This window comes from Sparus aurata, chromosome 1, assembly GCF_900880675.1.
Source record: "Sparus aurata chromosome 1, fSpaAur1.1, whole genome shotgun sequence".
In the NCBI taxonomy this organism is placed as follows: domain Eukaryota; kingdom Metazoa; phylum Chordata; class Actinopteri; order Spariformes; family Sparidae; genus Sparus; species Sparus aurata.
In genome coordinates, this window is record NC_044187.1 from 13757113 (window position 1) to 13901291 (window position 144179).

Here is a 144179-nt window from a genome sequence, read left to right on the forward strand (position 1 = left end):
CTCTCTCCCTCTCCGAATCCACAGCCCTCTCCAAATCTCCCCCAGATTTCCAATTGCTTTCACTTGTAGTCGTGCCAGATAAACAGAATCTATTGGATCAGGCTGATTTCACGGCTGCGCCCGCGCACATGGCGGCTTCTGTGGCCCACTCTCTGAGCTGAGGGGGTTATTCCCCCACCCCCCTCCACACTCTCTTTTTATGTTTGAAATTCACTTTTCTCCAAATTCCCACTCAATTTTCACCAACAATAATACATCAAGTCTTATTAGGATTATTTTCCAGGAGCTTTGCACTCTGAAGGGAACCACACGAAGGTGCAGGAATGCAGTTTCAGACGTGCACATTCTGGGGCGGGGGGAGGGAGGAATTCATACCCATTTGCGGCACCTGGTCGTGTCATAGTTAGAGGTAAATGGGCTGTGGGCTTTGATCCGAGCTGAGTCACGCTGTAGGACTATGTTATGGGGCTGAAGGACACTGCGTCATGGGAGGCAGAGGACATCTGGCATGCGGCCAGGACTGTGGCAAATGAGAAATGAAAACGTCCGTCTGGATTTTATTTTTTACTCAAACACACCTACATCTAGTCCCAATCGACACATCGGTCATACTGATGTATACACATCATCCCAGACTGATAGACGCTAATGCATAATGCATGCAGAGAGGCAGAGAATCACCGCGGGTAACACCTCCTCAATCTCATGTGATATTGAGGCAGCTCAAAGGTCTCGGATATGAGTCTCACCCACCCAGATCTCACCAGCGTTTGGTCATTGAGTTAAGGAGAAAAGATGAACTGATGTAATTAAACAAAAAAACAAACAAAAAAAAATTGCAGGAGTTGAAGAGGGAAAGGAAAAAAAAAAGGAGGAAGGCGAGAGTAAGTTTTTTTTAAATGCTCCAGAGGTACAGACAGGTAGGCAGAGGAAAAAAGGGGAAAGTAAAGGCAGATAGAGCAACATGGCACGCTTTCTGACAGACAGTCCAAAGCAGAGTGAGAGGCAGGCAGGGTGGATGTCTCTATGATTCAGCAGTATTCTGGCAGAGGGGTAGATGATGATGAAGAGCCCCGGGGGGTGGGGGGTAGGGGGTGTTGGCGGCGGTGGTGGGGTGATAGTGGGGGAAAGTTTTTTTTGCCCATCTCATTAGCTCTGCCTCGTTTCATGATGTAATCATCACGTATGCGGCTGCTTCGAGGAGCTGGTGGACATAATGTGTCGCACCCAAACCACAGCTCCAACCTCTGGTACTTTTCAAAGTGGACAGTGTGTGTGTGTGTCTGTTAATACCTCTAAACAGTGCATCAGCCCACTTTACTGGAGGTCTAAGCGCGGTGGTGGACTGACGGTTATTATGTAACCGAAGCCAAGACACCAGGTCTGGGGGCCATTCGGTGTGTTAATTACACAGCTGCAGTCTAAGATTTAACATGCATACGGCTCTGATGTTAATGTATCTGGGGGGGGGGGGGGGGTGTAGGTGGATTAGTGTGTGTGTTTTCTTCTGTGAAAGATTACCATCTATTTTTAATCCCCTTTTGGAAAGTTATTTTGGAAGTAGCTTTTAGTCGGACGGGGCCAGCGCAGGTCAATATGGAGAGGAGGGGTCACGTTACACTACACTGAGTCTGTAACAGCACCGGCTGCAGAGTGAGTCCTCGTTTCCACCGGTCACTTTATTCTTAGACTCTGTGGGAAACTGCGGGCCCTCTCGGTGACACAACAGATGAGTCATGACAAAAAAAAAAAAAGAAAAATTACACTTCTCACTGGATTTCACGTTGGTTAAAAACTAGACACATTTCCACAAAATGTAAATGAAAAGGCGCAGACACTCAGAACCCTGGAGGCCAATTTACACCAACGTGGTGAGGAAAAGATCCTGTGAGTCATTACAATGAGAAACTTTCTCAAAAGAATCACTTAAGATCTTAAAAGGGATGACTTGTGTGTCTCAAAAATAATGATTTGGTAGTTCTAAATAATGAATAACTCTCTCAACGTCATGGCTCAGCAACTTGGAAATAATGGCATCGTATGTTAAAATGAGAGAATGACTCGGAAGAAAAGCTCTTTAAATAATGACTTTGTCTCAAAACAATAAAAAACTTTTTTTTATATAATGGCGTGTTGTGAAGTGACAAATGAAGTGTCTAATAATTAAAAAAAATCTTCAAAATAATAACTTTTTGTCTCAGAATCGATTACTTAGTATATCAAAATGTTAAAGTAAATAACAACAAACCTTCTCAAAATAAAGACTCAGTGTCTCCAAAACAATGAAATAATGGCATATCTTAAAATCTGAATCTTTCTTAAAATAATAACTTAGTATTTCAAAGTGACAGAGTATCTCAAAATACTGTCAGCTGTTATCAAAACGACTCTACCAGACAACAAAACCTGCTTAGGAATGACCCAAAGGAACATGAGGAGGAGCCCAAGGCGTTGACCCGATCCCCAAATTCACCAGATCCCAACCTGACAAGAATCTGTGGGATGTGCAGGAACAAGTCTGATCCATCAGAGGCCCCACCCCCTAACCCCACAGGATCCACTGTCAGTGTCCCAATGCCAGCCGGCGCAGGCCACCCCCAGAAGTCTTGTGTCTCTGCCACGACGTGTCAGAGCTGTTTTGGCAACACAAGGGGAACCTGCACTGTATAAAGCAGGCGACAGAACCAATGGATGAGACGAAGCTGGGTACCGTTACTGATGACTACTTTTGACGTGGGCTGACACATCATAACGTTTTAGAGGTATCGGAGGGATGGCTTGATATCAAACTAAGCTTCCGGACCCTGCGATGGTAACAGTTTGGTTCTGCTAAGCTTTGTCGGCCCGCTTGCTTCTGTCGTTTCGTCGTATATGAGGAAACAACATATATGCATTTTAAAGTTTTGAGAATGTTTCTCATTATTTTGATTTACTCATTATTTTTGAGAATGTCTTTCATCACATTGATTTAAAGGATTTTTTTTTTTTTTTTTTTACTATAAAAATAAAAACAACCTTTGGTAAGACTTCAATCTGTTAAATTTTAAATGATCATTTATCAAATTTATTTAATGGCAAGAATACATATGACAGTAATGAACAAAACAATCTTTATTTGTTTAACATTGATCAAGAGGCTACCCAAAGGTATAAAAAGAAGAAGTCAAGGCCCTTTACAAACATCATAAATCAATGTTTTAAATTATTGCAATTGAAAACACAGTCTGCTGAACCAAAGCTCTCAGACAAATTAAAGTGTCTTGTTGAACAGCTGAGGGATGAATTGTAATGGGACAAGAGAACATGCTAAAAACCAAACCGAATGAAAAACTTGAAAACCTGTCTGTCATTGAACGGTTAAGCATACTTGGCAATCATAACTCTTAGAGTAATTAGGCTATATACACTGAACGGATGTAAAACTCTCAAATACTGCACTCTGTGGTCTTAAAAACTTTGATTTCAAATCACTTATTCCACTAAAGTTGAAAATAAAATAATGATAAACTAAAACATTTCAACTCTGTGGGAGTGTCTCATTTCTCTGCTCAGAAGAAACTGAGCAACGTTCAAAAAATAAGCTTTAAAAACAAACAAAACAAATCATCTGACAGAACAAGAAACAAAAAAAAACAAACACTTGGTTTTCACAATTACCTATGTAAATGTACCTCTGCTGACTCAGTCTGATGCTAGTGTTTAACACAAGAGGTCCATTAGGCATCAAAGAGGCGTTTCATTGTGTTTCTGTGAGGGAGTGCACCAAGAACAAAACAGTACAAAGTGTGTTTAAAAGTCAAAAAGTCATGCAATCAATGTGCCAATTAAATAAAATACGTTTACAATAGTGATGTGCCTCATGTTTTGAATATCCAAATATTCTTGAAAATGACAGAAGAGTTAAACATTTTTAAAGGGCTAAAGCGGTAACACTCCAATTCACTGTCATACGTACCCGTACATACATCTACACTGGGTGTTCCGATGGTTAAGGCACGGCAGGTACAGCATTTATAATCTTTCAAAAGCTGGAAACAAACATTGTCAAGAGGGTCTAAAGAGGCTCTAAAGCTGCTGCATTTGGTGCAAAATATCTTTAAAAAGAAACAGCGATTTGAGTTCTGACGTTCCTTGATCCTTACAGTTTGTGAGGATCATTCTTTGACTTGGGAGCTTCATGGATACCATGTATAATTGGTGGAGAGAGTGAGGCCTTTAACAGAGACGCCCACTCTCAGGTTGCCGCGCACGAAGTTACCTGGATGTTTGGAGGCTACAGCATCTTTGCGTACAGCAGAATATTTTAAGTGCAATGCTGAAGTTCATGTGGATTCTCGACCAAAGTAAATTCAAAACTAGGAATACACGCTTGCACATGCATCACAAAAGCCTACTTGCCAGCCAAAAAAAAAAATAAAAAAATGCATATACTATCAAGAATAGTCCACCAGTAATAACATATCATCACTTGCTTGGGGAGAATTCAGGGATTTGGATAAACAAGGCTTTGCTGTGATTGTCAGAGTTGAGGCACATGCATCTCTGAGGATTTCTCCTGGTTGGAGCGGATGACTTGTCCATAAATATTTCCATTTGGGGGCTACAGCATCTCCACGTAGTTTTCAGGGATGAGGCCCCTCTTTCCCTCCAGCTCGCCCTCCAGCCAGCCTGGCTCTCTCGACTGGATCACTGCAGGAGAGGACACATCGTCAATACGTGGGGACAGCACCACGGGGTGGGTGAAGGTGGGGGACAGACAGAGGACGCAGAGCCTCCAGTGAGTATGTGCAGGTGTTAGAGTGAGCAGAGCAGAGGTCTGAAGAGGATGCAGAAAAAAAAGGTACAATAAACTCTCCCACAAAATGATCTCAAGTCTGTTTTTGGATCCAGCCTTTCTCGAATTTCACCATGAGCTAAATCTCAGGAGCTCTAACGAAAAACCGTTTAGTATGACAGATGTGTCAGAGCGCGGCACATTTTTGTGGCGTTCCTTCTCAAAATCCTCCCTGGATTTTATTTTTTTTCCCCTATTTGTGAGCCAATTTAAACTTTTCTCTGCGTTTTTGTGAGTCAACAATTGTGCGGGTAAATTGTCAGTGAGAACTTCTAAGGGGCCGGAGTGGAGATATAAACTAATTCAATACTTCATAATTTATTTTTCTGTTGTAACATGTCTCAGCCTGCCTCGGGACAACAAAGAAAGGTGTTTACAAGTTCGGTGGTGCTCTGGTGCGTCTTTGTCCACACAATGCTCCTCGTCCACACAATGGACGAGCATGAAAGCCCAGACTTTCATACAGGTGTAGACAAAAGAGTCGACTTGCCGCAACACTTCAAAAGCACAGGATTTGAACTCCGCTTTCACTCCCAAATTGACTGACAGGGCCTCTAATGAAAGGTCTACCACAGGAATACAACTCAGTCTGCATTATTAATGTTTTCTGATGCTGTGAAAGGTGTTTTTACCTCGGCGTTCCCCCCATTTGAATTAAACTCGAATCCTTCACAACGACAACTGGATTTTAAATTACGATCACCTTAGAAACAAACAAGCCCCATCCCTCTCTTAACATGCACGGAGTACGATAACAAACTCGCATTTTTATACCCTGCTGCTGCGGGATTGTTTATATTGCCATTTTTTGTATTTTCAAACTCTCCAACTCTCAAACTCTTTAAGTCAAGTCTGTGAACACTTGGATAGGGTGTCTACAGCTGTCAGACACTTGGTATTTAAATCTTTTTCAAGGTGAACTTTAACCATATTTCAGACAAGCACTGCAGGAGCAGAGGTAGATTTTATGTAGGGATATGGTTATTGGAGTTAGTTAGGTTAATGGACCTTTTTGCCAACAGGTAAGCGCATGTGTGAAGTAAAAAGACCGTATCAGGTTCAGTGGTAGGGTTTTTTCAGAAACGTTATCGAAGACTTACACAAGGAAACGATTGATTCAAATTGAATTTAAAGAAATAGATAGATGGATAAATTCAATTAAGATTAAATGGTTTCATTCACAAATACAAATGTAATACCAATTTTTTAACAAAACGAGCGTGTATACGCAGGTTTTTTTAGGCACTTTCCCATTGCAAGAAGGCGAGTTTGCCTTTCTGTTTTTCTTTTTTTGTTTCTTTGTTCCAGGTTTACATCATGAAAATGCCAGAAAAACACGAGGGAACAGAAAGAAAGCGGCTGACCATCCAGAACGCTTTTTAAAAAAGTCTTGATAACAATGCCAATTAGGCGCTTCGTTTTCCCTGGAGCCGATGAACGCGCTCTTTCTCATCTCTGTTGAGAGTTGCTCATGCACACTACCGGTCAGGCAGCTCTGCACGGCCAGTATAGCGACAAGGCAACAGTGGTCATCTTTAACGTTGTCTCTCTTTCAAATTCAGCGCTAAGCGGCGTAACTTCAATGCACTTCATAGCATCACGCCTGACAAGGGGCATAAGTTATTGTGTCCACACTTATGACCAACGCAGGGTCATCTGATGCTGGATTGAAAGCCGATTGTTCACGTTCATATTAAAGACAAAAGCCAGATGTTAGCGGGTGTTTGTTGGGTTTTTCCATGTCCAGTGTGAACAGATAGTAAGAGTATTTCATGACTTTTAGGGCCTTACATTTATAAAAGTAAATTTAAGGACCTGTAGGTACCCTGCTCAAATCTACACAGTCAAGTAAATACAGATCGTGTCTTTGAGAAGAAAAATAAGATAACACATGCTGACTTCTTAAGACAAACTTTATGTACAGTTGCTTGCTAAAGAATTCAGTCCTCTTGACCTTCTGCACATTTGTTATGCACATCGCCAACACCAAAAGAAGAGTCACAAATACATTTGTAAACAACTGAAGAGAGTGGCAAAATATGCAACATGTCAGGGGGTCCTCAAGATACTGTGGATGTTTGGTTGATAAAAACTTTACCATGTAAGATTTATGTACTTTGCCAGTCACTTAACTTGAAAGTCTGATGTAGTGGGGAGGGACAGACAGAAAGAAAGCAAAACTAGAATAAAACTTTGTGTGGAGGTCACTGGAGATTTAAGATGAGATCCAAAAGAAACACGCATCATCATCCAGTAATACTTTTACTAAACCAAACGGCTGAAATTAAATTTCAGAATAAGGGAGTGGGCTTGAACTTAAATCAATAGACTTTATGAAAATGTGATACTTCATTTGTTTTATGTTTATTATTATTCAGATAATGTGAGATCATATTTTAAGCGTTTGGAAAACCACCTTGTGTTAATTTTAATTTTGCCATTGACAGTATTCATCCCGACATGAACTCTTTCAACCAACGGTGAAACATTGATGGCCTTTAATTTAAAGGCAATAAAACAGGAAATATCTTATAGAGAAATATGATTGAGGTGAGGTTTCAGTCCTCTTATTAATATTCATAAATGACATCTCGCAAATTTTGATTCAGGACATAACTGTAGATCATTATATCTCGTATGGGAGACAACTGACTTAAATCGGAAGGACAGCGGAGGCCAACGATGTCAAAAAAAAGGAAAAGAAGTGATCTCACCTATTAAGATCAAAGAAAGAGAGGGAAAAAAATGGGGTCTTATCAAAAACATCACCACCTTTCCCCCATAAAGCCTATAGCATCTCTATAGTGTCTTTGTCTCACAAAGGAGGGTTTTGACAAAAAATAGGATCTACAAAATCCTCATTTCCTCTGAGAGTGATTAAAGCTCAGTCGAGCCTCTTCCAGACACACTGAAGAGCAAATCTGTGTCTCCAGTCCCCTCCTCCTCCCCGTTCTCCCTCTGCTCGTCTCATCTCTCTGTTCGATTGAAGATCAGATTGGGTGTTCGGTTTTCCTCCAAATCCAATATGCCAGGGCTGGTTCTGAGTGAGCGACTGGTGTAGGCGATAACACTTACCGGCGTTGAATATTGCGCCGACCTGGAAGGAGAGCTCAGAGTCGTGCTCAGCCTCACATGGGTACACTGCCTTGGCTTTCCTGCTGGTGACACTGAAAAATGAAGGCAATCAGTGAGCTGGCGGGGCTTTGGGGAGGATTACCGCACAGTTCAATCTGGGCCCGGGGCCTGCTTGTTCATTCACTCACTAGCCTGAAACAGCAGAAACGGGCCTGGTTGGAAAATAAGCAAAAGCACCAAGAGAGGAGTCGGGCCACTACACACTCTTGCCTTGCCCTATCTCTAGTCTAGACAGACTAGTGAGCGAGTCAAAAACACACCCACATGCACCCGTGTACGCGCACAACCACAATGAGATGCAGCGAGGTTTGTAGCAGGTTTTTTGTGCAGCCGAAAAGGCAGGCACACATCAGGTCCGCACAGCAGACAACCATCTATGGTGAGATAATTAAAAAGTAGCAGGGGGATTCTAAAGTAGGTTTGCCCACAAACAGAGGTAGAATAGAAATCACTCTCCACTGTGCTCCAGCTTTGAAATTCACATTTGTGAGCTTAGAAGCCGCATTTTAAATCAGTTTGATGTAAAAGAGCTACGTCAAAGAAACCATATTCACCGCCCTCCAAAGGTTAGTAAAAAGACGAATTTATGCCATCGCGTTTCCCCGAAAACATAAAAACCATTTCCACAGAGAGGTTGTTTTGCTCACCATTGCAAGCAGTTATCTCGAATGCCAGCAACATTACCATGTAGAAGTTGTGCCTTCAACACACGATGCCCTGATAAATATTTCATATTTTTTCTGCAGAACAGCAACAATGTAGGATGAGAGAGGAGAAAGAAGATATACAAACTGAAAAAAAAAAAAGTTTGTGGTCACAGAGTTGTCGGCACAACAATGTTCAGCAGAGTTCTTGAATTCACAAGATTTTGGAAGAATACACTCTTGTGCAACCGCATTTGGGGGAAAATGAGGATTTGCATTTATGCTAAAATTACATTAAAGGATTGCCCATAAAATGACTGAGCGGTTTGCAATTTCCTCTGTAGCATCTGAAAGGACTGAAAATGAATTCATCATTTATCCTCAAGGGAGCAGAGCAACTGTACACAGTCCCACCGTTTGCTCGGATACCTGTGTTTGTATCTGGGTTTTGACGAAAAAAGGGGAGAGGGTTGCTGCCCCCTGTGAGAGTCAATGCTTGTGTTGTATTGAGCTCCTTTAAATCAAACCAAATTAGAGGCGGGCGAATATATGAGAAAGTCAGGGTAAATATTGAAGTGCAAGGCTGCAAGGAGATGTTCGACGAGTGAGGGATTCTGTTGAGTGAACATGCCAGATAAGAGGAGCAAGCGACTAATAGAGCAGGCGAGTGAAAACCGAGAGTGAAAAGAGGTGCGACATTTAACCAGTGTGTGAGTGTGAAAGTGACTTAACAAAACAGAAATAAAGACAGAGAGAAAAAAGCAGTGAACTGCAATCACGGAGTCAAGTTGTGAGGAAAAGAATCCTAAAGAGAGGGAACCCTGGTCTTACTTCTCTTCTGGTTTTTCTTTTTCAGAAGCAGCTGTGGTGGCAGCAGAAGGGTTCTCTCCTGCTGCTCCAGGATTGGGCCAGGAGGCTCCTGCTGTGGGGGCCCTGCAGATAAAAAACACACACCTTAGTCCCTGCAGATCCGATGGTGTCTACTGACTGAAAACATGGACTGCAGCATCTTCTCCTTTCGGACAGTAAAGAAAAACGCGGTAAAGGCAGTCAAAATGTGGCCTCAAGTTAAAAATAATGCTGGACCTATACTGTAAGATGAACTGAGCAACCTGTTGTTATGGAGACAAGGTGAGAATGCATTTCTACACCAACCCGGGGAATTGGTAGGGTGGGAACTCAAACCTAAAATTGCAATGGGGTGTAGCTTTGTCAGTGGTAGATTTCGACACCATCCATAAATTATAATTTTAACAAGCTGACTCCGATGTTCTGTCACTTCTGCGACACTCATGTCATGAGGAGGCAGACAAGTCAAGTAAATTCCGAAACCATCAGAAACTTGGGTCCAGTGAAGTCATCGGCATTGCTCAAATATGAACACTACTCACAGACAGCTATGATTAAGTAGCATTTTTAAATTTCTGAAGTGAAAGGGCCAGGTTAATGATCAGCCATCGGTCAAGTTCAGGGCTGTCGGTGAGCTTCTGTGGCCCTAGTTGTTGTGGTGTTGTGGTGTGTCGAGCACTGTTGGCACTAGAATCAGTGCATGAGAGGAGAAACAGAAAGAGAAAGTCACTGTAGGATCCACGATTTCACACATTAAGCACCGTTTCTTCTCATTTTTGCTTCCACCTCATCACCGTTGCCATTTGCAACTTTTCATCAGACATAATCTTGATAAGAAGTGGCTGTGCTAGCGAGTGGGGTTTCAAAACAATGCAGCTTTAAAGTAACAACAGCTTGTAAATCTGCTGCCCGAGTCTTCGGATTTTCCCGTTTTGAATGACAAATACAGACTACCGCTCGAGGTGATATGGAGAGGTGCTTCCTTCCACGCAGCCACAAAACGTCAAGCTTAGTCGGCCGTCAGCTGTAGGCTTTGCGGTGCATTCAAGTGCATCTTATGGCCAAGACTCAAGCAGTGTGTCAGTCCTTGTTGCCACTAGTTATTTGATGACTGTTTGGTGCTAAAGTCCCCCTCATCTCAGCATCCTCTACAGTGGGTGCTAAAATAGGGGAGGAAAACAGCCTTTTCATGGGTCAGTGTTTATTTGCCTCTCTTTAGATCTGGAGTCAGTAGATACATAAAGATGCAACATGGCGTCCTCTGTGGAAGAGGACCTGCTCCCTCTGAAGATGTAAATGGCTCATTCTGAGGTAATGAAAACACAAGTTTCAAGCGATTATACACTAATCAAAACATAATTATGACTCATATTATCTTTCTGCCTATACATCCCCCTACATTCTTAACACCAGACCTTTAAGATAAGGCTTGACAAAGAAGGGATAAATATCGCATCTCATTTCATTCTGCTGTGCAGGATCACACTTTGAATTCTCTTTGTGAACAGGCTGTACATTTACCCCAATAAGAAAGACAACAAGGGCTTCCATAAATTAAATAATCCCAGCCGCTCTATCTGCCAGAAAGCCTCTTCAAAATGACCGACTCTCGAAAATAGTCCACATTAACCTGAAAAGTACGCATCAATAGCAACTCTGATATACTTATCTCAAGGTCTGAAATTTAAAGTCATACAAGCATTTGACATTCTGAGGCATAGTTTGAAACTTCTTGTGCTCCATAACTCAAGCCAACTTGTAATATTATTGCAGATAAACTGGCTAAAGTCTGACTGGACTGATTTCTCATCCCCAAACTGTCAACTTGTCTAAAGTAAACAGACCAGGCTAATAACAAATTCTCTGAAAAGTCGAACATCATCTGGATTGACTGTCTGTAAAAAAAAAAAAACCTCAAGGAGGAGGATTCACAATGTAAGATGCAAACAAACATGAATTAAACATCATTTTTGAATTCTGGAGGAATATTCACACATCGGCCAGTTGTTTGCTTTTCTGTGCAGCGAACTGCCGAAAGTAAAATTATAATTCAAACTGGTGTGCAACCAAAACTATGAACCCTATTGATACTACAATTGTACTTTGGCTGTTGAGTGAAGTCCCTTGAAAGTGAATCTCCAACATCATCAACAAAATGCCAAATGAGGGATAATTGAAAATTGTGTTCATGTTCCAAAGATTTGGAGAATCAATTTTATTTATATTTATATAGCCCAAAATCACAATCACATTGCCTCAGTGGGCTTTACAATCTGTACAGTGAACAACATCCTCTGTCCTTAGACCCTCGATTCGAGTGAGGAAAAACTTCACATGTTGATGGAAAAAAAAACCTTTTAACAGGATAAAAAAAAAAACAATGGAAGAAACCTCAGGAAGAGCCACAGAGGAGGGATCCCTCTTCCAGGACGGACAGACATGCAATAGATGTTGCGTGTACAGAAAAGAGCAACAATTCACAGTTTACAAGTTACATCAACAGAAAATCTGATACAAGTTATGTAAAGTAAGTGGATCCAGGAGACGATCGAGCAGGACAAGGCATTACCAAGTCATGCCCGAACCAGACGACCTCCTGTCCACCATGGTGACCTGGAAGAGGGCAGGCCACTGAAGATGTTCTGAAAGCTTGTGACTGATTTTCTCCTTTTATTTATCACCCACATATGTACATTCAATGCCTACAGTGACGTATATAACTTCAATGTGCCAAGCTGCCCAGCAATTACACTCAGACACTTCGTCCATAAGACTTAGTTGTTAAAGTTCTAGCTGCACTTTACACTGGCTGTTGTCAGGGCCAACGAGTCTATGGCCGACCTACAGGATGGAGGTAGGGGTCCTGGTAAAGGCAGAGTCGAACCGAGGAGAGCAGGAGTGTAAGCCAGGCATCCCTCTGTGTTCCATGCCTGCCCCAGGGCCAGTGCTAATACAGTACATAATGAGCAAATTGCTCCTAGCTGCCGCTCCCATAGAGACGTTAATAAAGGCAATTAGAGGGAGCAGCTGGGGAGGGGCTGGAGGTTGAGAGGATGTTGTGAATAGTGGTTACGCTGGCACTGGTGGAAGAGAGAGAGAGAGTGAGGCAGCCTCAAGGGGGAACATGGTAGGGGATCTTATGTGGCCATAGGTGGAGGTGAGCACGCGGTACTGCGCTCATGCTTTCATTCTGCCCTCTGCATCCCCTCCTTCCTCCATTTCCTCCCCTGCCTCCCTCTCGGTGCGCTTGTCCATCCCCAGCGGTGGCTGTTCCGTTCGGGCCTGGCCTGACTGTGGGTGATTTATAGCTCTGCAGCAGTGTAGGGCCACTGTGGTGCTCAGCTGCTCCACATCAGCATGGGGGGATAGTGCGCTGCAGTGCAGCAAATCCACTCATTAACCTGGGCCCAGGCACAACCACTGTCTGCCTGGGTCACAGCCAAGAGAAGGGAGAGCACAGGAGCACCAACACTTCACCCACCTGCAGGTGAACCTACTCAGATACACACAAAACCCCCATTTACAATAAAAGTGAAAATTCACCCATACACACATATTTAAGAAAAGTTAACATATCTCACTGCGTATTTCAGCTGGAAGAGGATTATACAAATCTGTGAAGATCTTTAAAATTAACAGATATCTTAATATTTATAGAATAAACAGTTAGAGAAATCAGTCAATGCCACACGACTGCCCTAGAAACTTGTTAAATGTACCAGAGGTAAATGGATTCATCCCAAAATTGCTTTCACAATTATAGCTAAGCCAAACCGAGGGAAATCGTTTGCCATTTCTCTTCAACAAAAATAGCATCAAGCTTTGAATTGCTCATCCGTTGTTTTCACCCATCACAGGCCTAGCTAAGCTTCTTCTGTAAACATGATTAAATACAGTAAATGGGGACTCGTGTGAAAATGCACTGTATGTGAGGCTCACATGAAAATCCCTCTCCAGATGTCAATAATATTTTAAGATATTAAGAATACAAGGTTTCACGCTGTGAGGAATACTTATCATAATATGAAGGAGGTATTATATTATTATGCAACCCTGATTACAAAAGAGTTGGGACAAAAGTGGCAATCTGCTAATCCTTTTCTTACAGTTACTCAATTGAAAACAGTACAAAGACGATGTATTTAATGATTTATCTCATCAGCTTCATTGTTTGTTTTTTTGTCAATATCTGCTTATTCTGAGTTGGATGCAGGCAATATGTTTCAAATAAGTTGGGACGGGGCGACTAAAGACCGAGAAAGATGTTGAATGAGGAAACAGGTTAATTGGTGCCAAGTGGTAGTATCATGACTGGGTATGAAAGGGGCATCCTCGAAAGGACTTCACAGGGAAGGAGGGGGTGAGGTTCACCACTTTTGTGAAACCCATGATTAAATGAAAGGATCTTACTACATGGGCTTGGGAACACTTGGCTAAAACCACTCTCAGTCAACATAGTTCATGTGCAAATGATTGCATTTGGTTTATACTTATGTTTAAGCAGCATCCCAACTTTTTGGGGAATCAGGATTGTATATAAGAAGTAACTGTGTTATCAAATATCAATAGTCATAAATAACATTGCGATCAGTTTATCAGATGCTGCCAGGTTAGTAGCAGACAGAAATTCATCAACAGCAGTCTACTGCTGCTTCTCATTACTGCAGGAATTTCACCCTGCAGCATGCAGGCCTCGTTGATCCTGGCGTGGGACTAAAGCGGGGATGAGCGGGGCCGACCGCCTGTCTTTATTCTCAAGGAAGAAGGCTAGCATTGGGATTTTGTAGTGTTTCCAGTAGAAAGTGGGATCAACCCTACAGCCAGGCTGCCCGCCCAGCCACCGCCAGTTTGGGTGGGCAGGAAATAACCTCTGATCCACCATTTTATGATCCACAGCTGTCTGCCAGCGAGTGGCATGGAGGCTAGGGCAGGGGGGAAGAAGGAAATGTGGCCAAAAAAACGTAACCTCATTGGACAGGACTTGGGGCAACAGCACTGCTGGGAGAAGCTGTGACTGAATTTAGGGAGAAGAGGAGAAATGAGGCAAGACATCGAAAATGACGGAGATGATAAATCATGCCAGAGTCCACAAAGCATTATTGCATGATACAGTGAGTCAGGATACATTTGTGTATGACCAGGCAGATTTTGCAGCAGCTATCCTGCAGGAAAGGGGCTAGAATATGCTGTTTTCCAGGTGCACTTCTGAGCACACCACAGTGCATACAATACATTTCTGAGAGTGGCTGAAGCTAATCTAGCACTAGCCATCCCCACTGCTCTTTTTGGCCCGGACTGCAGCCGAAACCCTGGGTTCCAGGCCAGAGAGGCGCTGTGCTAACAGGTCTCCACCATCTCACATGCTAAGATTTATGAGTGAACAAAGCCAGGGCGACACCCTGTGACATATGGCGCAAGTCTTCATAAAGGGACAGGGGCTGCGGCTATAAGGGTAAACAAGATGAATATCTCCCCAATGTCAATACGATTTACACGGCCAACGCTCGGCCACCTGTCTCCCAAACAAATAAGAGCTGAGATTTACGACCTCCTCCTGGTTGCTCCTTCCGTCCTCCAACATGATGCCACATATGTGGGAAAGCACAAAAAAAAAATACCCGCAGGGAAAAAAAAAGGAGTTGGTTACATAAGTAATATACAGCCTTGTCTGTCTAATACTGCAACTTAGAGAAAGCACTTGATACGAACATGCCTACACACACACACACACACACACACACACACACACACACACACACACACACACATACACAGGTGGGTAGACACCCACAGAGGTCAAAGTGTGAGAGGAATCACAGTGTCCTCTGTCAAGTTGTGAGGTGGATTTGTTTTTTTTATTTTTTCACAGCTCTTTTCAGCTGATGGAGAGGGAGAAGGGGACAGTGAATGAGAGAGAAAAAAAAGTCTATTTCAAGGTGAATCTGTAGACATGACACAGCAGAGTCTAACATCTGCAGCATAAACCAATAATTCATCTCTCACATCAGCATTCAACACAAGTCATGGGCTGGAAACAACAAAAAGGACCAAGGACTTAGTAGAGAGAGTGAGGACAGAGAGGAAAAGCCAGAGAGGCAGAGCATCGACTATTGAAGCGTTTTCCATCTAGTAGTAGTACAAGAGACAGAGACAAACAGCTGACATTTAACTAATAGCATAAACATTGAGGGGGACACTTAAATTCATTTTCACTAAAGATTCATCTATTGTTTAATTTAGATTAACTCACACACGACTGAGTCTATAGAATGTCATAAGTAATGACCCATCACTGTTTACCAAGAGTGATTCACACAAAACTGAGGTGCTTATTTTCTACAATTCTGAGTTGACTGAAACATGTTTTAGAACAGATCCTAGTTTGTTTACAATAATGAAATAGTTTCCACTTGCTAAATACCCTTTTAACCAAAGCAGATAATACAAAAATGAGTTGCATACACACAGTGCAGGAAAGTGTGACTATTAGAACATGTACTGAATCTATAACAAGAGCAAGACAAATATCTGATTTAATAATCTCTCAGGGAACAAGATTTAAGAGACAATATTTCTAGGCCCTTATTAAAGTGTGCTGCATGTTGACACAGGAAGGATTTATTCATCATTTTATTCTCATGCAGTATCAAACTTGACTGGCAGTTTAGCTTTTCATCGAAGTTACTGGAGTTCGGGGTAGTTAGTGTGAATTAGGATCAATGTAGCTCTGATTGAAATATTAACACTTCCTGACACAACAATTACAAAGTATAAACAAAATACATACGTTATACATTTTATACATGTAAAATACTACACAGCTAAATGTAGGCTTATTGAATCAAGCATCGACTTTGACTGAGTTCAATTTCCAAACATCCCACCGAATGCAAGCTCATAAAAAGTAATGATCCCTAAATGGTTTTTCCATTATACTTGTAATTTGCCTGTGTAGTGACAGTGATCTTGCTTGAAGTCACAGCTGTGTAGCTTGGTTACAAACCTATGAAATGCCGCTCACATCCCCGATATGTTCAGTGATTCATTTAGTGAATGAATGAAGTAAAACGAAATGGCGACTCAGTCTGATTATCAGGCTAATGACCGTGTTGTGGATGCTCAAATCTAAAACTAGTGACTATATGGTATAATTGATTTGATTCACCAGAGAAATAAATAGTGATGGTGATCAAAATATTTAATACATCAGATCATTACTATTAAAATAATATCTGAATTCCTTTAATTCCATTTGCATTGCATAGAGTGCACACAGTCCACTTTTAAATGTATGACTGGTCTCTACCTGCTTCACAACCAATAACTGTACTTTCAGTGGCGTGTAGTCACATATTGATTTGGGACTTAATCATAGTGAACCACTCACTTAGAGTTGCTGCCTGAACTGAGGCTGGTGCTGAGTGGAGCATGGTCACTCCTCTCTGTGGGCATCTCTGAGGCCGAGGCTGACGACGACTGGGAAGACACAGACTCATTGCTGCCCATTGATGTCTCATCTGTAGTTAAGCTGGAGCTATCTCCCACTGCTGACACTGAGATGAGAAATGAAAAAAAAAAACATTGTTATACTTAATTACATCTTATTTCTTATTAATTCTACGCTACTGTAAATAGATTCAGCCTATTCCAGCTTACTGCCGATAGCTCGCCTGATAAAGCAGCTGAATAATTTATCGATACATGAGGCAATGCTGCACCACCAGGGGACTTTACAAATCAAACTGCTGTCAAAACAGGCGAGACTTACAACCAAGTTTATATTGTTCATAATAATACAATTCTGCAGTCATAGACAGGAACCTAAGAAACACAGGGGAGATCCAAGCTCTTTTATTTCAATTTCACTGTCAAGTAAAGATCCTGCTTTTGGGAGATGGGAGAAGCACAGAGGCAACTGTTAATGTTAAAAAATCTGCTTGTTTTGAGATTTTTCTCTCCTTTCCCCCAGCAAACACAGATCAAAACGTTTACACCAAAAGCACATATTTGATTAAGATTGAACTGAATTAGTGCTGGTGCTCATGGCATAATTATTATCAAATATATAACAACTATTACACATTCTACATAAGCCATGCAGCCATAGCACTTATGTTTTGCGTACACTGTGCAGTACATAAAAACAATATTCATTTAAAAGCCCTGCACATCCACACAGGTGTTTTCAGTTATGATGATTTAGACCACAGATCAGGTTGAACAGGGGCGGAGCTTTGCTGGGAATTACCTGAGATCACCAAACTTCCTACTTCACTAATAACAGTGTTAATAATTGTAGCCTTACATTCACAACAAAAGAGCCAGAGAGATGACATTTAGTGACTGTCAGTACACGCCCCTGCAGTCTTGAGAAGGCGACACAATTAGGCAATGGGTGTGTAGGGCCTTCAATGATTATGTAACACAAAACATTTACAGATGATATATTTACCAGCCGTGTTTGTATTTTCCCTTTGCCTCTCTGAATATCCTGGTTTTATGTCGTTTTGTTCTTGACTTTGTAATTCTTGCTGGAAAAGTCACCATCTGTTCCCATTTATATATTCCACTCTCTCTTATAGCGCATTTGAATTTTAAAGCAACTACAATCATATTTTCTTTAATAGCAACATAAAATAAATAGAATTATCACATCACAGTTGTTTGCCTCCGTATACCAGTCAAGTTGTTGTTCCCAATCTGCGGCGTTGAATAACAGCCAGAACATTTTTTGCAGAGTATTATCAGGTCACAGTGAAGTTGACCTTGGAGCTTTTGAATAGAAAAATGTCTTCACTTCATACAAATGTTTCACAGGATAAAATGGGGAATTCATAGTGACCTTAACCTTTAACCTTCGATCACTCAAATCTAATCAGTTCATCCTTGAGTCTATGTAGACATTTGTGCAAAAGCTTAAATGAACGGACAACCCAAAAAAATAATGCCCCTGGCCATGGCATCCGCTGGTGCAGACATAATAATGTGTCAAAGTAAATGGAGTTGCTTATAAAAAGGAACTTACAGAGAATTATTACCTAAATCAGCACCTCCTCTTGGGTTGAGGGAGCTTTTTATGGAGTTGCCTGATGTTGTTTAGCTGTCTGGCCTTACACATTTTGCTCCACACTCCTCACTCTCACACCATTGCAAACATGTTCTGAAAGTCAACAGAACACTACTACCTGCTCAGCACCCAGCCAGACATAGTTAGCGACTATCTGGTGAACATAATGGAAAATTTAGCATCTAAAGAACTAGATATTTCCTTCAGGAGAAGGTAGAGACCAAAACCAAAGCTAAAAGTTAGTAAATATTGGACTTTCATTCGCCAAGGGACTGGAAACACGCTGCGATAATGATAATGTTGCTTTTTGACTGCCGAATGAGTATCTGAGCAATGTTCTACTCTTTAAGTCAAAATATGTCAGTGTGGTCCTAACAACTCATTTCTGCTAAACCCCCCACCCCCACCAAATTAAAACATTTTGGAGGATTTAGTGAATCAATAACAAATATACAACTGATCTAAAAATATGTATTTCTTCTGAAATATATGACTTGTCTGCACTGTTCCAAGGCTTCCTGACATGGTATGCTGCCACATCCGCAGGGACATTAGACACGCATGCAGCGTCACAGGCAGACGTAACCATTCGCCTCACTTTCCCCCTTCATCATCCTTAAATTTGCCTTTGCCCACGGAGAGCACCACCAACTTACTAAAACCATTATGTGGGACTCATATAAAAGACACAAAGGTTAAAAAAGGATTAAGCCTCTCATCCCTGATATTAAAATAACCGTACTAAAAGCTGGCGCGAGGGAGGTAAAGAGAGGCAATCTGGTAAGCAGATTTAGATTCCTTTTGTATTGTGGAGTGGAAGGGATTTGGCTGGCCCTGGATCAGACATTTCTGGAGTTAGATTCTATGGGTCACCAGGCCAGGTGACCAGCTCACCTGATACACAGGAGACGGCCCCGATCGTTGTCACCCATTTCATCAAGTATCGGAGGCAGCTGAAGTGACTTTTAAGCATTTTAAAGTAAACAAGGGCACGCAAAGTCAGAGAGGCAAATCTCTCCACACAGTATTACAGAGAGGAGGCAAGAGTTCAGTGTGTCATCACCGCTACGGTTCTTAGAGATTACGAGGGAACAGACAACCTAACTGTGACTGAGTGAGTGAGTCCAGCAGGAATCAGGGGGAAATACACCCAGTCACCACTTTATTCCACATATCTACCTAAAACAGTACTGAAGCATAATATAACAGCCCAAAAATAAATCAGAGAAGCTCAAACCAGGAATCTGATCTGGAAAATATTTGCTGTATTTTTCACTGATGTCCTCCAGCTGCTTTGCTTCATCCCTCTGAGATTTACAGTGTCCTGATGGACCGATAGCTTTATTTGTTGCTAAAGTAACTGCTCACTGCTGCTAGCTGTATCTGCAATTAGCAAGATTTTGGACAGTTTGGACAGATTTTTCCCAACCTAATTCTTGTCTTATTTATGTGGTCTGATAAACAGTATATTTATCAAATTCATTGCTCCATATTGGTATTTTCCAAGCTAATGCCAAAATGGTAAACTATTTGTGACACACTATGCAAAATAAACGCTGAAAGTTGTTGGGTCTTGGAGAATATGCATATGCAAATTTGGTTAAACACTTTATAGTTTAACATAGTATTTCTTTTTTAGCTTGGTTCAAGACCAGTTAGGCAGCAAGCTATTCATAAATCTAAATTCATAAAAAAAAAAAAGCTGGGATGACATACAGGTTCTGCTAAAACAACTTAGAGAGCATTTGCTCGATCTTTGTGAAAAAAGTAACGCTAACTGCTCTTAGCTGCAGCTTCAGTATTGATGTCTGTGGGATGTCACTGGTAACAGATTTCTAGACAAAATGCCAACAAGAACTGGCTAACAGAAAAACAATTTCAGCATGAAATAATGAGGCACAAAGTGGCAATTCAATCCAATCACCTGGGTAATATAAATTGCCATAACATTGGGTATCTTTAATATTTCTTAAACATATTTTTCTGGACAACAGATTTATTTCTCTTTACTTGTGAAAACTAATATTCATGAGCAGACAATATTACTTTGTGCAAACAGTGTATTAATTCAAAAGAGTATGAATTACTAATTGGCACGCACAAATTATCAAACAAATTCATGATACCTGTTGGGCTCTGTAATGAATGACAATATATCCGAGTCGCAATCTGTCCGGAAATGAAAAGGGAAGACCAATCTGACTTGTCAGTTTAAATCATAATTCTAATTCTTAATAATCTTATAATGCACACTGAGTTTAATATATTCAGGGATGTAAAACTATACAGGTGCACATTCGTTTGTCTCTTACCATTCTGAATGTCTAAGGCTTGCGGATTGTAGACAGCCAGGGGTCGGTTCTGTCGACTCAGCTTCTTGGACTGCCTTGTGGGAGCGGAGAATACTGGGGCAGCAGGTGAAAGAGGGCATGACTCGGGAGCATCTGCAAAGATCTGAATACACAATGCGAATAAGTCTCTACCAAGACAAAAAGTCACAGTGCAGATACTCAGAGAGTGTTGAGCAGCAGCAGCAGCATGTCCTCAACTGACCTCACTTAGTGAACGGTTTTGAAAGGCTTTATATAGTGGAAGATGAATGGAAGAGGCCATTTGCAGCCACAGCATGTGCTCCAAGGGAATGCTGAGCAGCTCATTGATTGGACCCTAAAAACTGCATGTGAAAAGATTTTGCTTGTGCCAAAATAAACAAGAGCGGCTCCACATGTAACGCAATCACATTCCGTCCAGAAATCTGGGTCTAAGTAAAGGTGACACTTCTCCTCAGAGAAATTGACCCACTCTCTAAAAGAGTGGAGAGTAAAATAAACAGGGTTTTGGACTCGAGGAGGGCTGGCCAACTGGCACAGCCTGTTTACACCGGGCCGTGTTTACATATAAACTTCAGATGTGGAGTTAAAAGAGAATAGGGCTGCAGAGGAGAGGAAGTCTCAGCAGAGCCTCCGAAAAGGATCACAGACGAGGAGAGGAGGGAGGTAGGGGAAGGGAGGAGAGAGAGGAAGAAGTGGCAGAAAAAGTGAGACAGAGTGTGAACAGGAGAGGCAGACATGGAGGAGGGGGCATGAGAGAGAAAGTTTGTAGGAGAAAGGCAGATAGAAAAAGTGAGAAATCTGATATGGCTGAGAGTTTCTGCTGCCTCCCTCTCGCCTCTCTCTGCAGATGGAGGTGAATGTAAAACAGAGTCTACTGTTGGTATCTGGGGGTATCAACAGTCTAGAGTGGGACTAAGCTGTGAGGGGAAGTTAATGCCTGTCTGTCTGTCTGTCTGCTCAACTTTTCCCCTGCTCTAACACGCTGTACTTTCCAAAATGCTCTTGCTGCATTCTAACACTACATCCTTTATCACCTGGACGGTGTTGGATACCTCTGGGTAGTCTCAGAGACTGGCAGTATATACACTATGCTGCTGCTGTTGCTTTAGCACATTCGTATACCCCGTTGTTTTTTCCTTTTTTTCTTTACCAGGCCTCTGTATTCTCTCACACCCCATTTTACTTTTGTGAGCTTGGGTGGAGACATTAGTCACAACACACATCATCTTCCATTTAATGAAGCCGGAGGAAAAAATAAAATCACTAAAAGCTCATGGTTTCATCTGATTCTGCGCAGAAGGCAGTGCTGCTCCACACAGATTAGAAAACTAATCTCAAACCTTTTTCTCTTTTGACACGGACAATTATCCTCCTTTGAGGATTGACACTGATTAATGACATTCTGGGGGGAGATTACATGATCTCATGAACTGCAGGTTATGAAACAACTCAACATAAATGTATTTAGGCAGGCAAAGGACCTTCCAAGTATAATAAAATGTATATGATAATCTACAGAATAATCAAGCAATTGAAAATGAAGAGAATACCTTGTGTTTCATCTTGGTATGAGCACTTGGGGCTCCCCCTATTGGCCAGACTGAACCTTTCTGGATATTAAACTGCTGTCTAACAGCTCTGTACATTAATAACTGGATGAAGGTTATGTTGTCCCGACGGTTTAAGTTGTTATAAGATTCATTTTCTGAACTCTATTCCTGCTCATTATTTTGAAGCGGAAGCAATAAATCCAATCCAATCCATCCAAACAAACGACAAAGTACCCATTATTTAGCATGATGCATTTTCTTTGTGAAAACATTTGCACAAAGAAAGCGGTCTTTGAGGTGGATTACTCAATATTTGTCAGTAAATATACAGAAGTCTAAACAGCCTGAACTGACAGGACCTACAGAAGAGAAGCATCACACCCACCCTAATTGAGACTCCCCCACCAAATGAGAAAATCTGGTGTCAGGTGCAGCACAGCATGTGCCAACAGAAACTGCCAAATCAAAACTTGACAGCAAAAAACAAAACTTCAAAACAATAGCAAGAAAGCACTCAGTACCGAGACATCAGGACTTACAGACATTAGATCCTTTGCTTTGCTTGCACATTTATTATCCCTCAGTATCAGGTAATTACACGCCACCGTGGTAAGTAAACACAAAGGTGCTGCATGCAGCATACTGAGTCATGTCACCTGAATCAGATTTCTTTTGGTAGCTTGTGTTGCCAAGGGTGCCTAGCTTTTAGTAAATACAGTTCTGGATGGCAAGTGGAAACACAATTATAAGTAAATATGTCCCACTAACAGAATGAATCAGGTTAGTACAGTCAGTGCAGTGGAGATTTGACCAATCGTAAACAGACATTTGGGCAGAAAATTGAAAAATAACACAATCTTTTCCTATAGAAGTGGTAGTAATTACTTCCACTGGAGGATATAGTGCTATGATTAGACACCTCCAGTTTTCAGGGAGTTTTCAGTTTCAAGAGCAGTCTTGAGCGTTACCTTTTCATGGTGTTCAATGAGGATCTCCACCACAATGTTCTGGAACTTCAGATCCATGATGGCAGCGACGGTCTCCTCCTGCGGCCTCATTAACGTGGGGCCAAACACCACGCCCAGGTTAGCCACGGTCATCAGATTCTGCTTACTGTGAGCTGCCACACTGAGGAAGATAAACAACCACATAATACATGTTTTCCTCCAACTACTACCTCAGCCCCACCGATATGAAATTGTATTTAGGGCAGAATAGGACTGTGCAAAAGTGAGAAAGAAAAACATCTGATTCTAACTCATTCTTTAGGTTTTAGTTATTATTTAACAAGGGACAGCTGTACTTAAACTCGAAAGTGTTGCTATGCTCTGAAGAAATGAAAAGAAAAGTTCATTACATAAGCAAACAAGAGAATAAAGACAACTACAGTTTGGCTACCGTCACAAAAACAACACTCTTGACAACACATTACAGGGTTTCTCATGCAATCTGTTGAGAATTCAAGTAAGACAAGAAAATATCATGATCAATTAATTAGTAGTAAATAATAGCAGCACTCATCAAACATAAGGTATCTGCTGTGTAAAAACTGTCTGTGTTCAAATGTTTCAGTTCATAAAAACCCCTGCTAGAAAACGACAGAGAAAACCTTTAAGCATTTGTGGTTTCGTATTATAATGGATGAATTCACAGATGGCTCAAGTATTGCAGCAAGTTGTTGCCATCTTGATAGATAACTTTGAACCTTCTCTTGACCTTTTTTCTCCCTGTGTATTACTTTTTTTCATATTCAGAACAGAATGCTTTCTTGATTAAACTGTTTTCTTTTTTTGTTTACACATCACAAAGTCGGCAAAACACTGTGAATACATATGAAGCAGCCACCAGCCATTGCTCCAAACATTAACTTGTCCTGCATGCACATGTTTGACTGATAAAGTTCCCGACAATGAGTTTTTAAAATTACATTAAAATGAGAGCATTTGCGCATCAAGACTTTTTAAGGTGACTCACATGCAACCTATAAGGCTTTTATCAATTCCAGCAACAACTATGAATACTTCTGGCAGTGTCTATTCTGATCATTTTAACAACATGGTAATGACATTTGACATGGAGGATTGACACGTTTCATCAAATGTCTTCTAGATCAGTTTTGAGATCGGGAAACCTTTAAAAACTTTATCTCAAATGAAGTGGAGAAAAAAACCTTTTACTTGAAGAAAAAGTTATACGGGCAGGTGAAGAGATTTCACACTCAAAATATGATGATATGCAGTGCATCTGCAGAGAGACAGTTTAAATAGCTTCAAAGGATGCCTTTGAAGACAAAAACATTGGTGACAACTCACATTTATAACATCTCTGAAACCATTTCAGATAGCAGTGTGAAATTCTGGCTTTGCTTCCTTCCCCTGCAGGACATGCACAGACGCCAACTTCAGAAAAATATTCGAGTCTCTCCAGTCTGGAGAATTTCACGCTGGATAATCCAAATTCAATTTCAATAGCGCTGCCTTTTTACCAGAGCCTGATTCTGCAGCGGGTTTCTATGAAATAAGATCCACCAGACTTTCACTGCCTCAGGGAAGAGGGATTATTTACTTATCTTCAATTTGCTCATATTTAGTTTATAAAAAGCTTGCTGAGGTAAAACCTTGTAATGTTAGTGAACATTATTTCTTAAATCTTTCTTCCTATCTAATCTCACAAATGGAGTGATGCACAATAGTTGTCCATCCAGGGGTGTATAGAGTAATCTCAAGAGAGGGCTTAATTTGATAGGTCCATTTCATTTCACTTCACTTCACTGGTGGGCTGCACGACGGCATGCTGAACAGGTATGCCAGGCTACACAATCCTCCTGCAGCAACTTTAAATGTACGCCAATATGACCCAAGAAAAGGCGTAAAAAATGTTATGCTAGCAGCATCAATTTTCTTACCCTGCAGCCACTGAGCAGACAGAGAGGAGATGGAGTGACAGCAGGGAAGGGGGAGTGAAGAGAGTGGGAGTGAGGGAGATCGAGAGAAAAAGCATGTGGAGTGAGAATGAGGAGACAGACAGGAGGAGCAGAAAGAGAGAACTGAGAGAGAGGGGGTGGAGATTGGGTGAACTATGACCAAGGAACTATGAGCACTCACTTGGCCAGATGCTTCATAAGCAGCCCGAGGACTTGTCGATTCCTCTCCGGTAGTTTGTGGACCAGGCAGTGGACGGCTTGGATGCGAGTCTCTGGACTACCGCCCTCTGTTTCAAAAACGCAGAAGCAGCCATGCACTCGCATTAAACTACAAGGATTTTCTCTGTGCTCTTCAGGTGGCAAAGAGCCAACGCAGCTGCGATCTAATACTGTACAACATTATCAAAATTTAAAGACATGATGATACACTACATACACTGATGATTTGCGCAGTGCAGAACTGGAAGTTCAAGGCACAGAAACACCAAATAAAGGTCATATAGTGGGAGAACTGAAACCCTCTATTACTTCAAAAGTCCTAAAAACAATTAAGATAGACTCAGGGTAGTCTAAAATCGAGCAGAAGTTAGTGGACCTCTAAGGACACAATGATCAGAGGCTATCACCCTCAAATATAAGGGTGAGAGTAGAGGATGATGCATTTCATTTCAAGTAAGTGAAGAAGAGGTGTGATAGCGATATACGGTCTGAATCCTCCCAGAATTTGGCAGCAGAGCCCACTATGCTGGCGAAGGAGATAGCTTTACGTTACTGTCGCTACCGTATAAAAGGGTTGTGTTAAAACCCCCCAGATCATCTCTTAAACATTTCCTCACACATGGGCATCTGACCGCCCACACACACAAAAACACACACACATACACAGACACACAAAATATCATTACTATGGGAACGACAAGGATTTAAACATGGAAAAAGCTTCTTATGGATGCTGTCATCCGTCAAAAAAATATTCATTGCTAATCCACTTTTTTCCCCCTCGTTATGAGGGCATTGCGAGCGCCTGATAAAAATGTCAACCTGATCCAATTATAGCACTTGTTGTAATAAGATTCAAGTTTGGCTTGCTCTAAAAACATTTCATACATAAATGATGTTACGTGGGTGAAAAAAAAAAAAAGTGTCTTCCTGCTGTTCAAGGTCACTCCCTGGACCATTTGAGGGCATGGAAATTACAGCTTATTTATCATTCAAACCTTTTAGCTTTAACGTCTGATGGCTTATTTGGCCACACAATTTAGGAGAACTTAAAGGGAGAATTTAGAAATGGAGTGTTGTTAGACAGTCTGAAGCTTAAAAAAGATATATCTCTAAGCAATAGTCAGCTGTACGAGACAGAGTCTCACTGGGGATCAACAACAAACACATTCATATTTCTCATAAAAAAATAGCATTAAACAGACATAAGCATTACACTTTTTAGAGACACCTGCTAAAGGAAGTTCACCCCCCCCCCCCCCCCCCAAAAAAAGAGTCATTTCTCCATCACAGCTCAGAAGGAAGTCTGCATCTACTCATGGAGAGGCTAGCTATCTAAACTAATGTTCCAGCTCAGTCCATAAAGTCTACCATTAATGTTTACATCCCACACTGTAACAATCACAAGCCTAAGTTCAAGAGAAGATGCATGCTTCCTTCTGTGTAGTGATACAGAAGAAACAAACTCCTGTGCGTGACACTGCTCACATCAAGATTTGTGGATTATTTTGAATGAACAGATTATGATTCCTTGAAATTTCCAATGTGTTGTGATTGTAAAGTGATTTTGACAAAACTCTGTAACTCTCACCAAAACCTTCTAGATAGATACATAGCATTACAGGTAAGAGGGAAAATATATTTTTCCTTTTGGGTGGACTGCCCCTTTAAGTGTTTTAAAAGAAGAGGATTCTACTTGGCATTCAAGACACGGTCCAATAGCTAGACTATGAATCCGTTACTCATGGGAGTTGACCACTATTACCGCCTTAAAAGAATTGGTAAAAAGTTCACAAAAAGTTTGCAAGTAATTTCACTATTTTTCCACTTGACTGCATGGTTTCAATAACTCACTGAAGAAGAACAAACCATTGGACCCCAGTGCTTAAACTGATTAAATGTTCATTCCAGACCTAAACATGTATACACTGCTTTTTGTTTATGGTCTGCATTCAAATCAAGTAGTGGTGTAAGAGGTGGTCGGACTTACTCGCAGGGCTAATAAACTCTTTGTAAAGTCCATAGGTCATCAGCGGCTCAGGAAGGCTCCTTCAAAGAGAGAGTGAGAGAAAGACAGAAGGGTGTGGTGGGGGGTGGGGTGGATGGAGAAGCGAGAGTTGAAGTGAGCGAGGGGAGACAGAAATAGCCGGCGCACTGTTTTATAGGGTCTGCACACAGCAATGATTAATGTGGCCAGGCCAGGGGATGGAATTAGATGGCGCGCGCATTGAGATAACCAAGTTCATCTGAAGGTACTTTCACACTGCAGCTGGCCCGTGGCCAAAGGTACTTAGCCTCAGAGGAAACTGAGGAGATTGACCCTGCTTTATCCCAGGAGGGCAGACACAAAGTAAAAGACAAGACACAGCAATGCTAAACATGGTTTATTATAGCATAACAATATGGATATGCCATATTAGCTTAAATGGTGTCTGAAGATCACTAAATGTTGTGGTTTGTACTGTCTGACTAATTTGGGGTTTGAACTACACAGTCCCACAACCCACAGCTCATCACACCAAATTAATTCCTAGAAAGGGTCAAAGCCTGAAAATCAGTTCATCTCAACACAACAGTAGCCCCTTTACTAGGTCATTTACATCCTGATCAGAATACATGTAGATGGTTGACAGTCACACAGCCAGTGGCCACTTTAAATTATGCAGAAAAACACTATTATGATTTCATGGTAACTACTGTGAAAACAGTAGTTACTGTAACAGCAGTCCTAATTAATGTTTGCTTTTTCAATTCAACATTTAAATCTGTTATTTTCAAACAAAACACGCATGAACACGAAAAGAGAAGGTAAATTCAATCTGGAAACACTTAAATGCATAATTATCGGCTTCTGATTTTTATGGCGACTGTCAAACTCAAAGAACACAACTTAGCTTTGACTTGAATAAGCAAAGCCAACTCAATTTGCTGCTAACTGCACTTGTTTACAAAAACAAATTGGCATTTAAATAAAACTGTCTTCTTGCTTCTTGCAACCAAACCACATTTTTAATCTTTGAACTTCACCCACACTATCTGTCAACCTGGAAGGAGTCAGTGAATGTAGAACAGGCATACAGTAAGCAATGTGACCTCGCAAGGAGTTAATTATACCGAGGCACTTTGCATAATTAACTCTGTAGCGATTTTAAAAAAGACAGTCGACAATGGATGAAATGTTTCATATTCAAGTGAACAGAGGCTCTCACATATTTGTCATGAGAGAAAAACATTTTTTTTTTTTTTTAAATCTTCCATTAACTACTGGGGTTGACGTAGGTCAGAAGTGGATTTGCTTAGACAGATAAAATCTCTGAATAATACATTTTTGTGGCTCATCAAATGTATGTGGCTTGTGGCTCGTAAGATGAATCAAAATGATCCATCATGCACCAAGCACAAGTGTCTCTGGACTAGTCAAGTCATAGCACATTCAGTTTGAATTCATCAGTACAAGGACAACAAAATTACATAATGTATGTTGCATCACATCTCTCAGAATGTACAAGTTCAACCCAAATCGTTTTGTAAGTAAGAGTTGGACTGCTCAGAAAAGACATGTACGTTTTGGAAATGATAAGCAAATGAACAGTGTCATTAATTTTTACTGAGTAGAAATTGATGGTTTTATAGTTGCAACTAACAATTATTTTCATTATTAATCTGCAAATTAATTGTATTGTTCTGTACACAAATGTAAGAAAAATGATTAGTTACAAATATAATTTATCATTCTCTTTGATTACTACTACTACTAATAATAATATTATTTCAGCCAGAAAAAAACAAAATCAATCAATGACATATCAGAGATCAGAGAATCAAATCCTCACATTTGAGAAGCAGAAAATGCAACGTTTGGGCATCTTTTTTTTTGTCGATTAATGACTAATGAATTAATCAGCTCATTGTTTCAGCTCCAGATGTGTTAAGGATCCTGCTGCTTTTCTTGTAAGTCTTGCCCCACTCTGGCCTTGACTGGCTTAGCCTGATATTCTTAACCAATTTCAGTAGTGAGATATTCAGCTGCAGCCACAACAGGAACATGAAAATTTAGTTTGTGCAGGGTTTGTAGGTATATTTGGTCACAGGAGATGCGAAAAACAACATTTTCATGTTAATCAATAATGTGGCCACGGGTATTTTAGTTGCGCCTATATTTATTAGATAATATAAAAATAATATGATGCTTCGTATAGTCTGAACCAAGATGGCAAACTTTTATTCTGCTCACAAATGCAGCTCATACAGACACTTTTTTACCTTTCACAATAAAAGGCGTAGGTGGTATACACTGCCTAACTGCTTATTAGGGGAGGACTTGATTCACTTTGACAATTTTACTAACAGGCCACTGAATAAAATACCTTACAATAACATTATTTATGTATACACATATTTTTAGCAGAAAGAAAGTTAGGCTAACACATTTCAAAGTTTATCCTCATCATTTCTGCTTGATTGTTGCAAAAAATACCCATTTATTTTCAAATATTTTGTTTCCCTTAGCCGAATTTGTTTGCGTCAATCCATTGATTAAGAAGAGGAGGAAGCAGATGACATACTTCATTAATCCCCTTAAGGAAATGACATTTTTCTTACTTATTTTATACAGAGGCATAAAAAGGCTAATCTTGTCAAAAAAAGCAGTGTGATCCATAACAACTCCTGTTTACATCTGCGTGTAAGTGTGTCTTTCATCCTTACCTCAGATAAAGCTTCAGTGCACTTGTTATTGTCTTAACGTCCCAGTCCTCGCTGGTAGACAGATCCACTTCGCTGCTCTTCTCATCTACATGGATCACAATCATAACATAACATTCTTACTAGAAAATCCACTGAATGAGGCAACAACTCAAAGTACCAAGTAGGTACACTTTTTCTCCGAGTGAATTCGTGGGCAGCCTAGAAAGTCCAAATATGCAATATAAATATGTAACTTGTAATTAGCCATGTGAGGATAAAGGCAGTGCTACTAGCCTTGGGGGTCGAGTCTAGCCCCAGTGGATATGGAAGGAAGTTACCGCTTCTGTAGAGGGCTGCTGGTTCTATACTCATTACAAGTTTAATTAATCCCTTACTACTTCATTGGCTCCACAGGGACTCCAGGACTGTGTTGTGCTGAAAATTCAGGGGGCTTTAGTCACACCTTAAGTAACCTCTGATGTATTACAGAGGATGTGGAGGAGCAATGTGTCAGCGGAGTGTTGTGAGACAGACACATGTGCTGTGCAGGGCTCAGGTCACCATTCTGACTCGAGCTTCGTGGGTGGTAGGTGGTCTGTGTGACTGGGAAATTTATTTTTTTGATTTCATCCAAGCACTGTGACTGCAGCGAGGAGGTCTGTGTCTTTCTCGGCCCGCTCTGTCCACAAAATGGCCTTTCCAGTATCAACTTCTGAGGGCAAATGTTTTTTGTGGAGAGTTTGTAGTTAAAGCTGAGCCTCTGTGAGTATGCATGAGCGGAGATTGATGGGGTCTGCTCAGGCTCTGTAGTCGAGCACAAACAGGCTTGGATTTGTTAGGTCAAGGACGCGAAAACACAATTCTGGCAATAGCGGTTGGAGCCGTATTGATTGTGAGACTGTTAACCACAAAGCAGCAGCAAGTTCAAAGGTTTAATTCTTGTTATTTTACATTAGTCATCTAAATTAAGCCCCTGAGGATATGACTGTACTGTGTGGTGACTTTAACATAGTAGCTAAAGTTGGAGCTGCAGCTCGTATAACACCCTTAGATGTAGAAACACAATTTCAAAACCAAGGAAAGGCGGAATGGAAAACTGGTCCAAGTAAATTCAAATAAGTGCACTGACTCCCAGTATCTTTTAGGATTTATTTTAAAGTCCTATTACTGGTTTACTAGGCTCTTAATGGCTCAGGACTGGCCTACGTTACCAACTCTTTGTGGTTTTGTAATCATTCACGGCTTCTTAGATCCTCTGGTGCCATTTCTTTAATACAAACTACCACACAAATAAGAATATAAAAGATGCAAGCTCTGTGAAGATTTTAAAACAACAATTGAAAACACACTGCCCTTAACTGTCATTCTTCCTTTCTTATTCGTCCTTTTCTTCTACTTTCTACTTAACTAAAGTTTAAAAAAGGAGAAGACACAGGGTGGATGCCAACTGGTTAAAGGAAGAAAGAGTGAGCAAATGTGCCAAATGTTAGCGCATAGTGTAGTGGGGTTTCCAGCATGTTTGGCTTGTGACATGAAAATCTGACATTTGCAAACACTTCGTGTCTTGATTGGCCGGCAGTGTGGAAGTGAGAAAAGAGCCATGAGGGTTATCAAGTATACTTAAAGAAGGAAAAAACAGAAATTGAGTGAGAAGTTCAATTATTTCGCAGTTGCTATTCTTCCTTTTTTAAACAACTATTTATGTCACTTTTCAAGTAAACATTTGAGAGACTGTCTGAAAATGTGTTATATTGCACCTCCTCTCTCTGAGGCACCAGGCTCTTCACTCGTCTTTCTAACTTGTGGAACAACTATAAACATGGTTGATTGAACAAGTTGTACAAACTGGTTCTGTTGAACAGAACCTGAACCTTAGATTTGTCTTGCAAAACCTTTTTGCTCCTAAACTCTGATATCCCTTTTCAACGAACATGGAACTGGTTCCATTCCAGGTCAAACAACTAATCTGAACCGTTCAGAGCTGCTTTGCTACATTGTACCTACGTTCAAATCATCCCGGATAAAACTGGTTTAAAAGCGCTCTGCGTAACTTCTTTGCTGTGCTAGAGTCTGGTTATTAGTTCATGTAAGCGAACTCCATTTCTGTGCAAACATCTTTTGGACTGTCATGAAAGATCCAATGTGAGTCCTCCATTAAGACAACCACAGTCCAGCAGCATTAAGCAACTAAACAAAATATCCACAGGCTTGCATAGGCAACTGCAATAGGGGGAAGGTCTTGTTTTTCACGTCACGTTACAGTCCCCTCACATATGGCCATCAAAAAAGTGATTCATACATGAAAACTGCTATAAAATGTTACAATCTGATTAAGAATCAGTGCTAACTTGGTGGGGCCAAAGAGACAAGCCCACTAGACACAGTGCGAGGGAAGCGACAGTTTCTTGTCATTTAATCAAACTAACCTTTCAAAGGCATCAAGGGTCTTTTCAAGATACTATTTTGAGCTGTTATTATTTAACAGCAGTGGGAGGCAGCATAAAGCTTTTCAGCATCTGGTCTGCTCTCTGGAATAAATGGGCAACCATGTGTGGGCACACTGTCCAACGATTAATGCATCAATGATCATTTCAGCGTTCATTGTGAAAACGCGGAAAGTATTGAACAGTTCTTCGGGAACATCTCACAGCATTCCTCAAATTTGCCTCACTCTGCAATTATATCTATAGAACTAAGAAGTCTGCCTCAGCAACTGTACTGTCATAATGCACAACGGACAGGTCAGAGACAGACTGGAGCTCACTTTTACAGTCTTCTTCCTGTTATATCGTTGCCTGACATTCAATCGGTGCCGCTCGCTTTGTTTGTACTGTAATATGATGGGAGACTCGTTTTCTATCACTCTGTCCTCTCTGATTGGACCCTGGCCATGTCGGTGGGTGAGAGATGAAAAGGAGGAGGAGTGGGAGGATCCAAAGTCTTTCTTCAGGGTTTAAAGCTCGCTTCACCCACTCACTGTGAACTGTATGCATGAAATGTTTGTGAATGTGCTGATTTGTGTAGAAGTAGTACTACCATTGTCATGCATATTAGTCATTTCAAGGATAAAATCTAGCTGACATTCTCGACAGCTTAATAGATATATCCCACGTATTCTATATGGTCATCCAGTGTGCCAAGATTTGCAAACATTGAAGTGCAAGTAATATGCGGAATGTCTAGACCACAGACAAATGTTTCTTTTACCATATTCAAGATTTAAAGAAACTTCTTAAGAGTGCCGCAGCGGAGTGTTAATGGAGTCTACAGCATGAGTCGGCAGGTTGGGAGGCTGTAAAGGTTTTTGGAGAGGAAGCTGAGACAGGCTGGCGGCTGCCTGAGTTTGTTGTCATTCCGAACACAGAGCTGAAAGTGAGCTGGTGTCTGCTGGAGACGGCAGGAAACCAGAGAGCAGACAGGGAGCAATGGAAAGGACAGAGGACAGGCTTTACAGAGAAGGAGTTAGAGTGAGATGGGACTGAAGACAAGTGAGAGGCGTAAAGAAAATCGAGAAAGACGACCGACAGACACGGGGGTATGAGAGGCTGTCTTAGTGGCGTGTTAATGAAGCAAAAGTCAAAAGGTGCAAGGACATGGACGGGTGGGACGCAGTCTGGTTGTCTGGGGGAAAAATAACTGAATGGAAGGGAGGAAAAGATACACCCAGGAACTTGTTGCACTTTGCAGAGACAGGGTTCTGATAGGCTGATTGTCATTCACTATCTTTTTAATATCGCCTCGACAGACACATCCATTACATCAGCACATTCAGCTAACTAGGGGCAACCTAATATCACAGAGATAGTGCGGTAGCATATAAATTAAAAATTTTCAACTCTCTATGCGAGTACATTTTCCAAACCAGAAGGGGAAGAAAAAGAGAATAGACTTTAACTTACCAATCATTAATGAGAGGAGCTTCTGGACCTTGGAGCTTACTCCCACAACTCTGTACAGGCCTTGGTCATTAATACCTGATGAGTAATAACAACAACGAAACTGTATTTGTATAGCAAAGTTGTTGTTTTTTATACATTTGCAAAGTGTTATGGAGGGAAAGAACACACAGAGCAAGCAATTAAAGAAAAGGCAAACATTAAACATAAAATATACAGACAGACATATACACATATATATGCAAATAGATAAACAACACTGAAAACTATATAGCAGATATATTAATAATCACAATTTCATCAAAGTTCAGCAAGATAGAAAACCATTTGCATAAAGAAATATTAGTCGTGTTTAGAGAGACTGGACCCAATTCATGGACTAAAAAAGAGTCAGATACCGTAAGCAAATTAATAAGAACCTCAGTGCTGCGCAATGGAAGGCATTAGTATTATCTACAGTACAAGCTGCCTGCAGTCGCCTCCAGTCAGCTTTTTGTGTCAATATTGGAGCAAGTCTGCCCCCTTGTGTTCAGATTAACATACTGCACCCATGTTGCCTGCTACTACCCATCAATTCTTATTATTCATATTTACACATCTCAAGCTCACCTCTCGTCTCTATGGCGCTGATGGAGTTCTTCACAAAACTCAAACCAACATCATCCAGCTGGGCATCAACTGCAGGTGGGAGAAGGGGAAAAAAACAAACCTTAAAATGTGGCAAAGCAGCACACTCATCAAACTTAATGATACTCTTTTACAGATACAAACTCTGACACAGCTAGAATCCTTACTTCCTCTTTCTTTAGAATAAGTCCTCCCAAGATAGTGTCCAATCTGTTTAAAAAAAAATCACAAAAGACAAAAAAGACATCTTCAAGGCTCATGAGGTCCATCATGAAAACAATCTTTTTTATATACAGTGAAGTGCTAAATGATCTGTATAAGATGGCTGTTAAACAGAATACAGTGGTAGATGGTGAGTGTTAGTTTATGACACAGTGCAGGCAGCTGACTCACAGGTTCCTTCCCACCCATGGCCTGCATCCAGAACTTGTGGTCATCCTCTGACAGAGCCTGTACTGTTAGCACCGTCCCTGGCCTGGGAAAGAGCCATACCACATCAGCTTTAGGCAAAGAATTAGGGCTAGAGTTCAGTTAGATGTTAGGGGAAGTTAGTGTCAATATGAAACATCAAATGTGCTAAGCAGAAGAAAAAAAAATCTCTCTGGCAAGGGCACTGGCACCTTGGATTTGCAGTAACTACAAATAAGAGCCCTCTTAGTCATCCCAGCTGGTTTATTAGACGTACAATCATGTGGGACCAGATGGATATCACGTTACTCATCCCGATCAGAATGGATGTGTGGACTCAAGTTTCCACACTAAATCTGGGGTATTGCTCTTCTATTAATACTGCAGAAAAGGGGCAGGGCAGAGTTAAGTTGTGTGACAAAATGAGATATCTATTACAGGGGGAGCACAGCAGGGTGTGACAAATCTCCCCAGCTAAGTGTGTGACGGCAGCCCACCAAGACTAATCCTGATGACCTCCCCTCTACAATCCAGAACACACTGAGCTACAAGCTAAACTGTGATCAGCAAGTCTGCGGAGCTCAGATCTGTTCGGTGTTAATGTGGAATATCACAGAAGATAATTAATATGCTCTGTAGGTGTGACAGACCAGGCACACAAGAATATTATGCATTGTGTCCCAGCAAGAGTCACATTTGAATAATTTCAAATAAACAAATGTAATATGAGACCTGCAGCTAGAAGCATAATATAATGACAGTGTGTTTGAAAAACAGTGTTAGGTGATGATGTACCGATCTGTAATGTCGAGGTCTAAGCAGAACCTCCTGTCAAACATGTCTGTCGTCTTGCGGAGGCAGGATTTGAGCGTGACTGACTCCGTCTCACCCTGGGAAAAAAAAAGAAAAATACATTTTACTGTAAAGAATCGACGTTAAAAAAAAAAGGAATCAAAAATGAAGGACTGCATAGTGAGCGTGATTAGGAGATCATAAAAATTGTGTGGCATTGATGACACACTGTTCTGTGACTTTTATGACCACTCACAATCTTCCCGCCAGATCTGTGGTCGAAGGTCACCATGTGTAGGATCTTCTGCTCTTTAACAAATGTACAGTAGCGTTTGACCCAACTTGAGCCAAATGGAGGTGGCCCTGAAGAAACAAGGCACATGACAGTTGCAATGAGTCAGTGCGTAAAGCCAAAATTAGGAGAAAAAGAAACATTTTACACTCTCCTTTAATTTAAGATTTATTTTGCAGGTGCAACATGCTGCATCACTGATGCTGGTGGTTAAAAAAATCACTTGAACTTGAAATGACACCTTGTTTTGTTCATAACAGGGATGAAGGGGAATTACTAGTCTGCCCAAGTTTTCCTGCCACAACAAGATAATGCCACTGACAGCCTACAGTTAGTTATGTTTTAGTATAAGCAGGGTTGACACTCTTTTGTGATAAAACAATTCAAGGACTTTTCAAGCACTTATCAAGGACAAATAAATCCCCAAATTAAGGGCCAGTTACTGACATAGATCCTCACATATACCAGTCTGACCCAGCACAGCACTATACAAGGACTTGAAAGTTTGACCTTAAATAGCCCCTCACTGGCACGTCCAGGCACCGCCCGGGTAGAGAAGGGGGGGGGGGAAATGTTTTTCTTCCATCAGGATGAAACTATGCCAGATTAATATGGACCCAAAAACAAGTTGTTGTTTTTTAATTATCATTATAACCTTTAATTTTCTGACTAGCTGGCTAGTTAATATATCAAAAGAAAGGGCAAGAGCTGTAGGCTACACAATGCATAACAAAGGCTATAATTTTGTTGTGTGAACATTGCTTCATTAAATATTTCGACAGTGAACACATGCATTCATTCATTATTTTCTCCTGATAGCTGGTTGTGGTTGGCAAACTTGAAGATAGCTTGCGTAACTGTGGGCTGTGTGTCACCCATCCCAAACCAGAGAGGAAGGGCGAGGGTGGTAGCCCAAACAATGCGAGCTGAGTATATCAAAGCACCTCATTTTTTTTTTTTTTTTTTTTTTTTTTAACCCAAGCACTTTGAAGAAAAGTTGTAAAAGCTGATGGCAATGGACAGTATATACTTAAAGATTCTGTCCTGCATTCTTGCCTTGAATGCATTTCCTTGCTGCAGTGTTTTATGAATGAACATAACATGACTGCCCATATTAAATCAAGTTCAACCATATAAAGATCTTACGTTTTTCCTGTACATAGAGGTAGCCTTCACAGCTGATAGGGCTGGTCTGTCTGTACTCTTGAGGTGTCTCCCTGATCCTCTTCATCAGCTCGTACACCTCTGACCGCGCGCCCTCAAATCGACTCCTCGTCTGGTGGTAGAGAGGAAGCAAATATACACTCCAGGATGTCAACTCCTGATACTCAGTGGTTAGGTAGGAAGTCCCCTCCTTATGAGAGGCCACTGCCAATCAAAACTTCCCTTGGAAACCCCTTTTTTTTCTCCATTTATATCAGTTGAATACATAATTAGTGACTAAGAATGAAACAGAAATAAGAATGTAATGTCAACTTTCAATTTCTCATCTATTAGGGTCAAAATGTTTTCTATTTTCAGGTCAAACAAGAAAACACAAAACCCCTTTTTTTTCTCCAATTATATTTGTTGAATACATAAGTAGTGTCTAAGAACGAAACAGAAATAAGAATGTAATGTCAACTTTGAATTTCTCATCTATTAGGGTCAAAATGTTTTCTATTTTCAGGTCAAGAAAACCCAAAACGTAAACAAGCACTCACTGTAATGGCTAATATCAACTTCATCTGAATTTAAACTATAACAATAAAAAACTGATATTTCTTACATTCTGAATATTGATTTGAAGCGCTCTTTTATAATGGTCGAAGTCCTTGGCGAGCTCAAAGCCCTGGTGATAAAAGGTGAAGACTGTTTGAAAGAAGGCCAGCATCTAAAAAGATCACAAGACAGAAAGAAACAGATAAGATATGTTTATGAAAAGAGTCAGCAAGTGAAAGAGAAACTCTTGACTAAACATAATTCCCAAAATAATTATGACATCATGTCAGACTATAGAGGGATTGTGACATAATTTCAAGTGAGAAAGAACCTTTACCCCATGTAACACCTCCAAGAGTTTCCTTTGATTTTATCAAAATGAAAGACCAGCCACACCAGTGCTCTGGCATGCACACTCACCGGCTCCACACACTCAAACTTCTTTCTCTCTTGGATCTCCTGCAGTTTGCACACATAGTCCAGTGACTCCTCCTGAAAGTGCTGCCTCATGGTTTCCACCTGGATGTCTGCCTGTGGAGGTGGGGAACACACACCACGATGATTATAGGGACAGACATATGCGTGGAAGCCAAGAAGAAACATTATGGTCTTTGTGATACACGGCAATTTGAGGTTTCTCTTGTTAGGGCATTATATTCTTACAGAAGGGATACTGACGCTGGTTAGTGCTCTATTAAACACACATGATCAAGTAAATTTATATCTCCAAAATAACAAAGATTTCTCTCATAGGGCTGTATAATCTTTACAACATACAAAACCCTTCTGATAAATAAAAGCTACAAAAAAAACTAAACGTGTGCAACAGAGAAGGGATTCAGCAGTGGTAGAATTCAAAAATATAATAAAATAACCTAAATCTGATCATCCTATACACGATTGCAGGCAGGCAAGAGCCTATCTCAGCTCACTTTTGGTTGAGAGGCGGAGTAAACTGAACATATATTTTCTTCATTGTCACTGGGCTAACATGTACAGACAGATAACACACTCAAACCTACACCTATGGGCGATTTAGTGTTGCCAGTTAATCTACAGTAATCTGCATGTCTCTGGACTGTGGGAGGGATCCAGAGCAGCCAGGGGGCAGATTTACACACAGAAAAGCCTCAGACGTTCAGGGGGATTTGTTTCCCTCTCACTGTGAGGTAACAGCACTAACAACTGTGGCATCCCAGAATCATAGTATATGTACACAAATGGTTCTTAGATATACATACAGTTATGTAACAGTACACAGCCGAGATTTGCGATGCAACACAGTATTCACCACAGACTGACGTTTAAAGAAAATGTAGTGTAAATAATTTTGAATCACTTTAAAATTAACTCACATACATTGTACTACGTTTCAAAATGTTTGCCACTGTTCACTGAGTTCATGAACAACTGATGCAGTGTTGATGAAGTTCATGACTTCTGTGGCTGTGACCTAATCACAGGGTGTATTTATTCAAGTCTGATAGGAATCAGTGTTGGTACCACAGACCCATGTGTCCCAGAGAACAGAACAGCCAGCAGTCATAATGTCAACAGTTTCAAGTGTCCTCTCTGGTCGAGATGTATACAACGTATGGCTAAGCCTTACATGGCTAGATAGCATTGCAAAGAAAAGAAGACACTGATTAGCAAGAGGCTGCATATTCTCCAAAAATTAAAATGATAATGTTGCGGAATTGTAGCATGGCTTTTTCCCCGAACCACAATACAGCAACCAGATTTGACCTTGGTCGTACAACACAAGTGAGTACACATTTCCTCTCCAAACAAGCCAGGAAAACTGTTGCTGCAAGGCACGTCAGTGGAAACTCGCACGGTCAAGCAGGCTTTGCAGCAAGGCTCTTCCCCGAGGCACCAAAGACAAAAAAAAGCAAAAACAGGGATTCTCTAACTAAACAAGTACCCTTTTCCATCCGTTTTGCTGTCATTATGAATTGCCGCTCTGCATGTTACATATCTGTCGTAGAGTTCTGGCAAGGATAAATACCTCTTGTAGTTGTGGCTCTTTCTTCTTTGCTGACATATTCAGAAGCTTTTCCAAGGAGCTGTAGTACTTCTCTGTTTCTTTCTCATACTTCTTTCTTTCCGCCTTGAGAAGGTTCAGAAGAATGAGTAGAGGCATATAAGAAGAAAAAAATACTACATTATATTTGGTGACAAAGGAATCAAAGCCATGTGTATAGAACAATTCAAGTGCTATTAGCATTCAACTGTGAAATATGGACATTTTAACAATCATCAGGGTAACCGAGCATTAAATCACATCAACTGAGAACAAGAAAGCATACTGGGAAGAGGAAATAAACAGTCATACATTACCCTCACTGTACCAAGATGATCTTTCCTAAACTTTTCCAGGGGTTTCATGAGGGTTTCAGTGATGTTTCTCATCTAGACAGAGACAAAGCCTTAATTATTGCTCAACTCAATGACAAAGCCCATTAATATTTCATATGACACAACATTTTCCACTCCTAATTGTTTGCTGACTCCAGTGAAGAGTGGCAGCTGTATACAGTTTATTGGCCTCTAGCATTTCTGCCTTATGATTGACACCCTACTGGCCTCAATTTAAAAATGACATAACTGAAATGACATAACTATTATTCTACTTAGCATCTTTGAGTTCCAATAATGTTTTAATAAAGTCAGTGTTTCTTTCCTCATTCCTCCTGTGCTTCTGCTCTGCTTGTTGCAGGACATGTCTGTGCCTGCATGCCCGTCCTACTTTTCCTTACTTTGCACTGTGATGTCATCCCACTCTGCTGAGCAGGGCTGTGCTGAGCAGTGTGTTTACCATTACAGTCTGAGCCTGGCGCTAAAACAGTCATCTCAGTCAGCTACTGATGATGGGCCCACTCCCTAACCTCAGACACTACAGACAGACATTACAAGAGAATGGCTGTTTATAGAGCATGGCAGGCACTAAATTGTGCATCCCTGTCCAAAGAGCAGGATTATTTTAGATGTATTTCTTCTATATATTTATTTTTGTATAGTATTCACACCAAACTGTCACTGTTTATATTGAAAGTATTTGAAAGAATAAATTACCCTATTTCTAGTCAGTTATAACTTATTTTCACCACCTTATTTTAGTGTTTACTCACAAACTACCCTGGTCTGCTAACCTTGCTTTCCCCTTCAGCAAATAACACTGGCACCAACCAGGTGCACACAGATGCTTCAAAACAACAGCATAAGTAGGTCCACATGAAACAGGAGAGGTTGCATCCACAGTCAGTGCATTTACACGTTGGCTGCAGTCATAAAAGAAAAAAAAATATGTCTTTAAAATCATTAAAAAAGGATTTTTCTTTGATCACAGTGGAATCATGAGGTCAAGTGAAGCTCTCACAGAATTCATAAGGACTTAGGAAATGACAGCCACGGTGCTAAAATAATCTGGCTGAACTTATACTCGTGCCGCAAGAAATTATTGGATGAAAGTCCTTTTCCTTTTTGTGAAGGATAGTCCAGTGTACCCTATGCTAAAGGAGAAAAGAAAGGATGCATTGGGGCACTTTTCCTAGCATTTATAGAATTCGACCAGCTCCTATAATGGCTGCCACTTAGTCTTTAGTATCTAATTGACAGCAGCCAATGTCTCTCTTTCCCCAGCATAGTAAGCAGGTGCAGAAGGGGGTAGAGTGAGGGTAGATTTTTTCTGGTCAACTGATTGTGGATGGCATCATTCTCTCAGATGGAAACATTTTAAATAAAAAAAAAAAGCTCAAATGGGTCTCGCCCAAATATACTTGAGCAGCTGTTAACATACTTTGGTGGCTAGCCCAAATAAGGTATATGTGTGGGAAACAATGCATTGGCCATCAAGCCTACAGCTTAAATGAAATAAAGGCTTTGACAAGTATATCTATTACTCAACATTTACAGAGGTCAAAAATAAAACGACAGCAGTACATCATGTGACACTTCAAGGTTAGCAGTTCATGACCAACTGACACCATTAAAATCAGGCTTAAAGAACAACTTTGTATATGTAACTTCCTTCATATTTGAGTAAGATTTTTGTGGTTTGTAAATTAGCAACTTTTACAGTGCTGCCTGATACAGAAGCTAGTTTTAATGGTGGTATGTCATAATGGACCGTAGTTTTATGTGGACCATGTTTCCAGTAGTAGCTCATGTGAATCTGTCTTGGTATTTAAAGCTGTAATAATGCTCTCCTGTCCTCTGTGCAGCCACTCCCAGCCAGGTGCTGTAACAGTGACCCTTAGACAGGCAACAAGAGTCATACACCCTTAGGGAAATGGTTTGCTCTGCCTTCTGGATCCCGTCTGTGCTGTATATTGGAGACAATTATATTATGAGTGCCTGTCCGGATCTCTGGTGGATAACAGAGTCAGACATTATTAGATGCAGGTATTCAAATATGGACAGTAAAAGGGGTAGGCTGGTTGGAAATGCACAGAGTGCAGGAGTACACAGTATAACAACTCAAGTGCAATACAGGCAGACGGAAACACAGGTATTTTCCCCAGCTTTCAAGCAGGTTCTGACTGGTTGTTCTCACCATCAGCTCTCTTTGGTCTTCTAGGTTCCTGAGGAATGAGGAGAACTCTTGCAAAGACTCATCTGAAGAAAGGAAAAAAAACACAGGGGTAAATGTAACCATTCTGCCTCACTTACGATCACAACCCAGCAGCCTAAAATACATTTTGATTATCAAAGTTCCCACCACAGGTGCACACTGAAACCTGCTCTTAAAATGCTGGTAGCAAAAGAACCGTAAACAAACATTTAAAACTGCATGTCTGCATGATGGTTACAAAACCACTGGTGAGTTTCCATCACCTGAGGTCGGTGGGTGGGGGGGTGGGGGGTTTGGGGGCAAACCCACACTTACCAATACACTTCTCATCATCGGTCTTCGCGTCCCCGATGTACTCAAACTGAAACTCTCCCAGCAAATGCGCAAACTTTCGCTGTGCCATGCCAAGCTCTGAAAAAAGAAAAAACACACAAATGAAAATAAAAAAACAATAGAGGCAGTGCATCACAGCAGCATTGAACAGGAGGCAGAATGCTTATATGATTATATATTGTCAAGATCTACTACATAAACAAGTTTAACTGAATAAAAACGTTTCCACTACACACAACAATTCATTAATATCTTCATTATAAACATTCTAAGAAAAGCTACACAATATAAGCCATTATGAAAAGTAGGTCTGATGCTTCACACTGCGTTAACCACTTTGCAAACATCCTGTCTATAGACGTCTGTCACATCCTGTTGTGCCTCTAACCCTGGTGTACCAGGAGAGCAGGTACCACAGTTCAACAACGCATGCAAACAGAGAGCAAACTATACTTAATTATCTGTCTACAAGTCATGAATTACATGAATAAGGATGATTTGACAGAAATAGCACGATGCTACTGAAATATAATGCAAATTATGGATAGCCCCAAAAATAAGTAGTTATAGTCTACCCTAGAGTTGTTCATCATGGGCAAATTATAATATCTGTTTTTTTTTTTTATGGATACATGGCACTACTTAGCTTTTTCAGATGAGGTAACACTAATGAAATATAATGCAATGTCAGTCTCATTCAAGTCCCTATTTAAATAACAAAATAAAATCAGTACATAAGAAAAACTGATAAGTCTGGACTTTTGCTGAAGTGGTTGTATTTGGTAAATACCAGTGTAATACGTGGTTTTAAGTGTGTGAATATACATCCATCATTCTGATGAAAATGCAATAGTACTGCTAACTTAATAAATCTAATTTAACAATGTACTGCTAAGCCCTAATCCAGTAATAACAACCTAAATCTCTCAGTAATCAAAGGGAAACTCTTAAGTAATATTAACCGAGAGATCTTTCTTGGAAAGCCTCTCATGCAATTACAGAGTTGTTAGGAGACTTAGTTGATTTCAAAACAAAAAAGGGCCAAAGCCAACAGGGTGGCCGGGCACAACAAATCAATAAACATCCCTTTCATCTTGGGGTTGTTAACCTGTTTAATAAACAGAGGACTATATGGATGCAAATACCAAGCCTAACCTATGGCTAGCCGAACCTCAGGCAAGCCCTAACATGGGTGACTGCTTCTCTGAGAAACGTACTGACTCATGTAAACCCAGAACCCTACATAAATACTCTTACAAACACAACAAGATTTGTCCGCCCTCTACACCCCTCCGTAACACAGCAAACCAAATCTATTTCCAAACAGTAAAGAGTTTCCCCCAGATGGGATCTCTGACCCGTGGCCGTCCCCTGGGGAACCCTGACAGAATGCAGCGAGGGTATTTTAAGACTGGAGCTTTGAGCAGTATACTGAGGAGCAGTGTCATTGGATTTGGCAGATAGCTGGAACCCTATAGGGAACAATCAACCGAGCAACGTTGCTGCACAGAGCTGTGAGACACTGCTGTAACTGCTACGAAGGAATGTAGAGCTGTAACAAACGATTATTTTCATGATTCTTCTGCATTTTGCATTTATTCGTCATTTATCATGGAAAATAACAAGTTGTTGGGTTTTAAATTACTGCTTGGACAATAGAGGGACTCTGAATTTTAAGACATCAGTTTTGAGTTTGGAAATTGCACATTTTATTAATAATAATCTGCAGATTCATCTATAATGAAACACCCAATAAGTTTTGCCTATTCAAAGGGGCCATGTTATCAGGTCACCAGCTAGATTTTTAGTTGGGATGTTTTTGTAATGTGGTACTTCTTCCATGACTCCCAAAGTGGGTTTTGTTCATGTCAATTCAGGTTTTTTTCAATAATCCATATTTTAGCTATTACCTAGATCTTTGCAAATGCAGTGTATTTTCTGTTAAGAACAATAATCCACAAAACTATTCATTTCTTTGAGCTGTTTGTTATGTCTTGCTAATATCCATCCATGGCTATCCTGCAGCTTACACACTCCATGTTCTCGGGGCAGTCTGTGTACACATGCTATGGATTAAATCTGCAGTCAAGCCCAAAGCTTAAACATGTGAGAGGTATTGGACAATGTCTGCCTGAGCCTGGCACAAAGGGCATCGCTTCTGCCTCAGCTGTTTATTTCAAACAGTTTGACATACACTGCTGGACGGTCTTCAGCTCAATCTCACATCTTTACAATTCCAAAGCACACAAGGATATATGGGCAAGCCAAAACACCTGCGGGTGATTCCACGGGCTAATTTGTCCAAGTCGTTGAAATACAGGAAGCAAAGGGACGCAAACCAAACAATGGGACAGCTTGTGTATCAGAGTATTTACAATTGTTTGTCCTTTGAGCTGGTCTTTATATAGCACTTGGAGGAAACGTCCTGTCTTTTCTTGGGGGTGAGGTAATTGTTGTCTTTAAGATAAGTTTGAACAACAAAAAAATGCTATACAACTGTGCATAAGCACAAAACAAGCAAGGTGCCTCAACAGTACAATAATAGCAAACATATTCGTATGACAGTAATCAAAACAAAAGGAATCATGACTTGTTTATGCCTCATAATAGCTAATTTCTTGGCTCAAGAACCTCTGCAAGACACTGCACAGACCTGAATCCAGATCATTAATCAAGACTGCAGAGGGTCTACAGTACACTTGTCCTTTCCCTAGATACCACGTAGACACGGACATAAAATATGCCACTGCACAGGCAACATTACAAGACTCTGACAAACACTAGCAGCAGAGTGTCAAATCCTCTGGCTCAGGTACTGCTTTAAAGATAGTCTTTTGGTGAGGTCAGAAGGAATGGGAGGAATATTATGGGATGTGCTATGACCATCATATAATCAGATATGAGTTACTGCAAGAATTCGTGTAGCATAGAAAAGTTCAGAGTAGAAAATGTGTATTATAAACCTGTGTCAACCACAGCAAATCATTTTTGAAATGACATTAAACATCCACTAAAAGCTTTTCACTTATTGGCCAAAATGTTTCTGTCACAAAGGTGACTTCTAACAGGTGTAAACACAACCTGATGAACTGCTATGTGGGAGTGTGTAAGTACGGGTTACGGGCATTATTTTGAAAATAAAGGTATGGCAAACATAAGCCTGTCGGGTCATTATTTTGGAAGCAAACACTGAACATAGCAATTTTCTTTGAAGTGACTTTAAAATCTAGAGGGAATCTAAACCACACAGACAGCTAGAATCCCAACCAGGGTGTCCAAGTCCATAAAAGGTGACTATGGTCACTCTGGTCTAGGCAATAGTCCTTAATTTGCAGCACATGGAATGACTGCAGACAACACAAACCTTGGCACGCTCTATGTGCCTAACTCTATCATGGCGTTAGTCCAGTAAGCAGGATGGAAACAGGACATTGGGAGTAGATCTCATTGGACTGAGCTTCTTATACCTCTCCTAGACTTAAACTGGGAGGCTTTCTGTCTTGATGCAGGCCTCCTGTGCTGACTGCACCACGATGATCATATTTCACCACCACCGCTAATGTTTCCGTTGTCCACTTGTAACACAGAGTGGAAGTCCGTTGTCATTAACATGAGTGGTGAGAACACGGGTCGCTCCACTCACCACCAATAGTAGTTTTCATCTAACTGCCAATCGAATTGGAAGCAAATTTGTGAAACGTCGCAAAAAAAAATAATAATAATAAACTCGTTTATGTGAATAGTTTTGTCAGAAGATGGTGGTATAGGCTACATTGGCTGTGTCTGTAATAAACAGAGCAGAAGAAGTGGAGGTTGCAAACTAGAAACCTGGACTCTTCATTTCCTTTTTTGTTTTTTGTTTTCCAGCTTTTTGCCTTTTTTGTTGTTGTTTCATGCCATCACCAAAGGATCAGCATTTCTCAGCACGTTGTTTTGGTTAAAACTATCTGCTCTCACATGCATTGTTTCCTGCTGAAGCATGCAGCTAAACTGTCCCGAAGAGTCTGAAAAAAATAAATTACCACTACTTCAACTAACATCTCTGAAAGAGAGAGTGTTTTGCTGGGATTGTTCATGTTTCTGCCTCCTCCCCCAGTGCCTTTCAATTATGACTTCACCTAAAGCTTGATCCTAGGCCTCTTGCTGTTTTCCATCACTGTACCCCATCTTAGTGACATCATTTTGAAAATATAGCATTTACTGTAATTGCTCTAACTCAATAGTCTTTGTTTGCCCTTCTAATGATCTTCATATCCAGGCTTGAAACTAAGAGTGCCCAGCTGCTGCTCTGTAAGCTGTGAAGCAGTCTGCCAGAGGAGCGTGGGGAAGATGAACGTTTACGCTTTAAACCTTTTATAGAAAAGCAATTTTAGAGGTTGTATATTTTTCTTATTTCATGCTCCTGCTGTGTCTCTGCTAATCACATCTTTTTTCACTTGATTTGGCTCTGCCTTTGTTTGGCTTTATTTAGCAATATTTTTTTTTTTAGTTTTTCACATTTTCCACCTGCGTGCCAGACAAGAATGAAGCTTCAGCTACAACATGTGTCTATGTTATAAACAAGAAGCACATGTTATAATCCATTGTTAATTGTAGTGCTAGTAGTAGTAGTAGTAGTAGTAGTATTAGTATGTGAAGCTGTGCCCTTTGATGGTCAACTGTAGTGCTCAAATTATGCCAAAACACACAGAAACCTAGAGTGGAAAGTTCGGCTGCTCTCCCACATAGTAAAAAACATGTTTTGACAACATAACGCTGAACCTTGACACACCTTTACAAAGCCTCAACACTCTATATTGTGTCTGACGTAAGAGCTGGGCAGTATCCAGTGTCACTGTGCTGTCAAAGATAATGAAGAGCTGGTGGCATTTTGACATTAAAATCAATAGCATTCGAGCAGTCTCCAAAGTATCATATGATTGAATAGAGCGTAATGAATGCAAGAATGCAACTGGGTTGTTGAATGATGCACTGCTTTGCCATTTCTTTCACAATTTACTTGCCTCGTTTTATGATGTACATTTATATCTGCAGGGGGAACTTGCGTCATGTACATTGCATTAGTATATTAAGGGTAGCTTTTATCTCAGCAAAGGCAGCATCAAGGCTCAGGTCTGTGTGGACAATTAGCGTGTACTCCAGGAACAGTGATGTCAATGGATAGATTTGCAGGCTCTTTATTAGAGCCATATGTAAGCTTGGTGTACGAATCACGCCCATCCACAATCTGATTACACAAGCTGCACATGCATGTTTAACTCACTGCAGGGTGGACAGTTAATATGAGAATATATGAGGCCAAGCTGTGTGGACTTCATTACATAAAACATGAAGAATGAACATTATCCGGTTACACGAAGCTCCTCCGGCTGCTAAACCGACGTCAGGCAACATTCAGGGAAGGAAAAAAATAGAGGCAGCGTTTGTGTCCCTGTGCACTGTCAATTGAAGTCAAAACAGCATAGATCAACTGGATACAATCAGTGGAGCAATAAACAAAAGTGTCAGATGAGAGAGGTCTGCATAACAGATTGAAATGATAGCTGCTGTCCTCGAGGAAAGAATCATCACAAGATAAAAACACCTCGCACACACACACACACGCTCAGGCACACAAGAGTCCAAGGCAAAGGCTTCTCCGGCTTTTTGCCTTTTAAAGAAAGGCATTTCAGAGCAAACCTGGGAACTGTCAAACTTGGCTAGTTTCTCTGCAGAAAGCCAGAGACCCCAGTCTACTGGCTTCAGCGTATGAGTCATACAGACCCCACCTTACATCTATCTGATATTACAGGCCAGCCCATTCTGTAACAGGAAAAACATGAGGGGAAAAAAAAAAAAACCTGGTGCCCCTATTCAGAGGAGGTGGGAAGAAAAACAAAGATGACACAATGGGGAGGGTACTGAACGACAGGACTCTGGTTATTATGGAGACATCGCACAACAAAGCAGAAGCTGCTTCTTTTTTCTTTTAACAAGACCACTGTCACAAAGAGACAAAATGCTGAGATAGAAAAACACACGTGTGAAAAATGAACATCAACTCAGACACCGACACGAAGCCTTTAAGTTTAGCTCTTCAAAAGGCACCTTTGACTTAACATTAATTATGACAACCAGTAATTAATTTTTAGATGATTTAAATATTTAAAAAGTCCTAATCTAGTTTATCTAATAGATTGTAAGTTACTAATGTCCACAAGGCTGTGGACTTGTATCAGATTTTTAAATCATTTTTCACTAAAAAGGATTTTGAATAAAAAAAGAGTCACAATTCTCCAAAATCCACAATTCGATTGGTTTTTCTGTTTCAAGGTCACGATTCAATTCAGTGTTGGATTTACATTGTCTATCCGCACCGACGGCTATGTTTATTTTTAGACTACGTCGCCGACAACTGTCACGTCCATTTTTCTTGAGGTGTACTTGAACGCACCACGACATCACTGTTAGCGCACATGTCCTTTGCTGTACAGATCGATGTGGATGTCAGAGTTTAAGACGTGGCCCTGAACGCAACATGAAGTCCTTCTGAGTGTGTCGAACTCAAGCACTGACAGACGGCAGAGGAGAGCAGCAGAGATACATCTATGGAGATAAAGACACCAAAACACTGCAGAGACGTTACTTTCAGTACAACTGTCATTGTGCAGACATTTGCCGTTTCTGACACAGGCATGTTCTCACAACTACATTTACAGTGGTTGTAGAAACTGTGCACCGAGGGGGAAAAAAAACGATCGCTGAGGGCAAATTCTCCGGTGTCACATGCGTGAACTCAGCAGTAACACACTCTACTCTGCAAGTCGACAACAAGGATATAAGCTATAAGGAAATAGTTGCTCTGTCCATGTATACGTCCTTACAGAGTGGAGATCGGTAAGCTTCCACTGAACAGCAGCAGTTAGATTTTACTATAATTCCTCCAGAGGTGCATTTGCCTCAAAATGACATGATATATACTAAATGTATTCTACGTGTCTCTCTCAAAAATGCCGCAATTATTACTCAATTACAGTCATTCTTGAAAAACATCACTTAGAGCGTGAAAAAACCGTTATTTCACTATTGCAGTTTACCAAAGATAGTCAACATGAATAACCTCAACTTGCTTTTCATTTACTGTGTGTCTTAAAGCAGGAAACGTTACATGTTCTGGCTGCTGCTGCTGCAAAACATTTTCCGCAAACCAAACCAGAAACGGTATGTACATGTCAAAGTTCAGCCGCTGAAGATGTCCACAGTGTATTCATTGACGCCTGTTGGAGGGGTTGTTTGTTATGATTTCGACGCTCTCATCAGATGTGCCACTTAGGTCAGAACATGCCTGGTCCAGGCCACTCGAAGGGCTGCCAGCGTTTACATGCTGCGCCTTTCCACACTCCTTCCTGTTCCACTCTCCCATCTTTTCCAGTATGAATCCCCGCTCCACACTCCGCTCCCACCTTTGCCCTCAGCAGCGCCAGCCCACCCATCCCCTCCCACAGTCGCTCTTCCCCCCAAAGCAGGGATTACTTCATTCATGACTTCCTGATCCTCAAAACAAGTCTGAAGGGTGAGGCAAGTGCTGAACCGCATCCTGTCACTAAAGACCAAGTGGATTATCAATGATGTATCGGTATCTGATTACATATCCACAAACTGACAGTACATCACGCAGTCTAAGAGGCTTCATACTTCGTACATTGCAATATCCACATTTGCTGCTTCTACCATAAAAGGCACCCTGACAGCACAGTTGTGCCATCAAGCGACTCACTATCATTTTTATAGTGGGCCTTGTTGTTCCTAGAGATGAAAAAGCGTTCCTCCCACATGACTTCACGTCTTGTGCTAATGCGATTTTAATGAAAGATTGGGATGTGGGTCTTTGGCAGAATCAGTAATGTGATTACAGAGAGCAGCACTGAGCCAAGGCACACCATGGCAGGCTACTCTTCAACCTGTCTGCCAGTAAGAAAGAGAGACCTTCACATGGCCGGAAAGAGGAACTGAAAGCGACAGAAGAAATCATTTTGCTTTATTTTTCCAATCGGTCAGTTCATCAGAGGAAGTCCAGCTGGGAAATGACAACGACTGACCCCCAACTGCGGCTCTGTCCAACTTCGCGTTTCGGAGGATTGCGGCAACAACAGTGCGTGCAGGAAACAATCTCACACTTGATGAAATGAGAAATTAACAAGTTTACATTTCCTGCTATAAATAAGACACCGATGCTTTTGCTGAGAGTGACAGTGACAGTGAGGGGTGGTCAAGAGGGTACAGACAGGACACAGTTCCTGTGGAGGAAACCCTCTGAAACAGAAGCACATCTGCATGTTGCTCCTCTAGTGGGCACTTCCATGTCATGGTTCTCTGGCCCCGCGCCCCGCTATAAAGTTTCCTCCCAGAACCAAGGTCTTTCCGTAGTGGGACATCCTCCCAGCCGTAGAAGTGGAGGGAGTCACTGAGAGGCTGAGAAAGGCCCGGGACTGGGAGATCCACTATTGTCTTTTGTCGATTGTCTAAACAACAGATCCCTCTGAGGTCAAAACAGCAAGTAAAGCGTTTTATTACACAGCTCTTTCATCCACAGTTGTAAACAAGACCAAATCTGCCAGTGTTTACTACAGAATGCTAGATTAACCATTTTACTACACTGCCGAGTGTCAGATCTTACGGGGGGGCTGTCGGTGACTGTCATACACAGAGAGGATTACACAGCTTAGCCTCCCCGAATCAACTCCCCTCATCAAAAACAACCTTCTGAGTTCATCTAGCGAGGCTCAACTATCCACTTCAAAGCTGGAAAACTACAAACAATGACGACACAGATGGAGACAAACTGCTGGTCCATGTTGTATCATCTCTCTGAAGAGCAGACTCAAATGCAGGGTCACATTCTCATAAGACAAGATTATCAGTTATGTCCAAGTAGTAAGAGCCAGGCTGGCGCTGGGCTCGACACTGACAATGTAAATTAACAACGCTGCAACTTTATAACTCATTCATACTCCAGCTACAGCTACGACTACATTGAACACACCAGTGTGCTGAGACAAAATCTGAGAACAGGCTGAAAGACTGCAGGAACATTTGGTTTTAAGAATTGGATTATTTGTAGACAGATATTTAAACACTATGTTTATTATTTGTTCTGGTCACTGGGAGAACAACAAGCGGGATGACATACCTGTAAGCAGGGAGCATTTTCTTTTTTTTTCCCACTGGCCATACGACAAGTGAATGTTATACTTTTACCAGCCACTTAATGGATAACCATTGTTCTTTGGCTGGTGAGTAAAGCCAATCTAACAGCCACTTGGAGGACGGAGCTGAGTTTGAGCCTTGCCTGTAAGTTAAGACTGCAACACCATTAACGATTATTCTGCTAATAGTTTGTTGGCCAATTGTTTGGTCACATGTTCCCAGAGCCAAAAATGACTTCTTCAAAATCTTTTGTTTTTGTTCAAACAACGTAAACCACAATTTTGGGTATTTTTCTCCTTTTTCCAAGAGAGACATTTGCACATCCTTGAGAAAAGAAGATCTTGTTCGTTAGATCGGGACCGTTAAAATTAGTATGATCAATAAAACATGATGCTCAACAGAAGCAGTGTGCTGATCTCCTTTACTCGGGGCAATTTTCCTGAAAAAAAAATCGCTTCACTGCTAAAAGAGATGTCAATCATGTTTTTTATCAATTGGCTTATTGTTTCAGCTCGACCTGCAGCTGGAATGTTGCTGCTGAAAGACATCTGACAGCTTCTCTCGGTCAACTTTTGTTTAATCAGCCCCACCTTAAATCAAATATCAAGGTGGGAAACACCTTTTGTACATAGTAGTCTACTGTTATAATGGCTGAATAATACAGACAACAGCCAGGCCTTTGGCATTATCATCTTTATTTGCTGTCGCAGTTGGATGATGACAGATAAGTTGTTTTACTCACAATTAAACCATTACTGAATGTTAAATCTATAAAATGTTTAAAAATTTAGTAAAGTGCTTAAAGTGACATTTTCAAATTGTGTTTTTTTTATCCAACCAACAGGCTGAAACCCAAAGACTTCATTTTATATCATAAAAGACGAATAAAAGCAGCATATCCTTACATTTGACTAACTGGAACCAGCAAATCCTCAAAAGACTAACAATTATCAAAATAACTGGCAATTCATTTTCTTTCAATCAATAAATCGACTAATCATTGCAGCTCCAGAGTAAAACAGACTGAGAGCAGATGACCGTGACCATCAGCTCCTTCTTGGAAGGAGTGTTTAATGACCGGGGTTCCCTATTCCTTCTCTTATTCTCAAGAGGCTAACTAGGACCTGATGAGGAGTAACTGACATCGACGCATGACTTGAATGAATCAACATATAATAGTGAGGCATGGTTTAGCCACAGTCATATAAGGCATGAAATACAAGACTCTACATGTCCTCCTGAAACAGGATACTGTGCATCAGTTTACACCTTCACCAACTCATCCGCGTGCAGCAGTGAATACCAGAGTTCACCACGGCGCTCCGAGGTCGCCTGGTAACTCCATGTGGCGCTGAAAGCTTAGTCTGAAAAAGCATGGCGTGTAATCTCCCAACGGTAAGTCACGGCAGGTAAACCAAACACGAGCAGAAAGCGTGAAGACGGGACCAGGATGCTCGACTACTGCTTACACAAGGTTGACAAATGGACATGTGTGTTATTTAAGCAATGGTGAACACACAAAAACAAACGCCTGCCTGAGATTGTTTTGCACAAATCAATAGAGCTGAAAGCCTGACCAATATGTGGGGTGGATATTCACCATGATGAGAGAGGTCAGAGGAGAAAACGGCGAGACTCACTCCAGGTACTAGCAGGTACAACAGACCACAAGTATGCAAATAATTTCATTAGCATAACTGTTACCAACAACTGCACAGTGAGGGGGACAGTGTTGAGCAGAAGAAGCTACAGCAGCATCAGTCCACGCGGGGTTCCTCACGTTAGACAATCTGACCGAGGAGAAGGAAAATGACTTCTACTTTATAAACACTTGTCAACAGCACAGGTTTGGTGTTGTTGGCGCAACACTATGCAGAAAGTGTCCTTGAAACACCTTTACGCCACCGCCGCTTCATCTGAACGTCTCAGCGTACTTCATGACCTTTCGACCGCGTGCCAAGCCAAGGTCGCGCTCCTTCGAGACCTTCATGAGGACTGACAGTGACTTCAATTCACCCTGGAGAACCTGCAATGTCCTCAGAGCTCAACTAAACTGAAAGAGGCTACTTCAGGGTGAAGGCATGTGTTCGGATGCCTCGGGCTCGTCATCACAGTGCATCACAGTGCATCACAGTGCACGTTATCAGATATCAGGTGTTCGGTACAATGATGTGTGTTATGCTGTTAAACCAGACTAAACTCCTCAAATGCAAAAGCAAAACAAACTTTTAACTTAACTTTTTTGTTTTGTTTTTTAACTACAATTTGCTCAAAATCTTTATTTCTGTCCGAGCCAATCCTGCGCAGTCATAACGATATTACTATGTGCTCATGACACGTTAATAAATGACATATTCGATTGTTTAAAGCGGAGGAGGAATTTCTTGGACAACTTCGCCCACTTCCTAGAAGCGAAGTGAAGAAAAGAGGAGGAAGCGAGGCGGTCGAAACACCAGCAACACTTTCACTCTGAACTCTTTTTCAATCTGTTTATTTTGGATAACTATCTGCAGAAGTGTGGGCCCCCCTTTTAACGCCAAGTTTATTCGTACAGACTACTTTACTCTTCATTGTTTTCTGTCTTATAACTACTTCCGTCGTACAATCTGCAGCACGCAGTTCAGGGAGTTGCTTCGTGGTTTCGTTGTTTTGAACAATGACAACACAGACTTAACATCTGCGGCATAAACATCAACTTTTACCGTCAGACCGACGCATTTCAGCTTGTCACCTTGACTCTAAAGAATACTGAAGTGTCTCCGAACACCTAAAATGTGCCAACGAAAAAATCCTGCTTGACAAAAGCTGCCAAGCACCGACAAGTCAGCTTAAACTTAGATCACTGTGCAAGTTTCTGAATTCAGGCTCTCCTGAGGGGAAACATTTAAGTGCACTGAAACAAAAAGTGTCTGTCTGTGGATGTCAAAAAAACATGTTGTGCGACAGTCCAAAGCAGCAGTCGCAGTGCTGCTGGAGCATGCCCCAAAAAACCTGTCTGGGACACTAAAGCATCAGTGTGTGGAAAAAAATAACAATAAAGTCAAAAGTTATATTCACACAGGACTTCAAGACACGTCAAGATGATCTACGACCAAGCTCGACTGCAACTGGAGAGGTTTTCATTACCTTCTGATTTAATAAAACACTTTTACAGAGTCTTTGTCAGCAGTCCATGTTTGATGACTATGTGTTGAAGTCTGCCTGTAAGCACTGGGCACCTTGAAACAAGCCCAGCCCACTTGGACTAGAGTTCACACAGATAACAATCTAATAACCTGAGCCCAGATGAGGTGTGTGTGTGTGTGTGTGTGTGTGTGTGTGTGTGTGTGTGTGTGTGACTGAGAGCAAACAGAACAGGGGGTTTTCTCCAAGAACTACAGGCCTCACATTTCTCCAATGAAATCCTCATGAAAGAGTAAAAAAAAAGAATAAAAAAAGACAGCAATATTCAAACAGATAAGACAGACAACGCCTTGGTCTTGTCATCGGGTCAGCAACTCCATTACTTCACAATTAGTTCATCTGTTGAGCAGGCTGATTTCCTCACTCATGACACAAGCATATGGAAAAGAAGATCACTGGGAAATAAGTTGTTGTTTTTTTTTTATGAAAGTGAACACATCTGCAGCTGCTCTGTAATGGACTGCATGGCTCATTACTGACTGACCTTAAAGACTTTCAAGGAACATTGAAGTCAACTCACGCTTTGTGGCATTGATGAGGTTCTTCCCATCTTTGTACAGTTCTTTGATAAACCTGTTAGTTTTGTCCAGCTCTGCTTCGTGTGCCTTGATTTTCTCCCTGAAGCAGGGGCTGTCCAGATAGCATTCACTGAATTCCAGCGGGTGTAGTCCCATTTCTGTGACAAGATTGATAGCTTCGCTTTTACAGAAAAGGGGGGAAAAAATTAACTTGGGGGTCAAAAATGACGCTCGCTTTGTAGCTTAAAAAAAGACTTATTAAAACTAGACGATACAGTAAAAGAAAATAGCGTTTTTTAGGCAAGCGGAGAAAACATAGCTACGTCAAGTAGCAGCAGCTAGCGGCTGTTAGCATGGTAACTTCTGACATGGGCGCACGGGTGTTGCTCCACAGTTGTCAAATCACGAAAAACAAATGGCTAACAGGTAAGAAGCGGTTGAGAGGTGACAACGACACGCTGTCGGTTGAGGCCGGTTCACAGGGGTTGTCAGAGAGCCATAGCTGCTGTGTCCGATTTTTTCCTTCCTCCATCAAACGCACTCCACCTCGCAAAGTGACAGATTGAGAAACTCTGCTGACATCTGCGTGCGTGTAGCAAACTTCTGCCAGAGAGTACCTAGATTCTGCGAGAGGGGTTAGTCATGTTTACTTCCGCCTTCGCTTCAGTTGTTTGCAGGTCTAAAGACGCCAGCAGTACTTGACTGTTTATTCTGTAATATTGTTTTCCTGAGTTTCTTGTGTTTGTCAAGAGTGTTTTTAAAGATGCTATATAAATAAATGTTATTATTATTATTATTATTATTATTATTATTATTATTATTATTATAAAAGGAGCGAAGAATGGGTCATATACACACCAACAATCACCAACTGTGGAGTGACTGGTGCAGCTGTCTCTTTGTAATAATGTATACCATTTCCTTTTTTAAACAATGACCTTTCATTGTGATTTTGTATGTAATTCATTCTATTGAATGGGTTTATCTGGACCCTGAGTGTAATGACGTTTGAATTAAAACTAAATTGACATGGACTTAGAATAATAATCCCAACAATTTTAGACTGTTTCATAATATCATCAGGATAATTATATAATATTAATATATTGCACAGACCTAAAAGAAGTATTCAAATCTTTTACTTACATAAAGATGACAACGACAACAAAAACTCCATTTCAAAGTCAATTGAAGTAGGCGATTGGTAGAGGAATGCAACTTAAGCAGGCCCATAAGAGTGAAATACTAGATATGCACAAAACTGAGCAAAGATTGTTTTGTACTATTATATATTATGTTAGTCGAACGCTATTAACAATGCATAAATGTTACAGTGGAAGTAGCTTAGTGCGGGGTTTAGCTAGAGTGTTGAAATGTTTCATCAATAACAATACATATCATCAAAAGTTTAGTTTGGAAAATCTGGATTTGTACAATACTTGCTTCTGAAAGGTGGCAAAGTAAAAACATGAAGTGGCAGAAAACATAAATACTTGAGAGAAGTACCTCAGAGTTGTACTGTACGTATGAACCGTGCACAGCTCATGCTGTTACCATTTTTTAAATAACACTAATACAGAATTCATGACTATTTTCATAACTCTGGTAGAATGTAGAAGCGGAATTTCTCTAATTAGTAACCATTTTGACAGAAGGAGACAACCCACAAGTTTAAAAACAAGGAAAGTCTGCGAGTCAACACTCGCCTTTTGGATAAATCAGTCTTTGCATGTCTGTGCAAGTCAGCAAACAAAGTAAACCACCAGCAGCAACAGAAACCAACTCAAAAACTAAACACAGGTGACCAAAAGCACTGCATTAAAGCCTCCTGAGATTATGGGCTTAAGTTCCTCCAAAGGCTTCAACCGCCTCAGACAGATCTGCACAAACAGTGGGGAGTGATTAAAGGTGGAGCTACAATCAGCCTGCCATCCTAATATAGGACACAATCTAAAGCAGTGACGACGCCATGTTATTTTAAAGTTGACAAGTGTGTGCAAATAAGCAGTATCACAGGGTTAACCTCAAGAACTCCACACATTCACTGCAGGTTAAAGCATATGGAATGATTTAAGATACACGGTGCGCTTAGGGTGTGAACTATCTTGATATTTAATTCTCTTTGATTGTGCCTCGACGTTCGCCTGTGATTGGTTCCACCGGAGGCAAATCTTAGGCGGCAACATTAACTCTTTCCGAATTTGTTAGAATAAAGTTGAGTAAATACGAAAATCACCATTCACCACGTTTTCCGCGGTTTATACGCACTGTTCGTTACTTAAAATACAATAAACCTTGTTACAACTGCTCCCCGCGGAACTCTTGTCCGGCGACGTGTTTCATTCCGGGCTGTTTAGCGCACGGACAAGTTTCTACGCTCAGCGGCATACATCATAGATGCTGCATGCTCGTTAGCAGCGATGTGATTTACAGTAAAAATGAGCACCTAGCAGTTATAACGTCAAATAGGACAAATGCGGCCGTTTTTCGACATGCACCTAACTTATCGTAGTGACTGTCAGAGCAGCCTTTACGTTTTTAGCTAACGCTGGCTGCTGCTAAAGGAATGGGTCGCTCGCAAGGATGCTAACGACTTTATATTGGACATAACGTTAGCTGCGATGTTTACGGTGTTTACGTTTTGTTTTGTCTGTTGGCAAAATTAACAACGCCACCGTGAGTTAACTGCAGGTAATCTTTCCGTCTCACACCACAGCCTGTGACCCAAAACAACACACAGTAAGTCCAGAAAATATGCTGCTGAAGCCTGTAAAACACTTAGCATTTTATTTAAAGTGTCTTGGCTCACATTTTTCTTCTTAGTTATGTAGTATTTCCTATTCGTGTTGACGTTATTTCATGATAATTGATAATTTGTCATGAAAGGTGTGGCATGTATGGAAGCCCATTTATCACAAATAGGATCATCAATACTTTGAGAATATTTTTTCAAAAATGATTTGCTAAGTCAAAATCAGCAGATCTCCTGAATCAAAACTAATTTGTATGTAAATCAAAATTAGTGAGTCAAAATATTGACCTTCTTACTTAAAAATGTTGACTGAAAAATAAGGTTGTCACCATACCAGAATTTAAACTTCAATACAATAAAAGTATGAAGAAAGATGAAACCCCTTCAGTTCCAATACTCTCTGCTTACTTTTTTTTTTTTTGCAAGGGATGCCAAATGCCAGCGCACGGCCCAAGAACGGCCGAAGGAGTCGAAGGCGACGCAGAGAGGACCCTGCCAGGAACGAGCTGGTCTCTAGTTCCCTCGAGAGCGCCCAGCAGTGCCTCTTCAACCAAGATTATGGAACTGCCTTTGTGCACTACCTCCTTGTCCTCAACCTTGCACCTATGTTTAAGGACTTTGCAAAGGTAATGACTGTTTACACTCTGAAAACTAGTCTGCCCACATGTACTGCCAAAGGTTGTGAAAACATATTCAGCCACAATCCTTACACACAGGAGTCTCTCACTCAGTTTGCTGCTGAAGAACTGAAAGATCTTCAGTTTTGAAATGAAATTCTGTGGCTTCCTCCTTTTAGGACTCCTTCAGGTTCACGCTTTTCAAGTGGACAGAGGAGCTTGACTCTGTGGGCCGCATCCAGGACCTGTTTGACTGTTATGAGCAAGCGCTGGAACTGTTTCCTGCTGATGAGGTTATCCTGAACAGCATGGGTGAACACCTGTTCAGGTATGATCCTCATCTTCCATTGTTGTTTTAGATTGTTCAAAAGAATTATCTGATTATGTGTCTTTTTTTTTTTTTGTTGCAATATTGTGTTTCTCCTTTTCTTATTCAGAATGGGCTTCAGAGACGAGGCCGCAGGTCATTTCCACAAAGCCTTGAAGCTGAGACCGGACTATCCTGAAGCCAGGGAGAACTTCTACCGTGTGGCCAACTGGCTGGTGGAGCGCTGGCATTTCCTAATGCTCAACGACCACGGCAGGAACCGGAAGTATCAGCAAGCCATTCAGAAGGCTGTTCAGAGCGGCTGCAACACTGTGCTTGACATAGGTACTGGCACTGGGATCCTTGGGTGAGATACTTTCCATGACAATTTGGAAGCTTTGAATTCTTCATTTGTAAATCAGAACTCTATCCTTGTCTCAACCCAACTCACGCGTTTTTGAGCTAGAATATGACCTGCGTTTCATGCGTGAGTGTCATTGTTCTGATTTCTTCGTCCTCTCTGTTAAGGATGTGTGCTAAGAAGGCAGGAGCTGCTGAGGTGTACGCCTGTGAACTGTCAAAGACGATGTATGAGTTGGCCTGTGAGGTGTTGGCCGCCAACGGGATGGATGGCAGCATCAAGATCCTCCATATGAAATCTCTGGAGATGGAAGTGCCAAAGGACATCCCACACAAGTACAGTTAATCCGACAGGCACATCAATGTTAAACTTTAATTGTGCTGTTGTGAAATTCATGCTCATGTCTAGTAGTTGAGTAACGTCACTCGTGTTTTTTGCTTTCTCTCAGGGTGTCCTTGGTAGTGACGGAGACGGTGGATGCAGGATTGTTTGGAGAGGGCATCATAGAGAGTCTCATTCACGCCTGGCACCACCTGCTGCTACCTCCACAGGTGACTTGTGTAGATAAACACAAACAGGGGAAAGAAATTAGATCTACATTTGCCCCAGTGCAATCATATTATATCAATCTGGGCTCTTTTTTTTTTTTTTTTGGAGGTGTGGTTGTAAAAGATACAGTACTTACAGAGTCAGTGTGTTTTTTAAAAGTAGATTGCGGTTAGGATGTCCAAGTTAGCAGAAGCAGACAGGAGTACCAGCACGGAGGCCGATCAATGTACTGCTGTGGTTGGGGGGCAGCAACAAAAGCATGTTTTATCCACCTAAAACAACCAATTTGACGGGGAACTCTCTCCCGACACACCAGACTCCTTTGACAAAAACAGTCATTTTTACCCCATTGAATACTGGAATTGCTTTCCTATGACTACCTGAATCAGGTAGTTTGTTTGTGTTATTCTTTGACTTCAGTGTTTTCAATTGTAAGTTCAGATTCGCCAAAGTCCCACCATAACACAAACAAACAAACAAACAAACCGATAGAGGTAATAGTGGAACAACAATTGCTTTGTACTGCCATGCAGAATTACCTTTTTGAAGTCTAGTCTGGTGGCTTTGAAGATAAAAATGTAACGGCGTCAGATTCTGTTCTGTCAGAGGGGGCTGTCTGATGAGAAGACTAAGCTATTCTAAATTAAACTGATTAAAATATTTACTTCAGTGACTAAAATACTTAGCTTCCTACACCAGTACTCCTACTGCTTCTCCAAACCGTGGCTGTGTCATTCAGCACCTGTAGGTAATACAATAACTTTGGATACATCCCTCATACAACTCCACTTCAAAAACCAGAACTGTCCCTTTAACTTGTCAGCGAGGTTCTTTGCACCCAAAATCTATTGCCGTTCGCCACTGACATACAGGGTCTAAAACCCCTCTCATAAAATCTTCAGAGAGCTGAAAAACACTTGAGTTTTAAATAATGATGCCAGAGCTGTGTCACCATTCAGGGTGTGTGCTCGGAGGTCTCCAATAAAATGTTTTAGCCTCACAGAGAATAAAACTAATGATGGCTTCAAGGCACTCTGTGTCAACTGGCAAAGTATAAAAAACATTACACGTGTCACCTGGCATTTGCTTTTCAAACATTCAGAAAAGTGCAGATCTCGTGGGGCGTGTTCCATGATATCTGAGCTTACAGTCTGAGTTTTGACATTTTACGAATGGTTTTATCAACAGCACGTGTTTCGTGTGTTTTGTTCTAAAGAGAGGTGAGAATGAGTTCCAGGAACAGTCCGCGACAGGACGAGTCATTCCGGCTGGAGCCACGGTGTTTGGTATGGCTGTGGAAAGCGCTGAGATCCGGAGGCATCACAGGTAGGCCCTGGAGTCCGTCTGACTTCCTTTGAATAGGCTGTGTGTGTGTTGGAGTTAATTTCTTTCCAACTAGTGAGATTCTCAGTTCTTGGAAATTGTTTTGAGACAAACAGAGGAAGTTGTCAGGACCTGTCGTGAGATCCCTGTTGTTGTTTTTTTTCGTGCAGGCTTTGCGTGTCTGAGGTGGGCAGTCTGTCCATGTCTGCAGCCGGGGAGCTCCACAGCCCAGTGAGCTGCAGCTCTGAACCCGATGACTCCATGGAGCCGTACACTACAGAGAGACTAAGCAGACTGCCAGGCGGATATAAATCTCTCACCGAGCCATTCACAGCCCTCGACATAGATTTCAACAACGTGCAGGTGAGCAGAAACAGAGGATGACGGAAGCTGATGAACTGTGTGTGGGCTACTTTCAGCTCAGCATGTATCATCCCATGATATGATCATTTAATCAATTCACCTGCTATCAAATTAATGGGCTTTCACTTCACTTTTGCACAATGTTTGCGTCAGATATGCAGCCTTGTGAGAAATCCTCATATTCAATATGTATTTGTTGCCTTGAGTGAAGCAGAATATTGTAACCTCGGAGAGATAATTAATTCACCTGACCGTATGTTTATTGGTCCCATGAAGCTGAAGTATTGGCTGCCTCACAGGCTAAAGAATTGCACGTCAGTGGCCACTTATAATTTAACTTTAGGCCTGCGGGGATTGTTGCCTGATTTATTAGCTGTCGGTGGAACACTTGACAGATTGGAGAGACGCTGTTCATCTGCCAGACGGTACCTGTAGGATAATTTGTCAATATTTATCATCGCTGAGAATATTAATCCACACTTGTTGTTGTTCCGCATTTAAAAGGTATTGTTTTTAGTCTTGCAATTTTCCATTCAAGTGGATAAGTCTGGGATCATGTTGAAAATGTCTTATTAATCAGAAAAGTTTGAGGATTCTGAAAGTTAAATCAGAGTGTCAGAAGTTGAATTGTGTTTCCAAACAAAGAAGGTTAAATCATGGCTAGACTTAAGAGTTTTAGAGTTGTCGTCTCAGGCTTTTGGATAACACCTTTTCTAAACATTTTCTAAACCTCAGGCTTCAGGGAGTTGTTCCTATATCATATCAGCAGAGCTTGCAATGAGTATAAACATTTAGGAAAGGTGATTCTGAACTTTTTAAAAATAGCCAAAGTGCCCCTAAAGAGGGAGAGGCACAGCTGCTGTAAGGTGCATTGAGGCAGTGTGTGCTCGTTTATTTTAAATCCCCACACTGTTGTGAACCCTTTTTTTTAAAACAGCTGTTTATTAGATGCAGAACAAGCACTAAACAACATCCAAACATATACAGTGTATTTGAAGTACCAGAAAAGAGAAGTTACAAGATACTGACATATGATGCTATGATGCAGTTAACCTGCTAAACTCATAATTCATCTTTTAAATAACTGTCCTCGGCTTGACTTAAAGCGAAGAAAAGTAATTTACAAACCAAAATCGGGTCACACTTTTCTACCCATATTGTACTTGTTACTAAGACAGCCAAACTTCAATTGATTTTTGACATTTTAGCCAACATCCTTGTGACATCTCCACTGCCCCCTCTTTAATCGTGCTGTATTGGTGATCTGTAGGAGCTGGAGGGGCTGAGCTCCAGGGAGGTTCGGAGGATCCACCTCCCTGTCACTCAGGAGGGCGAGCTGGACGCTCTGGCTGTGTGGTTCCAGCTCCACCTGGACGAGGAGAGCAGTTTGTCTACTGGACCACAGGAGGACACCTGCTGGGAGCAAGCCATCTACCCTGTCCACAGCACCAAGGGTAGGATTAATTTCACATACATTTAGACAAAATTGTAACAGATTTTTACTGGTTGAGTAGTACTTTTTTTTTCCTTCTGCTCAGCTTATAGTCTCTTCTCCCGGTATTTATCGTGCATTTCCTTGTTGCATCAGATGAGGGCAGTGTATGTTGTTGACTATGTACAGTGTTACACGTCTGAGCTGTATTAAATAATGCCAGGGATGTTGCAGGATATATATTTCAATCAATCAAACTTTAATCTATAAAGCATGTCATACATCGAATGCAACCTTTGTTACAAGAAAAAAGTAACAGGAGTTTCAGTTAAAACATTTAAAAGAATACAAGAAAACAAAAAAAATAGCAGTAAGTATGTAAGTCGAGGCCCTTTTAATAATCAACACTTTACTGCAGCCAAAAGTTAAATGAAGAATAAATGTTTCTGAAATATGTAGCTCCCTGAAAGACTTAAAAACCAGACACTTTCTTACTAAGAACGCACAGTGTGTCATTTCTGCTGCTCGGGGTCTCTCAATCAAATCCATACAAAAACAAACGTAGTAAGAAGTAGTGGGGTTTCTTGGGAGTCGTTGTGTTCAAACAGCCACCATTGCTGTTGAATGCAATCTGACGCGACAGAAATGTGCACAGGCGCTGAGATATCCTGAAGTTTTATTCACGGTACGTTTGGACTTGTGGCTGACTTCCTTCCTCACTCTGATTAATTCCTGGAATTATGGATTACAATGTTTGAACATTGTTAGAAGCATTTATAAATAACAAAAGTGCAGAACTCAACGAAATATATGATGGTGGTCCAGCCGTTTTTTGACCTTTTTTAATGCAGACATATTTCACATTTCAAAATGAGTTATCGTCACTGAAATCCACAATACCCCAGTGTAAAAAAATCCAGTACATTTACAAGACCCAGTAATGGAATACACTGCTGTACCAAGTAAATATAACACACATTTTATGAATTTTAAGGCTCACAATAAAGCTATTATTTTAAAAATAAGATTGATATTTGATGTGCAAGATACTTACAGTGACTAGAGCTGGAAAAAGTTTAAAGAGAGTGTCACTGGGAGCTCTGTATATTCTTTACTTTCCCGTTATGCTAGGCCACTGTGAACCTAATAGGCACTGACATGAGGTGACATGTTCCAGTTGGCATTGCAGTACATCATCTTTCAAACAGGGCTCAACAGCATTTCACTGCAGCGCTAATTGGTGAAGGCAGCGTCAGGGGAGCCGCCACCTTTTCCCGGTGATCACCAACATCCGTTTCCCGGTCGCTGTGACGTGTGCGCCGTGATCGCCTGTGACACTCTTTAGTGTTCATGAAATTCTTATAGGCAATAAATATGCATTTTTCCCAAATGCGTCTGACGAGGCGAGCGCTGACATGAAGACATGAGCAGATGTTATTCCTGTAGGAATCCTTTCTGTGCCTCTCCCCCTCCCTCTGTGCAGCCGGTCCCCTGAATCTCATTTCTCAGTTGGGCTCGCTCTCCCTTTCTCTCTCTTTGAGTCTCCGGCTTTTTATTCTCTCTGTCTTATTCTCTTTTTATTTCACCCTTTTCAAAATATCCATGTCAGGTTGATTCTATTTATTAAGCCCCAAAACAACCTGGACAGCATAAGACGCCCCTCTATTTTACCTCCCTGTCAAGTTTTCTTTTTCACAACAGGTGTAGATAAAGCCTTTTGTTGTATTCACAACAGTCTGAGACTGAATGTCATTTGACATTTTCAGTTCTAATGCTGATATAATACCTGAGTATTACCACCAATAACACAACTGAGAAATATCAAAATATTTTTTTTTTACAGTACCCTCTTTACAAATGTTATCTAAGCACAAACAGCTATAGAACTCTCACTTGACATAAATGAAGTATAACATTGGTATCATTTGATTTAAATCAGTAACTGCATATTTTTGGGGCCGATACCTCTATTGATGCGTAAAAAAATTCTGTTACAGATTTATTGACTGAATTTCTTATATACACTGAATATTTACATAAGCACATTTTTGGCGATGATCCCTCAAATGTAGTCATCAGATAGAAACACATAAAAGACACGTACATAAAGGTGTCAGAATGTCATAAATTATAATGTACCCTAAACACCTTTTTTCTGCATTATGTTCCCTAAAAAATGTTTTCATGTCGACACGGACACTATATGGGCCGATACAGATGTATCAGTGATCAGTGACCAATGCATCTGTCAGGCTCCAAAAAAAAGGACCCTGGAAAAAATGCTGCTTCAAAATTAAGCAACAAAACATTGAATGCAAGGTGTTTCTTGCTTGTAATAAGTAAAAAACAAAAATCTGCCAATGCAAGAAATGGAAATGGTCTTAAAAGCAATTCCATTTGTCTGGTAGAAATGAAATGGTGAAATATTTTGACTAAAAGTATGACAAAGATACTTGGTAAGAATTAAAATGTTTTGCAGTAAACAAGATTAAAACAATGTCTTGCCATATTAAGTACAGATTTTATTAATTTCATGCCCAAACTGTTTTGAAGTTTGCACAGTTCGAGTATAATCCGGCCAAGTCACTTCTTGTTTCCTCTTGTGATTCTTTCCAGCTTTTTTCCTGAAGCCTCGAGACGAGCTGATTGTTGAAGTCTCCTGCCGAGATGCCTACTTGAGGCTCTGTAGTGTCGCTGTGCTGAGAGATGGCCGTGAAATCCGCCTAGACAAGCGTCTGGATTCACAGCACTGTGAAAACCCCGTTTCAAATCCAAACCCAGAGGCAGAGCTGTGCAGCGCGCTAGCATGCCTCAAGACTGACCAGAATCAAACTAAAGACTACAGCATGCTGGAATGTTCAGAAATGGCGCTCCTTAACAATCATGACTACCATAAGAGTTTTTGCAGCGCGCTGACCAAACTCATTTCCCAGCTGAAGGTTAAATGGCAAAACCAAGAGCGAAGATCAGGTGATCAGTTAGACTGCAGTGACCTGTTCTATGTCCTCGACGTGTCAGAGGGCTTCTCTCTGCTCTCCCTCATCGCCGCCAGCCGCGGTCATGTAAAAGCGTACAGCTCTGTGGAAAAGAAGAAGCAACAGGAAGTCTTAAAAAGACTGGCCCGCTCTAATAACATCCCAGAAGACCACCTAGAGTTCTGGCTCAACCATGTGGAGGATGAGCAGGGGATGCTGCAGAGGCCGTCCAGAGAGAAGCTGTGGAGCGCCATCATTCTGGACTGTGTCGAGACTTGTGGTCTCATCAGACAGAAGCTGATGGAGAAAGCTTCACTGGCCAGGTAAGAGTGAGTGGCCTGTACGGAAGCCCTGAGAGGCAAGTCAGAAAGAAAACTTTGGTGACTAATTTTTTAAGTCTGATCTGAATTGTTTTCTCTCCTGTGTTTTTGCCTGTTTTTTCACTACCATTTTTTTCTGCCATTTTTTGCACATGAAAAATAATAATGGAACTTCGGGGGGAAAAAAAATCACCCAAATGTTTTGTTCCCTCTTGCCTCTCAGGGCTTCCATAGGTCAGAGTGGGCCATGCATTTTATTGCTGTAGTTTAACGTATTGTAGAGTAAAATGTATTTCCATGATCTGTATAAGGTGTTTGCTGGAGGAAGGAGGAAGCATCTTCCCGGCAAAGATTGTGGTTCACGGTATGCTGGTGGAATCAGACACGTTGCTCCTGGAAAGTGCTGTCCAGGGTCAGGAGCCAACGCTGGGATTCAATATTGCTCCCTTCATCAACCAGTTCACTGTAAGTATACTTACATCAGCTACCATGTACCAAGGTTAACATATTTAATTTACATTTAATGATCGTACTATGGTAAATAATGGTCACTGCAGGGTTTTCTGCACGTGGCACTGACACCTTTTTGCACTACATTGTATTTATTTATTTATTTTTTTTTACTTGTCCTGGTTGCAGCTATTTGATAACCAAATCGTAACCAAAGAATGTTTTATGTTAGAAAACAAATATCGAGTAGTGGTGTTCAATTGTGTATACTGTTATTACATATAAATCAATTAATAATTTTGCAGGCCTCACTTTATTGAACTGGGTGAAATATTGATAAACCAGATTCAAGGTCTATCTACTCAGTGTGGAGAACACAAACTCTTTTTAAACACAAGTCGTCATCTCAAAGGTCACATGATCAGGAAGTTAGTCATTTTAATCATGAAATGTGTTCTTACTTGAATTATACCAAAAACAATTCATAAGAAATAACACTGAAGAACACAAATCATGTTTGTCATCCTGAAACTTGACCAGTCTTCACAAGACAAGTTGCAAAAGCTTCCTTTTGTACGTGTCAGCCCACTGGTATCTTGTATTCTGTCTCATGTTACTGAGGCAACAGTGAATCTCACGTTCCTGATGCAAGAGTCAATATTGACAGTTTTTCACATACAGTATGCTGTGTTGGTCCGCTTGCATCATTCACATTCAAAGCTTGCCCATTAGGTGCAAATGCGCTGCCTGTGGGTTTAATATGATCGACTTATAGTGCAAGACTATAAAGGTAAAAAAAAATAAAAAATTCTCAGAACAGATTTGACTTGTATAAGTTAATCAGACAGGCTGCTCAGACTGTTTTTTTGTCTTTTGTTGAACAAGGCTTTTCACTCAGAATTTTAAGGTCCAGGACTGTTTCTGCTGTGCACCACTCTTTGATGTCTGCTTCCCAGCTGCGTTAAAGAAGCTGTGAAGTCCCTTTGAATTCTTTTTCTTTATTTGGTCTGGAAATTATCTTTTTTTATTAGGTTTTTTTTTTTTCCCAGCATCGTGCTTGTGCTCTAATTCCGCAGGCCCCATGCGGGACGGTCGTTTGTTTTAACAGATGTTGTCTTTGAAGCCCTCGGTGGAGGGCACTTTTCTAGCACAACTGTCACACAAGACACAACACACAGCTTGGCCCAAGACATTCCTACCTGAATCCATCAGTACACATTACATCAAGCACATCAAACAGCGGGCTCTGAGGTCTACACAACTGTGACAGGGAGGAGGAAAGATTCTTTTGTTGTGTGGTAAAGGAAACGGTGACACTTTCTGTGCTGCCACCTCGGTCTCCCCGTCGGCTTTTAAGGCTGCTGCCCTGCAGTCGCGTCCTGTTTGTCAAGTTTTGAAGAGATTTCGAGGTGGAAGATTAGTTCCCAAACAGTAATCGGTGATTGGATTATTATCCACTGACACTATGAATTAAAACCTAATGTGGATAAATAATGGTTTGTGAGAAAGAGTTAGAACAACTACAAACAACAAGTCTGCTTCTGCTTGATTTTTTGTATACTGCAGCAGCGTTTTTAGGTCTGAGCCCTTTTTCTGAAATAATCCACAATGATAAACACTTTAGTATCTAACTTGTGCACTTAAAGGAAGCAGTCTGCCTTGACTTTGTGGGAGAGATCAATTTCCCCCTCTAATGTGGACAGCGGTTGCCAACCTGTGCATCAGCAGCACCTGTTTTATGTCTCACCGCTGTCAGATTCAAGTAGCTCTTCCTTCCTGGTGTTTTTTATGGGCTTTTATGTAGCTCCTTATTGGTAATGTCAGCCGGTCCTTTCCTTTTATGTGCTGTAAAAACTTGCTAACATTGTGATTATCTTTTTATGTACTCTAGGTACCAGTCCACGTGTTTTTGGACTTTTCCACACTGGAGTGCAGGCATCTCAGCGAGTCTGCGGAGCTCTTTGTTCTTGACCTAATGAATGCCACCGCAAACTACACTGACAGAGAAGTGAAGGTAAGATACACAGTACATAGGACTAATGAATGCCAAAAATGTCAGAAAAACCCTGAACTACTTCCTGTTACATGAACATATTGCACTAAAAACCAAGAAATTATTCAGTCATTAAGACATGCTGTGCACGTCTCACTTTGACTTTAACTTTTAACTTTACCTCCTAACTATAAACTCAGCACAAAACCAAAGTTTGAATCTTCAGATATAAAACTTTGCATCATGAAAGGGTTTGAAATAGTTCAGTTTTGAAACATTCAAATGTTTTCAGACACTCATCTCTCCGCATCGTTCTTTTAGCATTCATTCAGCGATCTAACATGAGGTGCAATATCTGCAAAGCTCATAAACATTAAATGCAAGAACTGGAAATAACGTGTTGGTCAGGATTTGCATCCTGATCCTGAAGTTTTTGCATGGGTCATGTATAATCGGCAACAAAACGTGACTGAAGAGATATACAGGTACGATGTACAGTATAGTTTCAAGCTGACTATTCTCATGTACCATTAAAACAATATCCCTGTCTCCCAGGTCCGGGCGACATCTGGAGGCAGAATAACTGCAATTCCCTTCTGGTACCACATCTATCTGGACCAGGACATCAGCGTCAGCACCTTCAGCCAGAACTCTCACTGGAAGCAGGCGGCTGTTGTGCTGCAGCAGCCCCTGGAGGTACAAGCTGGTGACTGGGTCTGCCTCACTGTGAAGCTTCACAAGAGCACCATCTCCATGACAGCCCATGTAGCAAACGCCCCCCGGCCAATGGAGCAATAAACTCCCAACGCTGTTGTTTAATTTCTATATATTTTATGCCTCAAACACAAACAGTAATTAATTCCTCTCCTGGTATTGTTTAAAGATTTACATTCTATAGTGTCATTGTTCATAAATGGGAAACTTGTTTTAAAATTTCCAAGTTTTCACCCACATTGGATCTCTATTTTGAGCTTTAGTCAAAGCCTCATGACACACAAAAAAACTATCATATAGAAATAGAATTTTTGAACCTTCATGTTACGTTTTTATTTCAAACTGTGCTAAAAAATAATAGGACATTTATAATTTGTACTTGTTTGTAAGTATGTTATATGACTATTATAGTTGTCCCTTTATTATGGGCTCAGTTGTTTTTGTAAAGATGTTTGTTGGTATCAATAAAAACATTTCAACAATAACTGATATTTTCTTCATTTAAAAAAAAAGAAAAGAAAAACAAGTGAATATGTAGTTAATCTGATTTATTGAAGATGCTGTCAGAAATTGAAATGTGGAACATTGACATCAGCTCTGATATGATCCCGTCAGTTTTATTTAGAAAAATAAAATCCTGTAAGGCAATGCAACATTCTCTAGCTGGACTTGATGATTATGCTGTTGACTTGATACATTTATGCATTTTATGACACCATCCTATATCCTACACTGTACATTAAACGTGTAAATATCCCTGCACGAATCCAATGGAAGTCTCAAAGACAAAAAGAGCTTGGGGAAAAGTAAATGGCTTAGGGTGCTGTAGCTGCAGTTATTCAAGCTTGAAGGCTAAAAACGATGAACAACATCTCATCAAATGATGTGAATAAAAAGCTAATGGTAAAAGAAAAACTGGACCTGGAATATAACTTGATGAAGTGGATGAACTAGTTCCACGGCACATAGAACAAGGCATCTGAGAAGACCTAGTGAATGCATTTCTATTAAACACTACAGAGTGAGCTGTATGCAGTGGAGCCAAGATTGTACAGTTTCATACTGAAAAATAAAAGAACGTTGTTTTAATACTTGTACTGTACTTGCAGCATCTAGTCAAACCCTTAAGAAATACATCTTATTACTACTGATTCTGTATTGATGTCACACTGTCGGTCAGGACACATCTATCAGCAGGCACAGCTCCGGCCTAACTCTTAACTGTGCGGGTCAGAAATGTGTTGCTTTGATCTTTCCATTCCCTCCCTCAGGAGTATGGATTGTCTGCAGGCTGAAACAAAGAAACAGATTCTGGATTCTGGACATCTTATGTGCTTTAGTTTAGTAGATTTGCATTTTGAGAGTGCTCTTTTCAACCGCTGTCCTCTGAAATCAACATAAACAAAAGACACGGAGCAAAAAAAAAGAAAAAGAAAAAAAAAAAAAAAAAGCCGGTATTTTAGAAGTTTATCTGACAAGTCGAAAAATGAATGAGAACTTTTTTTTTTTAATCTGTTAAAGAAACAATTTGAAAAATGATCTTGGCAAAGTGAACCAAGATTAACCTGCAAAAACCTTTTTTTTTTCACCTATTCACATATGTAAAATGTAAAATGATCCTGGCAAAAAAAAAAAAAAAAAGGTTATTTCACTGCTTTCACAGATGAAAAAAAACTATCTGAAAATGGATCACCAGAATATTTGCTATTTTTTTCCATCCATACTTGCCTCTCAGGGCTTCAATAGATCATGATATGAGTGAGATGACACAAAGAAAATGTGTAATAATTCCCTAATAGGAAGGGATACACATGCATGATTCCCTAATAGTGCAGGAGGCTTTATGTGGATTCTCATTTAAAGAAATACATCAGCACAGAGGCTGGCTTCTTTAAAGAGAAGTGTGCTCATAGGGGCGCATGTTTAAATTCACCGAAAGTCTATCTCAATTATAATGAAATAAAAACCATTCTAGCAGAGCCAACTAAGCCATATAACTCACCAGTACAACGATAACAGCCTAAAATGCATGTTGTCTACGATTCGTTTAGTGCCATAACCTCACTGAACATTCTTGGAGCTGTCACCGGCAGAGAGGTCCATCTGGTTTTGCATTTGTTGGCCAACTTTCACTATCACTGTGTTGATGTGTCCTTTCAAACAACAGTTTTATTTAATGTTGCATCCGTACAGTAGTGTCTAAAGGAACAAGGCGGGGCAGTAATTGGGTCCTGCCCAACCCTGTCTGAGAGTCTGTTTATGACATCAGCCTTAACGATAGGCTAGGTAATCACGATGAGATCTGCATCTGTTGGTTCTTTGGTTTGGTTGGTCCTTTCCTCTTCCCCCGTTACTTCAGGTTCAGCCTCATATCCTTCATCCCACGGGGCCGAGCTGAGCCCAGCTGGAGCTGACAAAGAATGCGGTGCGACGGTTCTGCCCAGGCCCTCGTATTGACCTCTGGGTGATATGGGGTTGGATGCCGCCTCTGTGATGGCATCTTGGGAGGCAGAAGCGAGCAGGCCAGATCGCTCCCCATCATTCCCAGCCTCGTCAAAGTAGGCCTTCCTCGGACGACCCATGACTGTTCTCCCTGTCAATAAAGACAAAATAGTCTTAACTATCTTTCTTGATGTTGCACAATGCGCCAGATACTTAAAATACACAACCAGTGCTTAAGCTCGGAGGCACCTACCAACATTGCGGACTTGTTCGGAAATGTCCGCTCTGACATCAGAGATGTCCCACATTGCCATGAACGAGTCAAAGCAGGAACCCTCCTCAGCCTCCTGGATGTAAGGCTTGTAGGTGAAGCTGATGTGGTGGGCGATGGCTGCCAGAAACATCTCCACGCAGATGATAAAATCCTGAGGAAAAAACAATGGAGAGCCCATATGGTTAAATAAACGACATATTAAAGATCAAACTCGGGACACAAAGTTATTCTAACACATTGGTAATTCTTAACTAGATAGTCTTAAAGTTACCTGTAAGCCAGTCGCTACAGCCTCCACACTTTGCCAGTCCCACGTACGTTCCTCTGAGATAATGCCCACTTTCACCAGCAAAGCAATGAACACAGCTTGCCTGGAAGAGTTTACCAAATAAACATTGTCAGAAGATTCCACATGATCTGATGCCTTTGTCTATGTACATAAATGGAAGACACTGCAAGCGTACTCGACCAACATATACAATGTATACAGCGGAAGTGCGTTTTCAGATATGTCCAGAATTTTGAACACAAAGACTTACCAGAAAGAGACAAACACCACCATTTTCACACATAGGAATTTGCCCACTGGTTTGATCGGACTCAGTTCTTCTCTCAGAGCCCTGTAGAACAGCACCAGGCAGTACATGGCAAACTAGATGAAGAGAGGACTGTTAGAGAGGGACAAACATGTACCTCCATTTTATCTGTCAATACACTCCCAGGCCATAAAGTAAGCTACAGTCCTTACTTGAGGCCCGTTACATTCAGATGTAGCAGTATTACCAGCTGTGACATGTTGTTGAAGATGACCAGGTACGTCCATGCGTTTTTCGAACTGAAATTGCCTTCATCATACACGCCACACAGCTGACAGATCCTGTGCAGAAGAACAAAAAGGCCACAGCGGACATCAACACAGAGAACAAAATGCTGTGATTGGTGTTAAAGGGAAGAGGAGAATGAAGAGCTGAGCTTGCTTACAAGGCAATCACCGTTGTGACTGGTCTCACCACTGTGTACTGCAACACTCCCAGTTTGCATCTCAGCAGTAACACCCTGCAGAAGAAAATAAAGTTATTAGATTTTAACCCTGTTAACAACATCAAAATGTGTGAAATCTCCTAATTTTCCACAAAAACTTGGTAAAAATGGTCTGTGGTATCCACATGCTAATGTGACAATACTGTCGTGGTTTAGATTTTGACAGGGCAGTTTTATAAAATACAAAGCTAATACATCAGGCTGCTGCTTCTGCTGCTGGCCTTCAGCCAGTTCATCGATTTGTTCTTTACAGTTTTAAAAGGAGAACAACTCATGTCAACAGGAAAAGCTCCAACTGCACACAAGCACTTTAACCAATTATGGATGTTGCCTGAAAAAGCTAATCTGAAGCTGGTGACAGTCATGGATTTGTTTACTTTGTTCGCTGTGGGAAAAAATAAAAACTCACTTCCATCTCTATCTCTCAGTAGTTTTCCTTTGTTTGTTTCTTTTCTTCAAACAATAGTTTGAATCAAATAAAGTCAAATGGATAATGTTGCAATCCTTCATTTACGCAAGAAGAAAAAAATCGCTAAATCCATAAAAGTATTGAAAAGTCAGATAGATCTCTAGTTGTGGGTATTTCAAGACGAGGGTAAAGAAATATGACTTTACTTGAGAACATATAAAAAAATAAGGTGAGTGTGGCTCTGGGTCGGGGCTGAAAATGGTTTAATGTAGATATAAAAAAATCAGGTGCTCCACAAGGATCAGGGTAAAGGTCAAGTACCAGTAAAAAATGAAAAAAACAGTGTCCGTCCAGCTTACTTGCAAATAAAGTCCATGGTGTGTGTGGGCAGTCTGACTTAGAATCTGAGGCACTCTGATCATATTAAAAATCCTTTTTTAACTTAATAGACACGCCTACGTGTTTCGACTCAAGAAGACTTCACCATAGAAGGCCAGACCGCCTACACACGCCATGTACTTCCTCTGCAAGTAATCTGGACAGTCGCTGTTTTTCTTTTGAGTAATACATAACTACACCAGTGTTGAAGGCAGCATAAGTATTTGTATAGCTGTGCGCCATGTTGGCTGCCACACAGTTAGGTGGGTGCTACACAGATTGTTTCTAAGTCCTTGTTGTAAAGGTGGTATAACTGAACAGGAAACATACTCTCCCATTGGCCAGGGTGGGCAGCAGCAGAGAGGGGGCAGGTGTTTCTGCTGCTCCTGGACCTCCAGCATCATCACCAGGCTGGGATACTGATTTTCCAGGTAGTTAAGCAAGAAGGTCATGAAGTTGTAGATGACATAGGCCTCGTAGCACTCTCTGCATGTGTCCACGTAAATGGCAATACCGGGGTATTTCAGTGCAATCCACTGCGAGTGGGAAAAGAGAAGGATTACAGGGCATTCTTTAATCATGCATGCATCTATGGCTTTAATTATGTAATACAAAACTCACACTGTCCAAGCTGTAGATCGGGACCATCCATAATATCCTACAAAAAAACGACAACAAAAAGCAAACACTTTAAAAAAACAAACAGTTTCAGACTCTTGTTTGTGGATGGCATGACTGTTGACATCTTTACCTGATGATGGGTTTCTGAAGCTCTGGCTGAGTGTAGTGAACCAGATGCTGGAGGATGCCCCATAATGATATGGGTATGGTCATGAAGACAAATATCCCAGCGATGAACCATGCTTTATTGTGAGTGCCAACCTGTCATTACATGGAAAGAGACAGCCAACACAGTTCAAAATACACATTTAAAGTCGGGGAAAATTAGTAAATGTTTTGACTTTTATCTACATGTGATATTAAGTCAGATGTGGAAGAAGTATTTCGATTCTTAATTCAAGGAAAATAGCATAACAACTTTTAAAAGTACCTAATTTGAGAAGACCAGTCTTTAAAGGAAAAGTACAAAAGGGTTGTCACCAAAATGTATAAAAAGTAACTATACACATAACAAGCAGAATTGTTACTCCTGTTATATCGATATGTTATGAATATGGTTATATGCTTGAATAGCATTTTACAGTTGATCAATGTGCGCATGCGCCGCGGTGTGTGCAGCCTGTTCCAGTGGCTGTGGCCATTAAACTGTACAACTCCTCCCCCTGATTATCGGACTCATTTGGCTATTTATAAAACAAAACAAACAATATAACTATTCAATCTCATTTCACTTATAACGCTACAACCATTTCATTGTTTATTGTATATATTTCAGATTGTATACTTTACTATTTTATTATTTATTTGTATTTTATTGTCTACTTTTATATTTTATTTTAATGTCAAGGACTAAGTTAAGGACCATTTCAAACTGGCAGATCCTCTTGTCACGTGTTGAAGAAGAATATTTAGACTTCAAAGACTCAGTTACGGACATAATCAACAAGGATAAACAGTTATGTGCCGTCATAATCATATCACTAATGTGACTCCATAAATGTGATCAGTGGCTACTGTTCTTACATAAATGAAATGAAGTAAAAATAGGATTGTATATTCTTCTCTGAAATGTAATAGTGTTGTTATACGTTGTTATACGTATGTAAAAATGAATATAATGTTATTAAAAGTACAAGTACAAGTTCCCAAAATGTGTAGTACTTGTTTACAAAATGTCATTGGTTACATTCACCACTGTGTTGAACCAACAGGGCTCCCAGAATCCAAATTAAGCAACATGTCATTGAGCGCCTGTCTCTGATTGTCGATTAAGACATTTTGAATCGGTTAAACTCTTAACGGCGATGAATCGATTAGTCGTTAATCATAAACATCCGAAGTTCGGACTGACCTTTGACTTCTGCAGTTCCCAGATGCACAAGGGCAGGACGATCAACAGCAACAATATGTACAGCACGACGACCAGCGGCCGGATCCATCTCCTCCAGTTCCCACAGGAACAAGGCATCTTGCATTAAGACGCCTTCGGGCCTTTTAAACTGGCCGCAGGCTCAGTGACAACACAGTTTCTCTCGTCTTACGCTCGACACATTTAACATTAGCATTTCATTATCACACTTTCCAACAACTCACCTCGAACAAAGATAAACCTTCAGCTGTGTACACGCACTTTGCTCCTACCACTCGTGTTAAGCTTCATTCATGAGGAGAAATGTGCTGGATAATTACCAGCTCATATGACTCGTTTTTAATGGAGCTAGGTTGCTAACTGCTAGCTTGTCATCTGTTTCACCATGTAAACAAACAAAGCAGTCGATCCTCACCGGAACCGCTGAGAGTATCTCAACGTCGGGCGCGATACAATGAAACTCCCGGCTAATATATCAATCGACTCGCTAGATCAATGAACACTTTACAGTGTTATAAGACGGTTTGCGTTGGTAAAAGTTTCCACAAAAGTATTTGCTGTTGGTACTTCCTGTTGATGCCGTCAGATGTCCCGCCTACAGTCTAGAATCCGATTGGTGGGGTCGAGGCAGTTAGCCAATCGGTAAAGAGAGATTTATATCCGCCCTGAAGTGACTTGTGGCTAGTTTGGTTGCTCTGCATTGTCATTGACCATATAATCTGTGCTCTCTCCAGCAGATGGCAATGTGAAATAACAATTTTAGGACATTATGTCCAACTAAAATTAATTGTAGTATCAGTAGTTTGAAGACAACAAGACTCTTTCCAAGATGCTCTTTCCAAAACTGTTTTATAGATTTTAGACTAAACAGACCTTGTAAAAGTATGACCTTTTGTTTGAGCTACCAATAAGTTGATTTATGGATAAAGTTGTTTTTGTTTTTGTTTTTGTTTTTTGTCTATTTTGACAAGAGACTTGTCCATATTTGCAAATCTAGACTCAAGTACAAAATGTCAGACAATTATATGAGATAATTCTTATTTTGTTTGCCCAAGTTGAGTCTTGCCAGTTTCAAAGACAAGGATAAACAGTTATGTGCTGAAAATTTGTCAATTTCAGTATCTCTAAATGATGTATTACCCCACTTGAAACATACAATAAACAAGGAGCCAGTATGGACAATATCAGGACCCTGAAACTGAAGCAGCTAATTGCTATTCAGCCATTCATTTTAGTATTTACAACTGCACTTTTCTTGTTAAAAAGCAAGCAAAGTATGTTTCTCATAGAATAAAACCTCACAATGATGCTGTCAACTGTCAGATTTACCTGCTTTTGGAGCAAAATAACCATCCATTGTTTACTCTCTTCAGAAAAAAACACTGAATAAATTAATGCACAACTTCATTAGTAATTTCCCTGTTTTAAGGTTTATATTAGAAAATCTATTTTTGTTTTTGTTTGTTAAATCTAAACCCTGCATTAACAAAGCTATCTTAAGAACACCCATCAGAACCTCCTTTTCACCTTTTGCTTTTCCGTGCATGAGTGTGTGCGCGAGCATCACTGCATGTGTGCCTGTGCCTGTGTGTCTTCCTGTAAAATGAGGGGAGGCAGAACTTTTCCTTTCTGTTGCACCGTGTCTTCACTGCCCCACAGTCACAGAAATCACTGGTTGTAGCAGGACAGATTGTTCATGAATTTTGAATTGATCCTTTTGGCTTTTATGAATTAGAGATAGTCTTTGCCACAAGTCGTGCAAGCGAGTGCCACGGTGGATAGCTTGGAGGGATTGCCATGCAAAGTAGCATACAGGGTAGAGCAATGTAAGGGCAGGGTAGATAAACATATGCTGTGTTTGATCAGACCCAAAACAGATTTTACATAAAGGATGTGGCGTCCATTATGTCTCACTAGATCATCGCCATTACTGAAGGGTGAAGTAACTCGTACAGTATGTGCCTTGCAGGAAACGCAGAGGCGATAAGCAGAATGGATAGGTCTGAGGAATACTAATAATCAATGCACAACAAAGGAGGAGACACACTGTCTGATTCCTGAGATATAATGTATCAGCCAAAGTGCACCTCCTTTGTCGGAGGAATACACAAGTCTGCAATTGTTCAACAATTACTTATTTATCTTAATACGTCAGCCATAGGCCTTTGTGTGAGGAAATGTTCAGATTCACTGAGGGTGTTCGCTTCAGTTCATCTGTTCCTGAACAACAACTCAAGTGACGTAAGCAGCTCTTCGAAGTTTAACAGTGCGATCAGTAGTTATTTAAAAGCAAGAGTTAAAGCTGCACTTTATGCTACTCTGAGTCTATTTGAAGTATTAGTATTAGTCAGTTGCATTTTTTGTCAAGTATGGTCTGTGTGTGTGAAGCCTTAAATGCGGATGAATCTGGCCTGATAATAGTGCCAAACATAGACATATTTACACATTTGGCTGAGACTTAATGCAGATGTTTTATGAAATGATTTAGCCATAGTTAACAAGTATACGTTTATGACCTGCCAGATATGTGGTATTGGTCTTGTAATGGATTTTTTAATAATTATGAAAATGTAAAAATCACCAGACTTATCCTTTTAGCACAGGTCACGACAAAAGTGCTTCACTGATTGACATTGAATGACACTCTTGGCCTGATTAGCCTGCTGGGTGAAGGACCCCAGGGACAAATGGAGCTGGTTAGCCCTCAATAGCCCCCTTGTCTTCCCACTCTCTCTGTATTTTGTACAGTCTGTCTATGCTGAAATATTACCTGGGATTAGAAAAGATGTATGCTAATTTCACTAAAAAAGGGATTAATTCATCAACCTGCACTTCTTGTGATGACTCATCTCTTTGCTTGTGCTGCTTGCTGCTCTGTTTTTCCCTGTATGCAGTGGCTGAACCTGAAGGCCTCATGTGCTCCATGCATGAAGGCAAGAGTAGCAGCCAGTCCAGTTGAGATCTCCTCTTCCTCCCCTCTCTTCACACCCTACACTACTAACTTCATCCACCCTTTTGCTTGCATTAGTGTTTAAATAATCATTTGTAATACATATATTTACTTCATTATGACAATGACGTGACAATAAACAATACAAATAAAATATGATTTTAACACATGTATCTTCTTTGAGACAGGGCCTCAAGAGCAAATTCTTGTCATGCCAGTTAACATTGTGCCTTATTGCTGCATATTTAAAAAGAATAAATTAAGTTAATTTAGCACAAACCAGGGGCTTTGGGGGTCAGTTGTCCACTTTGCCTGGTTAGTAATCTATCTTTGCTGAAACCAAACTTGCTCACTATAGGTCATGAATTGATAATGTAAATCTGATCATTTTTTATGTGACAATTTATGTGAAATTCTAAGACGGATTTGTTGGCTTACAAATGCTGTAAGATATCTACATATGTTATACCAGAACATGATTGATATTGATTAAAGCCTTGACTTGGAAGTTAGTGGCAATGGAATCTTGGAACCTTCTCTCTTATTTTTATTGAATTAATTTAATTGAAATTATTTAAGTTAGATTAAAATATATATAACATATTGTATTTCTGACATACCTTTTCTAAAATTGATACAGAAAAAACAGTAACGAAAAACAGCAAAAACACAACAAGGACTGGAAGAAGTATGTGAAAAAAAGAACAACATTATTTGCACTGACAATCCTTTGACAGTCCTCTCATATCTAAAGTAATGGACTATAATCATTGTTTTCATATCATAAGTATCCTGTCAAGAATTACATTAAAATCAAGCTTTTATTTATGTCCTAAGAGAAAATGCCTTATTGTGAAGCCACCTTCCATTGTCTTTGCTACGTACATTGATTGGCCTTGAACCTATTTATTGTATCATCAACCAAATCCGAATAGACTTTGCATGAGGAAGCACTTTGGACCTTTGGGATCCGTCATTATTTGTTTTTCAGCTTTATTCAATTTACTACTGGCAAGAAACAAGGTTCCCACCAAATTCCACAGAGCTCTCCCTCACTTCCTTCATACCGTCGGATTTCTCTCTCTCACTTCCCAGAAAAGATGGGCTATATTTCAATAAGATTTTTCTTTTTTTTTTTTTTTTTTAGTCTCAATTTTTGTTCTCTACTTCATTAAACTGTGAAATGTTATATCTCAGCAACCAAAGCTTGGAGAAGTTCTGTATATTCTTCAGGGTTACTGGAACCTTATTGGGACATGATTTCATATGAGGAATATGAACTGGTTTCATAAAGTTTATGACCTGGCTTAGACTTATCGCTGACCCGCTGATAACAAATAACAGGCCAACGTCCGATAAAGCCATGGCAGCGAAGATTGTTGTGTTGATTCTGGGTGTTTTTCAACTTTGGCTCTGGTAATTTTCTCTTTTTCAAGAGTAACAGAGAGCGTAATCCTTAGTTAATGAGACTTTTAGTCACAAACAACCTGACACTGAATGGCGAAAAGCTGCCACGGTCTCTGTCTCTATACAACTAGTGTTTTTTATAATGCAGCAAGACATAAGAAAAAAAAAAAAAAAAGCTTGTTATATAAAAGAAACAGAAGTTGAAATGTGTTTGTGTTGCTTTAAATTAGATAAAATTCTGATTACATAAGACTGTTATAAAATAGTTTTTGGGAAAAATGTATATAATCCTGCCACATCAAAGCAAAACACGGATAAGTAATGGTGAAACTTTGCTCTCCTCGAGACTCTTTTGGCAACACAGATGAGGAGTGAGTTATATGTATCAAATTCCCATCGTCCACGCTGTTCACATCCTCTCCGCTGACATTAGCAACCCTAAGGGCTCAGTTGCCAAGCAGGTCACAGTGTGCTTCAAATCACTCCCAGACGCCTCTTTCTCACAGACGCAGATGAAAAACAGAAGGGGCCCCCTCGACTTCCCAGAGAACCCAATATTAGTATGATGGTGAAGTAAGCCTCCTTGTTCCTTACAGCGGAGATGGAAATTGATTTATTGGCATAAGCAGCAGCATGAGGTCAACATGTTAAACCAATGAAAACAATCATATGAATTCCATTATCAACTGCTTCGATGTATAGTGGTAAAATAATACTGTACAGACACTGCCTTTTCCTATCTACACAAGTGTGCAAAACAGTCCAACTGAAGAAGTGCAAGTCATTATACACACAACACTCACACACATGCTAACACACATTCAAACACACATCAGGTTTACATGTCTTCACATATCAAATAGCGTAAGGCAGTATAGTTGTTTGGCAGCTGAATATAACATTTCCACATAAGAAGATTAGTTTAAATAGTTTGGGAAAATGCAATTTTTCACTTTTTTACTAAGAGTTAGATGAAAAAAATGATACGTCACTCATGTCTGACCATTAATGTGAAGCTACAGCTAGCAGACGGTTAGCTTAGCTTAGCATTAAGCTGTAAAACAGGGGGAAGCCGCTAGCTTGGCTCTGCTGAATGTACAAAAAATCTGCCTGCTAACACCTCTAAAGCTCATCAATCAATATGTTAAATCTTGTTTTTGCCGGGTAGCTACAAACTGCATCTAGTTAGCTTTACATAGCATAAAGATTGGAAAAGGGCTAGCTAACTAGCTGTAGCTTACCACTAAGAAATACAAATTGCCACTTTACATTTTGTTTTTTCTTATGCTTTAAACAAACAAAACGAAATGTTAATTAGTCAGTTTTATAAGTGCTGGCAGATTTTGTCAAAGCCTGGCTAGTTGTTTCCTCTGTTCCAGCCTTTATGCTAAGCTACGCTAACCATCGGTGGCTGTAACTAAATAGTTAGTTCAGACATGAGTGTGCTATCGGTGTTCTCATCTAACTCTTGGCAAGAAAACAGTTGAGCATATTTTCCAAAATATCCAACTATTAATATTTGGAGAGTGTACTACCACCATTAACAACTCATTTGCCCTTGTCATTACACAGGTAATGTAGTCTGAGTAAAATAATATTCTCACTGCAATATAACACTTTATAAAAGTGGGCACTATATATTTATATACTGTATATATTTAACGGGTTATACAAGCATAAAAGTCACAATTGCCTTTGGTTATAACTGATAAAATTCACAGTGTTCAGAAAAAAAGTTCATTCCTGTCCATTTCTGGTGATATCACACCTGTCATAATGCATCACCTCATATTTATCATTTGCCTGACAAGTGCTATGGAAATACAGACTTCCACCTTTCCACTCTTAAATCTACAACCCTGTACTTGATTTTGTTCCTGCGTATATTTTTGTCTTTTTCTAACACCAGACGTGATTCTGTTGTGAAATTGTTCGTTTGTTGATCACTAACCGGAAGTAAGAAGCTCTGTGGATCCCGATTAAGCAAAAAAAATGTATTTTTGTTCAGAGATATTTTCTCCCTTTTCCTGATAAAGTATAGAACATTCTTGTAAAGGGGTCAAACATAAAGCCAATTCACTCGAGAACATTGTTGCAATTATAACACAAGGTAGCTCGACGTAGTGTGAGTAGGATACACTGTAAAACCACTCGCATGTTTGATGGAAAAAATGAATATTTGCTCCAGTCAGTAACACGCCTTCCTGTTTTCCACCGTCACTGAAACTCCTGGGGACAGCGCACACTCATCTGCCATCATTCCCTCTGACAGCATGCAGTCTGCTTTTTCCTTCCTGTAGCTTTGTGCATCCTTCCCAGTAGTGTTGCCCTTTACAGGAATAGCGTGCTCAGCTACTGATTGAGAGTAATTTATAGTCACCATTCAGCTGCTTCCTGCTAAAGAGTCCTCCTCCTCCTCTTCCTCCTCCTCCTCATCCCGCCCTACCTCTTCTTCTCTCACGCTACAGCATCACTGTCCGTGGGTGTGGGAATGCAAGAAGTTTATGTTAGGAAGTTTCGCCCCGCTGAGAGGACTGGGCAACTTCAGAGCATTGCACACCCAAAACCCATTGTTTGTTCCTCTTCCTCATCCATGCTCTGCTGGGGTTGTATGTTGTTTCAGTGGTCTTAGGGATGTGCGTTTATGGTCTGAAAAAGTGCTTTTCTGTGTATATATAATAGGATGAGCATTGGTTGTATTGTATAAGCCGTTGGGTGTATGGAAGAGCTTGAAAACATTCCTCATGTGGGAGATCAGTCACTGTACTTCCTGATGCTTCGATCGGTGTGGAGGTTGTTGGGCTCGGGGCTTTTGCACTGGATACTGGTACCATTCATGGGTCCGATGCTGCTCAGCTGGTTGTCAGAGTAACACCAGCAGCACAAACACGACTTCATGGACATGTGAAGGGGGGGGGGAGAAAAAATTAAAAATGATGGAAAATACGTTTCATTATTTGATATCATTCCTAAATATCTGTGTGCTACAGCTAAGACATGGTGAGCTTAGCTTAGCATAGAGACTGGGATCAGGGGGAAATGACTAGCCTAGCCTACCTACCAGCACTTCTAAAACTGACAAATGAATGTGCTGTCATGCTTGTTTAATCTGTACAAAAGCCAAAAGTGGCTGAAAGTTAATGTGGCTTTGTGCTATTATTTCAACTATTTTTTTGTCCAAGGGCAGGGACTTCCAGGTTGGTATCACACATTAATTAGCCTGATTTAGAGGGGCCGGTAGTCAGATCTCTCTATCTTTTGACAGGCGAGGTTGCGGCTGTAGCTGTGTGTAGCTTTTTTCCCTCGTTTGCTCCCCCACCCTCCCTCCCACAACTCTGGTAACGTGCAAACTTGAGGCATGGTTTATCTCCACCTCAGCTCCATTTGACAGAAGTTTGCAGTGTGTGACCTCAGCCATACAAAAGGAATACATAAATCACCAGAATGCTTTTACATGCGGCTCATGGAATGTCATTGCCGTCCCCAGCCCGTGTGTCATAGACCTCGGGCCTGAGTTCCCTGTTTGTTTTACTGGCCAGACTAAATACGAAGTGGAGAGAGATAACGCGTGAGGCTCGAGTGTGTTACATGCGTTAATATCCAGCTGCTGTCGGGAGGTACTTTACCTTGAAGCAGTTTTTAAACTTCTTACTGACGAAGTAGAGGATGATGGGGTTTATGCAGGAGTTGATTGTTGCAAGGTTTATACCAAGATGATCCAGGACCAACAGGAAACTGAAAATAGAAAACAGAAGACAGACTGGTTATAATTTTTATAATTTATAATTTTTCATTCTTCAGTTAGCTGTGCGGCTAGCGGTCCTGACTCAAAGCACCAGGGGAGTGTTGCATGAATTACAATACTTTTAGTAAATTTTCCAACGTTTTCAACAAAAGCTCTCACTTATTGCACCTTTATGTAACTTCTGTTACATGAGAGGGTTGCTCTACCAGTAAACTTACTTGAGGAGCTCACAGCGCGAGGTATCTTTCGGGGCGTAAATGGTCCACTTGAGGAGCCGGCTGAGGTGCAGCGGGAACCAGCAGAGGGCAAAGATGAGAACGAGGCAGAAGACGGCTTTGGCAACCTCCCTTCTCTGCAGAGACAGACGAGAGATTTTATTCAACCATTAGAGAGGAGATGACGACGTTTGTGTCAAGGAGAGATTGGTGGTAAAGCCATGTACTGCACACTGTTGGGTGAGCCATTGTGGAGTCATTTGAACTCCCTTAAAAAGTTACCTGCTTGAGGTGCTCACTGAGGGCTTTCCGAATGCTGCCATTCCTGTGGTTGAGCATCTCGCAAGTCATCAGAGTGTAGAATACGGCTGTGCAGAGCAGTGGTACGCAAAAGTAGAAGCCAAACAGCCACCAGTCCTTTGCATCCTGATAGAACTACAGGTGAACAAGCAAACGGGAAGCATTAAGTGACGAGTTGAAGTTTACCTGGTAACAGTGATAAAATGTAACGTCAGTAGTCACACTTTCTGCTGAACTTTTTACCTCTCTACATTTATTTGATAAGTTTAGTTACTAGTTACTTTGCAGATTACATGCTGCATCAGAGCCAAAGTAGCATTTCAAAATAAATGTATCTAATTTGCAATATCAGATACTTGACGCTTTCGCTCAAGTATCACTTCTATGTGTGATACTTGATTGAGTAAAAGTTACATTTTAACACAATATCTTTACTTTTTACTCAAGTATGCCTTTTGGGTACTTTTACACAACACTGCTTGGTGATAAGAGTCTTCTGTAACTCCGCCTGACCCAGACCTAAACCGTCGCCACTCTAACCCTTCACTCCAGTGCCTCTGCAGTTAATGCGAGTGCTACATGTGCATTCCATGTCGTGTCTGCAAACAAGCCACTTCTGGCCCATCTGGCTCTCTGTGGTTTAAAAATCATCGTAAATATGCTCTTTGAAAATACCCAAATTTGAAAAAAGCAAGAACAAAAACAATATTTTGCTGTTGGTAAACAGGCTTGTAGATCCACTCCAAGCTTCGGCCTCATGTGCTCAACATTGGGGGGAAAAAACTATTTGAAGAGGAAAGTGTGCTATTAAAATAATGCTGTTCGGAGGCCACGTTTGCGCTGATATCTGAGAGAGATTACCTCAGTTTGGAGCATATGGAATGGATGGATGCACATATGTGGCTCAGCCTGAGGCCCCAGATCAGGCCTCAGTAATTGCACTTGGCCTGCAATCAATTATGTGCTTCAAGGATGTGAAAAAGGCCACAATCACTTGGTGAGAGTGAGTAGACGGGGTTTATTTCTTAAAGTGATACTCCACCCAGAATGGTTTTTAGTATCAAATAATCATCTCACTGGATTGCAAAGTGAATCTGAGGGGAGTGGCACATACAAAACAGTATCCTTAGTGGGTTGGAATTCTAATCATCTTTTTAATTATTTATCGTCCAAACAGGAAACCTTGTATGTCATTCATTGAACTGCTATGCTGATGCTCTAAATATACATTCACATAAAACCAAAATAGCACATCAGTGTGCCAGCTGAGCTGTCAAAAACACCCATCAACTCCAAACAAACATGCTTTTTAGACAATGGGAATGTAAAGATGAGCTTTCACTTTCACTTTAAGACTTTAAGATAGTGGAGGTTCAGTTTTCGCGGAAACCCATCTGCAGGAGGACTACTTAAACTTTAAATAGTCCTCCTGCAGATGGGTTTCCTATCTCTCCGATCCAGTAATGTTTTGTCTCCTTATTGCAGACCTACCACGTGAGTACCTTGACACGCTGTACTTGTACACGCAGCACATGTTGGCCTCAAAACATGTGGGGTACAAAAGCGTTTAACAACATTTTTTTTTATCTAAGAAATGATAAGAAAAAAGGATGACAGCGTACCAACATGAAGTCACTCTTGGGTTTAAGCATGCAGGTGACCATGGATATGTTGCCGTATTCGAAGTGGACCATGTCGAAGCCGACAGCTTCCGGTATTGCCAGGATGAGGGACAGCACCCAAATAGTTGCAATCTCAATGACTGTCAGCAGAGGGATGCCCACTCCCTGAACTCTGCTCCAGGAGGCCACGGCTCTGTACCTGTGACGGGCAGACACACAGGCATAAAGGATGGATTAGACATGATAAATTGATTCGATTTAAGTAACACAATCAGGGCATAGTGAGTTACTGCAGCAGACACAGATAACAAATATTTGTAAGTGTTTATTGAAACAGGGCTGCTGCGGTTCAGCTGCTTTCTGTTACGGCTCCATCATTAAATAGAAATCAGTTAAGTCATCATTTTCTTTGTCTCCTCTGACTGACAAAGCTAACAGCGCTTTCTTTATGCATGGCAGCACACCAAGCACAACAATCCGCTCAGTCAGCAAAGAATATCAAAATGTTAAGAATTGATGAGGCGAGATGATCAATTGTTTATTTTAAATATCTAATATTTATATTTTTGTGGAGCCTCCAAACAGACCGGCCCATGTTGGCAGAAGGGGTCTGTCTGTTGGCTTGTGTTTCCCGTGCACTGAATACTTGTTTGCTTGTTTGTTTCATTAATGGAAACCACTTGTCGAAATGTTTTAGTAAAATCCTGCATCAAGATTTTATGGCAAAAACAATATATTTTTCATGACACATTTGAATTTCTCTGTTGAACAACATGGCGGCATTTATATTTTACTAAGTGGTAATGCATCCACCTTTTTTCTCTTCCTCCAACATTGAAAAGATACAAAAGAGTCTCATAATACACACCGGCACACACAAACACACACGCACACACACACGAATATATGCTACAAATTTCCTGGAAACAAATGGAGAGCATCTGCTCTTGAACACGACTGTACAGTACTGCAGCCTGCGTTTTTCCCATAATAGAGGTCATTAAATATGTCTGCCTGGTTGAACCTTGGAGCCTTTACAGAGCAGGAAGGCAAGCCTCTTATCTCTTAAGTTGTGTCTAGTGCAAAAAGTGAGATGATGATCGGCATCATTTATTCATGGGGGCATTTCTGCACCATCAAAAAAGGAACTTGTTTGTAAACTTGCCATCAAGATAGAGTTTTTTTTTAACATTAACAGCATGTGAGCGCACGTATGATGCACTTAATGTTGCACTTAATGTTGCATATAAAATAAATGGCTCCAAATGATTCCATTAAAGGGGTGAAGAGCTGCTTATGAAAAGAGCTCACACAGAAATCACAGCAGTTACAAACACTGAGGCAACAAACAGACCTCCCGGCGAGAATCAGTATTGATTGACTGAGTATTTTCCTGACAGTGATCATCATCCCGGCTAACCAAATCTTCATTAAACTGGAACCGAATTAAAAATGACATATTTTCCAAACCAAATCGAATTTTTGTGTGATTGTCAGTAATTTGACTGCTTCCTCAAATTGTGTGCAATTGGATCCACTTTTCTAATGCTGGAAAAAAACAATATCTGGAACATTTTCCATGCTCTGCGCTTCAAAATGACTTCAAACATGGACCGGCTTTACAAGACCATGCAACTTTAGTGGGAAGCCTGTGGTTGTTCCTTTTTTTTGTCTCTATAAAACAAAGCAAACACAAATAAAACCGTCCTTACGAGTAAAAGAAACAGTTATAATGCCAGAGAAGTTTTGGGGAATGACCTAATTTCCTAAAAATCCTCCTTTAAAGGAGCTCTGTAGAGCTTCCGTGTCGTGCTGGAGGCCAGGCGCTTGTTTGCGTTAGCAGACTCTAAACAATGTTAGCTACTGTTGCGCTCTGTTAGCCGAGCAGAGAGAGGCACTCGAGGATGCACATCAAGACACATCTGTGGGCTGTCAGGGTAAATCCGACCTGGTCCTTCACGAAGAAATCCACAGCTTCCATGACTTAAATGAGTCGTACCTTTAATAGAGCACCCTTTAATATTCATGTTTCATCAAATCTCAAACGCATGTGCAAAACCAAAATGATAAGATTATCTATAATAAGCATTTTTGCTTTCATTTAATTATGTGGCAACACTTTATAATAACCATCATTAATAACTTGTAAATGGAAAAATCTTTAGTTAATACTTATTTCGCCATCAACCAACAATGAAATGCTTTATAAATCATTGATTAATCAGTTGTGTCATTTACCGATGCAACTGATGTTTGTACGCCCTTACAGTAGTTTAATAAACGGATTGTAAAGCATTTAATTGTTTGTTAAAGCAGCATTGTGTAGAAATCGGCATTTTGTGAGATTTGGCACCCCCCACCGTTTCTTAGCATAACATCACCGTCGGAAACACAAATCCCAGGTTTGTAGCAACTATTCAGATGTAATGTAGGTGCTAACTACAAACAAAAGTCATTATGTCATGACAATGTTATGTGTTGAAAACATGTATCTTGAAGTAAACATGTAGGTAACGCCGTGATCCCACCCTCTCACTAAAGTTACATAATGCAGAAAGAAAAATGACAGCTGTGACAGACACCATTCACCCCGTTACATGAGATTGTACCGTCAACATGTTTTTAAAAGCAGTTATTTTTAAGGTTACGTAATGACTATTCACTAGTTTTAGCAGACAAAGTATTACAGAGATCTTTGTTCTGGCCTGCCAAAAGCTGACCTTCAAATGTGCAGGTGCTTAATAAAAACAGCGTGGAGTGTGACAGCACTGACCTGTCCACGCTGAGGGCGCACAGGTTGAGCACAGTGATGCCCACAGAGGCCTTCTGCAGGAAGGGCACCAGTTTGCACAGATAGAGGCCAACGGCATTGTGTTCAAAAGGCCAGCGTGACTTCAGGAGCTGGTGGAAAAAGAACATACAACAGCTGTCACATGAACACATCTGAAAGGAATCAAATCACATTCGTAAGAGTTATTGTCAGACGTTCATTACATGCAACACCAACTTCATTTTCTCAGTAAATCACTGCCTGGCAGCACAGAGTAAATTTTTCTAATGAAGTGATTTGTCTCATGAGCCATTAGGGAGCCATTAATCTCAATTTTTTGTACTGAATTCATTCTGACCAGCGTAAAAAATCTATGTAAGACAATTTTACTGCAAAGATCAAAGATCTCTCAGCGCCATCTTAACGTCAGAGGGAGTTTGGTCTGACACGGACCGTGTGGGGCTCATCAGCTGATTAAACGTTGCAAAGCTTTGACATCTCCTGCAAACACACAGCCCGTCGAAACTGACAAACTTTAAAAATCAATGATGCTTGCCAGTATCTCAGAGCCACTTCCACAACCTTTGTATTCTTTTGGGTTGATAAGTGAAGGTCATGTGATTTGAGACCTTCGTTTCCTTCAGAGTGGTGTTTGGCACTTTTCCTTCAGTGCAACATACTGTAGCCTGAGTTAAACAAGTTTCTCAAGGCTGAAGCTTAAGCAGGAGCTTCCTGGTCCTCTATTGTTTCCTTGCGGTTGTGCCTTGTTGAGTTTCTCCCAGGAGCACAGCAGAGCAGCAGAGAGGAAAGGAGCCCACGTCTCTGCTCTTAGTGTGTTGGGAGCTGATTATTTTTGGAACTCCGTCACAGCCCCGAGGAAGTGAACAAGGGGCTTCAACGTGGTCTCAATATTACAGACGTCGCTCTTTCTTTGTTTGTGCAAAAACTGTTCCGCCTTTCCCCGGGTAGGATCTCTGTTTCCTTTTTGCACATGTGCTGCTCGGACAACAAAGTCACTGTGCCCACCCCCCTCCCCCCCAAAAAAAGTCCCAAGTTAATTCTAACCAGGTGGCGTTCTAATTTTTTCACTTGCAAAATGGCATCCCGACCCGTAATGTCCTTGGAAGATCCGGTTGACTGATCCCTCCTAGATGATTTATACAAAACACGACACTACTTATTTCATGACATGAGCTGCAGCCATTGTATATCATCATTCAGTGCTTCATATTAGAAAGATGCAATCCCTAGTCCAAAAGTAAACAAATGTGTCGTGAGTCACCAAAATTCAAAGCACAAGTTGAAATCAGCTCTCAGACTGGCTTAAACACATTTATTGTGTGTCTGTTTGTGAGCATCAGCAATGCTCACAAACAGACACACAATAAGCCAAATCTCTTATTTACGAGCGGCTGAGAGACATACAAATTCAGACTGTTACTTGGACTGCAGTATTCAAACTTTTAACCCTCACGTTTATTTAGATAAAACATGATGAATGGGGCTTTAATGAAGAACTGAGCTCAAACTCCACAAGCGATTTATCACTTGAGCAGCACTGACTACTTTTTTGGGGGGAAAAATAAAAAAACTTCTAGATAAGGGTCAGTGACTAATGTCCCAGGTCACTACAAGGCCACTGACATGTGTGACTACGGCCTGATTCCCGTGTTTATTCAAGCCAGCCATATCCCTGCTCCTCTCATCACTAATCTGCCCACGCGAGGGAAGATAACGACGTCTAACTGATTGCACTTTCCCGTCTATTTGCACACACCCGCCCCCCTTTTCCCGTCTGCAATATTGCTCTTTATCTCAGTGTATCGCCTCCATTGTTGCTGCATTTCATCATATCAACACAGAGACCTGTCACTCAGGAGCTTGGCTTTGGAAAAAAGAAAAGAAGGTCAAAACTTTAATTAAACATGCACCAAGAGAGTGAGAAAATGTACCTTGAAGACATTGAAGGGTATGCCGATGATTATGTACATAAGGTCCCCCAGTGCCAGACTGGAAATGAGGGCGTTCGGCCCGTTCCTCATGCACTTGTGCTGGTATATAATCCTCAGCAGGGTGGTGTTGCCGACCAGACCGACCACAAACACCAAAATGGAAATCATGGTGTTGATGTACCTGAAGTAGTTCTGGATTTTAGTACGTGTTCCAAGGCACATTGGATGTCGCATCGACGTCTTCTCGACAGATCTGTTTGGAGATACCACAGCTTGAGCATCAGCCCCTTGGACCCCCAGGTTGGGACTGGGACTGTGGGTGCTGTAGAAATCCGGAGACTGGAGGGTGGAGTGGACGAGAGCGTCTGGGAAAGAGCGCTCGTCTGCTTCAGCCCTGTTTATCTGGCACATTCCTCTGGCTGCCATACAGGCCATTAGCACCAACATATGCGCAGCTGGGGTGCCCATTATGGAACACACTCTGCGCTTTGATTTCACTGATTGAAAGACTGTCCCAACGAATCACTGGTGGGGAAGGAAAACAAAAAAACAAGAGGAAAATTGGTTATTTTTCAGACATTTAGGGGGGTAAAAAAAAACCTGCCAGCGACTTAGATTTCACATTTTGCTTCCACTTAGAACCAAAAAAGGAATATAATATGTCAATTACAGGAAAGTTAAACAGCATTCCTGTCCTTTCAAACGCTGCGAGGAAGTTAAACAACTTCTTCAAGACTTCAAAAAGGTTTTTGCCAAGGGGGCACAGATGGGAGATGCCAGCACTGGTTACAGTCAGGCAGTCAGAGTATGGATGAGGCATCAGCAGAGCGCATTGGGCATCTTGTTTGCTCTCAGTCGTTCCTGGAAGAAGGAGCTGTCGGTAATGTCTTTGTGTCAATAATGTTGCAGCTACACACTGAGGCTTTACTTCTCCTTATGCTGTTCACATTTGCGTGTGTTTGCAACAGGATGGTCTCCTCAGTTTTCAACCCTCTCCCTCTGGTTCTAGTTTAGATAGGCTTATACATGTGGTCACAAAACAAAGTCCTTTCTGTACCGAAGCAGAAACTGCTGCAGGGCTGATTTCCAGTCTGCATTTTTCAACGCTTGCTTTAAAATGAAAATCAGAGGAAGTCAGAATCTGCCAAACATAAATTTCCCTCTGAAACCTTTGTTGTTGTTGTTTTTTTTATTTTTATGAATATCTATACCTTTACTGCCTCTTCACAGGAAAAAAACAAAAAACAAAACAAAAACCATCAAACTTTCTGGACAAAATCAGAGTGATTCATTCCACAAAACTCAAAAGTTTCAAGCTGTCAGATCGATAGTGAAGCCCTTTTCATCATGTCACCGCACAGGCAACTCTTATAGCCCAGAGTTCTTCCTGTTCAAAGTCCCAGCTGTCACCAAGTACACAAAGAACTATTTAGCAGCCAGCCCTTCAAGTAGCATCACAGTTTAGCATCAGCATGACACTGCTGGGATCTGTGACAGCACGCAAACTGATCTATCCATAAATAATAAATACGTTTGGTTTTCACCTACCTCTTCTAAAATGTCTGCCTGGCCCCCTTGGAAACCGTCAGGCAAACTTTCAGCTGAAGCCCCCAGACATCTGTATCACATCACATGAGTAATTAACGCACTATCAAAGCCGCACCGTATCCCACTTGGTTTGAGCAATGCACCCGTCTGCTCTGAGGTGCCTTCGCATTATGGCTCAGAGTTTCCTGTGGAGAGTTTGTCTGAGTGTGTGTGTGTGTGTGTAAGTGTGTGGAGCCGTGTGTATCTCTCGCATGTGTATTTGTGTGTGTGTGTGTGTGTGTCAGAGCACCAGTGAGACACTTTGACTGGGTGGGATAGTAAATCTCCACCTCCCTTTGGTAACAGACTGGGCCCCCCTTTGGAAACATCACCACCCCCCCCTCTCTCTCCTCTCTCAGAGGCACCGCCTGCTGACAGTCATCTCCAAGGCACCGCAGCACACACACACACACACACACACACACGAACACACACAGGGGCAGGGGCATCTGGGAGCCCAACGCCCCTCCAATCTGCCCCTTTCCTTAAATCCCTCCCTTCTCTTTCAATCCCCTGTCTGCCTCGCATTATGTCTTGTATACATTACATGCAACTGTTTCCTCACACGAGAAGGCAGCAGAGATTAGATGGAGGGCACGAGGATGTCGGTGTCCGCACTGTGATGTTGCGCTTCCTTAATTTCAGAGGGGGGGGACTGAGAGGGGAAATGGGAGCGACCCATCAGGCAGCCTTTACTTTTACAGACTAACCACCGTGTGGGTGGTCTGACCACTTCTCACTCTAGAAGTGAACTGTAGAAGCAGCTTTCTAAAAAAGGCTTATAATAAGCCGTAAAAAAAATGTGGATGATTGCTGTGTGGTTAATTACACAAGAGGGGAAAGAGTGGTTGAGGCTAGATGAACATTCCCTTCAATCACATCCAAAGTGCCAAACGTCAAAACAGCGTCAAATCAAATTAAGCAGTTTCCCTCGCATGCCCAAAAAAACAAATCGGACAAACAACACGTCCCAAACAGACAGTCAGTGTGTGCTCTGCGAGACGACTAAATGCCCGAGTGAGAGAAGAAGACAGCTCAATGTCAGGAGAGAAGAGTGCCTCCGCATCTCCGTCCATTATGGATTCCAAAATGGACCATTTATCATGATGTGTGCTGAGAGCAGGAAGAGGGCTATCAAAGTCACCACAATCTGTCTTTCCCCACCGCCAAAGAGCTGACACAGCGACTGCTTAAAGGGGAAAACCACTCAATTAAAAAATTCATGCCATGTTCCTCCAGCTTGGCATGATTTCAGTGCATCATTGTTTTTTGTTTTTTTTAAATTCCCAATTCTCCAGCGAATACACTAAACGAATAAATGTATTAATACCTGTAAAAATCAGTTTGAGGGTTTTGTTGGCATTGCTTTAAAGGTCCAGTGTGTTGGATTTAGGGACAGATGGAAAGCAATATTGACAAAAAATAATTTGATATCCATATTTTTTAATCTTGTTGGTAATAGCCATGTTTCCACTGGTGTATAATCATCTGAAAATAGGAATCTTCGTGTTTTCGTTGCCTTACTGTGAGCCTTGTATATCTACAGAGGGTCAAAGATGGTCCGCCATGTTGCATCCAAAAACAGACAAATCAAACAAAATCGGGCCTTTTGCATTTTTTCTCGTTCTACCACTAGATCCCTGCAAATCCTACATACTGCGCCATTAAAATCAAGTTCAAATTGAACTTCAATAAAGCAAAAAACAAAAATGTGTATTAATTCACGATTACAAAAATAACAGTTCCAATGAAGAGCAAAGCGGCACATTGGTGTGACAATTTATGGATGTAGAGTATATTTTTATGTAAATGCTGGCTATAGAAAGTGAATTATGCACAGATATCTAACAGTATCAACCTGAGTTACTTTGTATACATGATGATATAATGTTGCATATCCAGATAACACAAATACATAGCATTAGGACACATCGCAGAGTCGCAGAGACTTGATTTATGTACCAGATGTTACACGAATGCACGAGTGTATCTTCGACTGAAACATCACATGATGAAAGGAAGTGAAATCTGGGTGAAGGTAGGGACGTACACATACGTGCACACATAGTGAACACATACGCACACATGCAAACACAATCTGACTGGAAGGCGCTCGTTGAAATATCCTGTGAGATAGCTCTGCTGTGTTATCCAATCCTTATTCTGTTTAACCGCTGAGATTTTTGTTCCTTTCATACTGTCAGTGCTGATCTGCTGTTAGCATCGTGTTCTACCTTTTGTCACAGGTGTCTCTCCTGCCCACCATCAAAAAATACGTCATTTGTAAACCTTTCCAAAATGTGTGAACGTACGGTTTTATCATTTTCGGATCAGACACGGTATATGTCATAGGTGATTTGTTTAAGGTTACACACAAAAGCAACTTGTTTAAAGGGGCACTATGAAATTTTTGGAGACGAAGTTCAAACTCAAAATATTAATATTTTCAATAATAATGAAAAATATTGATCTTTTTAATTTATTGTTTCTGTAGCTCAGAGGAAAATAAGGTCCCCAGAACACTGTTTGAAGCTAGAAAGGTGGCAGGGTCCTTCAAATATAAACAAAGTAAAACAGAATGAAATTGTGTTGTCTTTTAAGGTCAGTTTGTTTGCTTCATTCAGTCATGAAAACAAAGAAAGGTTGTTTATTTAGTTTGTTTAGGCATTAAGAAAAAATCAGTCAATGAAGATCATTCTTTCTAAAATTAAAGTTCCTTCTCCCAAAACTACGTCATGCACCTTTAAGGTCAGGGAATGATCAAGGCATTTGAACAATTTATTAATGCTGCCATTCTTATCTGGGGAGGACAGTTTTTTCTTCTGAACCATGACATCCGTATTGATTTTTATCTTAATATAGAGCCTGTAGAAGTAATAAAGTTTGAGCCACATAACTGTAAATTCATGAACCAGAGGGAATCAGTGTTATTGAGAAATGTTTGGTCGGGGTTGGGTCAGATTATTTTGAATTACAGTCAGTCGATGAAAATAAAATGGCCTTTTCTGTATTTAGTGCATTCATTGGATTTAAAAAAATGCAATCTAATCTGAATACTTTTGGATTACGTCAAAATCAAACTATAATCTGATTACACTTTATATTTCAAATCTATTTTTTGCAATCTGATTACGTAATCCTGATTGGTAAAACTTTATGATATCCATCATTAATAAATGGTAGAAGGTTTTTTTTAAGAAATGATGGTAAGCCATTTGTTTATTGGCTGTATCGTAAGGTTGTTTATGATGTTTATGATAGTTTGTAAAAGGTTGATAAATACTATTCAGTTTATCTATAAACAACTGTAACTGGTATTCATAAACCTTTGCAATTGCTCAATAAACGGTTCATAAAACACACAGTATAATTTCAAGTGCAATTAACCATACATTTACTATTTATTAATGATGTTTTTTAGAAACTACTACCTCATGATTTTGTAAAATAAAAATAATTTCATTGATCGTTTGTATATCGTGGTCTGAAAACATGTCATCATATAAAACCCTTCCCATCAAACCCCACCATGCCTAAAGGGTTTGTTGTTTTTAAAACTTCGAATGAAACTTTTATTCCTCCTCCCAGAACATAAAGGTCGAGTGATTATGGTTCATTTGCAGGTGCTTTTCCTACGGTTGTGGAAAAAAAGTGACTTAATTGGGTAATGCCAATATTTACAGCCATTTAAAATTAAAGGGATCGTGTTTTCTTTAATTGTAGTCATGAATTTATCATGGCTTCTGAATTAGTTATGGTCAGCAGTGGCGAATATTTAATTTATTGGAACGTGATTTGCTGACGGCATGTGATTTCTTACCCCTACTTCTTCTTCTTTTTTTTTCTTCTTTTTTTCCAAAGTCCCTTGATTTCTGGCAAGCTTCTATGACATTTTAACTTTTGAGGGGGTAGTAGAGCCTTTGTTAGTAAATCCATTAATATATAAATGATGAAACCTTTACCTGCTCCCAGTTGCTTTGGCTTTCATGTTGTTGTTGTGTTGTTGTTTGGATCGCAATCAGGTATTAATGCCATTCTGTCTGAACTCAAAGATGGCAGGCTGCCTGGTAATTCATATGCTTGTTCTCTGATGGCATCTGTCGAAGTGTGCTCTCTGCATATTGGTACATACCCTATGGGAAATTTCAATCCAGCCCCAGACTGAGTGGGATGTAAGCAATTTCTTAACTGGGACACTTGCGCGAAAAACAGAAAGAACAGAGGGAGAGAAAGAGAGAGAGAGAGAGATACAGGGAGAGAGAGAAGGAAGGAGAGCGAGAGAGAATAAGTTTGAGGCCAATTCTACTGTGACAAGCAGTGACAGAGTGAAGAGGGTTCAGTGTACCGCCTGGCTTTACTAATTTGGGACATATGGCTCACACAAACAAAAAGTTATGGCGCGAGAGCAAAAGGAAATGTGGGAATCTTAATGGGGATTTTTTTCTTTTTCATTTCTTTTTTTTATAATAAACTGATTCGCGCCAGCATTTGACTTCATCTGAAATTAATCAATATAATATTAACAGACGATCTTAATTAGGAGGAGGGGAGCTTTGTCAGAGCAGCGATGATGATATCTGATGAAAAAGAGCCTGTGGAGAAGTCTCTGTTCTCCACGTGAATCTTTGGCTGCTGTAAAGTTCGCGCAACTTTTCTTTCGCTGATGGCTCGAGGCTATCTGAAGGTGGCTGGTTAAAGATGACTGACAGGAGGTTATCTTTCGTACAGCTTTGCCGTGACGCGTCTGCAAAAGCAACTAATTCGGGGCTCTCGAAGCTCTCAGCTCATTATCTTCGGTGCCGCGTTTCACCTCACGACCATTAGTAATAAAACATAAAGCAATAGACCCACATTGTTGGCAGTGCTAATTTTCCCTGTTCTTTCTCGTCTCATTAGAGAGCTAAGTTTTGAGTTCCAACAAGAGGTCAGTTCCTAGAACTGCATTCCGAACCGGACAGCACCTTTCTATTCCCTAACTCACCGCTTCCAAAGGATGACTCAGTCTTACCGGCATCAGTGAGTGAAAGAGGAGAGGAGGCGAGGCAGGGGGATAGAAAGCAAGCAATGTTTCCCATTAAGCTCAGAGCAAATGTATTGTTACCAGATTAATGTTGGTTCAGATGTTAGTTTTGTATTTGCTAACATACTACAGGCCAAAGACATGTTTGCTAATGGGGTTATTTTCACAAGTGACCAAATGATTGAGTTAGAAAACTGGTGTGTTATAATGTACAACAGCTTCACAAGTGAAAAGTGAAAAGATGACACGCAAAAAAAAAAAGATTTCCATACTGTAAAAAACGATCAATTGCTGCGAGTGTTCACATGCTAAAACACAGAGCTCACAGACGACCGGGGAACTGATAGTGGAGTCTTTGACATGGCACTTGCAGCCCGGACACATTCCTGCTCGCAATCTGGCTCTTGTTGGACAGGCCCTAAACGCACTGATAACCGCAAGAGCCTGAGCCCATCGCACTTTGCTTCCCGCTATCAGAAAGCCCATGAGTGCAAGCTCAAAATGTCTGGGACATAATTATAACTCCTGTTTTCCCTTCCAGACTATATAGCCTGAAAAAAAAATCAGCTTTCAGGAATTTTGCGCCGTGGTATTTTTAAACATCAATATCTGTGTGTACATTCTGTATAAATGTCCAATCAGCGTGGCGACTCTTGTGAGGATGTTGTGTTGGAAGTCGCACCAAAATATAAACCGTCACCGGAGCCGTGATCAACACTTTGCAGTCTCTTGCTCCAGGTAGGCTGCATTTGAAAAACATCTGTGGACAATTTGAACGTGGCATGCTACTTGTAAACACAGCTGCGAGGACCAAGTGGCCAGACTCTGAGGATAACAAACGTCGGTCGAGCAAGACTGATGGGCTTTTCCTTATTGAGCTTCCAGATGCTGCTCGGTCCAAGCTTGTTACCTGATGGAGATCTGATATCAGAAAACAACTTTGATGGATTTCACCGTTTAACTGCATCCATCTGCTCGGTGAGAGAAGTCTCTCTAGGAAAGAGATGCAGAGATTTAACATGAATGTTGATAAAAAGGCCATGTTTTAATCTACAGGTGGCCACATTATTCATTCAATGCTTCCTTGTTGACGTGCGAAGCATATGATGGCGGTCTTACAAGAGGCGTTTATCTGACCACCGAAGCTCAGCATGCTTTCCCCCCAATCTGTTCCCAACTGTCCGTCATATCCAGTTGCTATTTTGATTGGACCAAGCTCCTGCCCAAACCCCCCGCCCCCTTCTCACTGCAGAACACTTAATCCCTCCACTTATTTCCCTTGATTGCTCGCAGTGTTTTTTCTGCTTTGATGTATGGCTATTTCGCCCATTTGTATTCCTCTCCTAGACTGCCCCCCGAAACTACGGAGTAGGATAACATTTACAAAAGCTAATGAACTTGGAGTTGTGTGGAAAACTCGAGGTTGCGATCTGGTGTAAACTATTTTAACATAAAAGAGGAAAATGCAACTAATGGGGCCTAATCAGAAGCAACTTTTATGTTTGCTTCATGACTAAATGGCAATATAGAAAGTGTTTTCACCTCAAATGATAAGAAATAAATACCAGATTACTCTTTTTTTCCCAGATCATCCACACGAAGTCTGCAACAGCCGCCGTACACAGGTTATTACATTTCTATTTCTGTGTCATACTGGGTTAATAACAATAGGGATTAGACAAGAAAAGTCTATTTTTAACACTCGCACACACACACACGCGCTCATTGTATGGCTTGCACCTGTCACACGAGTGGAAGCTGTACTGTATTGTGGGCTTATTGATTTGGCACCGAAGTCCACTGCAAATTTGTCTTAATCACAGTGGACTTACAATGATTTTAAAAGATTTGGTTTTTTTTTACATACAGTACTACACCAGACAGGCAACAGAGGACCTTTTTCGGTTAGATCAGTATGCATAACAAACGTGTATGGCTAACGTTTGACAGTTGTGTAACAGCTGACGCATGATTTCGTGTTGTTTCATGTTGTTTATTGAACGCCTTTTTTGTGTGTGGATTTTAAATGCATGCTTGTATGTATCTAAGTGTCGACCCCAGAGAGAGTAGCTGTGCCGCAAAATTGACCAAATAAAGAAATAGTCATATGAGCAAATGGTGCGAAGCCTTTGCATGTGAATGTATCATTGGTTTGCAGGAATGTTAACTTCCAACATTTTATCCTGGCAGCTGGGCTTATATTCTGCAAATTTTCCACAACAACAAATCCCATGAACATACCAGAAACACCAATTAATTGACCCCAACAAGTACTGACTGTGCACCCAATGGTACTCCATGCCAGAGAGCCCATCTGCTGTCCAAATACTATTAAAAGCACATCGGTGAGCCACACTGTTGCACTTGGTGACGTGTTCCTTCATTTTAATGAACATGGGCAGTGGAATTCATTTTGAGTTGATCCCACATACATCATGCTGCTGAAACTAGTCCCCAAAAATGATTAGAATTAGAGTATTCAAAGTATACCTTCACTGAATATAACTTTTTGTGATCTGTTATTGAAGATGTATGTCTTCAGTGGGCTTGAGTGTCAAAGACTTGGCGGAGAAATCCGACAATATTGATAGTATGGACCAAAAATGTTCTTGGTTTGGACCTTTTCATGGGATTTTCTGACAAAAAGAAGAATTTGAAAGAATAGCAGCCTTATCCTTCATGACTGTTGACCTGCAGCACAGATAACCCGTGTCCATAACTATACTGTCTCGATGAAACCGCCAAAAAATTAATTCAAAGACTGTGCCGTGACGATAATCAGCGTTTCTAGATGTTTGTTTATCTCATGTCATCACGTTGTCAAGCAGCTGCGGCGCTGCAGACTGTGGTTATCTCGTAAGACCTTCATGCATGATACATTACCTGTCAGGGTTTTATTTTTGTTTATCCTCTGTGTTGATTAACAGACCAGAGGGATTTCTTGGCCTCGTGTGGCCCCTTCATACTGTATGACCTCCTGAGTTTTTGTCCTGCGGCAGACGGACCTTATCGCTCTCCCTTGTGTGTATGAGTATGAGACAAAGAGACTGGGTTGTCAAAGGTTAGAGGGGAGAAGACTGACACCATCTGGCAGTGATTGTGCCTCTGATGACAGGCTGAGATATCCTATGCGATGCGCTGGGAGTGTGAGTTTGCGCGAGAATGTTTCTTTTATTCTGATCATTAATGAGGGCCTGTGCAAAGAGAAATGCCATTTAGATGCTGCCATTTGCGCACAGTGGCTCTAACAAAGTGACGCTCACTGTCTGAACACCCCACAGATTGATTAGCGAGCATGAAGCTTAAAACAACAGACAGAAAATCTATAACGCTACAGAAAAAATACCTTTAATGGGCAAAATACAGGGATGATCGCACTGATTAGCTGTGATTGCTGTGATTCATGGGATATGCATACATAAGCAGCACTTAGATCAGCTAGCCTCGAGCGCCAAACTGACCTTCGACTTGTATAATGGGCCCCTCATTGGGCCCTGAGGGTCAAAGGATACTTAGAGGCCCACCTGTGTGGATAATCAAAACAGAAAGCTTGTTGTCAAACTGAAACACAACACCGAAAGGATCATTTTGACATGCAGCAGTAGCTGATGGGAAACTCGGAGATAATTGTTTATATGTCTATATAATTCAGTGGCAATACAATATACATGTGGCGTACATTAAAATGGCTTTATCATCTGCTGATTGAGTTAACAGTTATAATTAGTATCAATCATTTAAAAGGCTTTGCAGATTTGCAATAAGTGGTCATAATGCATTAATAAAAACTTTGCCAGGTTGTGAGCTCACATTTGAGAGAGAGCATCACTGCCTACCAAGCAGCGGGCTTCGCTAACCTTAAAGCATATGAATATTCATGACTTTGAGACATTACTGCAAACCTGATGGCTTTATGTAAAAGGTTGTGGGTTCTTTTTTTACAGTTTTTAACTGCTTCAGTTATTAAGTTGAAGTGTTAGAAAGTCATTAATACTTTTATTTTATTTTTCGATTTTATAGCCAGAAACGGTCATATGAACATAAGTCCAATGGCCTCTTAATTTCAGTTTGCTTTGGCTTCAGTCTTTAGTTGCTAAACACTCCGCTATGCTAGTTGCAACCTGGTCTGTCTTTAGATTGATGCTGTCTGTGCAGGTGGCCAGTGGGTTCATCAGAGTTTTTTATTTTCCCCAGGTGTCCCGCAGTGGATGGAGATGACATTCATGAGAGTGAACCAAAATATTGATGTTGCATAAAACAGAAACAATGAGCTGAAAGACGCTAAGACAGTTACAAAATGGTAGTTTTCAGTCTGCTTGTGACTACGTGGGATCCCTCTGACATTACAAGTTGCTGTTTTTCCATCGTTTATATCAAACTATGAGTGCAGCCTCAACAGCCTTAGCAGAACTAAATAACAAGCTAAAAAGGAGTCCGATCTCATTAGAGAAACAACCATAATCGACTATAAATTCATTGTATTATTGTGTATTGTATTTACGTTTGTCGCTTGGCAGCAACTGAAAGTGAAGAGAAGTAGTGAAAACTGCAGTAAATTGATAAAGATGTTTTTTCATTTACTTATGTTTTGTGTTTTCTAAAGCTGCAGCTCGTTTGCTCTCGTTGACCACCATGGATTTGTTGCCAAAAACACAACAACCCACTAGCGTCAACATCTCTCACTGCAATATGGGCACACAATCCCAACAGGTCAACTTTTTATGCATTGTAACAGCTCATGAATGTGACTGCTCCGAAATCATAAAACAATTGTAAAAATTATTGTAAAAATTGAACTAATTCACAGACTTGCGATATACTGTGTTTTCTACACTGCGTCCACTGTTTTCATGCCCTGGCACCAGAGTTGGTTCCCCCTCTTCTTTATCGCTCATGCAATCAGCCTCAGTGTAGAAAGTAGTCATACTCACACTGACTGCTGTTTCCTGTGTTTTATGATCAAAGCTGAGGAAATGGGCACTGCCAGGCATGCCAGGGAGGGGCTGCCAAGCTACTAACTCTAAATCTGGAGTTACGGGTTATTAACCGCAAGCTCTGTGCTTTTATGATGCTGTGTTAATTTTCGTTGCGTGTGTTTTCTCTGAGATGAAGAGTTGATAAAGACCGATCACAGACAACTGTTTACTGCTTAAAAACCCTGCCTTTATGCGAGAAAAGCGTATAACATTTCGAGAGATAATATGAAAATTCAAAATGTTGTAAAGATAGAAATCATAATCTCAATAGAAGACCATTTAGCATATCAGACATCCACCAACATGCCGTGATGATGGCAAGGTCCAGTTCAAATCCACAAATTTTCCTGTAGTTTGACTGTAGCAATGTCAAGAAATGTTTATTTAATTTCACACATGAATTACACTAGCACTGCAGAAAAAAAGGTTTTCCCGAAAATCATGAGCCCTTCCTGACATCATCAGCGTTATCATTTCCTGTGGTTGTTTACACTGAATGTTCTTCCAGGAGACGGGGCTGCTGTCTGTGAGACTGCGGTTATCAGAAACGTCACAGACTTTCAAACATCCCTGTAAATGGGCTAAATTGTACACATGGCTGTGCTGAGCTACAATTTCACTGGGGGACTAATGCTTTGAGCTGTAATTTAGCATATACATGCAGGTGCAACAAAGCCCAAAACGTAATCTAATCTTACAGCTACGGTTCGGATTAAAATAATGTTTGGATAGAAATATTTCAAATCTATCTGTTCAGTAGCAATATAACACTGTATCCTTGGAGACACAACTTTAAGGATACTTCTGCTGCTTGAACTTCAACTTTTCTTTCACAACAGTATGCATATAACATAAGACTCTTAAAACATATCAACATGCATGAAAATACATTATATAACTATGTGAAACACACCGTATCTTAAAAACCTACCACATAAACTCTAAAATATTATGGACACCACGTGTCAGCATCACCTAAGACCATCGCTGTCATCACCTATGAATCACGATATGGAAAACTCATCATCAGCTTACTCATCATTAGCACTAACCAGCTGCACTGGCATGATAGATAGCATGACCCAGTGCTGCCGTGTTGGTGTTGTTCCAAGAGCAACACACTTAATGTTGCTCCGGGAACATCACTGCAACTGACCAAATGTTGTTTTGTAATAGCCATAGTTTTGCAACTTAGGAAAAGCACAAGAAAACAGAAAAGTTGTCCTTTCTAACATGTGGTTAATATTGTAGGAGGGTCTATTTTAACTCAGAACATCTTTTTGATCTTTTTTATTCACTTTAGTTGCAATTTGGTTAGATTTAGGCAACAAAAACACACGCTTAGCGTCAGGAAACAAAGATCGTAACCAAGTATTTTTGTTGCCTAAACCTGACCAAATTGAAACTGAAAAAATAAAAGGTGAACCGTGTGAAGAAGTCAACAATATACTCTGTGTGCAGACAGGACTGCTTTTTGATGGAGTTGTCTGTCCTGGATGGATTAAGTGGAAGGGGAGGAGTAGAGACATTAATGTAAATAAGAAAATATCTCTTACAGCAGTTTAAATCAGCATATTGAAACAACCCTTGGACGACAACTTAATTTTTAGATCGAGAGCACCTGGACAAAACAGCCGCATAATAACTGTCCTTCAGAGCTAATGGTCCTCAATAGGTCTGGTTTACAATTGAGATCATACTCCTCAAAGACACTGTTGACCTCATAAATCGCTCATGTTACACAGACCTACTGAAGACAATCTGATTATATCTATTCCTGTTGAACTAACAACATCAAAAAATCCATACGCAGACTCCAGTCTTTCATACCGAGCAAACAACACAGACATCATGAACAACAAGAGGCAGAGCTGCATGGATCAATGCCTTGGAAGTCCTTTCACCACACCTTTATTGCCATATAAAACATGATGTCATATATTTTATTATGTATTAATTATTTATTTATTGGTGAAAGCGGGTGAAACATGTTAAGGTGCACCGAGGCCATGAGGTAGAGATCAGTAGAGCAGCATGAGAGGCTTCCTGTGGTTAGGGACCCTCAGAGGAGAGTGGATTACATGTTTAGAAGTCTTGGATCACAGTACAGCCCGCAGCCATACCTCCACTTCCATCTGGTGTCGTAGCCACAGCGGCCGGGCTAATGACCCAAGCCTGCCGGCTCTCTGCTCAAATGGGCTAGTCATCAATATGTCTAACCTGAAGACGGACTTGAAGCTCCGCATCAGCGGGAGGTCCACTGTTCTTCAAGTTGATTTTCAGGGCATTTCTCTCGACAGTTCACAATTTCATCCAAAGCCTTTGCTTAAAAGATATTATGTTAGCACTTTTAAGTATGATTAAAGTTCTGCTTGTTTAAACATGTTTAAACCCTCTGTGTCTCAAGAAACATGCAACATGCTTGCTTTAATCGCAAACTAATTAAATCTGCTGAGAACCTGTAAGACACAGTTACGAAGATGCTCGTTTTTAAAGCTTTGCATATTAAAACACACAGTATGTAATTTCTGCTTCTAGGTTAAATTGAAAGCAAAACAGAAGACAGAGCTTGAAGATGCTGACACGTAGCTTGGGAGTGGTTGCCTTCGTTGAATGAATAATCGCACTCCATCGCTGGTGAGTAATACAAGCATTAGTAAACAATAGAGTGGCTGGTCAGCTGGTTCACAGACTTCTTTCTTCACTCTCTGACCTATCGTCTGGTGCTTCTTGTGTCTCCCCAGAGGTTATAGTGAGGTTGTTAAGACTCCATTAACAGGAAACCAAATGGAGCATCCAGCATGTGACTTTGCATTTTTTCCCTTTTAAATGTTCTGTATAAGACATCAATAAAACTTTCTACTCTCTATGTCCACCAGCTCTGAGTCCTGGGTTCCTGCCTCCTGACCATGTTTCTGGCATCTATTATAAGCTTTCCTATTTGAGGTGACTAAAGTTCTTTCATCTCACCAGAACTCTGATTAGGCTCAGGGTTAAAATATTCAGAAATCAGACAAAAAATAAATGTTCCTCCTCCAACTGACACAAAACATTGCTGCCAAGCTCCTCACCTAAGTTTCAAAAAACCTCACTTGATGTAAGAGGAGCTTCTCACCGACTTTGAGGGACCCATTTGATGAAAAACTGCGAAATCCAATGGTGCATGGTGTTTTCTAACACCATGTCACTCAGCACCATTGCGCTCAGGTCTGCTTCTGGTGGCTGGAAGCTGTATTACAATACATATTTAAACAAAAAGACTGTTGGCGTACAGAATAACATACAGACTATATGTAAAAGGATGACAAATGTAACAGAGATTTAGGTGAAAGAGGAGAATAATCCTTTCAGCTCCAGTGTGTGCTTATTAGCTCCTTGTTGTGTAATGTTTCCAGTATTTCCCTTCATTAACTTGGACTTTTAATAAACAGGGGTATCCTCCCCCCACAGGGCACACACAAGGAGTAAGAGGTTGATAAATTCAAGAAATCCTCTCATCCAAAACTCACTGTGCCCTGTGAACATGGCCGTTGTGAGATTCTTAATAAAACATAAACAGCGCAAACATGAGAAGACCTGAGATGACCTCCAGCATATTGTGGATGCGAGGCCACCCACTGGGAGCCTCTTCAATCAAAGACCTGGGCTGTTTGGGGTGTAAGGGGTGCAGGACTGAGATGAGTCTGTGATCAACAATTGTTCTGATGTCCAGAATCCTGATCTACACTGTTGCGCCTTTTTTTTTCCAAAGGACCCAATTCCCAGAGAGAACACATGCGGTCTCATGAAACATGTCCAAGGAAAACAGCCACCCCTGTGACCTGCGGGGACTGTCGGTGTGGGCCTCTGAATCCTCCAGGGAGATCCCGTGGGCCGAGCATGGGATGATTTAATTACACTAGGAAAACACTGTGTGTGTGCCTGTGTGTGTGTGTGTATGTATAGGCGTGTTTTTCTTCCCTGACTTGGCTTAACTGTCTGTGTAGAACCACGCCATCAGAGAGACTGTTTGAAGCACACGTTATTTCCCTTTGTCATGTGTCGTCTAATTTTCCAAGCCGTCCCCTGAAATACTTGGATGAAGGGAACAGGAGAAGGTGACGAGTGGAGGAAGGAAACAAACGGATGGAGTGTGTGTGTTTTTTGGTGTTTGTGGCAGGTCGGTAGTGTCTATTTACAGGGTGTAGTCATGTTTTTCAGAGACGGGGGACCCAGATTCGATCAGAGCTGGTTTTGATCTGGTTACAATGTCGTCTCTTGTGCTCCCGTTTGTTTGTTCTCTTCTTGGCCTCCACTCTGCAAAGGAATTGTGGAAGCATCTCACTATAACACAGATCGGTAGAGTTGGTGTGCTGTGTTTTATATTAATAAGACAAAAACTGAGGAAGCACATTTTTTGTCCGAACCGTACACTCTACACATGCGGATGGTGATTTTACACCCGTTTGAAGTAAAAAAAAAAACACCCCTGCAAATGATGATGATGGTGATGAATCAACAGCATATAATCCAATATTTTCTTTTCATAAACACCCCTTATTTAAAGTTGTATTACCAACCAACAATCCAGAAAAATAGTTTTTTTTTAAAGCAACTGGGACACTTTCTGCTTCCAAAGTAGTCCCCGCACTACACTTCGGTTCAAATGACCTCTTTAATCAACAAAAACCCCTCGATACAAAACATTTAGCATTAAAACTGCAAACAGGGAACATGAGGAGCACTGTAAATAAAAAAAAAAGGAAAAAGGAGAGGGGGTAAGAACAAAACAAAACTCAGCAAACAAACTTAGCGGCACAGATGTGGGTTGAACGTACACAAACCAGCATGACGGGAAACAGAGTGATTCTGGTGACTGTTATGATTTATGTACTTACAGTTTGACCCGGAGTTTATGAAAATGAAAACAGACTGCTACAGTGTGGCCGGAAAGCGCAGACACTTGATAGCGTTTTGTACAAGAAACATGTATCCATAAGCACACGAAGGCCTCAACATTAAACACTGATAGTCAGTCTCTGAACAACATAATTATTGTCAACATACGGTACAGATAAGGCACTTATCCTTATACTCACAGACATCCTCACAGCGAGAAAGGATTAATTTTTTCCCACAGTTAAGCTATAGTTTTTATACTCTTTAACAAAACCCTAATAAAACTAAAAACCTTACTGCCTCCATGCCTCTTGCGATTGCCACCCCCCGGCACATAATCGCAAACATGTGACAGCCTCGATAGTAACTCTACCCTCCATATGGTAGCACTTAATTGGTAGAGGCTCGAAGGCTCGAAGGCTTGAGCGGTGCCTCGGCGGGGTCGATGGCATGGTTGAGTGTTGGTCACAGAGAAAGGCATCAGAAAACAGAGAACGCTAAACAGTGGTCTGACGTGATGTAAGCAAGTACAAATATACAACGCTCTGCTCTCTAATCAGAGCTGTGTTTTGCTCCGCGACCAAACATTCTGTGAAATCGAGGACTTCGGGAAGGAATTTCTGTGTTTCTCTGCGTTTGCAAATATTTAATTTGGTTTTTAATTGGTTTGTTTTTATTTACAGAGGCTGATTAACCTTTTTCAGAACGAAATGAAACACACTCAGCATTTGTTTTGTTTTTTTCTTTTTAGCCAAAGCTAATTATTTATTAGCTTCGCTGGAAACAAATAATTGGACCTTATTCAACCCATTTAATGAAGCTGGTGAAGCCGTGAGGATAATGTTGAAGTGTAATCCTCTGAAAGGGTAAATTACGCCATCTGAAACAAATTTTCTTCTGCCACTAAGCCTCCTTTGAGAAGGTCAACTCCTAGTGCGTATCGTATAGCAGCTGGACACTCTGTGTGTTTGTGTTCCTGCTAAAGTTGCAATGAAGCAACAAAATTCCTCCAGACAACAAAATTCCACGAGAGGCAGCCCCGTGAATCATAATTATATAATTATAGTTAGTTGATTTCTCAGTGCATATTCATGGACATTCGTGTAAATATGCCAGAATAAGCCCAAATGGTGAGTTTTCATCCGCAGTCCGTTGCCAGGTGTCAAGTTGCCAACCTGAAATCAAGACACAAGTTTTGAAACAACAATCGTCGCTCACAGAAAAGCAGGACAAATACGAGGGGAGCAATGAAACAAAAATACAGTGCAACAAAGCAAAGAAGACGACTCACACAGCAGCGAGCAGTCGCAAGCGAGCACAGACATGACAGGTGAGTTGCAGGACATCTTTGCAAAATCAGACACAGCAGAGGCAATCGCGAGCAAAGACAGATTTAAGAATCAGGACAACAGGGACAGCAGCAATAACAGTGACGTTCCTGTCGGTCGAGCAACAAGTCGAAGATATTTGATATCTGACGCCCTCCTTTGATGCTCCCCATCAGAGACCAACAGCTGACGTGCAATGACACTATAGGGGCGACAGATACGTTCAGGTCCACCAGTTGTCTGTGTGTTAAAGGACATAAATGTGCAAAGTATATTTATAATCGTGTCCATCGTCATGTCTCGCAGTTGTGTAACCGCACTAGTAATCCTTTCATGCCAACTTGTACCGTCCGCTGGTACTGCACAACAACAAACAAGCCTTTATTGCAATGCCCTTTGCGTGCATTCTGTTATTGGCAATAAATTACTGAAGCGCAGACTTTAAGCAAAAAGCATGCTCAGAGACCGGTTTGAGACATGCGTGAGAAATTTCTAACCTTTCACAGGGTTCAGTGGGTTTTGGCTCTCTGCCTGGAATCGCTGAACTCTGGATGATGTTCTGGGGCTTTTTGATTTTTCTAAAAACCGGACAGTTTCTATAAACAGTAGTAAAGCATATTTTAGAGAAGGGATAGTGATAGTGAGTTTTAACATTTAACAGTACCTCTAAATTAGAGGTATAATGAAATATAAATGTCTGAACTGCTGCTGGGGTTCTCAACCTTTTTCAGCTTTTGACCCTGTAAAACGAAGCAAAGTCAGATCGTGACTCCTTGTTAGAGGTTATATTTTTCTTACGAGATATGAGCACAGAGCTAACAGGCCAGAAGAAGTAAAACTATCCAGTTGACAAAAAAAAGTAAACGATAATAAATAAACAAATGTAAAATAGAAGATGTGTGGTTTTTCTTCTTTCCTGCCTTGCTAATCATCTTGTAACTCCTCGGACCTATTTTGTCACCTCTCAGTTGAGAACCATTTGTCTAAATATGAGACGTGTGAGACCAGATCACTGCTTGGATATAATGTTCTGTTAAGGTTTTCTTGGTTTGATACAGGATTGACAAACAGAGGATCTACAGCACATTTTCTCAGTTTACTTCACCTGATGGAAGAGCTAATACCTGCTGTTGTTATGAAAGTAAACCTAAATAATTTTACACGCTCAAATCTGGCATGTTGTCCGTGGGAGCTCACAGCTTCTTGACATCTTTTCAGCGGTGCTGTGTTTTGAGGAAATGCCCACTAGATGTCACAGTTGTTTTTTTTTTCGGGAATTTCCTGACTATTCAGTCTTCAGAGATCTGCTGCGGTGCTGAGACAAACACTGGTGGTTATTTCTGAGGACTTTTTGTTGATGGGCTTGCAAAATCCAAATATTTCCAACATCTTACACCTATGTGATGCATTTTCTATTCGACTGATTTGCAGTTGATTTCACACTGTTGCAGAAACATAAAATTGAGAATAAATAGTGACGACTTTAATAATAACTTTATTTGTGTATAGCACCTTTCATGACCAAAAAGTGCTAAACACACAAACAAAAAAAAAACAGGATAAAAAATGTGCAATAAACAATGTTAATTTTTAAATAAATGTTAGTTGCAATAAATAAAGGCAGCATTAACGCGAGTATTATTGAGTAACTGTCATTTTATGTGTTTTCTTTAAACATGTACAAAAACACAGCCTTCGCGAATTGTAATTTAGAGCCTTATTTAAAACATCAGGCGCAAATTTTTTATTCTAAAGAGGAATGAGGAGAAATGTTGTGACTGATTATGAACAATTACGTTTCAATTTGATACTGAAGCAAGCAATCATTTAAAGTCCTGCACTTACGCCGCAAAACTCCTACCTTTAACATTTCACTTTCCTCCTGCACAGTCGGAACAAAAGGAGGGTATCAGCCCCCACATGATATTCTCCCACTCCTTTTCCCCCCAACCTCCTCCTCCTCCTCCTCCTCCTCCTCCTCCCTCCCTCCCTGTCTCGCTTCTTCAATTTCTCCTCTGTCTAAATTTCTCTCACTGTGCATCTCTCCATCTTTCCAATTCAAGTCAGACAGATGCCTCTCCGGAACTTCAGAGCTGTGGAGTGGAAGTGATGAAAGCCACAAGCCGGGTCCCACTGCAAGACCCCAGCTCCTCGTCTGCCAGCACAAACTCCCTCATTTAGAAGCACATCCTGGAACTGGGGCTGCTTTTTAATTAAAGCCTTGGTGGATTGGGCGAGACTTAGTAGAGGTTGCGAGGGAAACTTTAAAGTTGCACTTGACAGGTATATTTAAGTTCACCAAGTTTGACCAGATGGAGCATGTATATTGTATAAGTCTTTGAATACGGTGGTGGTGGGGTGGAAAGAAATATATCAAACAAGCAAAAAGGGGAAAAAAAAAAAGAAAATCATGGAGGGGGGAAAAAGGAAAAAAGGAAGAGCGTGGAAGGGTGGGTGCTAGTTGAGGGATGCAGGCGTGAGGCGGAGGGGGGAGGTGGGGTGCGTGGGGAGCCCAGAGCAACTAGCATGGAGCAAGCAGAGCACAGCCTTCTGGGGGGAATGTTAGATGTTTCAGCAAGGAGCATCTCAGGATTCAATTCACTAAGAGCAGCAGTCTTTATCTGGCGTCAGATAAGATGAGACATTTGAAAGACTTAATTGTTAATATTCATCAATACGTCTAATTATGCGGCGGCGGAGTGAAAAATGTATTAGGAGCTTCTCGGCAGATGAATGGATGTGTCCCTCAGAGAAGAGACACTTCTAACGGGCCTTTTTATGATTCATTAACCCGTCTCCGCTAATCAGCCGCATCGCAAACATCGGACAAACAAACACGGCTAAGGCGACGGATCAAAAAGATCCCAGCATGAAGTATTGAACTGCGCTCCCTCTGCGAAATCATCCGTGACTCCGTGGCTTTGCTTCGGAGCGAACCTTGTTACCCCCCCGCACCACCCCCCTCCGCCATTTGTGAATGTTCTTCATCCAAAATGAAAAGTTTTCAAAGTGTCACAGCCTCTCACAGCATGAACAATTTGCTCAAAGGAAAGTAATGCAGAGAACACTAGGAAGAAGGGTGTAAACTGCCTTTCTCTAATATGCAAAGTTTGAAAATGAATGTGTACTTTAATTTGCTTTTTGCAGGATCTGATTTTTTTTTTAGATGGAAACGGATCGCAGCCCGCAGTCGTTCTGTCCGCTGTTGTCCTCCGGTGTGGAAAGACTGAGGAGCTTTGTATTTTGCTCCCTCTAGTGTATAATTTCAGAAACGACAAACTGGACACTTGAACATGAAAAGGAGAGAGTGAGAGAGAATTGTTTGTACATCTGCAGAAAAAAAAAGCCCAGACACAGGCTCTTACATCTTTCCACGCTTTCATTTTTAAATTTTTTTTTTAAAACACGTTGTCGTCTTTAGTGAAGCCATTCCCATACATCAACAAAACAAACAGCTGAATATACATATCATAATCTATTCTCTTCATATATATAAAAAAAAAAACTTTAAAAAAAACCCCCTTCAGCCGGAGAAAATCTTATTCCCCAGTAGGGCAGCTTGGCTATTTCCCAACACCCAGCCCTTCTTACCCTTTAGCCACGAGCGAGCACCCAGCACTTACACTTTGATTTCATCATCACACTGGACTTAGGTAATTGGGAAATTTCAAACTGTTGAGGAAGTAATTTTTTTTTTCTTACTGCCGATGGATCCTATAGACATACTTGTATTAAACGCGTATCCTCTAATTAACTCTATGATTTGTTTTATGTGACAGTATTGAACAATATGGGGAAGCATTAATGTTGCACTACCAGTCACAATAATATATAAAAAAAACGAAAAGGCATAAAAATTATCTTTTTGTTATTAATTGGCCCTTTTGAAGACATACAGCTTGCCTACCCACTGTAGGGCACATCTTTCCCATAGATGGTACTTCAGTGAGCAGTTAAGATTTAAAAGCACTGGGCAGTTCTCTTTTGCTTCTGTGAATTAATAATCAAAGAAAAAGGGGAAGAAGGAGTGAGGCCTTCGAAAATCAATGGACCCATCAACAAGTCTGGCTGTTGTGTGTGCCTTGCTTCACCTGGGTGACTGTGTGCATGTACTTAGGTGTGTGTGTGTATGTGTGTGTGTGTGTATGTACGTGCACATGCTTGCCTAGGCTCATACAAGGCGATAGCACGTCTGCGGCGGCGAAAAGACAAGCGATCATTCCAGCACTTGAACGTCTAAATCAGCGGCGAGCGGAGAGCAGAGCGTTAACTTGTGCAGAGACAGAGCACTCTTTTGGGTTCTCTCCTTCTAAACACCAGTTGTCTCCTCCAATCAGTGTGGTCATGTCTGCATTATTGATACAGCGGGGGGCCTGAGGGGGCCAGGCTCAGATGGTGCACAGGCTCACAATGTTCTCCTGTGTGTCTGGAGAGAAGTCTGGTTCTTGTGAGAGCTCAGAGGTAAGCTAGGACAAAACTAGAATTAGGCCTAGAGCTGAAAACCTGAGCCAACTTATTCTGGTTTAACGGAGAATAAATGGTAGCAAAGCCTCTCGCGGGAGAGTGGATGGTCAGGGATCACACCAGCGCTTTATAAGGCAACACAGGGGAGTGATGAAGAGGGAAATGGAGAGCTTGCTGCATGGACACATCAGCAGAGGCAACAGGGAAGGAAAGGGATTCCATTTCATTAGATCTAGACGGTTTTGACATTTCTGGCACCTTTCAAGTCAGTTTTGTCAATAATTGATAGTATACGGTTAATGAGCATTATAGACAGATCTTTTCCTGTAGTTGGAGCACTAGAATTGATCCCTCAAGAATAAAATGGAGTGGACATTTATAAAGAATTTAAAGAAAATCAGTCTCAGAATAGGTGACACATCATCAGTGAGTAGATGTATATTAATCTGGTCATTTAATCAATACATTTTTAAAATCATTTTTTGAAGACAAAAATTGTCAAAACCAAACATTGATCTCAAAAAGAAATTGAGGTGGTCATTTTCTAAATGTTCTCTCATTTTAATTAATAAACTATCAAATCGATTAATTAAGAAACTAATCAGCTGATTGATCAAAAATGACAGGTTGTAGCCCTAATGTATAGAACTCAGTTCAGTGTGTGCTCATAAAAATGTTCGACAATATTAAAATTTTTGACTAATATAGATACTCCAATATACTCTATGCACATATTTATTTTTAACTAATTGCAGAGATAATTGCAGACATAAAATGTACACAATAACTGGGCAAAATAAGAAAACTACTAAGTAAACTGGTCACTTCCTTTGTGCATCCTCTTACTGGCCTGTCATATCTGCAGTGGTTATTCTAAAGTCTGTTGGGGCCCGGGGCAAACATTCCTAGGGGTCCCCTCCAGCCAGTGTTCATCACCATTACATTATCAATAATCTGACACCAGCGAAAAATTTACTTTTTTCTTATTTCCAGTGCTCATATGAGTAGACGCCTTTAATATAAATAACATTAAAACCAGAAAAAATGTTAACCTAAATCAAGAACTAAACATCTTCAACATCGTCAGACTGCAAATCACCCTCATCATAAGGCCAGAGTGATCAATACGTGAAGCTTTGGTTTTAAGGCAGCAGCGGTGCAGCAGTTTGCATCGATACCGATGACGAACATGTACATACCTGTTAAGCACTTTAATCTCTATGTACTTTAAACTAGGGTTTTTATTTCTTTTGTTATTTGACCCCTGCAGGAGCTGTACAACTTTTTTGCAGCCGAACAGATAAATTAACAAGACCTGAGCTTTTCATTTCATTCCACGGCCTTCCAGCCTCCCAGGGCTACATTTCAATTGAAGCTCAGTTCTGTGAAACGCACTATTAATTAGTGGGAGCATAAGTGATTGGTTAAACGCTCTTGGAGCATGGCTTCTTTTTGTTCTGGTGCAGAGCAGTGTCCACCTTTTTTTTTTTTCGTGCTGTGATAGGGGTTAATGCGATAAACTGTAATTGGCTCGAGAAGACCGGCTGGGTCAGAGTTAATTTGGCATCTGCTCTTTCGTTCAGGCTAAAATAAATTGCCTAAAATCAAATAAAGTGTCACATTTCATTAGACGTCATGCCTCAGTGGGAAGAAATATGACAAGCAGACATTAAATAGATATGGATTCAATTACGAACAAACAATTTGTTGCAACTAATCTATTATATTAGTGTCATAAGATATGAGAAATATTGATTCACGAGCAAGACATCAAAAAACACAAAGCAAATTTAGACAAAGAAAGGGGAGTGGATATTAGCTATGTTAATAGAGATATTACTATTAAAGGGACAAAATTATATTTCACATAAAAACCCTCTCCTCAAAATCAGATAATCAAAATCAGATTCATACAAGATTTTTTTTTGAATTATAAATTGCGTTTTCTGAATCCAATTAATATGTTTTCCCCTCCTTTAATGAGTATTAATCATCACTGAAGCATAAAGACCTAATCAAAGCGAGAGCCAAAATAAAAGGCGAATCGGGATGACCATAACACCGTGTCCATGCAAGCTCAGTTCAGGTTTTAATATTTTAAGTTACGGGGCAATATTTATTCACAGCTGTCATAAAGGAATTGGGAATGTGGTTTACCTTGATGTGTTTTGATTTATTCTGCAGGCCCTGAGGTTATACCCGTGAATTAGAGAGCATCAATAAGGAAAGACCATCTCCCGTATCCCAAAAGTGATAATTACCAACATCACTATTGATCTGACTATTGATGCATTGCTAATTGTTTCTTGCAGTTTATTTATTTAATTCCATCTCTGGCCATGTGAACGTGTTGACCTTGTGCGGCAGGAAATATAAGGGCTGTTCAGAAGAGGAAAAACACGCATTAAGATTCCACTTAAAAACCTTAAAGCAGCAAGGACTTCTGCTCTTTTCCATCCGAGGGAAAGAACTTGAGTTTGAAAAGCACAAGCAGAATGGCAATTTGAGTCGAAACAACATCGGCTGATACTTTTAGTTTTCTTCTCCACCACAGCCTTGAAGAGTGATACTGTTGAAAAACCTCGGTGGACATCACCGAAGGTTCAAGATGGCATCACATCGATCAATTACAACACTACATTATCTGAGATATAGAATAATAATGAAGATTATTCATCATTAAGGGTTTATTGGATTTAGCGCATCAAAAATGTATTCATATCTCTTAAATGAGCTTCTCGACACATCATTCTAACAGAAACTCAAGGTCTAACTTCATGAGAACGTAATTATATTTGGGATAAATAGTGAAAGAGGAGACTTGGAATTTAATATCTAGTTAGGCCAAGTTTGTTTTACGTCCGACGCCAGAATCCATACCCTAAGTTAAAAAGTTGTTAGCTATACCACAGAAATTACATGAAAGACCTCCTTTTTAATTGTTAGTATTCTCAATTAACTTTTCCTCAGTATAACAAACATTTCATCGTGTTCAGAATAATCAGTGTTTTGAGTGCTTGCCAGGATACGGACAGAACCTACTGACACTGTATCCAATTTAAAAGTACCTTCACATGGACAGAGTGCTGTTGTGGACTAACATATTCGGAGACCAGAAGTGTTGACGAGACTTTAGCGATATTAACATAGCACTTCTTAATATGTGCTATTCTGCATATGAAACTCAGTACAATCACAGTGGAGGGTGTGACAACGCACTGACTTCTTACCGACTGTTTTAAAATAAATCGCTGTGAGTACTTTAATGTACATTGCTAAGTTGTATGAAGTTGACTTATTTTGAGAAAAGGCAATTTCTATTTTGTATATTTTCTGTGTATTTATTTAAAAGTTTTATTACCTCTGCCAAAGTGGTTGTTTTTTCACCTGTGTCCATTCTTTTGTCTGTTCAGTGGCTGGTTCGTCAGCAGGATTACACAAAAACTACTGAACGGATCTCTATGTAATTTGGATGGATCAGTGATCTCAGCCCAGAATGGACCCGATTAACTTTCGCTGCAGATCCGGATAAAGGGTCAGATCGAGATAGATTTTTCTCACATTGTTTAACATTTGCGTCATGGGGCATATTTAATAATTTTCGTGAATTTTTCATATTTAGGTGGCTAATATCTCTACACTTATGGTTGAGAAGTTTGCTGGTGGTTAAAAATTAAGATTGAGTTTGACATAGGATTAAGCTCGGTTGTATTAAAGGGGAGTGTTGGGCCTTGGTGGAGGTATGCACTCTACTGAGTGCCATTCTAGTTTATATATGTGAGCAGTCGATTGAGGAGGTTAGTACGACATTTAAATTTGGCGAGGGATCAATTAAAGATAACGTACAACAATGTGACCAAGTGGAGAGGATGAAAATGTCAGTACATCTCACATCTCAAGTTTGCCTCTGAGGGCATGAGGCAGTCAAGGTGTCTGCAGGAAGAATAATCTAAGTGACCCCTATGTTAAAGTGATTGCATCAGCTCTGAATTGCCAGGAGAACGCTCTGTTTTTGTGTTTTTGTTGGGGCGCTGCTTATGATGTCAGGGAACAATGAATTGGATTCGACTCGTAGGAGACTACTGCTTTTCTTTTTTTCATCATCAGGTGGCTGAAACCTTTCAAATTCAGGGAGACATTTGCTTTGGTTTGGTTATGACGCTAAATGTGTGTAGCAGGGCATTAGTGTGAAAGCAGGGTAGAAGGTGCTTGAGCACACGCACTCCATGGAATGCACATCATTGGCCAAACGCAATGTGTGTGTGATCTGCGTATGCGTGCCTGTTCCGAGTGTGTGTGTGTGTGTGTGTGTGTGTGTGTGTGTGGTCCGTGGAGACAGTTGGCCTTTGCCAGGACATCTGGTACCTGTCACAACACTTTGCGTGTGTGTGAGCACTTCATTGGTGAGTCCTGCCCAGCTCTGCCCACCCATCAGGTACCTGGTTAGACCTTTAGTCAGAGCTGTAAAAGAACATCAGCAAGGGCCATGTAGGTGTCTAATGCAAGGAGCGTGTAAGGCTTGTGTCCCAGCATGGTGGTATGATATCCTTGAAGAGGCGTACAGTCTCTCCGTGCGTCACACATGGAGGGTTTTTGGATTTCATCCAAGAGAGAGGTGATGATGTGAGTAGATGTGACACGGCTGGCCTCAGAATGAGTCTGCCTGACTGGTGACCTCAGTAACTTCCCCACACATAACCCACGGCCGAATCTCATCTAATAAACTTTTGTTTTGACACCACAGTAGGTGATGCATCATGGCTTTTACTTCCCATACACACATGCACATATTTACAATGGATGTCAGGGGTTGACGATTTGAAGATAATTACAGTGTATTTATTTTCTCCTGCTCTTCCCTCTGTCTCTCCCTCCAACTCCCGCCCCTCCAGATTGTGAAGCCAAGCCTCTAGCACTGTAGTGCTGAAGGTGTGTTTGTGCTGTTATGCCCTCTGGCTTGGCTGCCAGCTTACTCCCACTGATCTGAGCCAGAAGGCAGACTGCCGAGGAATACCGATCACCTTGCCCAGACCGAATCCTTTGAGCTCTCTCTGGCATCTTTCCCCCTTCTGCCAGTTTCCTCCTCTGCTCCTCTCTTCCCCCTTCTGAAGTTGACAACAAAGACATCCTCAGGGTCCTCCTTGATGTGAGACCCACTCTTGATCTTTTTTCCCTATGTTTTTGTACCTTATAGTTGCACTACTTTCATATTCTGCTAGCACAATATTTACACACCAGAAGACAAAGAAACAGGGGTCTTTTCATGTAGGAACCCCTGCCAACATGTTAATCACTTGAAGACCCGCAGTGGTCATGCTGGCCCGGCAGAGGCAGGACATTAGTGAGACAGCTCTGCGCCTCATTGCCCTGTATTTGACCATAGCCTTAAGACATTTTGCTGGAAATGTTATCTATCTATCTATCTATCTATCTATCTATCTATCTATCTATCTATCTATCTAGCTATCTATCTATCTATCTATCTGACTTCTCAGTAGAAGAATCAGTGCATTGTCATTGGAGCCATGGTATCCAATAAGACTCACTCCTCCACATACATCCTCCTGCCTCCTCTCTCCTTACCCCACCCCGCCCCTCAAGCCCCCTAACACCCCACCACCACCAACCCCCTGCTTCCATGAAGAGAAATCTCTGAAGAGCTAATTAGTGGTGGAATGGAGTCCAGGAACAGCCAACGGAGCTGAAGGAGGGAGATTGGCGCCGGCGCTAGCTTTATCGGTCAGGGCCTGACAGAGGGGTGACAGTGAGTGGAGGCAAACCACCGGCTCACAACTGACAGAGACAATAAAGTGAGCCTCTGAGCCAGAGAGAATGAGAGTGACAGACAGGCAGAGGAGGCAGAAAAGGCTGGCTTCCAGGGGCTGTCCCATGGCCGAGACAAACTGCACAGTCCGAGTCACTGAGGCAAGTTTCTGACCATCCCATCTGACGGTGTATCATTATGGAAAGAGGGTGCAGATAATCCTAGAATTTCACAACCTTGACTCAGTTCAATTTCAAAACACCTGTTTCAAATCAACACATGCCTCAACGTTCAAATCAACACACGCTTCAACCTTCGTGCCAAACGGACCTTATTTGTAGTATCCGACCAAACACACTGTATGTTATTGTCTTGACAGTGGTGCAGTAGAAGCATCACATTTTCTACAAGTGTAATGGTATAATATTAAATAAACATAAGCAATTTTTGTGGAGGCTCTAAACATTACACAAGACATTAGCAAAAGTATGTAACTACAATTGGACTTCAAGTAAAAAAAATAAAATAAAAAATGTTTTTCAATTTTATGATGTGTATTTTTCCACACTAATAAGATTTTAATAGTCATGGCCATAGTAACTATTTGTTTCACATTTTTTTGGTTAATTATCCTCACGAGCAAAGCAGGGATTTCAGAGCTAAGGCAATTATCCCGGTATTGTTTATAAAGTGAATGCAAATTAAAACATTATTTCAACTGTGTGAAAAATCACAGAGAGTGTTTTGTTGTTGTTGGTTAGGTAAGGCTGTTTAATGTCAAATAACCTTTTTCCTGGCTTCTAATTAATGCATTTTTATTGGTAGCATTAATGGAGTCATTTTCTTGAGTTATATGGAATTGAATGAATGATGGTTGAGCCCTGTCAGAGCCCTGTTTGTAAACTGCCACAGAAGAAGAAGAAGAAGAAGAAGGAGAAGAAGAAGAAGAAGAAGAAGAAGAAAAAAGAACAAGAACAAGAACAAGAAGGAGGATGAGGAGGAGGAGGAGGATATGAAATAAAAAAAATTAGAAGAAGACTGACCTGACACAACAGTCTTCCGTGTTGTTCGGCCCGTAGCGCGTGCGCACTAGAGACTTCCGCCGACGGAGCCGACTAACTTCCGGTTTAGCGCTCGGCTAAGTTTAAAATGTATAACATAATTTGATCTTGCTGCTCTTCTAGACTTTCCAGAATGTATTGGACCTAATGTCCCTAGGTATGACAGTCAAACGAGTCATTTCGCGGCGGTTGTGACGCAAAAAAAATGTATCCACTGTTTTACAAACACTTCTTTCACAATGTTAGCTTATGGGGAAACGTCTGGTGGGCTGCAGTGCATCACGTGATGATGTAATTACACGGTTGGCCGTTACGAAAAGCCTGGCGCTCGACCTGGTGTGTGCTGAGACAGAATACTCCTTATTCGTGATGACTTTGGATAAGAGCTTGTCAAGGACTCACAAAAGGTAAGCTAAATAACGTTACATACGAGAATTTTACAGTGTGAAAACAAATGTTAATTGCCATTCGTAACTTAGTAGTTTCCTATTGATACCATAATTTTAAATGTGTCATACTTTACATCAAAACTAGCTAGCTACCTAACTGTTAGCCTACTGGACTAATGAAATCGAGGCGCTGACGTGAACAGGATGTAGTCCAGCTAGCATACTGTGGTAGCACACTACACATATATGATATAATTTTATTTCATAAGATTTCTTTCAGTGAACATGACCAACATTTAGGGATGTGAGGAATTTATATGGGCAGGGTGGTCTAGAAAAGCTATTAACAAAAGCTTTTTCTGTGTTATGTAGCTATTATTTGAAGATGCCTTTTCAGACAATCTAGCTCCAAACCTTTTTTAAGAAATGGCATTTGACCTTGGTATTCTAAAATGCAGAACCATTAGTTGGGAAACAGAGGCCAATGAGTAACATTTAAACAGTTAACTTAGGACAGCTACAGATGTCACATACTTTTATTCTCCCAAGCTTGTTATAGATAAGGTGAGTGAGATGGTCAAAAGGAAAATGGCCCCACTTCATAACTGATTCATTTAAAGGGACAGTGTGTAACGATTTAAGTAATTTATTAACTCAAATCAACATCTTCATTCATAAGTAAGTCCTCATTGGTGTACAATTACCTCTGCCAACAATCTGACTTATCCTCCTGAGCGAAGAATTACCTATCTGAATATACATAGCACGGGCAAGCTCTATGGAGGCCGCCATGTCTTTCCGGTTTTGAAAAAAAACTATGGACTGCCGAGAGGGACACAAAGCACTTCGTGGTACTACGTAGTAAGGCTAAACGCATTTTCGCTCAGAGCCAGCTTGACTGCGGAACTGAGAGGGAGCTCAGCGATAGCGCTCATCACTAACAATAACAATAACTAACTACATCTTTACCTCATTACTTGATTCAGTAGAAATACTCGACGCTGTTGGGAAAGAGTCCATATTTTGAAAATGAGTTTCTTGTCCGTCAGAGCCACCGTAGCTTCCGGAACGTCTCCAACGTCTTCAGAACAGGAGGGGTGAGCAAAGGAGTGTTGCAATGTAGAACCTCACAGCTAGATGGCGCTAAATACTTGATATATTACACACTGTCCCTTTAAAACAATGATTTAGCCTTTGCTGTTGATGGACCTGATGCATTGATTTGACCTTTTCAATATGAAGTGTGCCACTATATGGTGATGTCACTACATAACCTGAAAGTTACATTTAACTTACTAAAGCAGACATTTATATTTATTAGACAGAAGACCGAGAGGTTCTCCTTGGACCTTGGACCTTGAAGAAACGATCGTCTCCTGCCATTTGTCTCGATTCTACCATCATTCCATCGCTCAGACGACCTACTACATCTACCCCTCGGTATCCTTCCACCACTTTGTGAGTACCAACACATTGCATGTTGTCTTGTAATAAGCCACTTCTCACGGAACACATTTTGACATGTCACCGGTTAAAATTATTAAATTAATTGTGGCTTGAATTCCATGTAACTGCCTCAGCTTTAGGTTTGTGGTATTGTGCATGTCAGCTCTCTGTCACATCTTTTTGCTACAATTAAACAGAACAGGGCCATCATTAGACACCTGTGCATCTTTTTTAGCAAGACAAGTTAAAAAGTCTGTTGTGAAAACGTCTGTTGTGAAAACAATGGTGATAAGAAGATATTTTTAATACTATATCTAATACCGACATTTTATTGGCTGTCCGTTATGAGCTCCTGAGAATAGATTTCTTTTTACTCGACCTGAGTGTTGGATACTCAAAACACTGAATTTTAGCCATGGCTGTTGTGTCATTGGGTAAACTTTAAAAAAGAAACTATGCTACCCTCTAAGCACCAAACAGCAGATGAACAAGGTAAGTGGCCAACTTGTGGGAGCAGAACATTAGGTAAAGTAGGTAGTAGGTAAAGAGTCAGATATTTTCCAGTTGGAGGAGGCCAAAACAGAGGTAAAAGGAGAGGGAATGTTGGGCTTATATTCATCAGGTTGGCCCAAAATTCGACTCAAAATGAATGAATATTCGCACAATGTTACAATAATGATATAATAGTAAAACATAATATGTCAGTCTTTTATTAAATGCTTGTTTTACGCTGCTCTCAGAGACCTTTTTTTTTTTTTTTTAAAGGTTTAAATATTGCCAACTGGATTGGTATCCTACACACAGTAGAGAGGTGTGGTAATACTCACAAGCTCCCAGCCAAGCTCTGCTCTGGTATATTAAGCGTATCTCAGATATTTATCTTATCTTACCTCTGTCAGTTGTGATCAAAGACGGAAAGGGTAACAAGAAACAGTGGGGAAAATCTTAGTGAGGAACACACAGAAGGTTTTCCCTGGCAGGTATCAAGAATGGTTTAAGAGTGAGAAAGCATCAAACATAAGAACAAAAGATTATAACGATGTTTGCTCCACTATACCTTTTCTAACATGGCCTGAGTATAGGGAAAGGTCAGAGAGGTGGCATTACACTTTTATGATGTTCATTTATTTATTTTGTCAAGTAAATCCAATCAGAATGCCTGCGAGCTACCCAGATAGCAAACAGGGATAATTAGCATCACTGGGAGAGGTGGCGTCTCCTCGCACTCTGGCCTCCGCACGCTTTTATCTGTAGAAGAGGTGAGCTGGTGGAGAAGCTAAATATTGATGGAGCTGCCCATACTCAGTGAAACTCAAACACACTGTCCAGCTTTGTCAAGGTTTGTGTTTCAATGCCGGACTCTCTTCCCACACACACTAAAGATGATGCACTTCCATTGTTTTTTTCTTATTTTTAATCTCTTGCCAATAAATGCTTAACCTGTGATTACATCATTGTTACCCTAAATATCATTCATCAAACGAAACATATTTGTTTATCGCTCCTGTGGTCTGGTTCCCTCGGTCCGCATGAAAGAAAAGAAAAAAATAATTTTACTCTGAGAGTTGAAAACGTAACGTCACATGAACTGAATGGCAACACAGAAAATCAAAATCTAAATGACTGACAGAAAGTCACGCTGCACTCCACGCCGTCTTGGTTTCGAGTATTCGACTGCAACTTGATCTCCTCTTTTTAGAAATAATGACAGACAACTAATGGAGAGAACAGATATTAAGGTGTTTATGCCATGACATGGTGTAACCTTGGTGGCTACGGAAGTTTAATGTGGTTGAAGGTGTTTGTTTTCTAGATTGAGTACATTGTTGCTTTATCCACAAAACGTCATGGATGAGCAATCCAGTTCTGTTTCTCTGCAGGCATTTCTGCGTGAGCTAATTAATTTTCAAGCTCTGACTTTATCCCTCGTTTTAAGTCAAGAATAGTGTGCTTTGTCTGTTGAGGTTTACACCAGGGATTGCTGCAGACATCCTCTGTGTGTACAGACTCACCACCCCTGCTCTGCGATTCCCCAAAAGAGTTTAGCTGTATGCTAATTAAATTGTGTTTTTACAGGATGTACTGATAAGAAAAAAATTACTGTATCTAGAATTATCTGTCTAAATAATCCATCCCCCAGGAAAACTTGTTACAATACTGTATATTAACTTCGAAGTTGTCAAGGTTCATCAGTTTGCGGTGGAATAATGATAAAGATTCATATTGATCATTATTGATTATTAACCAAGCCAGGCTGAAAAGCATTGTATTGATAATCGTATGGTTGACAGTTTGACATCTGTTGCACCCTACTATACTGAACAAGGATGTTTTTCTTTGTAATCAGAGGTGGGCTTTGACATTAGACATTTTTCCATAGCCATATCGACATGAAATAGAAGATAAACACAAAGTTTCAATTCCATTTAGTGTAGCGGAGACTTTCTAGTGAGCCAGCATACAAAATAGCAGCACCTTGACTCTGTTTGACCTGAATGGAAAAGAATCTTAATATCATTGGTAACACCAGTGTTAACCCCACTGTTTCATGTCAAAATGGCAGCTGTGAAAAAGGTACATTGCACCTGTAACTACAACTAACATTGAAGTCAGGGTGAACTGACCACTCGCTACGCACTGTACTTACCCACTGGAGGAACAAGAGGAAAAAACACTATATTGACTGGAGGGGAACTCACTTACATGGCAATCCAATAGACAAGTTTGATGCTTTGATCAGTTATAAAGTTATAAAATCCTGATTCATTGTGGTCTACTGCAGCAGAGAAAGCAACTGCTCAGTTTGTTCTGATTTAGGAGTGGTTTAGCTGATCTTGTTGGTATGATCAGAAAGGAGGGTCAAGAATCAAAAAAGCAAGTTCTAAGCAAATCATGCTGATATGCTTTGCTTTGCATTGCTATCCTCCGTGTTCCTGATTCATCACCATTCTCTTGATTTCCATTACATTTTGCAGTCAGGTGATTTTGACTTTGATTTTTACAAATTGATGTAACCTTTCACAGTATTATCCTGTGTTGATATGTGTATGATGATGCAGAGAAAGACTTTGAGAGTAAATTATACTAAAATACTTCTTGGAATTTGCAACCAGATCATGCAGAGGCCTGATGTTCTCTATGAACAGCTCATTGTACTGTCCTCTCTCATTGTGCTGCAGTATTCTCATGGATGCTAATCATAATGCCTATTAGGCCCTCAAGGCATTTCTAAAGGCGCCCAGAGTAATATTATTGATCAGAGATTGTCTCCCGAGCACTAGGGGTCAATTTGAATTGCTGAAGTCTGCTTACTTCTATTTGGATTAGTAATGCTTCTAACTGAAAAGACCAAAACAAAAAAGGGACAGCAGTTGTAAGTGGACAAACTGGGGAACTGTTTCGCCCTCCAAAAAATGATTGATGGTTGTCCAAATTAGAACAACTGGCAAGTGAATTCAGTCCTTCATTCAGGCTACAGGGAAATCGTATTGTCCTGCTTTTGTGCTTTAGTTGTGCTCAAGACATTCTGTGTATACCTTGGGGTGTGCTGAATAATTAATGGTGCCCTAATGACAACTGTAGTCCTAGATATAAGAATGACCTTAAAAACATTGATCTTTTCTTGATGATCACTTTGAACTATAAATCTATTTACATTTGACCCTGGCAGACTGATCTAGAGCCAGCGTTTGAGCTGAACAATCCAAACTGATGACACAATGTATCACTGTTAGCCTCTTTCTCCAGCCTCTTTTGTGTATCGCTCCATTAATAAGTATCCTTTTTAAAATTAAAATATTGCATGTGATGTGAAAGAGGTTTGCCCTTAATGATGAACTTTTTACCATCTTGTAGCTTTTTTTTTTTTGCAGCTGGCAACCATTTACTGAATGGTTCAGTGTCCCAATTCTCAGAAACCCTATTTTGACTAGTAGGCAGCTTTGGAAAAAAACTCTGGTAAACTTACTGATCACCACAGACTCAACAAGTGACTGTAAACTAGCTGGCGTTGAAGGGCGAGCTTTTGGCCAGAAATTTTTATTGACTGGTGAACCTTGAGGTTTTTGTATACATCTCATTCATCTATTATGCATGTTCAATGCTTTCAAATCTCATTAATATGATGTAGATTGCCATGGTTATATTTATATTATAGCTCTACTGAGAATATATTACGTATAGTTTCTGTAAAAGGTTAGGAGGAAGCTACAGGGAGATTTCTGTAACTTTGCCTTGCTCTAAGTGGAGGTGACAGCATTCAAACATGGTGACCTTGCAAAGGGGACCCGTGATGGGCTTCCCTGTGACTGAAGGAACATTTCTGGAGGCACCCTGCAAGGCTTTTTGGTTTGTGAGGGCCAATCATCAAGGGAATCTGCATGTCGGCTATACAAGTGGCCTTTTTTATTTTTATTTTTTTTAACGTGCTGCCAACGGCACCACATCAACAAACTCACTTCAACCGCACAACCAGCTTTTTGTTGGTGAGGCTTTGATAGGCATGGATGAAAACTGGCTTGTGAAGGAAGTGTATTGATATGATAAAACATTTTTCATCCCGAAAGTGTACTGTGTATTGATTTTAAGAAGTTGTACTACATAAAAATAACATAAGGTGTGTTAAAAGAAATATGAATGCTTGCAGATAAGGAGATGCACTAAGTCAGAGTGCTTTTATTCATCCTTGGATCAGTGATTATTCACAAGATTATACACAGTCGATACTTCAAAAATGACTTCAGATTCATAAAATGCTAAACATATACAGGTTGGGAAATGCATGTAGAGGACTGTCAAGGTTTTTAAAGGTTTACTTAGCAAAAGTAATAGATGAGAGATGTCAGTTTCACAGTTTATAAGCCCCTTGTGTCCCGCGAGGGCTGCCGTAGCCTCTGGCCATTCTCCCCTTACCTTAGGCATCACCTGGAAAAAAAGCTGATGCTTCTAGTCATTCTGCATCCCTGCATCTGTCTGAAAATAATTGGTCAGGAACCTTCTCTCCAAAAAGAGGCCATGAAAGAGTAATAGCGTGCAGCAAAAACACGCATGTCTGACAGATCACATTTGAAACTGAAAATGTATAGACCTACACTGTGTGCGCTACAAACCTCATACCTAGTTTAGACAGAGTTTCCCTTACTTTATCAACACTGCCGAAGAGAACAATCTAGGGTGAGTGTAGTTGAAGATACTAAGCTTTTCTCAGGGGCTTCTAGCAGACAATTTAGGCCTTGAAGAACCTCAAATATGCAGTTTGTGTGTAAATCTCTTGTATCTAGCTTTTAAAAAAACAGACAACACCCACTTATTAAACAAGTAACCATTCATTTCAAAGTAAAATATAAGTATCTTTATTTAATGTTAAATTAAAACAGCATTTGAGTAAGTCAGTGTTTAAAGGTGAAATACCCTTGATTTTTTAAAGATAGACAATGTAACATTTCTTCATTCTTCATTGGAATTTGAAAAAAAACAACAACAACTAGACCTTTATATCTATATGTGTTTGTTGAGTTGTGTACTTACATTATTCCAAACATTTGCATCAGTGTTCAAACCCAGAGAAAAAAATATTTTATTCAACGTACCGTTTGATTTGTTTTTGATTGTTGCTATAGCTTACAAGAAAACACGAGACAATACATCAGGGAATGAGAGGGGAAGTCGGGAAACATGACCAAATGAACATGAATAAAATGTAAATGATTAAATTATTACCTCATTCATGAACCTTTCTGCCTGAGTTTCGTCTGATTTTCAGAGGCGATGGTGACTGTTTAACAATAAAGAGAAGAACTCCCGAGATCCCACGCAAATTATGTCTTGTAATTTGTTTGAATTGAGAGACCACTTAGCGGCAGAAATTGCATGTTGTATGTTGTCTCAGTTTCTTTGCAGTTCCTGTCAGGGTTTTGTTAAAGTAACTGGTGAATTAGTTGATCTACTGTAGAGCTGTTTCTCCTTTCTACTGGGTGACTTGACCTTTGATGCCTCATGAACTTATCATGCATTTGATGTAGAAAACTATTCAGAACCCTGTGCAAAGAGATGAGTTGCTCAAAGAAGCACAAAGGACCCAAAAGAGCAAAATTTCTATTTGAGTTATTGGTGAAAAAGAGTCTCAATATATGCAAAATACTCAGATAATGGTACTTTAAAACTTGCAGTGGATGTGCTCATTTGCTTTCCAAAGGGTTTGGCGGGTGCCTGGTTAAAACCATGGCCCAAATACAGCTGCTTTTCAAACTGCTCTTTCTTCCCACCACTCTTGTCCATCACTCCTGTGAACAACAACAATAGATATTGGATATTCAGTCACATCCTCATATGCATGGGGACGTATGCACAAAAGAAAAGGCTGTTTTCTTCCTCATTCAAATGAAAATATATAAAAAATACATATTTATTTACTTGCTACCCAGTGTTGGAGGGAACATGAAATGCATTCAGTGGATTGGGCCTGAATCTTTGCTGTGTAGCCAACCACTAATATCGTGGCATATCTACATTTGCCATTCTTTTTGGCCATGTCTAATCCGGCAGAAGAAAGGCTCCTGTGCTCTAGCACTGGAGGGAAAACAATACCATTGGGCTTTGCTCTACCTGTAAGCTCACAGATGAGACAGAAACAGAGAGAAATTAGGGGGGAAAAATCATTATTCTCTGAATGAGATGTCTTGGGTTTGATCAGAGTGTGAATCAAAGCCCATCTCTTAGACTACTTAAACATTCACTTTTAAAATTCCAACCTGATTGTACTTTTATGGAAATTTCTTGCCATCAGTGGCTGCATTCTCTCCTGTCTCCAGGTCCTCTTGTATCCCTGTAGATATCTGACTCTGCCCTTCATTAGAATTCTCTTGGTAAGAAAGCAGGAGAAATGAGCAGAAGATGTAAATTCAGTCGAAAAGAAAAGGTTTAGATCTTTTCCTTTTTTGTCCAGGGAATAGGCAAAAAAAGAAAAAATCATGGATATACCACATCACTGAGTCAAACCTGACACTAGGGCAGAATACTTAAGAATTTCATTAAGAATACGTTATAGTGCATCACAATCACTGTCACGATCATAATAGTTACTGTATGTGTCTAGTATTTTTTGTATTTTGTGATACTTAAACAATGGAGGAATACATAGTAAAGATTACAAGACAATTAGAAGATCAGAGGTTACGAACACTGCAGCAACATAGGAATGGCTAAGATGATGAGTTCTTCAAATAGGATTCAGTAGAAAAATGATTAGTATTTTTTACAATTATCTATTTATACTCAATCAGTGTATTCATGTCAGCAAAAAGTGAAACTTTTGACTTGTTTAGACAGATTAATTGGCTCAAAAACACCTCCAGCTACAAAGCAAAGAGGCCACTCGAGCATTTCAGTCACTGCCTTAATTATGTTTTGTTTTTTTAAAAGACAGCATAGATACTAAATTTATTTGATAATGAAGTTTAATTGTTATAATTTATGGGAAATATCCATAAATAGTTGATGAGACATCATTTAAAGTATAAATATGCAATCTGTATTTTTATTTTTTCTGTATTGGTGACATTTCTGAATTCACTTGAAGCTTCAAATGAACCCATATGGGATGGGATCAAGTCAGGACTGGCTCAAGTAGTTCTTAAGTCAAATACTGAGAGAGAACATCTGGCAGGGCTTTGTGACCACTCTGCTGTGAGCTGTGAAGTCATGCCATAACCACGACTTCGGCAAATCCTTATCCTCATCTAACATGCCATGCCAAACAATATTTGCAAGGCATCTTGCAGGTTTTGTCACACAAAGCTATGAAGTTTTATCTGCTGCTCTCTTAAAATGTATTTTTCAAGTAACCGAGGGAAATTGGAAAAATAATTCAAGCATTCATGAGTGTTTTTTTCGTAGCCCAGTGCACAATCAGTGTAGTTACGAAGCTTGATTGGGGAAAACAGATTTGAAATGTGAAGAACTCTTAGCTCACTGTGCCATTGCGGGTGTATTCGACAGTGCAGAGTATCTGTTATGACAAGACAGACATAAAACGATAAGATAACATGGATTCCGCTGAAAAGACGGTAAAAAGAGCAGGTTTCAGAAGTGACTGCAACCGCCAAATGTATGTGTAACTGTTCTAGGTCAGTTACAAGAACAGTTCACTAAGAGTTTCATAGTCATAACCAAAACCAAGTCCTCAAAATGTATGTGGAGCCTCACAGCACAAGCAATCTCCAAAACAACTAGTAGATAGGGCATAGCTGCAAAATAATCATCAATACAATCTGCATAACACCCCATGTTAAAATGCCAAACAGCATAGATAGACCAAAAAATGTACAGCCTGTTACATGAAACAGTTTTGGTCTCCATAGCTAATTTCAATGTTGATGACAACTGCACGTCGGTAGCTGTCTAGCTATCTGTCAACAACCAAGCTTCAGTCGGCTTGTGGAGCTCCACCCCAGCTCCACCTCTTTACCCAGTTGAGCTGGGAGTAAAAGCCACTGCACTGAGCTTCACAATCGCTCATCAGAAACCTCATGGAGATTCCATCCAAGTTTTATACAATTTATTGGGTTTCTGCTGTTAGTGATGCCAGAACAGGAGGGCAACATTAAGACTTGCCTGATGCATCTTTGAACTCCTTTATCCATCAAAATCAATTTTATGACTTTACAAAAACACCAAAAATTGCAAAGTTGGCCTTTCTGACCTGACTTTGATTGCTGCATGTAATACCAGTGATTTTTCACTTACCAGATATTGGTATTAATGCTTTTTTTCCAACACAGAAAAAGTTTCTACTAGTTGGCACACTTAGTTCTCTAATTTTGTTGGAAATGACAGACAGATAGCAGAATAAACAATTGAGGGCAGCAACATAATCTATAAATGTAGATACTAGGGATGTCCTGATCAGGTTTTTTTCACCCCGATCCCTATCCGAGTCCTTTAACATTAGTAAATGCCGATGCCGAATATTTTCCTGGATAATACAGCTGCATTAAGAAAAAAAGTACCTACATCCAAGCTCTTCCTTAATAGTTTTTTTTTATTTTGTTGAAACAAAGTATATACTTTCATATGGCTCTGTCTTATTCTTCGTATGCTATTGCAACATTGGCCTACCGTTTTACTTGCATTAGCAGGTGAGTCTGTGATGCTGCACTGTGACAGCAGACCCTTGTGTACAGCCAGCTGAGGTGTGGAAATGTGTGCGTGACGCAGCCCACGCTTGGTACTTCCATATCATCCATTGCTTTTTTCATATTGCTTACGTTGTTACGTAAAATTACATGGACCCGTTGCTTGTCTTTTTCCCACACGTTCAGCATCTCCTCGATTGCCTGTTTTACATGCAGTGCTGTATGAGACCCATGAAACTAGTGCGCATACCGGCATGTTGTAACTCCAAAGTGGAATCAATGTAATGTAATGCTGAGATGATAGGGCATACCGGGGATTCAAAAACTCCAGATGACGAAGAAAACCTGGATCCTCTACCACGGAGATGAGCTGGTTATCCAGAGCGATTAATTCAATTACCTTCTCTGTAATATTTTATCATACAAAATTTGAAGTATTAAATGCAGCTCTTTTGTCACCCCCTCGCAGAGGGTCGTATTGCAGATGTTAAATGTTGCTGTTGTTCTGCTTTCGCTTTCTGATTTAAAATATTTCCACACTGCAGACATTATATCCACAGGTATGCCAGAGTAACGTTATTTGTGCGTCTGCCACAAATTGTGCTCTGACGTAAAAAAAAAATTGGGCTTGGGTCCACGTTCAAAATTCTCAATCCCGATCCCACAGATCGGCTCGGGACATCCCTAGTAGATACGTTTTTAATTCCTGTTAAACCTGACAAATGATTTTAATTTTCTGCTCGATTGAAGTTGAAATAACTCAAACTACAGTTATTTCACTCTATTAGAATAAAGGACGTTAAGGTGACCGTTGTTTCCTCTTCTTTGTGAACACCCTTCACCTGTTTAAAATAAGTACATGGTGGGTGCTATAATTTTAGTTTTCCCCAAAAAATGTTCCCCAAGATTTGTTGTCAGATAAGCTGAGAATCTAAATTTCTATCTCAATATGTTCATTCAGAGGCAGCGACCACTCTTAATTTATGCTTCGGATATGTAATGGCAAGAGTTGTGACCACACAGGAGCATCCACGAATCTGAAGGGAGACACTGTCACATCTCCGCTCTGGTGACTAGATTGTCAGAAATTAACAAACCTCTCAAGTGAAAAGTTCTTTGAATGGCTTCCTGCCATGTTGGACAGAAAAAATGTGGGTTGTAGTATTTCCTGACCGACCAGGGAAATGGCATCAAGGCCGAGCCGAGTCACATGGCAGCCAACCAGCTCTTCCTCTCATTATTAAGAAGCCATGCACCAGCTCCCAGATGCTAATCAGTCTCCCAGAGACCTCAGCGCTGTGTGGTTAGTACAGATTTACAGCTCTTCTCAGCCCTCCACTTTTTTATTAAAGATGATCTTTCACACAGAAGGAAAAGGATGCTCTCCAGACAAATGTTAAAATGCAATGCAAAGTTTCAGGCATGAAAGGCGAAAACTGTAGGATTATTCCGCAGCTATTCCAGGGAGGATGAAAATGGAGGAAAGAATGTGGAACAAAAACATCAAAGGGCCAGTGAAGAAGGGGTAAAAAGGGAGAAAAGCTTTGAAATATTTAGTACAAGGTCCCAACAGGTGGTCAAGAGTGCATGGCTTTGGTTTCATTTCCATTTCCATTATCAAATTTAGTCATTTGATTTCTCCTAATTGACTAAGAAAAGCTATACAGTAATCACAGAAACGCAGCATAAAATGTGATTGTTTAGATGTAGTGAAATGACAATTAGGCTTCAAGAATTAATGTCAGAAATCATATTATTGTTATATAGTTCTGCTACTTTGAGCTGGAGAAAGGTAGATGGAAAGGAATTACTTTGATAGTTGCGTAGTGAATTAACTCATACAAATGAGTATGTGTCTTTGTGTGCAGTGCTCATGCACACTTGACGTATGGTGATAAAGTTCAATAAAAAAGATTAGAGCCAAGAAAATGGATGCTGTAGGTCAACCAGCAAATCCTGTACATATCAGTATTTAACTTTTACTGTATCAACGAGTAGCCGTTTCCTGTCGTGAGTACACACTTCCGTCAGTAAACAAGTTTGCACCTCATGCTAAAACACATTCTGTTGATGAAAACCAGTCATGCTTCAGAAGACAAACTGCACCAGTGAGTCATATCAGATTTTTTGAATGCAGTCAATTTGGATAGATTTTGGGAATTGAATTGATAAATTATAAACTGATAAACTGAACATTTGGAAATTGGGATTGAAAGCTGCAAAGAGACCAGAGTGTTTCTGTGAAACCCCCCCCCCCCCCCCCCCCCCCAAAAAAAAAAAAAACTGAATATGATTATGCTCCTTTTTTTCCTTTTCCATATAAATTCAACACTGGTGCAACACTGTGGAAAAAACACCTTAATCTTAACTGTTAGAATTAATATTTTCAATCAGGGTGTACATGTGTCATTGAGGAGTTATAGTTATCAGCAATCATGACATTTTATCACCATCCCAGTTTTATGATACGATGAACTGATCAGAAGGGACAGCTTTTTAGAATAGGTGTGTAATTTTGGTATATTAGAAAACAATGAAACTTGTACTGCATTTGATGCATTCTGCAAGTTAGAATAGCTCAATGTGTCTGATAGAGTATACAATTTATAATGTTCTTTGAGAGAAAATCATGTCTGCTTTGAGAGGTTACAACCAACCAATGTTTCAACCTTTCACTTAATTGATGACTTAAGGGATTAATCCATTATTCAACACTGTCAGCAGTTAATTTTACATTTAGGTGTTTAATCTACTAATCAACTAACCAGTGATCCCAGGTTAATCATTGAGTCATTAAGCATTAGATTGTAGAGCTGCAACAATAAGTATTTGGATAATTGATTAATCAGTTTGAGTATATATTTTTTTTAAGAGGAAAAAAGGTAAAAATTCTCAGATTCCAGCTTCCTAAATGTTAATATTTTCTGGTGTCTTCACTCCTCTATCACCGTAAACTGAATATGAACAAAACAAGACATTTGAGGAAGCCATGTTGGGCTATGAGAATCACTGATCAGCATTTTTTACCTTTTTCAGACATTTCATAGACAAAATTACTAACCTGTAAATTGAGAAAATAATCTACCAATGAATTGGCAATGAAAACAATCAGTGGTTCAAGCCCAACTAGAGTGTTAGTGACACAGTGGCGTGAACACTCAGATTTAGTCACAAATAAAAGACTATTGTGTGACTGCAATGAAAAGAAGGCAAAAAGTCAGCTTAAGGGTAAGATCTTGGTTTTTCCTCAATAATCAGCGTACATTTTTCTCATTATTGTCAAACAAGAATCTGTTTGCAATGACCGCCAGTGTTTAGTAGTTCCACATTTCCTGAGTCAATCGCATGTATTCCGCCCATCCAGACTTTGACAGGACGTAGAAAAACTCTTGCTTTTTGTGACTGAGGAAGTGCACTGAGCTAAGATTACACTCTGTCAGTGAGAAAGGATTATGTTTTAAAAATCTTGATAGTTGTCTGAAGGTATTTATCATCATTTCTTATCAAGTTGAAGTTTAAGTAAATAAGCTCTTTGTGCTTGATTACAAAAGTATCACGGTGAAAGCATTACCATGAGGTGTCTCTGCATTTGAGGCTGTCGCTGCATCTCCTCTTTCTTACCCTTCCTCACTCACCGCCCACTACTATACATCTTAATATAGAACTAGATTGCCTTAGCATCACTTCCTTCCTGGTCTATCATCTATAGGCCATTTCGTTAGCGGTTCAGTCCAGCAGACAGACCGTACAGTATTTTATACTGTAAAGACAGACTCTCTTTTAACATTTAATCTGCATGAAACTAACAGTAAATTATAGACGACAAGTAACAGCAGCTCATCAGTGATCTTTTAAGACAAGCCTTTTAAGTTTTGTCGGTCTTTTACAAGGGCAGATCTCCACAGATGAACCCTGTATCTCTAAGATTATTAATACAGCCCGTAGGGAGAACAAACTGCAAGTCTAGCAACTACTTTATTAATCTCTACTTAAATTAAGGAGCAGTGGTGGGCATCCTTTTCCTGTGGTTTTCCTTCTGCAGGTTTTACACACAGTAGAAGCCTGCATAGGTTCATAAACCCAAATGTCCCGTGGCGATTATTAGACGCACTAACGACAATGCAATTAAGACCCTCGCCTAACTAAAAACAACTGAGTGTGCAAAAAAGTAAACTGTGCAGGAGTGTTTTTATTTGCCTTAATTCATAGACAGGTCCTGAGTGTGCCTTACAGGTAAGTTTGAATTTCATTTGGCTCTGCTCTCGCTTAACAGACGAGATGAAGAAAAAGGGGTTAATTAACATGTATTTACAAATTATACTATTCAAACTAATTTAGTTTCTGCAAAATGAATATCAGTTACAAAGGAAACCGAAATGGAAATTTCTGGGCATTAAAATGGATGAGTGTTGTTTTATGAGTCTTTAGCATCACTGATCTTTTATTAAAGTTATTCAGTAGCCTTTTGCAGGATTTGAATGAACAGTGCTTACAGAAGATCACACGACAGAGCGTTCCCAAATTATGTATGAATTCATGCTCGGCATGCAGCATTCATGGATTAAAAAATGCCACTGGGAAAATCTGGAAGAGGTCACTTTATATTTCTTTAGGCTCTCAGTTTGAACATGTGGAAGCATGACATCACAGTAAATTAACTACATGATTATAATTGATTTATTTGTCTACCAGATTAACAGTGCTGTCACTGAGGAGTATAAGGAGGATTGCAATCAATATCTAAATTGCTGCTTTTAATAGTATTATTTAATTATGTTTTTAATTCAACAAATGAAACCATTTCTGGTTCAAATAAATTTATACAATATTTAACATTTATTTATCAGTGACAGTACAACAAAAAAACATTTTAGCACCACTCTTAGACAAAGCTTTATTCAGGATCTGCAGTTTTATACACGTCATTTTTTATACGCAGCTTATTTATTTTATTTATGCACTATTTTGAAGCACATATATTGCCGATGACAAACCCATTAAATAACATAATATACAGAAAATGAGCTCCACTAAGTTCCATTTGCAGAGGTGTCAGTCCCTTTTATTTTTTATTTATTGGCTCTTTCTTTAAATACCTTTTCTGTCACATCCATCCCAGTCAATATCCCCTTAGTTATAGTAGCAACTCAGATTAAAAGATATTTAAAACCTTAATCGTGTGTCACCAAGTACCAGTAATATTCCTGATTAATATTTTGATATCTATTGACATTAATCTTAAGACTCTTCATTTTCTCTTAATGGCTCGCTACATTTAATATGCACATAATGTCCATAGACTATGATTGAGATGCAGCCGTATCCACACGTGCCACAGGATTTTTCAACAATATACAAAAATTCCACATTTCCAGCAGCAGTGAGCAGCAGAGTGGCACAATTATGAAGCCGTCACAGCAGCCTCACACCAGTTATTTTTGTTCTACATATTTCTCCCACATTCCATTTATTATTATTCATTCCAACAGTGAATATACATATCATGATTTGATAATGCGACCATAAAGAAAGATTGTCTTTCCCAACCATAAAGCAAACCATTTGTTCGCGAGCTCCATTTTTTGTTCCTTTGACTCTGTCATACACAATTTATTATTTATCCCAGTGTTCTGTATTACAAATGGTCTCAGGATTAGGACAAATCAGGGCTCTCCAAACTATCAGGAGGGAAATGGATTCCTGAACAATATGTGTCAACGGAGAAATTGGCAAAGGAGTGACAGTGGCCCTGGAGAGGGGCCAAACAATGCCTGTGTGTCGCAGGAGGAAATCACACTGTTCCACTTGAGACAAACACAATTTCATATTAATGAATAATTGAGAAAGTTTAGAACTGGGTTGGGATAAATGTGCGTGAGCGTTACGTGTATCTGTGTCATGGTAATACTCGGATTGTTTCCAGCAGCTCAGCCGTGCAGAGCCGGGTTTCTTCAGTGGGATTGATCGTATAGGGTCACGACGAGACACGACGAGAAATCTCTTCCTCACGAGTGCAAATTCTGAAACGCTTTTCATCTTAGAATTCAGTATCTTTACCTAAACCTTACAATAATATATCTAAATCAAAATACATTTTGTAAACTGTATGTCAAATTAAATTATTTACCAAGCTTATTAGCGGCCTGTAAACTGTATAAGCTGATATTCTTCCTTACATGTATTTATGGCTCATCAGCATGAACTCACTGTGGCTGCGCTTGTTAACCTGTGTCTTCGGTAACAAGGCCGGGGCTCGTTTGTTACATGAGAGGAGAAAGGAGGGGGTGGTCGACTCAGAGCACGGTGCCTTGACTCGAGACGAGGACGCTCCATACTGCACCCCCATCCATGCTAATGATCCGAGCTCTGCACATAATTAAAGCCCTGGTACCCCTCTCCTGTGAAACGCAAGGGGGGACTCTTGTACGTCTCCCAACGTAGCTAGAGGAGGTTTGGAAAACTTCTGAACATCTACGGTCCATTATGTATAATTTCAAAACACATCCCAAGTATGAGGAAAAGAAACTTTTCATTTTTAATGACAAAATCATGAATTATTCTATTTATTGTATACACTCACTCTTTCAAAGGTAGCTGGTCCATGAAAGGTGAAGCTGAATGAAGCGAGAAGCCTTTTCTACTGTTAAGGACGACTTACCGTAGCAAACGACACCTGTTGAGCGCCCCGGAAATGAGCAGAAGCTAAATGAGTGCACCATTAAAGGGATATCATTTAGTATTGCTATTTTTTTCTGCACTTCTTTTGTTTTACTTGTAATTTCTGCACCATTATCATTATTTCTGTAACTCTAATAACATAAAGACAAGGTAACATGATGGAAACAAAACACATTCGCTGTTGGTCCCAGATTCCCCTGCAGCACACAGGATTGGAAAAGACAAATTTTAAAACAAAAATGCTGCTGAGTTTTTTTTTTATATTTTATAATAATATACGTATTACTAATAGAAAGTAAGAAGGTGTATCTGTGATAAATGAATTGAAAAACATAATTCAGTTTCCGTTTAAAAAGCTAAAAGTCATCCCTATTTTCTTGGACATTTTGAGTGGAGTAGCTGCAGAGGTTTCTGACACTTGTGCATTTCATGTAGCTGAGAGATGTTATGATATTTTCTGTTGTCTGAAGTCTGAGAATTTCATGTTTCTAGTTTTAATTACAATATTACTGGTTGTTGCATATCCTGGGACTGAGCTGTGTGCTTGTGGCTTGTGAGACGCTAGCGTTTATAAACCAATAATGATTATCTTTTATACATGATTCATTAGTATGTCCTAAGGAAGCACTGTTTTTTTTTTATTCCTAACAGGCTGACTTGTCTGCTCACTGTGACTGCACTGTGTATTAAAAGTCGGGCAAACTGTGCCCCCTAGACTTTTTATTTTAAAAAGATATGTTTTTAATGAAAGGACACTTGTACTTTAATTGTTATCCATTATGTTTGACAAATCCTGTTTATTATCCAACCTTGATGAGCTACACAATTTAAAAGCTATGCACTCTTGATTGCTTGGATGTTTTCATTCTCTGCAACATGCAGTACAGCAGTACAGTGTAGTTTCCACTTTTAGCCAATAGGTGTCCCTGCAAACCATATAAATACTGCACTGTGCTGGTCCTGCCTGCAGCATGGCACTGTTGTAACTGCAAACATAACAATCATCACCATCTTTTTTCTTTTTTTACTATTACAGAACTTGGGGCCACAGTGACAAAAATACTGGTAATTAGAAAGTTATTTTACTTTCCATATGCATTGCTTGACCTCATGTTGTGTTTGTTAAACTGAATAAGATGCTTAAAAGACCATATAAAGATTTCTGCAGAGAATCTTTAGATTAGGTTATCAAATATACAAATAGATCTTAAAGGTTTGAAATTTTTTTAAATGGTATATAATTGCAAATATTTAGAAGACATGTAAATGATAAATGGGTGGCTCTGAATTTGGAAACAAATCTTAATGCACTCAAGAATTTTTCGAGCTCGCGAAGTGCGGTACAAACGAGTGTTTCTGTCGCAAATCTCTCTGGTGATGAAATCCACTGTTGCTCCACTGACAATTACAGAGAAGAACTTTACAGACAGACATTAGCCGAGTTCAAAACTCTTCCTGGGGTAAATGTCCAAGCATCTCTATAATAAGTACACAAAGTGATTTTCCTTTACATTGACGATAAAAACAACTCCTGATCGTGTGGTTTGATGACAGCGGAGATTAGATTACAAACCTAAGCATGCTACAAATCTCATCTGTCAGTTATAACGCCCGATTTGCCCGTCAGTTAACAGTCCCCTGAGCTAACGCCTCCATCAGGCTCTCCTCATTACAATTTACTGTTCCCAGCAACTGGAACGAGCTGCACAGCAATACTGAAGTGGACATTTTTATGTCAACAGCTCCATGCTTTTACTGATGTGCTCGCTGATAATTGCTTTTTGCCTCCAAAGCCAGCAATAACCCAGCAATAACTGAAACCTGATGTTCCTCTATGTGCTGTCTCCTCTGTTCTTTGATAGATTTTAACTGTCTGGAGTCTGTTTTTGTCTCTGCGCCGGTACATTTGGGTTGTAATTGTATTCATGATGTCCTATTGTCTGATATACTGAGTGTGGAGTGGCTCTGCCTTGTTGGAATATTAGTTGTCTCACAGTTGCAGTCGTATGATTTGCTCCTCTTGCCATTCAGTGTTATATATTAAGTGTATTGTTATCCATGTCTTCATTGCACAGGTTGAGGATTAATCAGTGTATAACGCATATATATAGCCTCTCATCAATGATAATCTGAATCTGCTAAGTAACTAATTACTATAAGTGATAAAATCAATGTAGAGGCGTAAAATGTTTTATCTTTTACTGCAAATGTATATTGATTATCAGTTTCCTTGAGTGCTAATAATCAGTATTGGAACTGTTTAGTCAGTCCCTACTATTTTTCATATAGACCAATTTACTCAATTAAGTAACTGCAAACGTACAACAAATGAGCATCATTCACATTAAACCATCTAAAGTCCAAATACTAAGAGGTTCAGTACGCTTTTAATGAGATTTTCCTTTTTTTTTCATACAGATAATAAATAAAACATCCATAGAACAAATTCTCCCTTAAGTAACCGAATCATTCATCATGCAACACTATTTATTGTAATCTTCAAATATACACTATAAGCAGCTATGGTGTACTCAAACATGTAAATGACATCTTCATGCTCCCACGGGCAACCGTTGCACATGGCACATAAATAAACATGCACAAATTAGATAACAAGGTAGCCACAGCAAGGCCTTTGTAGGTCTTTGATAGCGAACCACTATACTACAGAGGATTGTAAAAGGTTGTCCTTTTTTGCCTGTTGTTGATATACCATCTGGCCCGTGTAACAACTACATCCCTTTAGGCCTGCAAATAATGACTTTCCATATCCTTGCATCTAACCTGTGCATGGCCCATTCTGCTTTAGGGGAATATGTGACACTCCACGTCCCTCCCCTTTGCTTCTCTCGTCTTTACTACACCTCTTCAGTTGATGTTTTTGACTATGGAGAGAGGCAAACCTTCGCTGGCAGGATAAAAGGAAGGGGTAGCGCCCCTCAATCATTCTGCCCTCCAGGAGGCGGAGGAACGAGCGATGAGAGGGATGGGGGGCCTGGCAGGGTGCAGAGATGTAAGACACATTTAGATACAGCTTTGGCTGGTGTAAAAACTGTTGACTTTTTTCCTCTCTATCTTTTTCTATCCTCTTTTGTTGCCTTTGGGGACAAAAGGCATGCAAATATTGGCGCAGGACCATTGAAACCACTGGTGAAAGCGTATTTAAAATGTCAGGGCCCTGCTTGGAAAAAGTGAAACAGCTGGACAGTGCATTTGCCACATAGTGTTATAAGTATTGTGGTGAATACTGCCGCAGGTCGAGCATATTCTCCACTTCACAAACTGTGTTTTTTTTCCATCCAAGTACTGACTGAAATCATATTTATATCTGATATCATCAAAGGTTGGTGACTCCAAATGAACCTTTTTTGCATTGTTCCCGTAATCCCTGCTTCCTTTTCATTTCCCCACTATGGTTCACATTTTCAGGAATTTGCTGAAACAACATCTGTGTAGTCATGCTGGGTGTCGAGGGGGGTAACGCGGTGAGCTGTATACTCAGATTCGTTACTCTGATCCAGGCACCCCTGGGGAGGCTGCAGGGCCTGGGTCAGCCATATGGTGGCAGAAGCCCCTGGAGGAGCCAGCCCGATAAGCTGGATCAGCTTCAGCACTTCCTGACCGAGGCCCGGGCCGCACCACCAAGCAGGTAAACGAGGGGGGTGGTGGCAGCTACCCCTCAGCAGCAGGAACCACAGCAGCACCATTAGGAACCTGAGGGAAGAGAAATGGAAATGGTTTCATCCATGGCATCTGCAATGCTAAGGGAAATTAAAGTCAGGGCTGCTGAAAGTTACACTAAATCTGCTGAGCCTCTCTGATAAAATACTCTTGATATCTTGTTGAATGCTGTGGCTATTCATAGATTAGATGCAGCCTTGGCTTGGTATTGAAAAATCTGCAGTGATGAATCAGAGACAGAGCACACTCAGGTTGTGTTCAAGGAAAAGCTGTGGAGAATCACATTAAAAGAACAAACAATTTGAGCTTATGTAATACAGGATGCAGTGTCAGTACCATAAAGCATTTTGTGTGCAGACATTTTCATATGAACAACAAAATCACAATTTTACTATGTAACCTATTTTATGGGGTTAATGGAAATAATTACATAGCATTGATTCTTGAGCACTGAAATAACTTTTTCTATGTGTGGCGTAAATGTTAGGAAATGTGATAAGTTCTATCACTGTCCCAGTGACCAATACATTATTGAAACCTGAATAGTTATATCTCACAACAGGTCTATGTGCAAAGGAACTGTAAGCCCTGTAGATGGAGAGAAACAGTCTGTTGGTCTGCTGGCAGGTACACCAGCCTCCACTGTCAGAATGGACTGTGCCATTCCCTGGACTGAACCAGAAGTCTTGCTTTGCTGTAACACAAAGTCTAGTGGTGGATAAGGTGTAACTTGTCCTCAGAGCATCAACAAAATAACATACTTTGTTTCTGGTAGACGACTTTAAAACATCTTATAATCTAGAGCAAGTTGTTTGCATTCAATTAAATATGAAACATTTAGGGTTTAAGACAGAGGTTAAATGCTTTTTTAGGCCTAAGAGTTTTTCTTGATATATTTTTATTGTGTTTCACTATTAATAAGATTGGTCCAAAGAGAGAAGTTTTTTTTTAATTTGAGGATGTGATAGTATTTTTTCCAAAGGGCTCTACTGAATTGATTTGTACATACAGTAATCTATAGCATAAAACATTTTGCATTGTTGCATTCCCGTGGCTCAACACATTATGCTGAGTAGCCATATCTCCCTACAAATGTGCTTTCCCTTCAACATTCCTGACTGCAAGGCCTTTCTCCTTTTGCTGCTCACTTGCACTTGCCGAATTTTAACCAGCAGTGTCAGCGAAGAAACACCACAGAACATGTGTAAAGCATCTTATCCACTCATGTTTTAGATACCAGTAACACGAGCAGCCAGAGTTAGAGATCAACACTGTGATGCTTGTCGGTTATTAATTGGTGTAGATTCAGCCGCAACAGGAACTTTACATTAAATCATTTTTTTTTTTTCAGCATATCATGTTGATAGAGGTGATTTTCAACAAGATGCTTTTAATGCTCGTACGGGTTGACAAATCATTTGAGCTGAGTTCCCCTCATGCCAACCACGTTGAAAAAAAACAAGAACAGCATACAGAAATGTTTTTTGATTTGATGTCTCTATCACTGGGAAGATATGACTTGTCTGTGCCTTCATTGTCATTCAATGAAAGATCAGTTTTAAGATGGGACATACTTTTGTTGACCACTTTGTTAGGGGTACAGAACAACCATGGTCATGTATTAAAGATATATCAAATGAGCAATTGTCTGCTGTGTTAAAATCTGATATTTTGTCGAACTGTCCATCTTGTCTGACCGTCAACACACACTTTGTTGCTCTGCAATGTAAAATAAGGTTACCTTAATTCCTCCATTGCTACTGAAGAGAAGGTTTTGTCACTTGAATGTAAATAAATGTCATTATGGGATACTTGCTGAACAGCCCCCACTGATCAGGAAGACCACCACATAAGTTGACTCTTAAAGCAGCTCATTGAGAACTATGTTTGACATTTGTTGCTTTGCAGCGACATCTATTGGTGGTAGTAATTATAACAGGAGCAAATGAGGAAGTCAGGTAGAGAGATGGGAAGATCTGTTTGGGTCTAGAGTATAACAGTGAGTAATTTATACTTACTTACGTAGTGAAGTTACATCATGTATGTAACGTGCGTGTGTTCAGAACTGATTTTACAGAAGTAGCGTAGTTATTTTAAACCAAACCAAGAAGTTTTCTTGCTTAAACCCAACCAACGGCAACATTAAAAGGCCGGTACGCCTGTCGCTGTTATGCTGCAATTGTCATGTTGATTTGGGAATGGTGGTACATGTTGTTTCACTTTCAATCTTCTTGAGGGAACAGTCTGGACCATTTCATGACAAAAGTGCCCTCTGAGTTGTCCCTATCTTGTTACAAGTGTAATTGTTATGGTCGGTGTGTGTTTCCCCATTTTCCCATCTGAAATGTCTCAAACCCTACATTGCATGGTTCACAT

The 144179-nt window shown here is 40.4% G+C and overlaps 4 protein-coding genes across 7 annotated transcripts; 1 reads left to right on the top strand and 3 right to left on the bottom strand.

The window, feature by feature from the left end:
• Positions 1–3036: 3036 nt before the first annotated feature.
• arhgap10 (Rho GTPase activating protein 10) lies at positions 3037–56342 on the bottom strand. 3 transcript variants are annotated; one of them, XM_030426322.1, is made up of 23 exons: positions 55752–56341; positions 42845–42940; positions 42512–42573; positions 40297–40368; positions 39965–40066; positions 38377–38487; positions 38024–38128; positions 37402–37531; positions 36220–36326; positions 35967–36061; positions 35157–35238; positions 34931–34973; positions 34746–34814; positions 34140–34214; positions 30262–30346; positions 27545–27603; positions 25517–25622; positions 23381–23540; positions 20842–20983; positions 16850–17015; positions 9445–9546; positions 7910–8001; positions 3037–4689 (listed from the first exon to the last, which is right to left on the bottom strand). In XM_030426322.1, exons 1-23 carry the CDS (start codon positions 55903–55905, stop codon positions 4601–4603), a joined length of 2304 nt encoding a protein of 767 aa, XP_030282182.1. In that variant the 5' UTR covers positions 55906–56341; the 3' UTR covers positions 3037–4600. The 3 variants fall into 3 exon arrangements, with proteins under 3 accessions (XP_030282182.1, XP_030282192.1, XP_030282178.1); XM_030426318.1 differs by lacking the exon at positions 3037–4689 and adding an exon at positions 4696–4816 and having other exon boundaries at positions 55752–56342; XM_030426332.1 differs by lacking the exon at positions 7910–8001.
• A 1730-nt stretch (positions 56343–58072) lies between these two features.
• prmt9 (protein arginine methyltransferase 9) lies at positions 58073–70390 on the top strand. Of its 2 annotated transcripts, none has more exons than XM_030424641.1 (13): positions 58073–58440; positions 58928–59127; positions 59298–59446; positions 59556–59792; positions 59954–60121; positions 60235–60337; positions 61552–61661; positions 61829–62021; positions 63292–63475; positions 66070–66751; positions 67060–67213; positions 69090–69212; positions 69747–70390. In XM_030424641.1, the coding sequence occupies exons 2-13, from the start codon at positions 58930–58932 to the stop codon at positions 69987–69989; spliced, it is 2544 nt and encodes an 847-aa protein (XP_030280501.1). In that variant the 5' UTR covers positions 58073–58440; positions 58928–58929; the 3' UTR covers positions 69990–70390. The 2 variants fall into 2 exon arrangements, with proteins under 2 accessions (XP_030280501.1, XP_030280494.1); XM_030424634.1 differs by having other exon boundaries at positions 58074–58488.
• A 48-nt stretch (positions 70391–70438) lies between these two features.
• tmem184c (transmembrane protein 184C) lies at positions 70439–77026 on the bottom strand. Its single transcript, XM_030424654.1, has 10 exons — positions 76422–77026; positions 75201–75331; positions 75071–75107; positions 74780–74985; positions 73603–73677; positions 73405–73498; positions 73161–73273; positions 72893–72992; positions 72601–72772; positions 70439–72498 (listed from the first exon to the last, which is right to left on the bottom strand). Exons 1-10 carry the CDS (start codon positions 76536–76538, stop codon positions 72188–72190), a joined length of 1356 nt encoding a protein of 451 aa, XP_030280514.1. The 5' UTR covers positions 76539–77026; the 3' UTR covers positions 70439–72187.
• Positions 77027–81386: 4360 nt separating this feature from the next.
• Positions 81387–93234, bottom strand: ednraa (endothelin receptor type Aa). Its single transcript, XM_030433361.1, has 8 exons — positions 92949–93234; positions 91401–91925; positions 89452–89579; positions 86679–86877; positions 85039–85191; positions 84760–84893; positions 84423–84531; positions 81387–83688 (listed from the first exon to the last, which is right to left on the bottom strand). The coding sequence occupies exons 2-8, from the start codon at positions 91866–91868 to the stop codon at positions 83551–83553; spliced, it is 1329 nt and encodes a 442-aa protein (XP_030289221.1). The 5' UTR covers positions 91869–91925; positions 92949–93234; the 3' UTR covers positions 81387–83550.
• Between the last annotated feature and the right edge of the window lie 50945 nt (positions 93235–144179).

Excerpts from the sequence above, each read along its gene's own strand:
- prmt9 (XM_030424641.1), top strand. The coding sequence starts at position 58,930 with ATGCCAAATGCCAGCGCACGGCCCAAGAACGGCCGAAGGAGTCGAAGG. Across the intron at positions 59,128-59,297 it reads TGTTTAAGGACTTTGCAAAG|GACTCCTTCAGGTTCACGCT; the intron begins GTAATGACTGTT and ends TCCTCCTTTTAG. Across the intron at positions 62,022-63,291 it reads TAGATTTCAACAACGTGCAG|GAGCTGGAGGGGCTGAGCTC; the intron begins GTGAGCAGAAAC and ends GGTGATCTGTAG.
- tmem184c (XM_030424654.1), bottom strand. The coding sequence starts at position 76,538 with ATGCCTTGTTCCTGTGGGAACTGGAGGAGATGGATCCGGCCGCTGGTC. Across the intron at positions 75,108-75,200 it reads CTTCAGAAACCCATCATCAG|GATATTATGGATGGTCCCGA; the intron begins GTAAAGATGTCA and ends GTTTTTTTGTAG. Across the intron at positions 73,499-73,602 it reads GTCACAACGGTGATTGCCTT|GATCTGTCAGCTGTGTGGCG; the intron begins GTAAGCAAGCTC and ends TCTTCTGCACAG.
- ednraa (XM_030433361.1), bottom strand. The coding sequence starts at position 91,868 with ATGGGCACCCCAGCTGCGCATATGTTGGTGCTAATGGCCTGTATGGCA. Across the intron at positions 89,580-91,400 it reads TACCCTTCAATGTCTTCAAG|CTCCTGAAGTCACGCTGGCC; the intron begins GTACATTTTCTC and ends TTTTTCCACCAG. Across the intron at positions 86,878-89,451 it reads TGCGCCCTCAGCGTGGACAG|GTACAGAGCCGTGGCCTCCT; the intron begins GTCAGTGCTGTC and ends TGCCCGTCACAG.
- arhgap10 (XM_030426318.1), bottom strand. The coding sequence starts at position 55,905 with ATGGGACTACACCCGCTGGAATTCAGTGAATGCTATCTGGACAGCCCC. Across the intron at positions 36,327-37,401 it reads CCTCTATGTACAGGAAAAAC|GGCCACCTCCATTTGGCTCA; the intron begins GTAAGATCTTTA and ends TTGTTTCTTCAG. Across the intron at positions 8,002-9,444 it reads AAAGAAAAACCAGAAGAGAA|TGTCACCAGCAGGAAAGCCA; the intron begins GTAAGACCAGGG and ends TTCATTTTTCAG.